The sequence below is a fragment of the Atractosteus spatula genome, chromosome 6 (genome assembly GCF_055471065.1).
Source record: "Atractosteus spatula isolate fAtrSpa1 chromosome 6, fAtrSpa1.hap1, whole genome shotgun sequence".
NCBI classification, from domain to species: domain Eukaryota; kingdom Metazoa; phylum Chordata; class Actinopteri; order Semionotiformes; family Lepisosteidae; genus Atractosteus; species Atractosteus spatula.
In genome coordinates this window covers 65,073,044-65,217,222 of record NC_142711.1, presented here as the reverse complement: position 1 = coordinate 65,217,222, position 144,179 = coordinate 65,073,044, and the positions used below count along the sequence as shown (strand labels likewise).

At 36.8% G+C, this 144,179-nt stretch overlaps 3 protein-coding genes and 1 non-coding gene across 5 annotated transcripts; 2 read left to right on the top strand and 2 right to left on the bottom strand.

Annotated features, from left to right (window-relative positions):
- Positions 1 to 35,324: 35,324 nt before the first annotated feature.
- Positions 35,325 to 35,515, bottom strand: LOC148833207 (U2 spliceosomal RNA). The gene has a single exon (XR_016091288.1). It is a non-coding gene; the product is annotated as a U2 spliceosomal RNA (small nuclear RNA).
- Positions 35,516 to 49,735: 14,220 nt separating this feature from the next.
- On the top strand, positions 49,736 to 113,012 carry neto1l (neuropilin (NRP) and tolloid (TLL)-like 1, like). Of its 2 annotated transcripts, XM_088918667.1 has the most exons (10): positions 49,736 to 51,110; positions 51,992 to 52,045; positions 52,293 to 52,427; positions 53,438 to 53,686; positions 94,123 to 94,164; positions 94,277 to 94,404; positions 103,274 to 103,502; positions 107,293 to 107,406; positions 111,328 to 111,886; positions 112,952 to 113,012. In XM_088918667.1, the coding sequence occupies exons 1-10, from the start codon at positions 51,083 to 51,085 to the stop codon at positions 113,010 to 113,012; spliced, it is 1,599 nt and encodes a 532-aa protein (XP_088774793.1). In that variant the 5' UTR covers positions 49,736 to 51,082. The 2 variants fall into 2 exon arrangements, with proteins under 2 accessions (XP_088774793.1, XP_088774794.1); XM_088918668.1 differs by lacking the exon at positions 112,952 to 113,012 and having other exon boundaries at positions 111,328 to 111,912.
- Positions 113,013 to 127,173: 14,161 nt separating this feature from the next.
- On the top strand, positions 127,174 to 131,979 carry timm21 (translocase of inner mitochondrial membrane 21). Its single transcript, XM_088918625.1, has 6 exons — positions 127,174 to 127,698; positions 128,507 to 128,569; positions 130,243 to 130,340; positions 131,201 to 131,274; positions 131,361 to 131,466; positions 131,769 to 131,979. The coding sequence occupies exons 1-6, from the start codon at positions 127,413 to 127,415 to the stop codon at positions 131,859 to 131,861; spliced, it is 720 nt and encodes a 239-aa protein (XP_088774751.1). The 5' UTR covers positions 127,174 to 127,412; the 3' UTR covers positions 131,862 to 131,979.
- Positions 131,712 to 142,373, bottom strand: LOC148833204 (lysine--tRNA ligase-like). The gene is made up of 15 exons (XM_088918624.1): positions 141,956 to 142,373; positions 141,350 to 141,732; positions 140,805 to 140,853; positions 139,271 to 139,436; positions 138,963 to 139,056; positions 138,382 to 138,568; positions 137,811 to 137,936; positions 136,856 to 136,975; positions 136,604 to 136,766; positions 135,448 to 135,621; positions 134,934 to 135,019; positions 134,406 to 134,491; positions 134,087 to 134,213; positions 133,704 to 133,847; positions 131,712 to 132,598 (listed from the first exon to the last, which is right to left on the bottom strand). Exons 2-15 carry the CDS (start codon positions 141,553 to 141,555, stop codon positions 132,503 to 132,505), a joined length of 1,824 nt encoding a protein of 607 aa, XP_088774750.1. The 5' UTR covers positions 141,556 to 141,732; positions 141,956 to 142,373; the 3' UTR covers positions 131,712 to 132,502.
- Positions 142,374 to 144,179: the final 1,806 nt, after the last annotated feature.

Genomic DNA, 144,179 nt, shown 5'->3' with positions numbered 1-144,179 from the left:
TGCTACAAAAATATAAAAACATGTTTGTTTGCAATTTTATACCATTACTGGAGATATTATTACAATAATGGACAAGTAATAGGTTTATTCTCTGCTGAAAAGAGAAGAAAGAAAACACAACCTTTTGGCTGTGAGGCCTTCACACACCCGAAGAAGACTCCACAACCAAAACATTGTTTTCTTTCTTCTCTTTTCAGCATGGAATAAACCTTTACTTGTTTACTTGTTCCTTTTCAGCCTACGCATGCTGACACAGTTACCCACCTGAACTACTTATTACAATAATGGTTACTGTATGCCACTTTTCTTGCGTTCACATTGAAGAAAGATGTGAAGACGGGTTTAAATTAAATCCTTTTCTGTATGAGGTTTAGACTTCTAAACAACATGCTGGATTTTATGGCAGGAAAGGGGGTAAACTGATAAGGATTCCAGATGCGAGCTAGGAACCCCCTGGGGGCGTAATCTTAAACTGACCATTTGGCCAGGGTCTCTTAACTGGCCAAATACCATGACCCCCCTCTTTACCATAACACCGAATGACGTCCGAAGCAGCAAGGAAGGACTATATAACCTAAAAGTTTGTACCGGCACATTGAACAATACTTCAGTTTTGTTGTTTCTTGCGGGAAACAAGACTTCGGCTTTATTGTTTGTTTATTGTTCCATTTATTGCAATAAACTCATCTGTTTAACTTCATCTCGGGATCCAGAACCTTATTCTTTCTGTTACAACAACATTACAAAGCAAAAATAATTATCCTAAAAACTGATTGGTAATTCATTAGCAGTTAAAGCAGAAACAGCATTAATAATACAGTAGGATAATAATAATAATCCCTAAGCTTTATTCTCAATACAATGCTTTCCAAAAAAGCAATACTTGTATTCCATGATTTTTAATGTATAATTAGTTATACATTATCAGAACACTTAGCAACAGTCTGTAATTTCTTTTGCTATATATACATGCTTATACATAGTTAAAATATTGATTCTTTAAGAGTTTATGTATTTATTTGTGTGTTTTTGAGTAGCTGCTCTTTTACCATGGTCTTCCAGCTCTGGTACTAACACAGACCATATGTTAACTCAGTGTGTTACTGTGTGTATAGCTCCTCATTGAGGGACTTCATGCCAGCTCTCTTCCACACAGTTTGCCAGCTCATCAGAAGCTGCATGGAGGCTCTGGAGATGACAAATTGCTTTCCCCAGGACTTTCTGTTGGGAATAAGTTGAGATATGTCATACTATGGACATGTCCTTTATTATTCCTACCAACTGAGTGATTCTCCTTAGGTTAAACTGTCCTGGGCAGCATGAAAGTAGTAGTGAAATACTCAGGACTTTGTAGTCTCAACAGGTAACAAGGAGTCTTCACAACTACAAACTTCACTCCTTTCATGCTCGATAATATTTACAAAATAATATTAAACCAAAGAGTTTCCTAATTTTGGGATCTTGACCCAGATGCTTCCTGTTGAGAAATTCCATGGATTAAATTCCTTTCATCTGTGGTATCCATAATCCAGCTCATTTCAGCCTCCACAAAAGAGCAAACGACTATCTTACAGGATGCTGCTATTCAACAGTCTTGGCAATCTACTAGGTGATAGGGAATGTAACTGAGACACTTCATAACCAACAGTTCATATAACTTTAGTCTTGTTTAGTGTAATCCTCTGTATGGGTGCAACTGAAACTAAGAGATTATTTGGATTAAGGACTGCTGGGAACTTGCCTTTGAGGATGGCTGTAGTGTTGTATGTTGTGGAGCACTGAAATATATTAAGATGGGTTATCTGTACTATATAGCCTAATGTTTTGTTTGCCTTTTTATGGTTTCCCATAAATGATGAAGACGATGATGGATTGCCTATATTTTCTTCACAACATCTTTAATCTCTTTGTAACATTTTGATCCCATCTACATGTATGATTTAAATGTAATCTGCCAGGTGTTTGCACAGTCCTTTGTAGCTTCTACAGTGGTAGTTAACCCTCATACTTTAGACGAATCTACACATATAATTAGTTAACTATGCCAGAAACTAGATCACTGATTTGGTTGTAATGTACTGTAGATACTTGTACCATTCTGCCAAGAACATCACATCTAAATGCAATGTATTAGGTATTACAGGAAATAATGAAGGCTGTTATTCCCAGGTCCCTAGATAGGATATTTAAAATCTCACTTAAAAAGGGAGTGGTACTTAGAGATCGTGAAATTGAAAATATGCCACCACTTCATAAAAAGGAGACAAAATTGAACCTGAAAGGTATAGATCAGTCTTAATTTGATTACTGTTAAAGTTATGGAAACAAAAGTAAGAGTTAAATTAGAAGAATATAAATGATGTGTCACGATAAACACCCAAGTCTTTTTCATAAGTAACCTCTTCCTGCTCCTTGCATCCAATTGTTTTATTTATAGTTAATATTATACTACCTGCATGCAAAACTCTGCACTTGCCTTCATTAAATCATCTATCTTCAATTGTATCTATTTGTTTATTTTAATTTTTTGCTTACTTTTACCATAATTCTTGGTGTTTACCCTAACATATGGTGTTCTCTACAGTACAACTGTAGATGGTTAAAGTTTCAATAAAATATACTGTAATAATTGAATCATGTTAAAAACTAAGAATATTAGACTGCTACTTCTATATAAAGCAATAACAGTGAGTGACAATAAAAGGTCTAAAACTTCTACATACAGTAGCAACATAGATCATGCTTTTATTCTCTCACCTGCCAGCAAGATAAAGATTGGATATTTACTTTCTCTTAAAAGAATGTGCATCAGTGTCTAATCCTCTCAGTGGTGAGCTAATTTAACCTTACACTTTTAGATACAGGTTTTTTTATTTAGCAAATGAGTTTTTAACCCACTTGGCATTACCACCTGATTGGAGTCATTCAAGGTTAATGGTGATATTAGTAAGGAATTGGAAAAAGGCTTGTCCCAAGCAAGCTATATTAATGTAGAGTACTTTTTGACCTTCAATGTTTCAATATGCCTATTCTATATTTTAAAATATCTGCAGTCGTCATCCACATTTTACCATATAAATTAAGAACATATTACTGTATTTTTACAGGTATACATTGAGACCCATTTATTGGTATAATGTGGGATGCATTCCTTTCTCAAGAGTATTACAGAAGTGTTCTTCTCTGGACTGGAGATCACAGATGTCTAGTATACTCTAGCAGCATAACCACAAGTCCAGACAGCTGAGGAATGGGCATGTCAGGGAAAGCAGGTCTCATTGTTGTCTCTTTTGTAGAAAGCAATTAATTTCTCCTTAATTAATGTGACCTTGCATGGGATATTGTAAAAACTGAATGTGGTCATTTCTTTCCACAAAATGAGTGTAGAGGTGCATTAGTGGAGTAAAATGTTTAGAAAATGGATGCACCCATCTTAATTAATCTCTATTGTGTGATGAAACAAGTACAGTAGCGAGTTCTGCAACCACTGAGAAGATTCACTAGGTTGTGTAGTGGGGCGACATTAAGTACTGTACATAGCCATATCTTAATTCAGAAGACTGCCTGTGGGACAAGTTGACAGGGATAGGACACAGGTAGACATGCATGTAAATGCCATCGGCCCACAGCTGACATCAACATCATCAGCACACTGCTGCTATGGCAGGTGCTTGATAGAATTGATGGAACAACATCCCTCTTGTCCTTGTGAAATATTGAAATGACACTAGGACACACTTTTGCTTGCTTGTGTTGAAATTAATGCTCAATTCACAAAGTATAGATCAACTACGTGTAATAGGCATACCTGACCTGAATACCAGGTGACCTATTGTATATCACACGTGACTTTCAAAGCATCTTGTCGGAAAACACTCACAAGGAGATACACTTATTCGAGAGCTAATAACAATTGATAATAATTAATCTGACTTTTTCCTAATCTAATGTTTATCTTGAAGTGGGGGTTTAATTTTCAGAGTGCTTCAGTATAGAACAACATTGTGTTTTTAATTTCAGCATTCTTTTTTTAGCTGGTCTTTGCTTCCTAGCAATCTTTGGCATACACAAAACATGAAAAAGGAAGCAGAAATAACGAGTGTTACAGACTTCTTCCCAGCTGAATTACTGTCTCTAGTTTCTATCAATTTCTGGCTCTCAGCCCAGTTTGCTTAAAATCTTCCTTCAGTTGTTATAAAGCTTTGCCCATTCAGTGAGAAGCTGGAGAAGAACAAGAGCACTACAGTATTTTCTATTTTGTTGACAGCCAATTTAATCTATCAACAGAGTTATTTTCTGGAATGTGGGTTTGAGTAGACTTGTAACAACATCCCAAACTTTTAATTTCTTAGCTTTTTTGTCATGACTATTAAAACAAAAAAGTTTTTTTTGTTACTCCTTGCATTAAAGAGGGTTTTGAGCCAGGAGGATGGCAAAAGGATGTGCAAAAAAACTTTATTTCTATTTAATTAATAAAAATGAAGTGCTTCCAGAAAAATCTGGAAATACAGTATTTCTGATGTGGCAGTATCATACTGTATATCCCCTGCACTTTTCTTTCTTCACTTCTCTGGATACAGAAAGGAAAATGGATAGACATAAAACATATTTTTACTAAAATGAAAACTGACTATAAAAACAAAAAGTATTACTTTTCAACTTGTTCATAATATATTAAGAAATATCACCTTAAATCTTATCTGTAACTTGTAATGTACAGTATCTGTATTGATTGAAATTTTATAGTCATACCTTAGTTTTAATAATTTTCTCTAGAAACTAGATAGCTAGATAAGACTTTATTGATCCCGAAGGGAAATTGATGTGTTACAGCAGTCCAGCCCAAGACAAGCAAAAACAGACATCAGAATAGATTAAAAATTATACAAAATAAATATAAAATAAAATCAATAAAATAAATACATAAATACATAGGTGTGTGCAAAATATGATGATCATAGTCACTGTAAGAACAATAAAATATGTGCATAGGTTTATACATATCGATTGTCCATAAAGTACAATGGAGTAACATGCTGTCCATAGACAAGCAAATGAAGGGCTAACAGTCCTAGCCTAGGGCAGCGTTATCCACCCTGACAGCCGCCGGGAGGAAAGACCTGCGGAAACGTTCCCTTGAACACCGTAGCTGGAGCAGTCTGTTGCTAAAAGTGCTCCGCTGCCCAATAACAGTCCCATGAAGCGGAAGAGAGGCGTTGTTCATGATGGCTGTGAGCTTGGTCAGCATTCTCCTCTCACCCACCACCTCCAGGGGTTCAAGGCTCAACCCCAATACAGAGCCAGCCTTCTTGATGAGTTTATTGAGCCTATTTGCATCTCTTGTCATGATGCTGCTGCCCCAGCACACAACAGCATAGAAGATGGCCGCTGCCACCACTGATTCATAAAAAATGTGTAGCAGTGTTCCACACACACCAAAGGACCTGAGCCTGCTAAGAAAATAGAGTCGGCTCTGACCTTTCTTGTACAGGGTGTCAGTGTTAACAAACCACTCCAGCTTATCATCCAGGTGTACCCCTAAGTACTTGTAGGACTGCACCCCCTCTATGTCCTCACCCTGGATAGAAACAGGGTTCAGCGGAGACTTATTCCTTTGAAAGTCCATGATCATTTCTTTGGTCTTGTTGGTGTTTAGCTGGAGATGGTTTAGATGGCACCACTCCACAATGTTGGTAATCAAGCTCCTATATTCCTCCTCCCTCCCCTCTCTAATACACCCCACAATTGCAGAGTCATCCGAAAACTTCTGCAACTAAAATGAAAGTATGTCATGAAAAGTATTAACTGCCATTTTTTTTTTGCTGAATTTTACTAAATAGTGTTTATTCATAAATATTAAATGTCATGTGTGGAATCCGCAAATACAATTAGTACATGTGTACTCTTAACTGCATATGAGGCAATAGAAACGTACTCCAATCTGTATAACAAGATTTTCTAACAAAACATTATCTTTAAATTAAAAGGATTTAGAGCCCCTGGGAAATGAAACAGTAAAATCCCTACACACTCCTCAGTCAGCATCTTGGCTTTATTGCACTTCTGCAATTTTATATCTATTGTACTCTAGCACAGTTTTCGGAAGTCAAATGAAATGTAGTTTTTGGCCAACAAAGTTTAAGACTAATTTTAAGTGAACTGTTTGAAAATATAACCTAAACTCATAAATACAGAAAGTGTTATTCTAAACAACCGTCAGAGCTAGAAACACGTTTTTTCTTGATAACGTAATGTCACAGATTTTCTTGGGAAACATTACACTAAAGTAGATAAGAACAGAATAATGTAAGTGGATTGGTGTTTTCTTTAAATATTTTATTAACCACTAAACTTTCTTTTTGGCTCTGTCTTTTCAGAGATGAATTCAGAAATTACTTGTTTGTTACACTGATTGATTCAGTTACTAAAAGGACAAACATGTTGGCAAAATAAGTAGACAGTGCATCAATGACTTAGAGATTCTGATTAAAATTTAAATACAGTACATAGAACATTAGATTGTGATGTTGAAACAAAACATTTTAAATCTAAATATTTGTATTTTAGAGACATTTACTCAAGTGTTTCTAATTCAGTCAATATTTTAAAATGTAACAGTACATGTACCTGAAATGTTGGTTGTATTTGAATTTCATAAGTGTGTCTCATATGTATTTCAGTTGAGGAATACCATTTTGTGCCTTTAATGTTCAATTTATTTTAGTTTATCTATCTATTTTGTATACACTGTTGCATTCAGCAGGTGCTCTTTGTGATGATGTGTAGGATTGATCACTGCAGTGAAATGGTTTCTATGGTTACAGAATATCTCTAGATGTGCTTATAAACTGAGCTGTTGTTCCTGTGTTTAGGTTGATTTGTTTATACTGCTGATATGATGTCTCTGCTTGGTTTATTTCTCTATTTCACAACTTAGAGGTACTCTGAAAAATGTAAAGCACAGAATGAAGTTTACAATTTCTTAATATAAATAAACATAATCAGAACAATTCAATTTTCTTTCCAAGATAGTCGTACAGTATACAGAAATATGAATATTATAGATTGAGACAAAAAGAAGCAGATTGTATTTTCCAAACGTTGTGAGTATTTTTTAATCATCATGTTGAAAAATGGATTTCATACAGTCTACAAGTTTGTGCACACTTAGCATAACAAATCTCAATATGAATTTGAGCAATGAGAAGAATATACATTGTGTTTAATTTGACTTAAACAACACGGATGAATCGTTCTCTGGAAGACCACAGAACCATGTAAACAATGAAAACTCACAATTTAAAACACTTTATCAATTTCAGATTGAGGTGTGAAAGTAATCTGCTATGATACAGTATGTACTGCATTTAAATGTAGATATTTCACATTATAAATAATCATTATTTGCAAAAGGACTGCCGTTCTGTCCAGGGTGTATCCCACCTTGCACCTGTTGCCTGCTAGGAGGGAGTCCTCCATGGCTCTGAATTGGAAGAAACAGTTAGAAAATGAAAGGATTATTTGCAAAAGGTTACAGAACTTTGTAATATATGTTTTTTAGACGTATTAAATACATTTTAATACCTTACAATAAACAAGAACATTTGAGAGAGAAGAGCATAAATCTTGTTATTAATGCTATGTGTAATTTAAGAAGATTGTGGTACAGTATGTGATTCATAGCATCCTGTAAACACCAGGAAGTACACATTCTTTAATAGTAATATATTATTAATATTGTAACGCATACGGCCACCATTGATTGTGAGAGCCGGCTTACCAGCGTGGTGACGTCACTGCCCTTCCCTGCGAATAGCAGGGACCGCAGCCGCCGGGTTGATGGGAGATTTCCCTTTGGTTCAAGAGGCTGGGTCCCTGTTGAGTGACGTCGGAGGCCCGGGTTCGGGTCCCTGACGGTGGGGAGCCGACCTGATGTGGCAGCGGCGAGGGCACCCACGTGAACCCCAAAGCGTTACAATATCATAAGGGATAGAATGATGAGTTTATATCTCGCAATGGCGACATTGTATCTCAGAATTATGAGTTTATATCTCGAAATTGCAATTTAAAATCTCAGAATTACGACTTCATATCTCAGAATTGCTACTTCAAATCTAGTAATGCTGACTTCATTTCTCTTATTTATGACTTTATATCTCGCCATTGCAACTTATCTCACAATTTTGACATCACTTCTGGCGCCAGCAATGAACGTAGCCAGGCCAGGTTGTTCGTCTGGCAAAAGAAGCCCACCGTGGACTTATACCTTCTCATGTCTGCTTTTGGAATGCTACGTTTTGGAATATAAATTGGAAATTAGTTTGGACAATTGATACCGTAGATACCGTAGATACCATAGATTTTATCCTGTTAAATTGACACTTTCTAGATTTAAACATGAACAAGATGACTTATGTGTATTAAGATGAGAAGGAATCTTTGTTACCATTGTTTGTTAATTGCATATATACAAAAGTGTTTTGGATAGATTTGCAAAATGTTAGTGTTAAACATTTAAAGGTAAATGTTAAATTTAAAGATTTTGATATTTTATATTTTGTTAGATCAGATTTGGATAAAGGATATGTTTTTATTATTAATCTGTTAATTATTTTGGCGAAATACATAATCCACAAAAGTAAATGGTCTAATACTGCTTCCTCTATTAATGCTTTTAAAGTAGAATTCATTTTTTACTTAAATTCTATTAGAAATGTATAGAATCAAAAGGCAATACATACAATGCAAATATGTAAAAAGTATAATTTTCAGCTTTTATAATTGTGAATTCCTCTGGATGTGAAGTGTCTATTTCTGTATCTTTTTTCATATTCTGTCTCCTTTTTTGTATTTCTGGTGTTTAAATAAAAACTTTTTTAAAAGCCCACTGTCCACTATTCCATCCTGGTACTATGGAAGCCTCCCTGGTGGAAATGGGATTCCGTAAAAAATAGTGCAATTAATTTGATTTTTATCAGGGCACTTGACAAGACAAGAATTCAGGCATATAGACCCTGTATGATTTATGAATATAGTGTAACGGAACGGCCGACATACAGGTTGTACAACCTGGTTGCAGTGCGGTGACGGCAACGCCCTCCCCTGCGCATAACAGGGATGTTGGTCGGTGGGGCTAAAGAAGGTCTTTAGCTCAGCTGGCAAGACTTGGGTTCGGGCCCATGTAGTGAGGCACGAACTAGGGTGGGAGCGGCGAGGGTACAAGCCGTAGAACCCCAATCCGTTACAATAACAAAAGGACAGGCAATGAAATGTAGGCTATTTCAAAGTTGCAAATGCGAGAAGTCATAATTCTGAGATACAATGTCACAATTGCGAGATACCATCGCACATTTTTTTTACTCCCTGGTGGAAACGGGCTTCCATACAAAAGGGATTAAAAAATAACTAATAATCAAACAGAAGTCTGTCATCACATCAGATTTAGGATAAGCAAATTATAGCAGATTTTTTTGTGTTAAATAACACAAAACTCCCACAACTCAGGGAATAACAATCAAAGTTGTGAGTTTTTTTAAATTATTTTGTGAACACTTCAGCAGTGTATAATTAATTTACCGGACAGTATATATTATTTATAGACAACGACAGCATCTGTGGTATTATACACTCATGTTGACCAACCGTAATACACTGTACTATTGTAGTCTATACACCTCACATGATGGACAAAAACATGAGAAAGGTAGACTGTCTTCATACAATAAATAATACTTCAACCGTAAGACCACAAGCCACATTTTATATAGTTACAAAAGCGACCAATCCTTGGCATGTGATTTCTGCATTCCCTTCCCTTTAGAGAACAATTTCTGTGAAAGCATTTGAACTTCATTAAAATCTCGAGTCTCCAAGCATACAGTAACTGTAACCTTGTTCTGCACACAGTCAATCTGCTCTTCTCTCTCTGCACACATACTCCTAACCTAGTCTCTGCTACGATTGATTTGTCTTGTCACAGCAACATAATTAAAGAAAAACTGAAGTGATGAGTCAGTTTCCATTATTAGCTTGCATAACCCTGACACACACTTTCTGGAGGTAGAAGCCATTTGGGAAAAGTTCAGACTATCCAAAGCATTATGAGACATTTGCCTTTTAGAAGACCCTTTAATGTCACATATCTTTATGCTGGTTTTACAGTACTTTACTGTGTTTGTGTATCAGGCTGTGTATCGTATGCCTAGTTTCAGAAACGGCTATAATAAGTCAATATTTAGTCTGAAGTATTTTAACCTTTTATGGTTAATCTGGCTTTGAGTAAAGACTAACAATAAATTCAATACAATTTTCATTTGTATTTTCAACTCATTTTTAGCCATAGTTTAGAAAGAATGTGCATGTTAAATATATATTTACTTGTCTCAGAAATTATTACAGTCTTTGTCAATGTCCATTTATGGCATATTTGAAAACTTAGGAGCATCTGACACCTGAATTCAAATTGGAAGACAAGCAAGGTGGCATTGAATTACTTCAGATAGGCAGCTTGCTGGATTGCTTGACCCATGTATTAGATGTGATTAGACTGGATCACACCCCCAATGACCTTTCCCATCATTGTCGCTGTAGCTGACTTTGCTGGACAAATTAAAAGGAAATAAATCTCTTCTTACAGGATGTTTATTATCTCTGGTTACTGTCACTCACAATTTGTACTTTTAAAAATAATGTATTAGTTTTGCTTCAGACCCTGTTGTGTTAAGACAGGTCCTTTATCAAACACCTACTAACTGCGGAATATGCATATTGAACACAATACAGTGAAATGCCCTGGTATTGAATTTACTCAATAATATGTACAGTACATAGTATAACAGTGAAAAACATGTGATGTTTCAGTTGGAGTCTAATCTTACAATAGTTTAGAAATGAGTTATAAATGATCATGTCAGGACTGGTCTGATTACAGGCAAAGTTCATCATCCACTTAATGAATAATACAGACAAAGAAAAATGGCATTTAAAATGCATACTGTAATCTTTAAAGTCCTGAGCAGAGGCTCCTCAGTGACTCCGTAAAGGTCCTTATTTAGTGCCGATGTGAGAATCAGAATTTCATATAATCAGACAACAGCAAGGTAGGGCTAGTCTGATCTTTGGTTTTGGTTCTATGTCTGCTCCCTAATGCAGTCAAATAATAGCTTTCATGTTGCCACCTCAACCCTATCCAATGCAGTAAATGATTTGTAGAGGTAATTGAGTTGATTGATAAGTGATGTTTCTAAGAAGGGGTGAGGCTGAGAACATGATTCCAAGAGATTTAAGAATTTATTTTTAAAATATAATAAAATAATTATTGTTAAAATTCCAGATAAGACTTGTAAACCTTTCCTCAGGTGTAAAATTACTTCTGTAACATTCAATCAGTTTTGTTACACTGTGACTTACAAAGACTGTGTAAAGTAAATACTGAACCGTGCAGAAATGCTCAGAACATAAGAAAATCATAAAAAAAGAAGAAGAACATAAGAAAGGTTAGTCGATAATCGATCAGATGATTTCATGGAAGAAGTCAGAGCATCAGATTCACCAACATGCTAGTAATTGGTTACAGTCTCACACAGCACAAAGTGCCTGCTCTTGTCAGGGTCCTGAGCTTCCACCTACTGTAAGTCCTCTGGTTCAAGTTTCACTGCTAAGTCTGAAGAAGGCAGCAGGGTTAACTTTTTCCAAAGCGTTTGAGGGCAAAAACAATTTATCTTATGGAAGATTAAGGAATTTCTGCTCATAATTAGATTTTGCTTAACTAATCTGTTTTTTATGTACAGGTTAATACTGTTAATTAATCCCTTTTTTATAGCTCTGCCTAATCTACCTCCTTACTGACAGTACCCAACATGCGTGACACAGTTCCATCTGTTATTCATTCAATTTTATAATTTAAAGGAAAAGCTCAGTTAGAACTCAAGCTCAGTGCTAGAGCCTCTTTAATATCTTATTTAATTAGAAGCATATTTTGGAGCCAGCTTTCATTTGCTTAGTAGTGTGCAAAGAAAAATATCAGAATGGGAACTGCATCCATGTCTCCAGGGTCTCACCTCAGGGTGCTGCTTATGACAGTTGATTTACGGTAGTTTTATTTGTAAATACTAATACTTTCACAACTTTGATTAGATAAGCTTTTACCCTTATTAACCAGAAAGTCAATAAAATCAGAAAACTGACAATATAAATACAGAATATACTATATATATATAAATTGTGTCTCTATATGTAAATCATGTACTGTACTGTATATATCCAAGAGGGCTCAAACCAAGTGCAATATTTAGTTTCAACTTCTCTTATTTTAAACACATTGGTTCAGTGAAGAAAATAAATGAAGGCCATGTCTGCCAAGAGGTTCTGAGGTGTTGTTAGATATTTTTCATGAATTGCATCTACTGTATATCTAATATTAAATCCCAAACACTCAAAAAAGTTGTAAGGGAAACATTTTTGCAAAACAAATTCTTTATTTTGTTTAATTGGGAAACAAAATCAGCATACAATCCTGGTATTCATTGTTGATGCTTAATTTTAGACTTTAAAAAAAATCATTACAGGTTTTTTGAAATTATAAGGAAGTTGGATTTTTTAAATTAATTTTGTCAAGCTTAACTGCTTAACTTTGCAAGAAACAAATGTGCTATTGTTCATTTATCAATATTCAATTGAAACTTAGAATAGACTAAAATGTTACAGTACATGTACAGTAAGTATACAGTACATGTAAACATGATAGGCTGAAGTAGTTCAGGTGGGGAGCCACGTCAGCATGCAAAGGCTGCAAAGGAACAAGTAATAGGTTTATTCCATGCTGAAAAGAGGAGAAACAAAATGCAATGTTTCGGCCGAGGAGCCTTCTTCGGGTATCACATGATGACAGTAGTGATGTTGTTGATAATGATAATGTTTCATAATAGTTTGGAATATTTGTGCAAACATCTGCAATAATAGAAACAGTTCAGCAAAACATAAAAGCTCTGAAGAACATACTTAAAAGTGTTAATCATTTTATGTGAGATGCAGTCCTGATTTCCAATTGAATAAATAAGGTTATGATTAAATTTAACTCCCTTCTGTGTCCTGTTTTCCAACATGAAGTGGATCAGAGAGCTCATGATCCTTCTCTCCTGAGATTTATCCATTTCACCGCTTCCTCCTAAATATTGATTTGCTGATTAAACATAAACTGAGATATAAAGATCTGTGCTTAAAATGAAAGTCAGATCTATTTTATTTATGAAACCTGTGAATAAAATAGGAACTGAGACATTTGCAGTAAAAATCCTTTTTAATAAATTTAAAACAACAGGTTTATTTTTAGAAATGATCATAACCAACTGTCCCTTGTTTTTTTAAGAAATTTACTGTATAGTCCAACATGATAAACAGCCCTATCATGTAAACAATTAGTGAGAGTTAGTTCCAACACAATAATCACTAGGATATCGGTTAACAAATAGTAAGACTAGTTACACTTTGTAACAATGAGCACTTTGTTCCAAGGGAGCTGCAGCCTATCCAGCCACATGGCAGGATACACCCTGGACAGGACACCAGTCCATCACAGGGCGGACATACATGTAGACAAACACAATCCAGGGTCAGCTTTCCCAAAATCCAGTTAATCTACCAATATGTCTTTAGACTGCGGGAGAAAATCGGAGCAACAAGAGGAAACCCACGCAAACACAGAGAGAACATATAAACTCCACCCAGATTGCACCCCATGAATTGAACCCAGGGCCCCTGCTGCCTGGCAGCAATGCTAAGCCCTGCACCAAGTTAACACAAATTACACACAAAATTAGAATTACCAAATACTTTATGATCATAACTGTTTTGCTGTTATTGTGCCATAATGGTTAAGATGTACAGTAGTTAAATGTCTCATTAATTTGTTTCATTAATATGTTTCATGCTGAGCCTAAACAGAGTCAGTTTTATATGCTATGTGCTTATTCAGTAATGTAGGAATCAAAAAGCCAAGGAGAATGCACAACATCAAATGCATAGTTAATTACAACAGAGCCAACTACTTAACTATAGAAGTAATATTAATTAAACTGGTATATTGTCCAATGTGAAATGTTAGAATTCTGCTTTTACAATTGTTATAATAACCAAACAAGGATTACAGTCAGAGTAATATCTTCTACAGTGTAAGATATTGCTATCATTCAATGTTGCAATTTGTTCAGAAACATCTTCATCCAGCAGTGCACCCAACACTTATGGTGTACAGCAATTGACTAGTGGGATTTCAGAGCTGTCATTGAAACTCATGAGACATGAAATGCTTCGTAATGAGACTGTGTAAATTTGCTGGGAATTGCAATAGCACTCATGGGAAAATCAGAATTTAGTATTTATGATCTGAATTGAAGATGTATTTTAAAAACTGATATTTTGTTTTATCATCCATTTTCTGCTTACACAATACACAAAGACTATGACTGTGGCAATCTGTATATTATTTTGCTTATAACAATAATGTATTTTTGATCATTTGTGTCACTATGAATCATGGGCAACCATGTTAACCATAAAAATTAATAATGATCTCCTATGTGTGTTGAGAAACATGTGAACAGCATACATTTATGAGGTAACGTTTCTACAGATAATTTAAATTTTATAAGCCAATATGTGTGTTTTTTGCTCTAAATTCGGAAATACGGATATTTTAAAATAATTTTTAAAAAGAATGTATTTACTTCTTGATGAAGACATTCCTTCCTGACTGCTAGATACTATGAGCCTGGGGTTTTCCAACACAAAGTAAGATTTAATTTTTTCAGCATGCAATGCTGAACTAAATTGTCAGAGAACAGTCATTACTTAATTTTTATCTTCTGAAAATAGTCAAGAGAGATTTTGCTTAGACACCCTATTTTGACACATTGCAGGATTCAGTAACCAAAAGCATAAGTGAAATGCACTAAGTTTAAAGATCATGACAATCTTCAACATATCACATTCTGAAAGTAGGTCTCATGCCCTTTAATCTCAAGCACATAAGTCACTCATGTACCCTTTTCCACACTCTAACATTATTGTGGTAGATCTCCTACATCTCATCAGTGTTGCTTTTATCAAAGAGACTTCTGACAGGTGAACTAGTTTGAACATGATAGCCTTGTGTTTTTTTTTCTGCTCTTGACAGGAGCTGTTTGTAAAAACTGTCTATTTCCCTGAGATCACACATGTACAGAAATCTTAACTTGTTTCCTTTCATTGATGAAGTTTATCATAGCTTGTGGAATAATGTAATGATATACTATATACTGTATATATATATATGTTAGACTCCCTATAAATCTATTATCAACGTGACTTAGGTGGCATTCAATTTTATTTCTAGGCACAGCAGGAAAAGTATAGCCTTAATTTTCATTATGACAATTGTGTCTCACCTTAGCAAGGTGCCCAGAATGCATTGAATTACTTCTTTTTCTTGTTCCACACTGAGCTATTAGTTGTTTTAGTTGAACAGTTGCATATTTGGCCACTTCGATCATCTTTACAAGGTCTTCGGCATTCAGCTTCAGTGATATATTGTAGGGACCTATTACACCATTGGGACTGGATGTCACATGTTGAAGGACACCCACCCACCAGTATTTGATTCTGAAGTTACTGCCTCAGCAGAGTGTATGAGAAGATCACATTTTTTCATTATTTTTTAATTAAATGTTTGATTAGTTCTTTCAAATATTGTCAAAGTTCAACTGCACTTTAAGGGGCAAACCGCATGCTTGAGTTCATCGTGTAGAAAGATGTAATTTTGAAGTTATTTAATGTGATTTTTTATAAACATTCAAGACAGAAGAAATGGCTCTCACTTGTGTCTAACTATAAATGATGGTAGCAAACCTCTTTTCCAAGAAGTTCCCTCATCTCCAGTTTTGTAACCACTTCACAGCTTACTCCCCCGAACAAGGAGATTCATTTTGATAACACCGGATCAGTTAGCGCAAATTGCTCTGACATTTTCTTTAGCCACATTCATCATTGTGAGCTAATGTTCAAATGTTCGTGACTTCCATCCTGCTAACAAACAAATTAAGCAACAAAACAAAATCTCTCCTCTTTTCTTGCCCTGAGACATGATCCTGATTTATTCTTTTTCGCAATACAACCCAATTTATTTGTTTCCTTATACATTTGATTTAGGATTAACACAAAGATAAGCTAGGTCTGAACAGATACTATTCTGTATGTAATATCTAAATGTTTCTAAAAACTTTCTGTGTGATTTCCAGTGTATTTCCAGTTTACACTGTCTTTAATTTTGTTTGTAGCGGTACCTTTTATTTGATCAATTTATATGAAAAATAACTGATATTTTTACACAAGATGTTCATATTAATTAATTTTTAAAAATCATCTGAATGAAATGATCATTATGCTCTTTGAGTAAGAAAAACAACGAAAGATGATTCGCATACATAAAAGTTCCCTTACAAATTAAGCAATACAAGTGCTTTCTACTAAAACTTAATTTCCTAATACAACTTTTTGTTTCAATAATCTACTGTATATGTTCTTGATTTGTCTCTTTCTGTAGTATTTAAATCAAAATATTAGACCCCTCTTTAAACATCTCTGACTCACAGGAGACTCTCTCTCTGATAACCACCTGATGTTTTATAATTTACACCTTTAAACCTAAAAAAGAGAAAATCATTATCTGCTGCTCAAAGCAGTTGTTGTATACTTTATTTGTTTTATTCTGTTCAGGGTGCACTTTTCTCTTATTTTTTCCTGCCCTTTCCTACAAAGAATTCTCTCTACTTATCTACAAGCCAAGAGAACTGATAATTAGAAATCATCAGATTCCCACTGTGCAGCCATCCTACTCTGTGCTAATGGACAGTTGTTCAGCCTTGCAGGAAATGTTCCTGTTTATCAGGTGTCTGCAAAGCAAGCAGAGGTTACTTTGACTTAATTATGCAATTTGACCTTCTGGCTTTAAGAGCACAATTAGAAGTTCCCAGACAAGGAAACAAGTGGGAATATAAAAAAATAATCACAACTCTGAATAGTGTTTTTTTAAATTTAATTCAAAGGCAAACAATTTAGAAAAAACAAGTCTGATTTTCTTGTTTCCACAGAAGTAACTTAGTAAGATATTTCTCAATAAAGTAAATTGTTAGGTTGAGATTCTTGTAGTGTTGTAATGACACACTGAGGTCTGAAACAGTAGAATAATCACCCCTTCATTCTCCCAGGACTGAGTCACTGGAAGACCTTTGTTCTGTTTCATCTGATGGAGCGTCTATGGCTCAAAGACATACACCTTTCAATATGCTATATCTTGCTTTTGTTTTGTACCATGTTGAATAAATTAATGTATTTCCATGTTAGTAATATCTGCATGCTGCTGAATAGTGTTAAAAAATGAATTAGTAACAAGTTATGTTGTTATTAAATTAATAATTTGAATGTATGAGATTATAACTTTTCTGTGTCAGCAAGAGGGAAATTAAAATAATAAATTTTATGTTTTGTGTTACATTCAACTTAGTGATACCTTGTAGTAAGAAGTATTTTATACCTGCTCTTTATGACATTGAAAGACCTTTGAATAGAGCAATTAGCAATTATGCCACCTAAAAATTGTGTAGATGATAGGACCCCTTTAACCTTACAGGATATTATATCAGTGCCTTCAGTGAACCCAAAGACCAGCACAAGACTGGCAGTTTACATTCTGTATTTTTATTCTACATGGTATAAGGTATCACTGCATCACCTAAAAAAATTAACAAAAAGGTGTATTAAGAAGGGCTATTTTTTGATTGAACATGAACATGGACGGGTGATGTGATGGGGTGGTGCAGTTGTTAGCATTACTTCCTGCAGTGGTGGGGCACCGGGTTTAATTCTGGACCAGGGATACTGCCTGTGTGGAGTTTGTGTGTTCGCCCTGTGTTTGTATGGGCTTCCTCTCATAGTCCAAAAAGTTACTGGTAGATTAATTGGCTTATGAGAAACTTAGCACCGCTATGTGTGTGCATGTGCGTGTTTGTGTGTGTGTGTCTGTCCAGGGTGTATGTGTGTGTACTGTACATGTTTGGTGATGGACTGGCATCCTGTCCAGGTTGTATCCTGCTTTGTGCCTGTTGCTTGCTGGGACAGGATCTGGTTCCCCTGCGGCCCATGATTGGATGTAGCAGTTAGAAAATGGATGGATGAATAAGGATGGCCTATGTAACTTCTATTTTGAATTATAGGCATGTGGAACTAAACTAAATTCCATTAAATGCCACTGAATATCTTAATTTCTACCCTTGTTATGGCTGAAATGTACTCTACCAGCCATTTAGTAATCTTAACAATATTTTTATACCTTGAAATATGTATGAAGAACACAGAAAAAGTCTTCATTGAAGTTTACAATACTAAAAAGAGAGAATTAATGCGATGGTCAATGAAAACATGTAACATAAAAAAAAACATATTTACAGTCAAAATGAAAAATATACCCTTAATTTATGGCATTAAATACATAATAAAAAACAATAACATTATTGGTTCTTGATACTTATCCTCCTAAGATCCTTTAACAGGTTTTATTATACTACATTCTTATTTCATAACAACCTCTGTTAACTTTATTTTGTTGAGGTACAAAATTCTACATTCTGAGATCTCTATTAAAATTAAAACAACAGAAATATTTTTAAATCAATGTTGGTTTATAAGAACAACAGTATCACCAGCAGTAGGTTGTAAAAATAGAACGTTAATTGTCTTTCAGATGCAAAACTTAACTATTACAGGCCCTGATTCAAATACTTTTATTACCCACTCTCCCTTCCCCTCCTTTGTAATAACACACTAGCAGCATCATAATAAAATAAATAATTTTGATTACTATTTAATATGTTGTTATTCATTTAATATGATATAGCACTGATATACATGACACATAGTCCATTTGTACTTTCATGTGACATGTCCTCTTTCATTCAGACAAACATTCCAATCCACTGCCCCTGCAGTTGCTGTAGATCTCAGATTATTTCCTCATCATCGTGCCTGGTGTTTCCCTGGTCTGTGCATCAGGTCTGCACAGTGTGCTGTTCACAAGTGGAGAGCCGGAGTTAACACAGGTCTCATGCTCAATTTCTTCATTTGTTGTTGACTGGAAAACTCAATCTGTTCTGTTTTGGTTTTTTTCTTTTGAACTACTTTAATGCCTTTGTGGCACAAGTAACATTAATCTGTATTTAGGCAGTGATGTGGTGATGACCCACAGCTAATTTTTTAAAAAAAAGCATTTTTTTTCAGAAATCTCTCTTTTGTAATTGACATATTTAAACACTGTACCACAATCAATATATTTTTTCAATCAGTCACTCACGTAAGTCTTGTCAACCACACAGTTAGAAAAACTTTTAATTAAATTTTGTCTCCATGCAAATACACTATAGATACACTATAGCTCTAACTGTGACCAGATTTCAGTTTCAAGAAAAACATTATCATCCAGCAAATGATACGAGAATATAAATGTCTTATACACTGTAAGACAGACATTCAGTAATATTTGTATAGATACAGGTGAATCATGATAAGCATAATGGAATAATACCCATATCTTTCTCAGATACATAATGTTTAACTTACTATGTGTCATTCTGTGAGTTTAGAGTAGACCCCCCTGCTGTAGTGACTGCCACTAATGGCTTCCATGCTTAATGCTTACATCAGCTTTGGGACCAGTGCTAAACTCTATCAGGGCTAAACCATTAAGCAACTGTAGTTACATCTACTGTAACAACAAACTGCTGAATACTTATTGAGTTATTGCCCTTGAGCTGGTCTACAAAGATGCTGCTCTAGATAGATGTACTGTAAAATGGCCATAAAATTAATTTCACTTCTTTTCTTTTTCTTTTCAGACATTACTGTGGCAAGTTGTGTTATTTCATACATTACATGTATTAATTGCATTTCATTCCTTAGTGCTGTATTTGGTCTTCGTGTTAAGTTTTCTTGCAAAAATAAAGCAGGTATTTATTTAGTTAGAAAATAGTTACAGCTCCAGATCTTGTCAAAGCCATCACGCGACGTGTTTTGAATGCACATATGGAATTCAGTTGGGGAGGTAGAAAGCAGTAATCACATAAATTTTTCTGAAACATAAGAAAGTGCTTCATGCAGTCCTTTGTCTCCAAAGTATACTGTTCCTCAATTGAACAGGAGACATTCAACAATATGTCACGGTAAAGGTTGAATTTAAAATTAAAATTGATATTCAAGCATACAGGGGTTACAAAGTGGTAAAATGACTGAAAAATATGTGCTTGTGAAAGGTATGGCATGTCAATGAGTGCAGTAGTGATTCATCCAGTCTCTCTGGGGCAACTCTGTGAACGACAGGGCGCTACATAAGCATGTAAGATGCCAGTATTTCAAACAGGAGGAGAAAAAATGCAGTCATGCCACTCCACCAAACAGCATGTGCACAGTAGTGGTGTTTTCTAAAAGTGTGTTATGTAGAAATAATAATGAGGAGTTAATATAGTGAATATGAATACAAAATGGATGGTCCTTTGAAAGAAAAAAAATCTTTACAAAATATTTAATATAAATATTTGAATTTGTCCCTGTACTGAAATAAAGAAACAAAACTTACATATTTTATTTTGCAAAAATAGTGTTACAAATATAATTTTATTTATAATATAATTACAAGTCAAAGATAGTGTTTAGTTTCACTAATTTTTAAAGATGTGCAAGGGGGATTTTTTTTTCTGCACATACTGTATATATTTTTCCTATACTGTATCTTCATTAAAAGAGGGTTTTCTGCAGATGGAACAACAGATATGCACCAACTTCCCAGACTTTAATCCTAAACAATTGTAAACTTCAAATAAAAAGTCAGCATGTTTCACATTATCATTCTATGATATTCTCTTTTCTACAATCAGAGATCTTCCAGTAAAATGCATAAACAAAACCCGTTCTCAGCTGAAATAGTCCTGAAGTCTGAACATTCAATATCAAAATGATCTCATTTGTTGTGTATTTCTGTTAGGATACTTGAGATGCAGAATACACAGCAGTGGGATGTGCATGCAAGGTTCTTTGTAATGCAATTTATGGAAATTAGAAACCAACACAAAGAAATTATCTGTTATCAAAAGTGATTATCACACCTTTAATTTTAAACAGTAAGTGGTACAATATTTATTTTTCTCAAGATACATATTGTTATATTTATCAGGATATCTAGCATTAATGAAAGGCCAGATTAACACTGTGAATGGGAATCAATATAATCTGAAATTCATTTATAATGTGTATCATCTTTCCTCCAGCAAACATCTTGGGACAAATTAGCTAAGCTTTTGCTTTTGTGCATCTGGCCCCTTATTCAAATGTGTCATCATTGTTTGTTTGCCTGCACTCTGAAACAGCCCAGAAGTGTTCCAGAAGTGATAAGCATACAAAATCCTCACTGTACTGCAGCAATGCTCAGCTAAAGGGAAACTGCAATGCTATTTTTGTATTTCAGAGTTGGAAAGAGTCAGCATTGATGAGTGCATTTCGAACCGCAATAAAAATGAAATGTACACTAAATGTTAACTTGTAAAACCTCCAATTTACATCACAAAATAGATTAAATCTCCAGGTGTGCGCAAAGCCATATTCTGCGATTCAGAATGAGGTAACATAATTACGTACCTAGTGACGTGAAGCAGCTCTATTACATCGTAAACAAGCAGGTTTATGAATTAATCTTATTAATCCAATAGAAATATTGCTCTCACCTTTGTGACAGTTTTGCTTATAAATGGAATTTACTTATTAACTCTGCATGCAGATCATGTTGGAATCTTTCTGTGGTGAAATATCTACTGCACAACCTGTACTTTCGCTCATACATCACATTACATTAGTTATTAAAGTGACTAGTGAGCAGGAAGAGCCACTTCACGTAGCAATTCTCTAGAAATCTCGTTGTTGCCCAAGGTGAGACCAGGGGTTTGCAACAACATGGTGACCATACAATACTTTCACCGGTTCTTAATTTTGTGCTTAATTTGAAATTTGTCATTTTTTTAATTACCTGTCTGAGAAATCTGGACTGCAGTTCCCCTTTAAGTTTATTGCACAAATTATTTTTTAGTCACCAGTAGTTAAAGAAATTACATTCTATCCTAACATTTATGCTTAGTATTTCTGTTGGAATTTCACACCTTATTTGAACACAATAAAAGTTATGATCCTGAGATTACATCTTTAATTTTGGATGCAATCCTGGCGAGATTAAGACAAACTATTTAGTGTTTTAACAATTGCTACTTGTTTTACATTGATGGCTTTCAATTATCATTTGACCTCTAAATGATACTCTCACTTTGAGAGCTTTTTTTTCTTTAATTAAGAAAGGTTACAAACTAGAGGAGGCAATTCAGCCTATTTAGTCAATTCGTTCATTTTTCTTAGCATCCAAGTATAGAAAAAAATTCAAAACAACAATCTGTTTGGTCAATACAGTGCCTAAAAGTTTAATTTGCTCAAATGTGTTGTCAGTAATGTGTATTCTAACACAAACTCCTGCAGGCAAATTCAGTAACATCAGTAACACGTTGTGCTTCAAGGCTGTTGGTCTGCTTCACAGTGACCATTTAATATGCATGGCCTCACTAATTAAGCTTATCTGATCAGAACGATGTGGCTCTGAGACTGTAATACCAGCTCCACATATAGGAAAGATATGCTTCACAGTCCTTATATTGGCAGAGGACAGCACAAGAAGAGAAGCAATTGTGGAATTAATTTCAGAGGTTCAATGTGGGGATTAGCACTACAGATGAATTATGAAAATACATTTACTAAATTATTATATATTTATACAGGTAAATGCAGAATAATGTGCTTGATAAACAAATGAGATGTGTACAGTTTGTATATAAATATTGACCTGTTTGCCTGGCTTTTTTCTTTATTGTGTGTGTTAAAAACATTTATCTATTTTTCTAATGTGATCTTTTTGTTTAACATGTCTCAAGATAGTATCATTTGCTAAAAGCCACCAAAATATTATTTTATAGTTATATTTTTGGCTACATAGTAACCTATAGTACATGGCTACCATGTCTTATAATAGGATACAGCAGGTACCGGTTACCTGAATACTTTTCACATTAGAAAATTTTGTTGCCCATATATTACATTTACTATTATCATCATGAAGATTAATGGTCTAGAAACTGTGTCTTAATTATGTGTCAAAAGACTTGATTGTTTTATGTGCCTATCGTCAGTTCCAGTGTACTAACATGCTGTACTGTATGTCAGCATACCCAGCTTTCGCTGTAGCAATGTGACAGTATTATATTAGTGCTCACAATGGGTAAGTGTATTTAATCACAATGGTCTGAATAGTAAGAGTAATATAATTCTATAATTATTCTGAGTAATTTTAAAAATAAAACCAAATCTGTAAAATATGAGTACGTTAATAGTTCAAGTCAATTTTTTGGTTTTAAATTGTAACGCAGCTAGGTTGTGGTGAAAAGGATCCGATGCAGATGCAGGAGACCTTGGGAGGTGAGTAAGCGAACAGCGCAAATCCAGGAGCTGAGTCGTAGTCCGAAGGCGTAAGGTAGGTCAAGATCCGGTAAAGGCACTGGTGGCGAACAATCCAGAACGAGAGACAGGTTCGTGGTCGAAACAAAAGCGGCAGGGTCAATTCCGAAAATAGTCACAGGTAGCAAACAATCCAAGGGGCGAGACGAGAACCAAAGTCCGAAGGCAAAAGGTGAAGTCAGAAAATCCAGTAAGGCAAAAGGGAAAGAAACGCTAGGTAGAGCAACACGAAGTGAACTCAATACCGAGCAGCGATATGCGGGTAAGGGAGGCTTAAATAATGCAGCCTGCCGCACGGTAAGGCGTCTGATGAGAAATTAACACGTGCGGCGGCGTTTGTAATTATCACCCTGCTGCTGGAACTGATTAGACCTCTTAGGAGCTGGTCTGGGCCGGTTAGTGGTCGTGACATAAATTTTGGTTTTGAGTACAATATTCAGGTATTATATATAATATAACTAGAACAGTTTGAATTTTCTTGTGAATCCCCTTCACATTCTCCATGTCTCAGGTGAAAATAAAACCCAATAATTCTATAGTATTATTATGAGCAAGATTTTAGAAAAGACTGGATTCTGTTTAGAACGTATGAACCTATCTTATTTTCAAAACAAGTGAGGTTACCATGATATTTCCAATACGACTTTTTGCTGAGTCCTTTCTTTATACTCCTGTCCTGAAGAAGATCTAAAACAAAACAGTCATGGATTTTTAAACATTTTGATAAAAATAATGCTTATTCAATGTGCCTGTTTATATCTAATTCACAAGTGTCTCATACTGCACAATGACTGGTACAAACCTTTTTAAGAGAAATCCTTATGAATATTAACTGCCAAACCTAATATGAAGACTGTACTTGTGTACAGTCATATTTCATTGATACTTTAATTTTCAGCCTTTTGTTTATCATTAATGGTAACCAGCATTATATTTTAAATTGGATTATAAACCTATCATGTTTTATTAATGTTGTATAAATCAATACATTTAATAGAAATAATTTTCTGCAAATGCTATGATGGAATCATTGTTTCTTATTGCTTTTAGTAACAGATTTGTTTTCTGTTCATTGATAATGTGACAGTGTGAAAAGTTTTTCCACTGCACACCACTAGAGGGCCCTCCAGCTGTTCCCTCTCTACCCTGTTTCGCATGAGAATGGGAATCGGCACCACCTGGGTCCTAATTAAAGAACCTTATAAAACATTCTCACGTGATTCCCCTTCTGTTCGCCTCAGAACCCCGGCATCAGCTGCAAGACAGCGGACGTCCATATTATTTCCCGATCAGCGCCCAAGAGTCTCTCGCTGTTAGTTCAAACTTGAGGGTATGAAGAAATGCAACTCAGAGACTACACGTTGGCTCTCTACTTCTACCAGAAGTATCGATTCTCCGCCGGCAGAAGGCAGCCCGAAAACCCACTCTGTCACAATAACTACCTCTTAACATCAGTAGTGGCAGTTAGCAAGAGCGCCACCTGCTGGTCCATTGACACCACTTATAGTAGCAACTGATTTTCCTCAGAGGTCTCTCATCCCAGTGTTCATGATTTTTTTTTTCCAAATGCAATATTCATCATTTCCTTTTTGTATTCCTTCTGAATTTCTATTGTGACAATATAAGACATAATGTAAATAAAATTCAACCAAATACATCTACTGTGTTGCTTTAAAATACATAGGATGTGTATTATTTTTACAGTATGTCACTCATATTTGTAAATTAATTTTGCATGCAGTGTATTGCTTATATAGACATCTTATAGTAACACATTACAGTTGAGAGAAAACTACAAAATCAAAAACTATCAAAAACCAACATGGGCTGAAGTAGGCCTTCAGGAGAGATGAGTGCTGCAGCAACTGCTGATTTTGATCTCACCTCTTGTCCAGATTCTATTTTTTTCCTTAAATCTGGAAACTCCTAAACTGCTAAATTTCAAATAATTTATCTGAAGTCAAGAAAACTAAACCCAGCCTCACAGCACAAAAAGTTTCAATGTGGCCAAAACAGGCACATTAATACATTTTGCTATTGAATTAGCAAATTCTTGTACCTGTCATTTAATCTGATGTCACTCCAGCAGATCTCACAGGATGTATTGTCATGTTGGCACAGCAGGAGATACATAATCCCAGCTGGCATATTTTTAAAACAAAAAAAGGAAAGTGTTCATTTTTTATTCTCCCTACATAAATTCTTCTCCTCATCGGGAAAGTTGATATTAAAAGTGTTATAAAAGTATTTAATCTCATTAAGCAGACAACCCACAATACTGCAGTAAAAGGCATCAAAGAATACAAGAAATATACAAACAAGATGCCATTTGGACCATTTTACTCATTATCCCCCATTAACATGAATTACTTGTCTACATCAAGGTTTTAGTTAAAAAATATATTTATCTTCAGCAACCATCACAAGAAGTTTCTTAAAAAAATGATAACGTGCTTTGTGAGTTACAACACACTGTCATGTTCACAGCTTCTGCTGTATATCTGAAAAACCTACACTTGCATTTATTCTAAAAAAGATTTGAAAGTTCTTGAGTCATAAAGACACCTAAGAATCAGATGATTTGCAAATGTTTCATGAGTATTTAAGTATAATAAATTCTGGCTTAACCAGCTTGGTTACGAGGTAGCCTCCTGGCCACAGGATAAGAAAGCTGGACCCTGCCATTCAGAGAGAGGAGTTAAATAAGGGACAGCTGCAGAGCTGGAAATGTAGTGGAAGCAGGAGGAGGCTAATTAATGAAAGTGCATTGTCATATAAAAAAGGTGAAGCGAATAAAACATAAAACTTCAAAAAAGCAGTTTTTGTTTGCTAAGATTAATCGCCTGAGTCAGAGTTTAAGACAGGCTAATTTAAAGTCATCAACCATTGTTAGAGAGTCATAATCTGTGAAGCCACACTAAAAGACAAACGATTTCTAAATCTTGGATTCTGCATATTACTTATTTCCTTATTTCCTTCTTTCCAGGTGTGATTCCTTGTCAACAGATAAAGGCACAAAGGAAGTAGATTAATTGATCTGTGCACTTGATATGAGTTGATTAGCAGTAGATGATGAAGATTCATGCATTAATTAGGTTTAATTATATTATCTGTTGTGTGTCACACCACTGTACTCACAATAACAGTGAAGCAGCCTAGGGCTGAAGACTGGGTTCAGGTACAGGTTCATTAAAAACAATCAGAAATACAATCCAAAATCACAGCCAGGAACAGGCAGAGGTCAAAACCAGGAAAACTCAGAGTGAAGCCCTACAGGTATACACAGAAACAGAAGTCAAAGACAGCAAGGCAGGCAGAACACCAAGGCACAGTTCAGGGGTAATCCAGGAAAACAAAGTGAAAACAAGCACTGTCAAGGCACAGAAGATAAGATACTTCAGACTAGTAACCAGGGTCTAATATTAAATACTAGAGGATACAATGGTGGGTCTTAAATAACAGGAGATTACAGGTGGCACTGATGGTCTTTCATAGCAGGTTGTTGTGGTTACTGATTGATTGACAGGATTAACATTGTTAGAGGTGAGTTTGGTATGACTGTTCACAGTTTGGCAAACAGAGATATGATACTATGGTATAGAAAGAAATTGCACCTGAATGTAAAAATGACAGCAAAACTGAAAATCTCTTCTTTAAGGGAAAAAAGCAAACACATCCAACTTCTTGATCACCAATGTTATTTTTTGCATTTGTTGCACTGGTTAGTGTTTATCCAGTTCATTCCACAGGTGCATGACAAGGTTAAATTTATGAACTTTTTATGAAGTTTATGAAGATTTACACTGTCGTGAGTGACCCTTATTACATAGAGACAAGCATTTTCATGCAGAAGGATTAAGAATATTGACATAGAAATTGCTGTAACACTGGGAGGAGCACAGTTCTCAAGCTGGATTAATATCACACTGTGCAGTAAAAACACAAACTATCAACAACATCAAGGAAATTCCTTCAGTGGACATTGACTGGACTACAGTCATCGCATCCCATCACACTACTACTGTCAAAACAGTGTACTTCCCCTAGAAAGACACCAATTAACATTTCATTTTTTTTGCTATAGTCAAATAAGACACATACTGTAACAGTGATTCAAAATAAAACATCTACAGTACCTTTGGGGACTGTTCTCCCCAATGATTCCCAAACTAAGCTGCAAGATTTGTCCTTAAGGCATGGTCTGGCTGCTGTGTGGCGTAGTTAGAGGGTTGTCCAAATTCCTGGTGGTAGTCCTAATGCTGTGCCTTTGAACAGAGCACTTCACAAAAGTTATGCTACCTGTATATAATCGAATTGCTTGAAAAAGGAGTCAATGATAGATGCTGTCTTATTATATTAAGAATGATGTGTCTTACCTTACAAAAGTAAAGGTGTCTTCAAAAGTGCCCAACTGAATATGTATCCAAAGCTGTAGTTGCTGGGAACAGATCACTCATTGTCACACCTTCATCCAACCAGATTCCCACACGGAAGCGCACTCGTGCTAATTACACTCCAGCCCCGAGCACTTCTTCCAGATGACACCGCTCCTGCCAATCAGCCAATCACAACTCTCCATCCATCAGAACACCTTCCTCCTCTGATAATATTTAAACCCTCCAAAACCCTCTGCTCTTTGCCTGAAATTGGTTTCGCTCTTCGCTCTTCGCACCACGGAACTTGCCTTTCACCACATCTCTCACCTGGCCTTCGCTTGCTCTGGAAGCTACCTGCTTGTCTCCTGACCACCGGAGGTACCGCACAGGGTCCATCCTCGCGATTGCTGAGCGGGTCATTTGTGACATTCATGTGTTCTTATCCTGTTCTTAAAATACTCCTCTTGTTGGGTTTTTTATTGTTGATTTCTTCTGTGATAACACTGCTGAGGTATGATGATACATAAGCTCTAAATGCCTTAATGCCTTTATGTTGGGATGTTCCTTCCAATAGTATTCCCAAAGCATGTTCCTTTGACATTATTTTCCATTGATGAATTTGTACGTTTTTACATTTATATATGTGCACAAGACAGCTGATGCTTCTCAACACACATGTTGTTATAGTTTTAGAAATGACATGCTCAAGAGAAAATGATTTCAAAGATATTTGAAAAGCTGTACATATGCAATAGCTCATTTCAACATCCTTTCATGAAACCATATTCAAGCAGATTGAGGCAATCAGACAGCATTTCACTATAATTAGTGGTGAAAATGTGCTGTGTTTCTGAAGTGTTTCATTATCTTCAGTATCTAATAGCTAGCAATCAACAGAGTAGCTCTTATACAGTATATGTTGTACTGTATATGGTGTGTAACTCAAGTGCAGACAGCTGTATAAATGGCTCTTTTATACTGAAAATGTTCTCTGGCAGAAAGATCTTTAGCTTCTATTAATGATGCTTGACAAAAAATAACATTTTAAAGTTAACAAAGCAATAGAACCATTTTCTGTCTAAGGATGCTCTCTTCAATTAGAGAATACATGCATAACATTTTTTTCATGTGGTCCAAATTTTACAGTATATGTCAATGTTATGCGTGTATTCTATAATTGAAGAGAGTATCCTGTATAGTTATTGAAAACAAATACTTAAATATACAATATGTAATAAATAAATTATTCTTTTAACTTCTCAGTTAACTGCTATGGTGGAAACAAAAATACAATGTCTAATAAGGTGTATAATTCAAACAGTATACTTAGATATTTTTCACATGGATGTTCAATGGTGTTGTCTTCAATTTCCTCTGATAATTCTTTTTATCCACATGTGTAGATACTGCAGGTTACCAAAAAGGCCATTCGAGATGTGCCACAGACAATGAGGTTTACCATCTGTTCACTAAGCTCAGTGCCAGCTAAGCTTCTGTTAGTTTCACCTTGGCTACCATTTCTAGCTTATTTATATTCAGTCACTTTTCTTTAGCAGGGAGGCATAGTAAAAATATATTACATTCAAAAAGAAAGAAGCAAAAACTGCTGTGTTGTTTTCCAATTTTTCAGCTTACTAAAGAACATCACAAAAACACATTTCACTTAAGTCATCCTGGAAAATCCCAGACGGCATAACTGGTTTTGAAAACCATGTCCAAAAATATTCCCACTGACCCGTCCTCCAAGTGCCCACACTTCATCACCTTATATTTAGCCAGCCTTAATGCATACAAATACTCTTCAGGCAGTTTGGCTCCTGTCAGCACATTTACCATGGGCATTGAGTACGACAGGATCCCATTACGATCTGTCTGTTGATCATCACAGCTCCCCAAATACGGAGCCAATTCAGGTGGAAGATGAAGTGTCGTGAGGCTCTATTTCTGACAATCACAAGGTACCAGGTATAAATGTATGTATTTATTTTTTTTAATTCAGACTTTCTGCTTGAACAGTTAAATCACTCTGACATTAATGAGTGCCTTGATTTCATGAGTGAACATCCTGCTGTTTGTCCCAACATATTTTAAGCTTCCAAGTTGCAAATTACTAATATAATCTGCAGATATCTGCTATGAGTTTCTCCAGGCACCTGTTCTGAATATTAGCAAACAATGTGTCCTGTTACAACGCTCTTACCTGATGAAAGGGGCAGGTCATCCTGGCACAAGAAGCAATCACTGTAGAAGAAAGTAATGGAACATCATTGATTTAGGAACTGTTGCCATAGTATAATTTCTGCTTTGCAATTGCCTTTCAGTAAGATTCAGTGATAGAGGAAATCACAGGAGAAGGGAAAAAACTAACTTTAGTGTTGGATGTTGGAACTTTAGGATGCCCAAGGCAAAACTGTGGTGGGCAGAAGGGAAAGCAGTTCTCATTTGGTACAGTAGGATTACAGGTATGAAATAAGATGTATGTGAATGTCACCATGTTAAGTAAAGAAGACAGAAGGAGTGGGAGTCAAGAATAGTGGCCAGAAACACAATAAATCACACAGTAAGTATTAAGAAGAATCCAAGAGAACACTTCAGATATGTTATCATGGTAGCAGAAAACCTGAGATGCATTGCAAATCATTGTGCCAGCAGACAAAAAAGTGCCAGAGGGTAGGAATTTAAAAACATTAGAAATATATGTGATATTTATACGCCAGGCATTTTGTTCATCTTCTTTGATCAATGAAATGGCATAGTCAACGGTTACCATTATCAATGATCAGGATTATGCTCAGGGATTAGGCTATTGACACTGCATGTTGAAGTAGTACAAGGAGCAGAAAGATCAATATTGAGTTCGTGTTTTTGATGGAATACTTGAGGCTGGTGACCCCTATTGGACTAATCCTCCAGCGAGAGAGCATGGGGAAAGGGCCGATCATGAATCCTTAGTTTCCTAGTTTGCTAACAAAGAATCTGTCACAATAGAGAGATTGAAATTTGTTGAAGATTGTCATAGAAATTGGAAAGACAGATAGATCTGGAGAGAAACTGAAATGCTGGCCCATTCAAAAGAATAGCTGCATACAGTATATGGAGTAAATATTAGAATGAATTCCGCCTGCCAATGAAGTTAAAATTCTTATCGAGTTGTTGAGCTGATGCTACACATGGGCAGCTGCCTTGATGAAAAACTGACTGGGATGTTTGAAGAAGGCGGAGCTGCCAAAGCGAACAATCAAGGAGAACTAATCAGCCAGTTTGTGGTGATGGTGTGTGAAAATTAAGTCCATTTTATTCCAGTAAGTAGAAACATCCAGACAGGATCCAGAGAGAGAAGAATGTCATGTTTAAGCAAAGAGAATGTACATGCCACACCTGGCAAGTCTAAGAGTCTGTGCCATGACTCACAGGAATATTGCTCTGATAATTATTTGTTTGATTGCAAAGTAGGTCTTATATATAAAGACAATTTGGCACAGAGGTCATCAGGAAATACAGATTTTTATGTTCATTTATCCCATTACATTTAACTGTAAATGTATCCGTATGGTTAAACACTAAGATAAACACTAAGAAAGTAAAGCTAATCATACGCTTAACACATAACCTACTGTACATTATTAAAACTCTTAAAAATCATAAAGCATTTAAACAGACCATTGACTGAAAAACAGTGGTATCCCCTGGTATTTGGTTAAAACTGTTGTATTTGTTATTTCTATTCTGGTCAGAAATGGTAAAATACCGTATTAACTGTCTTTTAATGTGGTGTACTGCAGTTATAGAGTATTATGATAAATTATATGATTCATGTTTTTAAATTGTACTTTGTAAAGTAGAAAATTTCAGAAAACTTTTTGAAGGTATCATCTATTAGTCATTCTTAAAAAGTGACATTTATGACTAGATGGGCTAAGATATGTGCAGCCAAGTGGATCCACATGAGCACTTGCTCACAAGCAAGTACAGGGAACAGGAAACTCCTGATTTCTGATTTGTTCAATTATAATGTGTCATATTCACTGTTCCCCTTGGAAAACAAGTGATCTGCTCTCCCTGCCTTCCGTGAACATAGGAAGTAAGCTTATGCTGAAATGTGGGCACTCTTGTCCAACTGTTCAATCGGGGACCTGGAAATAGCAATTGTCTCAATAGAGACGTACTATGTCACTTTGTCACACCCACCGGTTTTTCATATCTTATCGAGATTCTAGGCTTCTGTGTTACACTATCAACCAGTTGCTGGAGCCGAGTCGCTGATCTAGACTGGCGGCCTCACTAAGCCTCTGCAATGATTTTCAGGAATTTATTATCAGTAGGATTGATAACATCAGAAATCAGCTTCAAAACCCCTGAGACACCTACTCTGCTTCCCCTATAGATGGGTTTGCTGGCATCCCTCTTACTGACCTTACCCAGGTTATCCCCCACAGCTTTCTTAAATTAGTTCATAAAATCAATCCCACTCCTTGTTTGTTAGATTCCATTTCATCTTCTTTACTGAGTTGCTTGCTGTCAAACTGCTACTGACAAGGCGAATAACTATAGGCTAGTTTCAACCATTTTTGTCTGAAATTGTCATACATATTATGGCTCAACAATTAATCAACCCTGTCAAATAAACTCTATGAACCTTTCAATCAAGCTTAGATTAAACTCCCACACAGCATTGTTGTGTTTTCACAGTTGTTAATGATATTGTTAATGATATTTAAATGATTTTAGATTCAGGGCTGTTTTATAGTCTAGTTTTAATTTTAATAAATTTCATAATATTATATAGTGCTGCATTTAACCACAACATATTGGCCTGGTCTAGTTCTGAAATTCGTAAAGCTACTTTCCGTGGGATCTCCACACTGGCTTCCTATTAAGTTAAGGACAGACTTTAAAATTATTCTATTGATTCACACAACCTTGACCGGTATCACATATATTTCTGACCTGTTCTCCACTGTGCACTCTCCGATCCTCACACACTGGTCTCGTACTCATTACCAGGCTACAAGCTATAAGTGATGGGAGCTTTTCCTGTCATGCCCCAAAGGTTACGCACTACCCTCCCCATTAAAACTGTGACTAAATGCCTGTCATTTTCTAAATCATGCCTTAAAACAGCACAATTGTTCACGAAAGCTAAATGGAATATAGAATCACAGATGAGTAGTATGATGTGTCGGTATTACTGTATTTATACTAACTTTAATAGACTCCACTTTTTACATTAAAGTTTACTTGGAAATTTCAAAAAGGCTTGTTTTTAGCTCCCCTGGGATATAAGGTCAAAACCTTGAACTGTATCAATCCATTACAGTAAACAATTAAGTTTATGGTCTCTGTATGTATTTCAGTCTTCGAGCCACAGCTCTAACATAAAATCAATAAGTTAATTTAAAAAGTGATCACTATTTTCTTTGTGAGTGGGGCTGCTGATGACTTCACCTTTTTTCCTGTTGCATAACAAAAACGTCTGAGCTAATTTGTTTGGTAAAGTGTGCATGTTCAGGAATCCATTCACTTTCTATTTTTCAGCCACTTCAAGACCAAGCTAATAAAAAGGAGATGCTGCCCAGTAAATATCATTACTTCTGTTGTGTAAGGTTGTTTAATATATATTAACACCATAAGCGTTCAAAGCTCCATTATGGAGGACATTTACAGTGCAGATAAGAACAGTTAAAAGCCAAAGAAGGGCCTTTTCTAGGTCACACCAGAGCTCATTGCGTGTCAAAAGATAAATGGCAGGCAGGGTGGGTCTTTGTCTCCAAGGAGCATGTCTGTACTTATTCAGTCAACCTCAGTGGGTGCAAGGGTCATTGTTGTGAGCTGAGATATAAAGACACAGTTTGTGGGTATATTCATAAAAAAATAACGTTGTCAAGACCACCAGCCTGCCCAGACCAGCCCCAAAGAGGACTGATCAGCACCAGCCGCAGGGTGTTAATTACAAACGCCGCCGCACGTGTTAATTCATCATCAGACGCTTTACCGTGCGGCAGGCTGCTCTTTTTAAGCCTCTCTTACCCGCGTATTGATGCTCGGTATTGAGTAAACTTCTCGTGAGCTCTACCTAGCGTTTCTTACCTTTTGTCTTCCTGGAATTTGACTCCCCCTTTTTCGTCTTCAGACTACGGATCTCGCCTTGCTCTTCGGATTGTTTGCCACCAGTGTCTTCACCGGATTATTACCTACCTTCCTCTTTTCGACCTTGACTCCGTCTCACGTTTTGGATAGTTTGCCTCTAGTGTCTTAATCAGATTTCGACCTACCTTTCGCCCTCTGACTACGATCTAGCTCCTTGTTTTGGATTGTTCGCCTTCAAACCTGCCACCTTTTCATGCGTCTGCATTGGATCACCTTTTCAGAGTAGCGTTACAAATGTTCCTTTTAAAGGTTTTCAGACCCTTACAGTTTTCACATCTTGATGCTTTTGAAGCTTGCAGTTATAACACTTTCAAGTAGCAATTTATGTCTGTTTGATACACAACCTGCTCCACACATTCACGTAAAAAAATAACAAGAAAGAAGTAAGTGGATAATTAATATGAAAGACAAGTAGAAAAGTCATGATTACATATGAATTTAAACCCATTGTGGCATGCCTAAATTAATTTACTGTAGGTGCACAAAATAAACTTAATGTCACGCCCTCTGCAGCCAGAGGGCGCTCCTTCTCTGTCCTGTCCCTAGTTTCTGGTCTGCTGTCCTTCCTGTCCCTCTCTTTCCCTTGGGCTATATATTTCCGGGTCTTGCACTCTGCCCTCGCTCAGCATTGACGTTCGGATGTTCTGAGACCCGCCTAGCACCAGGGCGCCCCACGTCCGCTCCATTGGTTTCTATACGGCATTCCTGAACTCTTTGCACTAATGAGCCCGGGCCTTTTTCCCGTCTCGCCGCTACGCATATGGGTCTTTTTCCGCTCTCCTGCTCCCCACGGTTAGTCCCTTTGGACGTCCGTGACACTTAATTGAAATGCCTCTTTATGTGTGCAGTAATAATGGTTCTCTTGATTTAAAACACATCTCTCTGCGGTTCCTTGATCAAGTAGTGAAGTTCAAGAAAAGACCCAACCATGAAAAGTAAAGAGTTTTCAATCCAAGGTCAAAGAAGACGAAATTGAAATGTTTTGGTCTAAAAGCAAACTGTTATGTCTGGTGCTGACCCAACACAGGATGTGCCTCAGTCAACACCATCCCACCTGTCAAGCATGATAATGGCAGAACCATGTGATAGATAGATAGATAGATAGATAGATAGATAGATAGATAGATAGATAGATAGATAGATAGATACTTTATTGATCCCGTGAGGGAAATTGCAGGAAGGTAGTGCACCGTTCCCGGAGGCGCTGCAATACCGGGCCGATGCGTGGAGAGGACGGAGCAAGCTCCTGATCCAGCTCCCTGTTCCAAAAATCCGTTTAATATGTGGTCCCCCGATGGGGGACGTATCAGATATTAAACTGATAAGAACAGATACTACACTTGATCTTAGTCAAAAGGCCGAGAAGCCGAGAAGCGTGTGGATATTTCTCAGTAGGGACTGGAAAGCTTCTTATGATTGAAAAAAATTAATAGGAAGGACGGGCAAAGTACTACTGTAAAACATGTTTTAGTTTACGAGACTTACATTTGGGCCAAAAATCAATTCAGTAGGACAATGTTCCCAAACCCTAGGCTAGAGCTACACTGAAATTGCATAAATGTAGAAAGTGAATGTCCTAAAAGTCCTGATTTCATTCCTACTTAATATCTTTGGGAAACTGTGTTGTCCATAAGTAAGAAACTTGAGGAACCTGAGCAAATCCGCCAAGAAAAATAGGCAAAAATCACACCAAGCCAGTATGCAAAGTTGGTATCGACCCAAGAAGACTGCTTCCACCAAATATTAAGTTCATGGATCCAAATACTTATGCAAACAATGTATTTACACTTTTTTTACTTTGTTTTTGTTGACATTTGCTGTAAAGTATCTTACCTTTAGCAGTCTTCAGCAATCAGGTATTGTATAAAATACTAAGTTTAAAAAATGCTTATTCATCATTTTGTCATTTCAAAACTATGATACCATAAGAAGGGTCTGAATACTTTTGGAAGGTGCTCTATGAATCTTTTGACGATTTAAAATAACTTGTATAACATTTTTTATATATTTTAAGACGTTAAAGCAGTGCTGCCATTTTTTGCTTGGTAAAGATGAAATTAAGTGATTACAATAGTTAAGACTCTTCTTTTTTAATGCAGGAAATATTATTGTTTTTTACTTATAAATTATAATAATTAATAAATGGCCACTCTGGATATCAACAAACAGTTTAAAGATAACCCTTCATTATATGCCGAAATTAATTAACTAAAGGGCAAACAATTGCAAGAGGTATGATTAATTACATTTCCAGCAGAAAGAATATATAATGGTTTGCAAGTCAGAGAAAACACGTACAAACATAAAAGGAAATAGTACAGTATCTCAGCCATACAGTGATTTATGTTGTTCACTGCTGACCAAGAGCAAAGTCAAAAGACCACATTTTTAATTAGGAAAAAAAAGGTTTCTTGAGCAAAAAAACACCTGCATGTGTTTTTGCAGCTTGCAGGAGATGGTAAACATGATAAAGAGTGTTGGGGAGCACGAAAGACTTGCAAGTCCAGTGCAGCGAAGTGCAACGAATACTGGTACTGTACCAGTAGACGCTTACTGGTGTTTTCCTTGTTTGCACATTTGAAGTAAATTAAATTAAAAGTAATATGTTCATTAATAATAACAATTTTTGAAAGTGCCTGCAGGAGGTTTTGTACAGTAATCTGATTGCATTAAACAAACACATCTGTGTTGTAGCCTTAAGCTTGTCAGGTCGCAGGAGCTATCCAAGCAGGGCCAGGATCTACTAAGAGAGTAGTGCTCGTGGGCCAGCAGGTGATGTTCTTCTCTGTGGACTAAAATATACAAACTAATACTGGCGTCACCGTAGTGCAGGAGGAGCTGTCCTTCAAATGGGGAGTGAACCTGAGGTCCTGACCACTGAGCCATTAAAATGCTGCAGTCCAATTCAAAAGACTGGATATTTTAACCCTGGAGTCCCTTATGCCTTCTGCACAGGTATGGCCTCCCTGATGCTAACCTCTTCAACAAGTGACGCAGTTTCTCACGGTCCTCCGGAGCCGTGATATAAGAGCTCACACCGCACAGGTAGGGGCAGCACTTCAGCGAGTGATGAAGTGGATCCCCCTCCTGTATATAAAGAACTTTCGAATGAAAAGTTATACAGTATATAAGCAAGAAATTGTACCTTCTTTTACTCTTCCTTGTCATTACTGTATATTTTAAATTTATGAGAGTTAAGAGCAGGCATCAGTCCCAAACTTCACGTTTGCATTATTTTTAAAAATGCAAGACATTAATGTTGTGAAACCCCTTTGGTGACATACAGTACTGAAGAATTATCTTAAAATAAAAAAATGCCTCATCTAATAAGGTGCTGAGTGATCATGGCTTTCTCAAATAAAAATTGCTTAATGATGCGATTATCTTTCTTGTTTGCCATTCCACAATGTCTTAATTTATTTTGTTGTTTGCAGTGCAATTTGTATTCCTGTATCTGTGCTCTATTACTAAACAATGTGTGTATTGATTTTGTTTACTCTTGCATTCTTAGCACCATTAATCACCCTATGGACAGTCAATTGTGCTGACAGTTTCACAGAAAATCACTCATTTTCTGGCAATGTGGATTGGCTGACCTGCAGAACAGTGCACATGATTGGGGAGGTTGTCTGTGTAATGAAATGACTACACAGCCCAATGCCAATTCATTAGCAAAGAAAGAATTTGCACGATATGTAGTGGCAGGCACCCAAGCTATGAATTAATGTGGAACTTTTCATGAGTATTAGACTTTGAAATATACTCAAAGCAAAGCAGCAGCTGTCCCACCACCTAGCAGGATGGTCAGTGCTGCAATGAAAGACCAGATTGCTGCTGAAAAAGTGGTGTTGGTGGTTCAGTTGGTGGTGCTCTTTGGACCGTAATTTTTAATGTCTCATTCTGGTGACCATTCTGGTGACCATGCTCACTGTCATCTAGAATGTACTGTACTTGAGATGTTAAACCAAGGTCCTGATTTGGTCATTAAACATCCCACAGCACTTTTAGAAAGAGTAGGGGACACCTGGCTGAAAGAGATCCACCCTTTAATTCCTCTGGTAAAGCAGTGTCTCCCTTCCGCTCCAGATCAAATTTGCAGCCAGGCTATTGTTCTTCACCTCAGCAGAAGATGCACTTTATTGAGTCCCATAATGTCCCATCCTAGATTAAATCATATTGAGGTAATTAGGTATGAATAATGATAAATAAATACAAATAATAATAATTATTATTATTAAATTTAAAATTTTTAGATATTTATTTAATGATGGAAGATCAAATCATACTTTATAAAGGAACTATATATATATTTAAATGTTTGGAATTACTTTTTTTTCACATTTTGTCCTCCAAATGCAATTGTCAGCACACCGTACCACTATGGTCTTTGTATAAAATTGGCTTCCAACTCATATGCTACAAATTCCAGTGATCCAGAGAGGAGCTATTCAGACCATTTTTAGTAGACAGGATCTCAACCAGCCATTTCATAAAATGGAACAAGTAAAGGTTAATTCCTTGCTGAAAAGAGTAGAAAAGAAACACAGCTTTTCGGACCATGGAGCCTTCTTTTGGTTTTAAACCTTTACTTGTTCCTTTGCAGCCTATGCATGTTGACTCAGCTACCCACCTGAACTATTTCTTAAAATGGCTTGGTAGCTTGTTCCAAACTCCCACAACCCTCTATTTAAAGTCCTTCTGTTCTTTGTTTTAAATGCACTTTCCTGTAGTTCCCAATGTCTCCTATGTCTCATGTTCACTCTGAAATACTCTGACCTTGTCAAGGCCTTTGAGGATTCTGAATACTAGTATCAGGTCCCCATTATGCACTGCACTCAGTACTAAAAGGGTTCTGTTCCTTCACCTTGTCTGTGTAGGACCTTTCCTTAAGTCCTAGAATGTATATGGTTGTTTTTTTTCTGGGCTCCAGAATAAGTCTGGATTTCAGAAGGTCTCTGACCTCTTGTCCAACCAGCCCCAGCGGTGTTGAAACAAGTTGAAAACAATGTCAGCTGGAAAAGCTGGAGAGCCTCACAGAAATGGTGGATGGCTTAGCCATTCGTGCGTCAGCTGGAATTGGGAATCTGGGAGTCAAACTTGATCCTCCCCTGTCTTTTGAGCCCCAAGGGAAAAAGTTTATTAAGATTTTTTTCACCTTATAAATATTGTGCACATTAGGCAATTTCTATCAATGTCCAATGGTGAGTGCTTGATTCATGCATTTATAACATCAAGGCTTGATTTCTGCAACTCTTGACTCTAATGGGCTGCCTAACATCTTCTCTACAAGTTGCAATATGTCAGAAAACTGCACCTAAACTTCTAACTAATACCAGACCTTGGCAGCACATCACTCCTACACTTAAGACTCTACATTCCTTACACATATACAGTGCCTTGCGAAAGTATTCGGCCCCCTTGAACTTTTCAACCTTTTGCCACATTTCAGGCTTTAAATATAAAGATATAAATTTTTTATTTTATGTGAAGAATCACCAACAAGTGGGACACAATTGTGAAGTGGAACGAAATCTATTGGATTTTTGAAACTTTTTTAACTAATAAAAAAATGAAAAGTGGGGCGTGCAAAATTATTCGGCCCCTTTACTTTCAGTGCAGCAAACTCACTCCAGAAGTTCAGCGAGGATCTCTGAATGATCCAATGTTGTCCTAAATGACTGATGGTGATAAATAGAATCCACCTGTGTGTAATCAAGTCTCTGTATAAATGCACCTGCTCTGTGATAGTCTCAAGGTTCTGTTGAAAGCGCAGAGAGCATCATGAAGACCAAGGAACACACCAGGCAGGTCCATAATACTGTTGTGGAGAAGTTTAAAGCCGGATTTGGATACAAAAAGATTTCCCAAGCTTCAAACATCCCAAGGAGCACTGTGCAAGCGATCATCTTGAAATGGAAGGAGTATCAGACCACTGCAAATCTACCAAGACCTGGCCGTCCCTCTAAACTTTCAGCTCAGACAAGGAGAAGACTGATCAGAGATGCAGCCAAGAGGCCCATGATCACTCTGGATGAACTGCAGAGAACTACAGCTGAGGTGGGAGAGTCTGTCCATAGGACAACAATCAGTCTTACACTGCACAAATCTGGCCTTTATGGATGAGTGGCAAGAAGAAAGCCATTTCTCAAAGATATCCATAAAAAGTCTCATCTAAAGTTTGCCACAAGCCACCTGGGAGACACCCCAAACATGTGGAAGAAGGTGCTCTGGTCAGATGAAACCAAAATCGAACTTTTTGGCCACAATGCAAAACGATATGTTTGGCGTAAAAGCAACACAGCTCATCACCCTCAACACACCATCCCCACTGTCAAACATGGTGGTGGCAGCATCATGGTTTGGGCCTGCTTTTCTTCAGCAGGGACAGGGAAGATGGTTAAAATTGAGGGGAAGATGGATGCAGCCAAATACAGGACCATTCTGGATGAAAACCTGTTGGAGTCTGCAAAAGACCTGAGACTGGGACGGAGATTTATCTTCCAACAAGACAATGATCCCAAACATACAGCAAAATCTACAAAGGAATGGTTCACAAATAAACGTATCCAGGTGTTTGAATGGCCAAGTCAAAGTCCAGACCTGAATCCAATCGAGAATCTGTGGAAAGAGCTGAAAACTGCTGTTCACAAACGCTCTCCATCCAACCTCACTGAGCTCGAGCTGTTTTGCAAGGAAGAATGGGCAAGAATTTCAGTCTCTCGATGTGCAAAACTGATAGAGACATACCCCAAGCGACTTGCAGCTGTAATCGCAGCAAAAGGTGGCTCTACAAAGTATTAACGCAAGGGGGCCGAATAATTTTGCACGCCCCACTTTTCATTTTTTTATTAGTTAAAAAAGTTTCAAAAATCCAATAGATTTCGTTCCACTTCACAATTGTGTCCCACTTGTTGGTGATTCTTCACATAAAATAAAAAATTTATATCTTTATGTTTGAAGCCTGAAATGTGGCAAAAGGTTGAAAAGTTCAAGGGGGCCGAATACTTTCGCAAGGCACTGTATATATGTGGACATATATATATTGCCAGGTGGGGCTGCACATTGGTGGTGGTGGAATGGAGTCCCCATTACCTGTAAAGCGCTTTGAGTGGAGTGTCCAGAAAAACTCTATATAAGTGTAAGCAATTATTATTATTATATAAGATCTTGTTATTGGCTTTTAAAGCTTTCAAAATCTGGCTCCATCGTACAGTACATCTCTTAACCTCTTCATGGTTACACTCACTTTGCGAGGCTCAGTCGGTCTAACTCGGTCACTTGAGTCCGGTCCTTTGCTCACTGTAGACAGGACCATGCTTATTCTGTTGTTCCTCTGTTGTGATGGAATGCCCTTCCTCAGCCTCTACAAGAGACAAATTCTCTGAATCTCTTCAAATCCAAATTCAAAATTCATCTCTTTACTAAAGCCTGTGTCTGACTGAGCTACATTCTATCTGTGTAGACCTGTATGCTCTTGTTTACATTTTTACTTTCTTTCATTTTTATTGTACTATTTTTGTCTTTTTCTTTATCACTGTGTATAACAGCTGTGGGTTTGGAAAGGCGCTTTATAAATTAAAGTTGCTATTATTAGTAGTAGTAGGTTGAATCAAGCTTTGAAGTCGTGTTTTCATTTTTTAATTTAGAAAATGCAATTACTTTTACAGTCTACATAAATCTCAAATAGTCAGTTCCTAGCTACTTCACTTCTATCACCCTTGTATCCATGCAAGAGGCAAAGGAGATGGTGACAACACACGTGCTTCCTTTTGAAACATGCACTGTCATGTCAAGCTCATGTTTCTCACACCAACATGCCTGCAGTGCCCTGCAGCAATCCGGTTCACAGTCAGCTACCGACAGAGCCAAACTCCAGCTGGACTCCAGGTCGCAATCTATTCTGTCAAAGGTGAACCACATATGAGGCCCCCGATCTTAGTGTTTTTACATTTCCCAATGATAATGTATTTTTTCTCTTAGTGCATTTTTTTTAGCTCCCAGACATTTTAAAGACATCAGTCTCTGAAGATGCCTGTTGCCGCCACTGGCTTTTTATTTGTCTCATTATTCAATGAGTTCTATACATGTTAGTCTGTATTGTCCTTGTAATTTCACAATGTTTTCCCACAAATCTTCAATATTATTATAAAGAGAGATTTTAGATCTCAGGGAACTTACTATAGTTGTTTCATTCTGTTTTCCAGTGAATTGACTTATAACAGGTGATTTAAGGAATATTTAAGGATATTTAAGGAATATCGTTGTCGTCAGTGCCCTCCGAATGGTCTGCATGATGAACTTCACCTATTTTATTAACAAGTTCCTACTTTAATAATATGATGCAATTATTTTTAAGGAAAAAAATTCTAATTGCCATTTATCAACTGCCTGTGTTCCGTCATGCCCCCGGAGAACTAACCGCCCTCAATCAACTCCTACACATTCCAGTGCAGTTTCCAATGAACTAATCAGACACACCTTCTTCCATCTGCCTACTTCAACCAGCCTGACACACCACCCCTTGTTCAGTATTGGGGTTTACCCAGTTAGAACTGGATTGTTCCCTGTTTCACAAGATTTCTAGGTTTTTGGCTCTGACCCCTGGCTTTGTCTTGGACTTTGTCTTCTGGCTCTTGACTTGGTTATTGTCAATCTCTCTGGTTTGGACTCTGCTTTCTTTGTCGACTTATGGTTTTTCATCTCTCTCCCCTGAACTTTCTTTGTGGATTCACTGTTTTTTTACCCTGGCCTGACCTTCTGACCCATGTTTCCAGATAAACATCTACTGGTACTATTGAGTTCTGAGGATTCGGCATAGGGTCCTTTTTTTAGATCATAATAGCCTCTACTTAGGATTATTTCTTGATTATATTATTTACATCACTTTCTTGATTCATAATTAACCTTATGAAGGTATCAGCACATGAGTTTATTCAGCTTATTATGAGTTTCATTAAGATTCTTACTGCCATGAAGCAAGCAGCTTCTCCATTTCTTAACAGAGGAAAGCCTTTATTTATATTGAGGATACAACTGTGGTCTGCTATATTAAGAAAATGAATTAAACTCTGCTATTTGTACACAAATGTTTAGTACTTGAAAGTGAAGGAACCTCATATTTAAACATATTAAAGTTCTTCCTAATGAAATATGAAATCCCTTTGACAACTTATATTCACATACTGTATTGTCAGTTTTGAGTGTGCAGTTTTGCCAGTTTTACACTGTAACCTTGTTCTACATGAAGATATACAGTATGAACAATCAGCAGTTAAAAGGACTCATTTCCTATCAAGCTATTTTAATCTGTAACAGCCATGATAATTGCTAATGACTGTTTTTGAAATAGTGCATTTTAATTTTATAACTTAATTTAATTTATTTAATGTTACAAAATAAAATTAGGGTTACTCTGTATCTTCCTACTGTGAAATACTAATTATTTAGTAAGCTTGTTTACACATGGTCACCTAATAGAAAGCTAATGTGTCTTAAATTCTTTATTGAAATTAAAATCCTAGACAGGAAAAAAAACAGGACAAAAGCTAATTTAACCAGTAACTGCACCCTTTCCTGGAGTTAACTGGTGCTGCACGTACTGTACTGTAGCTTGTTCATGATGGAACATAGACTGAAAGATAACATAACCACAAAAAGGGGAAAAAGATTTGTATACCACAGACACTGATGTCAGTTCATGAGAAACTGAAATCAGGAAATGGCCAGAAGGCCATGTTTGTGACAGAATGAATTATTGAAGTGCCATCTTGCCACATTTGGCTTTTTTTCACATGTACCCATATGTTACCTTATGCTGAGTTATATTTAATTAAGGATTCATTCAGTTAATCCTAGGCAATAATTATTTTTAATCAGTTAACTTAAGTTTAATTCATTTTAATTACCAAACATTTAATTTGGGGTAAAACAATACCTTCAAACGGCCTTTTATGTTAAATTTGAAAATATATAATATACCATTTCTGAGTATTTTCAGAAGATTTCAGTTGATAATGCATTGCTCATCTTTCTTCGATTTTCTTTAATAAAGAAAAATGTAGAATCAACAATTATTTTTGCCCACAAGTCTGGAATTGCCAGCTGTGAATTAGTTCAGCTTTTTTCAGAGCTCACGCTATGAGCCCTGCAGCAGGGTTAAGCATCAGGCAGAGCTCTCACTGTTAACACTGCAACTTAAGTACAACTGAAATGTGTGTGTGTGCAACAAAATAGAAAATGGGCAACAGAACATCTATTTGCATCACAAATGAACACAATCCAAATGAAAGACTTTACTAGTTTTTATTCATTACCCATCAATCAATCAATTAATATTTTATTTGTGTGATTTTTTTATTATTTAAATTATTCTTTCAATACAGACTGTATGCTGATCAAATTACTTTGGTTAACAATAAGTACCTGTAAATAATGTAGTTGTAATTTTGATGATTTGATGAAAGCCAGAGACTTGCATCATAATGAAACTAAAATGTACATATGATAGGTACAGTAGAAATGATCTTATCTCTGATAAACTGTGGTACATGATAAATGCTTCAGACTGAAACATTCTGAAACCTTGTGTATACGTTAAAAACAAGCTATATAAAAATTAAAGAAATAAATAGGTCAATTTTATGACATTACAATAGGCAAATTTTACAATATGAAACACCTCAAATATTTGTTCATGGTCATGACAAAATATTCTTTCAATGAGTTTTTTTAATGAAGTACATGCTTGTTCAATGACAAGCAGATGGTGCTTTTTAGCTAACAAATTCCTTATTGCATTACTAATGAGGTTAAACTGTGTCTCATCAGGCACGAGACATTAGTCTCTCTGTTTATCAACATTATTGGCAATCCCCTGTTACGGAATTGGGCTGTACATTCTGACATGAAGATGACAATGAATGTTTGATTCATGTACATTTCCTTTCCCACATCATTACATCACCACCTTTACTGGGTCTGAAAGGGTGAAGTAAATGTTAAACATCGAGATGTGTGAAATATATATATGATAAGATAAGATCGTATCATATATTATTAGCCATCAACGTTTATCAAAAACAGTCCACCAGGTACTTCACAAGGTGGGAAACCAGAGTCAGACTGCAGTGCACCAACTCATCACAGCTGACAGTGCATGTTTCTTACTCCTGTAGTGTAAAAAGCACAGGAAGTGGACTACTGTGCCAAAGTGCATACAGGCCATACTGACAACACCCCATTAAATTACTTTACAATGGTGTTTCCATTTCTTGCTCTCTATATTTTTTTAACTATATCATATATTTTACTTATCTTTTTACTTATTTTTTATTTTCATTTTTTTTTATTTATCTGCAGTACATCAGAACTTCTGTGTTTAAAACATTGCTGTGGCTCACTGTATAGTCATTTATAGTCATTCCTTCAGCCGCATATATTGCAGGACGCAATGAGTGTCTACAGCTTTAACACTTGTTAGACAGCTTGGGCAAAGGTAAAATCAAGTAAAAGAAAATATATTATCAACAAAACCTTTTTTTTTCCTGTGATGTGTATTGGATATCGGTCAGCATCAGCAGAGGTGCATAGGCAGTCACATTCTTTACCACAAAATTATTTTATACATATTTAGTGAAGCAGTTGCACTACGATGGTATTTATATTCCATTTATACACTTCCTTCATTAAAATAGCAATTTACTGGGAGCCCCAGAATGAATCATGTCTTTGAGCTGCTTCAGTGTTTCCCTGTTGTTCGCTCTGACAGGTTTTTCTGCTGAATGGCTAACCTGGAGCCGGTCCAACTCAGGGAAGCTGGTGCTGCATACAGTACGGAAGATAAACCCTAATTTAAATAACTATCATGTACCCACTACTGGTCTTAGAATCTACCAGCTAGGGTAAGAATTGCACATGTGTGCAATTTATTTGGGCACTTGTTTTTTTAGCTTTTTATCTTCATCTATTTATTTTCAATCTTGTAAATCTGCTTTTTAGATGAGAACTCTTGACATCCTTTCATAGGGTAACAGATCCTTAACAGCCTTAAAAAGGATCAGGATTAATGTGTTTTCAAATTTTCAATATTGGCTCTCCATGCAAAGGACATTTACTGAAAATATATTCTTTGTACAGTATGTTCCAAAAACAAGTGTGTTAAAGGAAAACAAATTAAATGCAACAAGATAAAAATAACAATAATAAGTCAAATTGCGATCCCTTATTTCTGTGAAACTCTGTTAAAGAAGACAGACATTTTCTCCAGGTAACCAGTGATACTGAAATTAATTTCTACTGTACAATATTCTCATGCTTGTTGTAATCCACTGTAGAGGCCAAAGCCAGAGTACCTGAGGAGATTAAATTATAATATCAGTCTAAGAAACAGCTCTTTAACCCTTGGAATGAAGAATTGAATAGATCAGAATTTATTCAATAACACAGTCTCCTCTATGAATTGAAACTTTTACCTGTATGATATTCCCGGTTCAGTAAAACATGTTTCTAGATCTAGACATTTTTAAAACATTTCTGTGGCTTACTGTATAGTAATTTATAGTCATTCCTTAAGCTGCATATAATGCAGGATACAATGAATGTCTATATCTTTAACATTTGCAAGGCAGCTTGGCTGAGGCTTAATTAAAATCTTGATTGAACATTATCATATTGCAGAAAGGTTTTACACTTTGTACCTCTGGCAAGGGTATCTGACAACACACAACCAAGATGCAGTTATGCTCACATGGCTCTGGTGCCCTTGGTGTTTCAGCAGTGCTGTACTGTAACTGTCAAAGGCCTCAGTTGTGACAGCAGGTGCACTAGAGCTGTGTTCATCAACAATTTCACTCTATTCAGTAAGTTCAGCACAAATGGTTGCTCTGTGTCTTGAATGCAGGTCACAAAAAAGGCGTGCCGAAAGCAGATAGTTTATGTGTTTATTTTATTTTTTTAAACTAGGGAAATTGTGACTTTTTAGCTTATGGCCACCTATTTTCCCTTGGTTTATATGTTGCCCCTGCATTCTCACATCTCACATGAGTTTAAGCTAAAAAGATAAAACCTTTCAAATTATTATAGTTTGCGCTTTCTCAATATCCATTTAAATCAGTTTGGCGTCCAGATAACATTGTGTAGTACTGTACCGACCAAGATACAGCTTTCAGAAAACTGAGATTATTTATTTAAGAACTGTGATTTTTTAATACTGTATGCTTTTTATAAATGGGAAATTCTGCTGAAAACTGGAATAGCAACACACCAGGAAAGACATGTAGCATAAAGTTGTGTACCCTACATGTTGCTTCATTGACAAGGTCCTAGCTACACAACCGGAAATTAAGAGGTCACAAGCTTAGCATTGAAAATATGAGACACTGGATGTATTTTCACAAAGAGCTGTTTATGTCAGGATCCAACTTCACAGCCATGTTGAAGTTCAAGCCTTAGAATCCCACAAGGAATATCTAAATCAAATCTAATAAAGGCAATATGGGCTGAAGAACCACTCCCCATTTTAAAATGTCTTATGTTTTTGTAAAATGTACTTATTTTTCATGTTTTCATCACCTACAATAACGGCTCAAAACAGCTCTGGTTTTTAAAAATCTACATTTTCATCCAGCTGATATTTTGTTCTGGTTCAGGCACTCTACTTCTTAAATGTACCTAATACTTATTTGCTAAAAATTAACATGTCTTCAGATCCCCATTGTTTCAAAGATATCTGCCGGGACCCCCAATGCTGACTACTTTGGATTATTCACATCCCAAGAGAAATGTTTCTTTATAATGCGATTGCAAATATATAATTTGGACAGAAGTGTGGTCAATAGGGCCACTGCCTCATGGCTCCAGCACCCTGGTTCCAGCTTCTCACATCTCTCTTTTCTCAGCCTGCATGTTCACATTGGTTTTTGCCTGGCTTTTCAATTTCTTAACATCTACCAATGATATGCAGGATAGATTGGATTGGCTATTTAAAATCGCTTTTTTTCTGTGGTGCTACAGTGGACTGCTATCTGTTCCTGAGGGTAGAGTAATTGTGTGTTCTCAGTCCTGTTTTACGCCCTATGCTTCTGGAACACACTCTAGTTGTCCATGATGATGAATGAGATGAACCAGATAACAGCAACACATTTTGTATTGCAGCAATGTAGTCAATCACTATGTGGAAAATGTAGAGATCTGATTTGTAGGCAGCGATTTAGATGAGAGTAAATCTTATGCATTTGCAAATCATTGCAATCACGTAAACACTGCCTTAACACGAGAGCTTCACTATTAATCCAAGAAGTGGTTTTAACATTTCAGATTGTGGATGCAGAAGATGGCCACTGACCTCAAAGTCAGAGCCAACATGACTGTCAAGCATTATTATGTCAAACCCTAAGACTGGAAGATACTGATTCTGCCATCTGAACATAACACAGTAAATAAAACCTCTTGATTAATACAGAAAGGCAGGCATCACCTGGGACTGGATGTCTCTAACCCATGTGTGGACCGTTTCTGATTTCAGTAACCTCACATCAAAGTACTATATAAAAACCCATGAACATAGATTATTACTTCCAACATAACTTCTATGCAGTCTTTAGAGAAAGTGTTCATGGATGCACAGATATTTTCACTGGAAAAATACATTCATTTTTCACACAGTACATTACTGTACCTAACTCTCAACACTTTTCCATGACAATCCATGTCCTCATGCTTGCAATGCCAAACGCAAGAGGAAACTCATACATTTCATGTGGTAGTTCAGGTGGGTAGCTGCGTCAGCATGCGTAGACTGCAAAGGAACAATAGGTTTAATCCATACTGAAAAAAAAGAAGAAAGAGAACACATTTCGGCCGTGGAGCCTTCTTCAGGTGAGACACCTGGAATAAACTATTACTTGTTCCATTTCACGTGGTGCTGCCTGTATATCAACCAAAGCACAAGGCCGGAGATACACTGGAGCAGCTTAAGAATAAGATTGTGAATGTCCTTGAGTGGCTGTGCAAATCTGTGCAAAGATTCGAAAACAGCTGTCTATAAGTTTCCCAAGCAACCTGAGAGAGCATGGGCACATCTGCCAAAAGTTGCACTGAGCCGGTATACAAAGCCGATTGAGAATTACTCAGAAAGACTGGTATCTGTAATTGCCAGAAGAGCTTTCACCTAACGTTGGCTTCACGGGTCTGAATACTAGTGTACTGTTCACTCGTCTGAATACTAAATGTTGCAATCAACATTTCATATTTTTGGCTTTATTTTATTTATTTTTTACATTTACTGTAACTTATCTTATACTTAGATCCCTTTAGTTTATTTTTGTCAGGTTTTATTCAATTTGTATGATCTAACCTAATGCTATATCAGATAATTGTGTATTTTAATTGCAACTGATAATAAATTATTTTACAACATTTTTTACAAATATTACATACTAGTGGTCTGAGTATATTAAGCTACAGGTTGTTTGATTTTAAACGAGTTAAATCGTGTCGGTCAGACCGTCTTCCCTCTCCCTCCGACAAGGCACGCGCCGGCAGATGTGCACGCGCGCCGTCTCCAGCCCGCGGCTGAACGCGCCGCCGGTCTGAAGCAGGAAAGTTACATTCACGAGGAGCGGCTTCCAGGTGGAAACACATGAGCATTGCACGATCAAGGCCGTTTTCATGAGGGTGGCTGATTAAACCCACAACTAAATATCGTTGCGAAAACAGTACTATGAATCACAATGAGGTTAAGCTTGTTGATTGTACAAGATTTTAATTACGCATTTTTAAGAAATAGAAGAAGAATAAAACCCGATAAAAAGTACGGAAAACATGTATTAAACTATACGCTAAACCATCGTAATACAGCTGTTCCAGTAGCAATGACTGGCAAGGTCGGTAGACGCTCCTGTATGAATTACGGTGACTTCATGCTTCACTACATTTTATTTCATCCCCCACCCCGCCATGTTAGCGTGGTGCAGATCTCTCTAGTCAACTCCGTGCTGCAGGTGCAATTGCTTGTAGTCGCTGATAGTCGGGCTTCTTCAAACATCCATCAGCCTTGGTTATTTCTTCAATTTCCACAAACAGTCCGCTTCTGCTTACCTCTTGCATTTTGGTGTGCTACCGCCGACTGAGGCGGCTCATCCTGCAGTTTGCCTGGGATCGCAGTGCCTCTTAAAGAAACATCCTCCACTCTTTCTGTTTGATCCTGTTGTGTCTGTTTGGGTGGATTCAATTTTTAATCAAAGGCTTCTTTGCACGTCGGCGAATTTGATATCGTAATTGCCAAGATTCTGAATTTAACCCATAGAATCGGGAGGTGGATGTATTACCAAATGCTGGAGGAGAACCATTCGAATAAAATTCGTTTAACTCTTTGAAGCAATCCGCTGACAGGTTGGAAGACGAGGTCTCTGCACTATTCAACTACGGGGAAATACGAAAAACGAGATTAAACACGTTGTTGAGTTTTCTAACCGAAGTTGGAGGTTGCGTGTCCTGCAAAAATATGTTCAGGATGGATTTACTCAATTTTAAAGGATTGCTCCTTAAATAAGGATTGATGAAGAATTGCTAAATCCCCTTTTTGTAAATCTTTTCCTCGGAAGATTGCAAAGGTGGAGCGATTAGGAAAGGCTGATGACGGACCTATTAATCCTTTCAGTGCATCAAAAGCACGAAAAGGTCTTGGAAACGTTTGGATGGAAATCAGGCGAATGTTTAGACCTGTTTCTAGTTTTATATGAAACTGGTGACTAGTTGTTCCCCCCCGCCCCCCCCAGGGATATCTGTTTGCGTCTCTCTAATATGCTTTTTTGGTGGTAGGGTAATGATCTTTGTTATCCATTTTTGAAATTTCTAACATATCAATCTTTTCCACTTGAAGTATTCCTGTATCTAAATGGAATTAGTTGAGATTGAAGCCCCTTGTAAAAGGAACAGACATGGTACATGGGCACAGTTTGCTTCACGGTGAGTCTGATTTTAATAGTTTAAAATGAATATTCACCACTTTCAAGGCTCTGGATACGTGTTGTAGCGTAGAGTAACTGTTTTTAACATGCTTTTAGTGGTCCGGGTGTTAAATTAATACAATCTGTTTTTTCAAAGGAGGATGTATTGGAAAACAATAGCATATTGTGTGATCTAGTCGGGTGTTTTAATGCTTCATACACCCTAAGGAAATGTGTGACTGCGGACAGTGACAATGTTTGGGGAATATAGCCCATACTGTACCTTTTCTATTTGCATTTTGTGCAATGGTGGGTCCTGTTTGCTTTAGCTACAAGCGTAAGACTCCTGATTTGATTACTTAGAGGGGTTAGTCTGTGTTAATGTATAGCACAATTTCTAAATTCATTCGACTGTTTTTTAAATTAAAACTTTTCGAGCTTGGTTATCTGTTTGCTTTTCCTTTAGGTTAGTAAATATGTAGAAATACCACATTTGGAGCGTGAAAGAGGGTCAAAATGCAGTAGATCACCCTGCTAATATAAGAGTATGATTTCCTTAAAGTACCGAGAGATCTTTCAGGGCACTATAAGAACATCAATCTTTTTTTAAGGATTACTATACTATGAAGATTTTCAGTTGTGATTTTTTGTGTGAGGTTGTTTAATCTTCATAAAGGTAGCCTACATATGACTATACATATATAGTACAGTATGTGAAATAATAACTGTATCTGCCTTTCCGGAGTATATATTTGAAGAAAACATTGCAAAAAGCCATTAGTAAGGGGGTGCTGCTGAACGTTCAACCCCCCTCCAAGCACACACAAAATCACTCATCTTGGAGAGAAGAAAACTGGTCAGTTTTGTCTCCACCAAATTCCTTCTGTTTCTTTGTTCCAGTTGTTGCAAGTCTCATCATACTTGGGTTGTCTGGGGCAACAAAGAAGGGGACAGGTAATATGTTTCATTGATTTAATATCTATTAATCATTTTAGAGCTTGTCTTGGTTGATGATGAAGTCAGTAATTGGCAGCACTTCTTGTGTCCAGCCTAAGACACTTGAGGATGTGTGCTTCAGAATGCATGTTTCATGACCAAGGTCATGTGTATTGCAGGCGAATGCTGTGGAATATGATTTGCTGGTAGATTTTTTCTTTTCCATCCAACATGATTTATAGGCAGGTGTTTCTCTGTGTTTCAGTGAAGAACAATTCGGGAGTGCAGCCAGCAGGCCAGTGTGGAACCTGGATCAAAGACCCGGAAGGGGGTCTTTTCACTTCTCCAAACTACCCCAACAAATACCCTCCAGAGAGAGAGTGCATTTACATAATTGAAGGTAAATACTCATATCTGAGAACAGTCTACTTTCATCTAATAATAACTTATAACTGAAATAGATTTCAGTGAATTTTCATGTTTCATATTTATGATATGCATTACACTGGAATATAACATATTTCCTCATTGCAGTTTTAATGCAGCGTACAGAGATTGTGTGTTATACAATTCCCTTAATCTGAAAACATCAATTTGAGTATATTGAGTATATTTCCGGTTTTAGTTAGCATTCTGATGTGATTAATTAATAGATATAATTGTCATCTTTTAATAAGGTCTATTGCTCTTTTCTTAGTTCTTTTGCATCCATAAATATGCTTATTAACTTTTACAAGACTACTTTTCAATGTAACTCCTTCACATGATATTGTTTGGGAACAAAAGATGAGACACTATAAATTATATAAAAATCATGTTTTTGTCCATTTTAAGTTTCAGACAATTCTAAGGAAGATTTATAAAATAATCTGACTCTGTGATAGCCGAAATAAAAAATCAGTACCTAATAAGAATTTACTTTCTAATCAATTTAGATTTTCACAAAACAGATGAATTATCCTAATTGAGGCAAATCATTTTCAGGTTAATTGTGTAACTGTGGGGAACCATGTGCCAATAATATGTCTGAAAGTCAATAATTACAGAAGCTTTATAAAACATTGAGCACATTTCAGGAACCCTAGACGTCCATGTGCCTTTAAGGCAACATGTTATCACATCCAATTATCTTGGATGGTCATGGTCATTAAATATTAAACTATTAAAGTTAGCAATTAATAAACTATTTTTGTGAGCTCAGACTGCATATTTTAAACTTGCACAATGCATACCATCCAATAGTAGTGTTCTTTTTAGTAGTTGTTCAGGTGGGTAGCTGCGTCAGCATGCGTAGGCTGCAAAGGAGCAAGTAATAGGTTTATTCCATGCTGAAAAACAATGTTCAACTGTTCTTTTTAGTAGTTGCTGAGTTCTGTGATTTATAGTCTGTTTTCCTTGTTTCTTTTGTAGCTGCACCCAGGCAATGTATTGATCTCTTCTTTGATGAAAAATATTCGATTGAGCCTTCATGGGAATGTAAATTCGACCACATTGAAGTTCGAGATGGGCCATTTGGCTTCTCCCCAATAATTGGACGCTACTGTGGCCAGCAGAGTCCACCGTATATAAGATCTAGTGGCCGATATCTTTGGATAAAGTTTTTTGCTGATGGCGAATTGGAAACAATTGGGTTTTCTGCCAGATACAACTTCACTCCAGGTAAAGATAACCTTTTATTCACGTTTTCATTTTCACAAAACTGTGTACTCTCATATCTTTACATTTCGATTTGTTTGGGTTTCCCAGTGTTATATGTGTGTAACTTGTTTTCATGAAAACCCTAGCTAGTTACACCACTATATTGTTTGTGTCCTTGGCTGCTCTTAAATTCAGGATATGAGAGGTTGCTTACATTGTTGTTTACGTTTTTATATGCCATAACATATATTCATACTATAATATATTAAAATGTAAACTATGCATTTGTATACTGGAATAAAATGATTGTTCTCTGGCTTTTTCATGTGGACTCTGGCTTTGAAACACAGCCCACAGGAGCTGTCCATAGTGCTGAAGCCACACGTGCACAATAGCTCCATTATCAAGACTTGGCAGGCTGGTTCAGGATGCCCACCATTAAATGAGATAGATTGGCCAAATAGACCTCTCTCATTTTGGTATCTGCTGCCATAAAACCATGAGAACAATTCAGATATAGCATATGTACTCTAGAAGTGTATTTTCTGTTTTAATATCTAATTAAAAATAATGATTTAACATGCTTATTTAGCATTTTGTATGTGGCCTATAATAAAATCCACCATGCTTTTGAATGGAGGAATTTTTAACCTTCTGTTCCAAATTCTGCTTTTCAACAGCTTTATGATTGACACCAAAGCCACTCAGCAGTAGAGTAACTGCTGAATGGTACTGTATGCTTAAAGGCAATGGTTTTAATTTTCTTGACGCTGGTGACATAATGAAAGAAGACAGTTTATGGCCAGACAGTTTAATCAGGAAATGTATTTACCCCTTCTTCAAGTAGGCTTTGTTCACCTATATATAGTGAAAACATATAGTGTGTCTAAATGCCATAATGTCAAAAAGCAGTTAATTGGGTTTCTTTAAATCCCAAAAAATTCCTGAAAGGAAAAATAAGGTTTTATATTATAAACATGTATGTAGTAATGCTGAAAAACAGTATTGATTATGTCTTAATGGTGTTCACAAGTATTGAAGCCATCTGTAATTTGCTGTGCTGATGTATTGATTATGTTGGATGGTGTCAGGGATGATGTCTTTGATGGTTAAGACCTTCAGTCTCCAGTACTAAGCAAGCATTTTCTCAGGGACAATTGCTCAAATTAAAGGACAGTAACAAAAGCCTTCATCTAGTTGGCAAGATGAGACAAACCTTAAAAATAATATTCAGTAGTAATGGAAGAAAAGTAAATGCTTATAATTTATTCAATAAAAAGAAAAAAAACAGTAACAAATTATTTATTTGTAGATTTTGTATAGAAAAACTGAGGTATATGGTGAATCAGGCATTTGGGAGGGAATTTTGGGTTAAATATTATTTCCTTTGTTATAAGCAAATGTTATCAAATCTTCTCTACTGTATATTCATTCTTTGCATAAACAAAAGTTCTATTGACTGTTCGCAACATTCAACATTTTTGTATGATTTAGAGAACTGAATTGTGCCAGAACGTAATTCCTCAGAAATTAGAAATAGCACAACCTTTTGTCTCAAGGCTTTTCTAAAATCCCTTCTCATAACTCCATGATATTGCACTTCAACACTTAAACTATAAGAAGATTTTTTAGTTCCAATGGAATTGGTTGTAACACTTGAATAAACTATAGTACTATTCAGAAATATTGGTGAGAGATCTAGAAAACCATTCTTCCTCACAGAGCTCCTAGAGCAAGAGAATATACGGAACATTTCGAATGAGAAGAAGACATTTGGCTCCTATATCTCCTTTGGTTCCAAGTAGTTAATTATTTCCAAGATCTCATTTTGATCATTTTGTGATAGCAACCAGAGAAGCAGGTTAGCTGGTTCTATACTCCCATTACCCTTGGAGTAAAACAAGGAACAATACTTAAACACACATCCCTTTATCTTCCTCTTGGGTCTTCTTATTTGTGCTTCACTGTTCACTAGGTTGATTTTGTCTTTGCTTTTGAGGATTTGAATTGTAAGATCCCACATCGTCTTCTCCATAAAACGTAATAAGATTAATTTCTTTCAGTCTGTAGTTTATTACCTATAGCACTAGAATGTATCTGGCTGCTCTTGTCTACACTCATTCCAGAGGAGGAAAATGCTTTGGAACATGGTGATGAAAAGTGTACACAATTTTCTAAATGAGATTTTACTAGTGCATTGTACAATTTTTCATAACATCCCTTGGTTTCAATTCTGCACTTTTAATTCTATATCCTAACTATTGTTAGATATAGTCAGATACTGTAGGCTCACAACTGTCTACCTCCCCTGTTATCTATCCCCAAATACTAGCTTCTGTGTTCAAGAATATGGGGATATAAGTGTTTTGAATATATAGAAGGACACACTGTGTCTTAATATGAAAAAAAGCATTTGTACTGTATAGTGGAACATATTTCCAGAGCTGACAGTAAGCCTGGATTTAAAATAAAAAGAATACATTCACAGCATTCTTTATTTATTGTTTCATATTAGAATTTATAAGTGCTTAGAACACCTTTGTCAAAAGAAGCTTTTCAAATTAAAGTAATTGGGCATTGAAGTTAACTGTGTTTAATTGTTTCTGGCCTTACATATACTGTACTCATGTTTTTACGTTACTGAAGAACATCATGTCGATACACTCGAAACATGTTAGGAGCTGAAAAACAGAAAGTTTAGTTTGAATCAAGTCTGACTTGCTCATTATTTCATTTTGCACTAGCTCTTTTAGAATGGATTCAGTATATTATTAATAAATTCAGTGTATCCAGTGCATACAGTATACATAATTTGCTAAAAGAATTATATTAATTATTGCCATGCTCTGTGACAGTAGAAGATGCTTTGGAGCAGGTACAGTAGGTAGAAGCAGAAGTTTTGCTTTAGAGTTAAATAAAAAGGAAAATTAATCACTGTTTAAAAGACACCAGTTCTTTACAGTGTCTTGTTATGTCTGCTGTAGAAAAACCTATGCCTGTGTGTGGCATTGTATTTTAATGTATCCTTTCATAGTGTTAAATCTTATTTTTTTTGCAATTTGTCAGTGTTTTCTCTGTGGTGAAATTTAACTATCTATTATACCGAAAATGAGATGCTTTGCCAGTGAAGCAGTACACACGGCTTGATCACTGATGTTCCTGTGAGCTGTATTATCCCGTTTGACTGCTTCCTTGACTAAAATTCATCTTCAGGAACAAAGAAAAAGTAACTATGTTTTTTTCTGTTTAAAATGTTGTGAATTAGTGGGAGAGAACAATAAAATACTGCTTATTAAGATTCATTACTGTTCCTATGAGGAATCTTTAATATAAACAAACCAGAGCATCAGCAGAATTTTGAAGGTTCATCCTAAAAATAGCATTGTTTTTAATTCTGATCTTCTCCTTACATTATTTGCCACAGAGCCTGTGCTGCAGTATTTTGCTTCAAGATTTTTTATTGTACAATCTGCTCATTGCTGATCACATTAAAGTCATATTAATAAAGTAATTTTATGGCAGGACAGCTGGATATTCTTTATTCTGGACGCACTTTTTGTGCCTTTTAATTAAATGTTCTTTTCTCTGTCGTTTTGCCTCAGATAGCACTGTTTTCTAAAATACCAATACCTCAGTCTGTTTTATCAGAAAACCGTCTTTCTTTCTGAAAGTCAACTTCTCAGATGTTTTAATGAATATCTCATAATCTGAGTCAGTGATATTCTGCTGTTTGCCAAGAGGTTCCACAATACTTTGTCAGCTTTATTTTCAGATGAGTGAACTGTGTGATACATCCATGTGGGTAAGTCATTCAATGCAAAAAAAACTACTGAAGCCTAAGAAAAATCCTGAGAGGAGATGTTGAACTATAACAAATAACAAAGAGAACCACAGTGTTCAACTCAGCGTCCACCTCAGTGTAGAGCATGTAACCTGTTTGTGGAGATAGCCCGAGACGTCTAGTTCTTGAGTTAACCTTATTGGAATGGAGTTCTTCTTGAGCACAAGGTATTTGAGATTTTATAACCAAATCAGGGGCGGCACAGTAGTTAACACTGCTGCCTCGCAGTGCTGGGATCCTGGGTTCAATTCCAGGCCTGAGGTGTTACAGTCTCTGCAGGGCATTTCTGTGTTCTCCCCTTGGTCATGTGGGTTTCCTCCAGCTGCTCGTGGCTCCTCCCACACTCCAGAAACATTCTGGTGGGTTAATTGGCTAGTGGGAAAACCGACCCTGGTGTGAGGGGTCCCATCCAGAATGTGTCATTCCTTGCACCCATTGCTTGCCGGAATAGGATCCAGCTCCGACATGTCATTGAATTGGAAGTAACGGTTAGAAAATGGACAGATAACAAAATCAGGTGATCAGTCTAGCTTCTAGCTTTTTGGTGGCATTCCATTTGGCATGATCAGTGATGTTTTGTTAAATTTAATTATCTTCATTGATTATATCATATTTCCAAACTTCACAAGAGGCAAGAGGCTTTCTACAAGTTAATCACTAACCCCCCCCCCCCAGTCCCAGCCTTCTTACTAAAAGCAATCAAAACCCAAAACCTTAAATTCTGATTAGAAATTGAATATAATAAACATAAGAAGTAAGTCTCAGCTATTGGACAGACAGATGTCAGGATGCTGGGAGCATTAGGTTTTAAAGGTAGACCTGTATACCTATGAAAGAAATTACTTTTTTATAATAACACCTTATACTTGGAAGAAGAAAGAAAAATATATACAATTGTAGCACACCAGACAAAGAGCTGAAAACCTGCAGAAAATATGTTCTTTTCTTTCTTACTGAAAACACAGTCATCTACAAGGGTGAATAGGGTCTCTCAGCTCATTGTTCTGGCAGCTGGCAGCTGCAAATTGAAGTGACTTGTGCTCAAAATTTGTAGTTGCACTTGGGTGGTTCAAATTCATGAAAATACTAGATCTTGAATTGTAAGATGACACAGAACTATAACGATATGAATCTATGGAGGTATTTTCCCAATTAAAGAAAATTGTAAACAAACTCAAAACAGTGAAGCATTTGTCTAGTGTGCAAAAAGTGCCAATCAAACAGAAATATCAAAAAGATAAATGCAAATAGAGGCAACAGGATTAGACATGACCAATTTAAAGCCTTCCTTCCTGTTTGTTTTACCTTTGACTGGGGCACTTTTGTGTGACATGGTGACACAGTGGTTGGTACTGCTGCGCTGCAGTGCTGAGGCCCTGGTTTCAATTCCTAAGGTGCTATCACCATGGAGTTTATATGTTGTCCTGTGTTCACATGGGGTTCTGCTCCAGTTTCGTCTGACAGTCCAAAGACATGCTGGTAGGTTAATTGCCTCAGGGAAAATTGACATTGGTGTGAGTATTGTTTTGTTTGACTCTGTGTATGCCCAGCAATGGACTGGCATCCCATCCAGAGTGTATGTTGCCTTGGACCCATTGCTTGGCAGAATAGACGCCGGCTCCCCTGCTGCCCTGAATTGGATAAAGCACTTAGAAAGCAGATGGATGGATGGTGCACTTTTTCCCCTGAGTAAATTCTCTTGTAGTTTATTAATCAAGGTTCATGAAAGATTGTAAGATTATTTTATTACAGTATTGGTTTGTAAACAAGCAATCTGTGACATCTGTGCTGCACATAAAAACAAAACAACTGTGGAATCATTTGGAAATTTTAGGAAACGTATTTACTCCAAATTAAATTCTTCAACTTGGTTTCTTAGATCTTGCATCATGGGGGTAATACTGTGTGATAGAGATTTGAATAAAACTATACACCATGAATAAGGAATGAAGGGTTGAACTGCAGGCATTATGTCAAAAGTACTGGAAAGTAAAATTGGTTTGTTTTTGGTGCTAAAGAACAAAACAGCATCTGTGATACTGAAGCATCCTGGAATACCCAACAGCATTCCAGCATACTGTAATTTCCAAATCTTAGGATGAAGATGCTAGAGTGCTGTTCTGACAGGCCATCACTGAGACATGTGATGTCAAAGCTGCACCCATCAGTCTCCTGGTAACTCGTCTTGTCTTGCAAATATATAAGTCCATTCATGGATTTTATTCCAGTTTTAACTTACAGGTGTGTAATATAATTTATACATGTAGTCTGTTTCAGTCTTAACTGTAAAATACATGTATTCTCTGGTTCAGAAAAATAAAGTATGCACAGTACCACAAATACCAACAATACTTCAGGATTTTCCCTCAGTTATATTGTGTCAATACAATCGGGAATTGTAACAGAAAACTGGACCCACAGGACGAAGTTGGGCTTGGACAGCTACTCAGAATTGTGTGCCGACTGAGCAGAATCGAGTAACTGGATAGGTCACACCAGCCTTTCCTTTGTCTAAGTTAATCTGACTGTAAAGTAACAAGTTTTAAAACCAAGTATCATGGTGCCACAATAATAAACACAAATTAAACTTAAACAAATATATTTAAGACTGAATATACTGTAACCCAACTATCACAGTGAAATAAAAGGGTTTGACAATGTTCATTGCAATACTTGAGGTGAAACCCTAAGCTTAGAAATAGGCTCTGCCATGACTTCAGAGCATATGAGCCACTTCTTCAAATCATCTGTGCTGGCTCTTTAGCTTCCCCCACAAGCTATGCCTCTGTGCACATCTTCAGTCATTCATCATCTGCAAATGTCACACCACAAAGACAAGCCAGAAAAACTTTTGCTGAATATGGGATTAATTTTCCTAGGACACTTATCTTGCTTTCTAATTAAAAGCCCTTTATTTTCCTACTTGCAAATACCACATCCAAACAAATGAGCTCCTTTAGATGTTTCTTTCAAACTACTGTTTACTGTCACAAAATATGAATTTCATATTAAATTAAAAAATTTAACAGGACATTGTGTCAGACAGTGTTCTTAAACATCTTGACACAAAGTGCCCCACAGTGTAGTAGGAAGAAGCATCTCTATAACGTAAGTAAACCAGGGGGAGGTAACACAATATAGATGCTAAAATATAACCATGAGCTGCATTTTTTAAAGAATGATTATTGGTTAATAAACTAGTATTAAAGTCTTATGTAGTATTTTCAGATTGGTGTCTTATGTTTAATGGGAGAGTGAAAATATTAATACTAATTTAGATTTATGAAAAAGATGAGATGGAAAATACTGTTTTCTTACACTTTGGGATTGTTGGACAGTCAGTTAAAGTCAACAACAGAGTATTAATATTTTTATCTTGTGGCTTTTTCCAATTTTAAAATTAATATTCTTGATATACAAATAGCCTAATATTCTTCCTGGCAAAATTGGTTTGTTCAAAAAGTTGATAGTGTTAAATCTGTTTCAAGAGTGTTGATAACCTTTGCTGCTTTCTAGGACTGAAGTGGAGACTGTAGAGGAGTATTAAAGTCTGTTCACAGTACTGTACTTTCTCTGCAAGCCTCTACTGTACATAAATTATTTAGATGGAATCAAGAATCCTTCCCCTTCTCTTTCTACAGATTTTTTTTCATATAATGTCCTGAAGAAAAATTAGTTTAATTGGATTCTTACTATAGTTATTCCTTTCCACCCTGTACAATAAAAGCACATACTGTTTTTAATTGTGAGAGCAGTAGAGCTTATAACATAACAAGAATTTTATTTTTCCTTAGTGGAATTGGACTTACTGTATGTGCTGAGTTGGTATGTATATAAGAACATAAGAATGCTTAAAATGAAATGAGGCCAGGACTGTGAACAAGGTCATTTGTGACACATGAACCACTACCACATCATCACCTGCTCTGGCTAGGAGCTTGTTGTGCTGTAGAATTGTACAGTAGTTGTCTATCTCGACTCTTGGAGGGTAACAGAGATTTGTAGATCTGTAGATCAGGGGCTCACCTACACACAGTACTAGCTGTATTTTTCAAGATAAAGTTCTACTTCTCTCTTTCTTAGTTTTGCTGTGATGGTGATTCTAGGACTCATCTTCATGTTCTGGCTTTTCAGCTTCTTTTCATCTGCTTGTCTTTCTGACTCTACTCTTCAGGTTTGGCTCTACAGTGTCTGGCGCTTTACACCTTTGCTTATTTTATTGTGAGAATGAAGATAAATTATTAAAATAACACTATAACAGTTCAGGTGGGTAGCTGCGTCAGCATGCGTAGGCTGCAAAGGAACAAGTAATAGGTTTATTCCATGCTTAAAAAAAGAACAAAGAAAACACATTTCGGCCATGGAACCTTCTTCAGGTGCTCACACCTATTACTTGTTCCATAATAGTATCTTTTTAGCATTCTTTTGGTCTATTAAAACTATAAAATTATTTTTTATATCGCATTTACTATGTTTTTTTATCCTAAAAAATCAAAATAATACTAGCATGATTATTATCTTATAAAATTATTATTAAAGGCTACAGATTGCTCAACCACTGTAATAATAACAACAATAATAAAGACTTTTATTTGTAAAGTGCCTTTCAGAACTCAAGGATGCTGTACATTAAACATAAAGAAAAAGACAATGTACAATGAAAAGCAGGAAAAAAAGTTAAACATGAACAAACAGGTCTATTCAGATAGAGTACAGGTCAATCAAACGTAGGCCTTAGTAAAGAGATAAAATTTCAGTTTGACTTTGAAGAGAGTCAGAGAATTTCTCTCTCGTAGTGTCTCAGGAAGGGCATTCCTTAACAAGGGAGCAGCAGTGACAGAAAAAGCATGGTCTCCGGGTCTCCACAACACATTTGGAAATTACAAGCAGTATGTCCACATTGTGCTATTAATATTCATAACAATTATAAAAGATAACGTGCTAATATTGACCTTGCTCCAGCTTGTGTTTACAATGATGCAGCTGAGCTCAATATAAAATTATATTGGTAGTACTGTATATTAAATATACTACATTTGCTTTTTTTTTTCATTCAGTCAGAAAAGAATTAGTTATGTGGTTCTATGCAGAAATAACAAAAGTTACCTCTGCATTCGACACAAGATGTTTTGTATGTCTCCTTTTCCTGAGGTGAGACAGCATGAGAGATTGCAGTGTGCCTGAGTACTAAAAAAGGTTGTGAGAGAATCAGAAACATAGGGAGTCTTTGATTTCTTCGCTCTTGAAAAACATTACAGACATATTAGTTTCAAATTAACTTCACCTGTGGTTTTCAGGTGCGACATAGCCACCTCCAGAGAATATGGGAAAAGAAATGTCAAAACAACCTACTGTAATAGTGTATTTGTAGGGATCCAATTCTCATATTTAAAGAACGTTCTTAAAATCTTTACTTATATGAATTTAACATTTCTGAGACTACTTCACAGCCCTCTAAAATTAGACAATTTGCAAAATAAGTAATGTTGTTCAAAATTATCTATTTATATTTTTCGCTATTTATTATCCACACTTGGAAGTTATTGCTCTGCAAAGGTAAAAAGACTGCATGGAAAATCAATTTTCAGCAAAGAAGACCACTTTGAGAGATGGAGGTGTTTATAACCGAGTTCAGAGAGAGTTTTGATTGATTAGCATACAACCCTGTCTGTTTTTAAGGGTTTAAAATAATGTAACAACTTCCAGTTAAACTGTCACTCACATCTCATCTTGAGAGTTGTTAGTTTAGTTCCAGCTATACACTGTTTTAAAATACACTAGTTTCCTTTTTTAAAATATTAATATAATTTTATCTGCTTGCTTACTGAACTAATTTAACCCTCCATAATATAATAACATTGCTGGCTTTTTCTGTACTGCAGGATCTTTGTAGAACTTCTAAGCTTTATTTCTTCGTGCAAAAGATTCACAGTCTTTATGCCACTCATATAGTAAGAATAGGATATTCATTATTTCATTATTCCAAAATATATCGACTACCTGAAGAATTGTATTAATATATGATTTTGCAACTTATTCAATGTCAGCTTTATCTGGGTTAAATGCTTTACTTTAAGTTTATTTTGTTTACTTTTTCAATAATCATATTTAAGAAGAGTTCTGAAGAATGCATAAGACGAAATTTAACAAAGGTAACAAAGAAAATATAATAACAAGGAAACTAAATAGGAAATAGCCAACAAAAGTGTGCTGTCAACAAACTGAACATAACAGACATTTGCACTGTGCTCTTAACCAGTTGAGTCTGTCAGCCTATCTGTTGTTTGACAGCTCTGTACTTTTAACAATAAATGTTTTGTTCCATAAGAAAACAGTACATACAGTTCTCTTGCATGCAGTGGGAGGTTTTAAGCAAATTAGCAAAAAAAAATTAAAATCTGAAAAAAGTTTATCTTTCTTCATCTCTTGTTCTGTGATAACTGATTACACACTTGGAGTAATACGATAGCTATAGAGTCCGCTACATTAACAAAAAAAATTAAGACACTTTTAAAGCACAAAATAAAAAGAAGAATTTTATATAGAAACTTTCATGGTAAATGGTCTCAGAATGCTTTTCAATAACATAAAAATAAATCTATCACATAATATTACATATACACAAATTAAATGGTAAATAAACAGGACTAAAAGCTAGAATACAAAAGTAAGTTTAAAATTGGGTTTGAGAGTGCTAACTGACTGTCAGAATCTGATTTAGGCTGTGAGATGATTCTTATTCGCCTGAAGCACCAGAGCAGAAAGTCTGCTCTCCCAGGGTCTCCCAGGGGCGCAGCTTCTCCCAGTCTTCGGGGTTTTGTATTGGGAACTGAAAGAAGCCCAGAGGTTGAAGAGTGCTAACAATGTGTGGGTATAAAGGAGGTTAGCAATTCACTGATGTCACCAGAAGCTAAACTGTTAAAGACCATTAAAGGTGAATGGTAGTATTTTGAGGTATTTTGAATTTTATTCTGAAATCCACAGAATCAGCACAAAGGAGCTAAAACAGGTGATATATGTGCATCCATTTTAGTTTGGTTAAAATCCAGGCACCTGAGCTCTGAACGTGCTGTAATTGTTAAGAACATGTTTGGATACACCATTAAGCACAGCATTACAATAACCAAACCTGGAAAATCACAAATGCATGCATTCGCTGTTCTGCATTAAATTGAGAGAGATGTGTATGAATACATGCACTGTTACAAATCTAAGAAAACATACATCCGCATCGCTGTGATTAGTAGCTTCAGATGTGATTCCACACCTGCATATTCGGACTGATAGCACGATCATCAATACTGAAACTAAGGCTGACACTGTAAGTTCATAGTGCATTGGAGAGACAATAAATGTAAAAGCATAATGTTTGCATAAGAATTTGAAGAAAGCATAACTGTCTTCAAACTGAAGTGTGAAGTGAGCAATTTGGCAGGAGACAGTCTTTCAGTTCCATTCATTGGTTATACTGAAAGTGTGTTGAGGTGAATGATGAAGTGACAAGCCACTTCATTTTCCAAAGGCAAGAGTGGTAGATAGTGTGACTACTCACATAAATTGACTAAAACTAGTTTATCCCAAAGAGTAACAGCAATTTGCATTTAATCACCATTGCTGACCTATTAAACAAATATATTGAACTATAGTACAAAGTGGATTGTATCTGTCTAATGTCATTCTGATTGTCTATCTAATCTGTTGCCTTTATTTCCTTTGTTTTTGGAAATCACTATCATTCTGCTTGATGAAACAAATCAATGGTTCATGCACAGAACTCTCTTATACCAGTTGGCACAAAGGCGACTTTTAGCATTGCCTCAAGCGATCGATCTTTCTGTGTGTCTGAATGTGTTTCCTCCTCCTGAGCTTTTACTTGTTTTTCTGTCTTCGACTCACCAAGAGACTGGCAGCAGACACATACAGCGGTACTCTGTAACTGCTTTAATTTTCTTCTTTACTTAGTCTTAAGTAATACATCAGTTAGTCATTAGGGGCGGTATATATTTGAATAATTATTAGCATGCACGCTGTTGGACTGATTTGTGAAATAGAAAGTTTAGAAAAGGTTTCCTTCCTCTGTTTAGACCTGGAATTAATGTATAGATATATCTCCTAAAGAGCTTGGTTTTGTAAGTTTGTTCATTTTGATTCCTTGGTTTTATATTAATAATAGTACACTTTTGAGCCATTTACTTTTGCCTTTTTTAAGTATGCATTGTAAGACTCATTTCATAATGAGTCTAATTTCACTTTAAACTAAGACTGCAGCAGCTCTATCATTTTATTCTAAGCAGTTGTCTTATTTTTCATAGTAAGGGGTAAAGGTTCATTCTGTGCTGAATGGTAAAGACAAAAGAAACACAACACTTCGGCTCAGGAGCCTTCCTCACACCAGATAAACACAAGGGAAGGAGGCTCCACTGCAAAAACAGTTTCTTTTCTTTACCTTTCAGCATGGAATGAACTTTACCTGTTCCTTTGCAGCCTACGCATGCTGACGCAGCTCCCTGCTCATTTGTTCATTGTTTGGTTGGTATTATATATTTCAGAATTTGAGAGAAATTATTTCTACAGCCACTGACGTAACTTTTCATTTTAGTTTCTTATAAAATTTTAATTTAGAACTCAGTATCACAAATAATTACAGAAGTATGTATGAAGTGCATATGATGTCTTATAGATTAATGGATTTTTGTATACAGATTAAAATTTACCTACTACTATAAAACCAGCTACAGTATTGCTACTGTAGTTGTCAGGCAACCCATCAGAAAGTGCCAATATATAATAATTATTGGCAGTGATGCTACTGTACAGTTTTAAATATGCGATGAACACTATAGCTCCAGCCGTGTGTTTAACACTCTGTGAGAGGGGTTTGTGAAACTGATACACTGGATGACAGAATAGGTAGAGGAAGAAAGTTTTATCAAGAACACTTCGATACACATATGTCCACAATCCCTAAATGTAGCCTGTCTTCAAAGTTTTGCTGTATCCTTCTTGTTCTGTTTCCTCTGCTCAGTAAAGCCTTGTGATGATGAGCTCTCAGATACAGCATTCATCTCTAAATCCCAGCATGCTTTGTCTGTGATGCCCTCTGGTCAGGTTTGCAGCAGAATACAGTAGCAGATGTCATTCTATTACAGCCCATCTTTATAGTTTTTGCTTGCAAAGATGATTCTAAATGAAATCCGAACGTGCATTGTACATGGTATGCTGCTCACTTAAGTGGTGATTAGCAACCTGTGCAAGTTTGAGTCTCTAAGCAGAAAAATGTGTTAGTTGACTGATAAAATGATCTTTTCTAAAAATGCAACATTCTTATTCTTCTTTTCAGTGACTTTAGAATTCTGCAGGTATTTAGTTTTTGTAATAATATAAATGAAAATTCATGGGACATGTTCTCAACTCTGTTTTCAATAAAGTTATTTGTTTCATATTGTGAGCCTACTGGATTAATAAAAGACATTATTGTGTGATGTTTACAGTATGCGCATAATGTTACCCAATATAGCACAAACTCAGGCTTCATAAACTTGTTCATTTAGTATATTGCACTTTCTGCAAAAAGCCAGTTCAGTCAATGCATTTATTTCCTCTCAATTCTATTTTTTCATCAGGGTTCTTAATTAAGAGTAACAGAAAAAAATATATAAAGATTATATTCTATTACCTTAAGCACCAAAGGCAAATTCCTTATTCATGTTTTCACAGCATGCGGCTTTTAGCTAACACTTATTTTTATGTTTCATACCACCGCCTAAAACAATACATGTATTGTAATTAATTTTAATATACACCACATTCATCTTCCCTCCTCCCCCTGATGGTCCAGCCAAATTCAATGCTCTTCCCAGCTCACACTGCATGCAGTCCTCTAATGTTCCCAACCAAGTGTAGCCATTAAATCACTCAACACTCTGCATGCACCACAGGTCCTTATGGGAGAGTTAACACTGACCAGTGGAGTGGTGCCTCTTTCAGTGATGCCACTGTTGGCACCGATAGGGGGAGTGGTGCCTCTCTCACAGCTCATAGACGCCTCTACTGTGCACCAGGCAGAAGGAAGCTTGGCCGCTCGACCAGCTATATCACCTAATGCCACATAGCCTATATCAGTGACTCACACCCATGCTCCTGGAGGAACACTGGTCCTTCAGGGTTTTTTACAGCCAAGTTCTTAATCACTAGCTAATTATTTTCACTTATCTATTGGGGGCCTATTTGTAAATTTGCTTTCAGCTCTTAAAAGCTAAAATGTGATTTCTGATCACTATCAATCCAGTATCAATTTTTGAATTTCAGGTGTGTTGCCTATAATGTAAGCAATTGGACCTTTTCAGAAGGGGGGGAAAAAAAGACAATTAGGGGAAGTGTCTGATACCGTATCATTCCCATCTGTGTCTATTCATTACACACTAATGAACTAGTAAGAGCTGATTTGTCAGAGCCGAGAAGAGGTTATGTCAAGGTCTGTATGCTGAAGTTATTGGAAACTGGACCATAGAACTAGGGTAATTTTGACTCTCTTGACTGACAGGTCAAATAAAAGCCAAAACAAGCATGCATATAATTGCTGTACAGTAAGTCTGCAGGGGAGCAGGGTTTGAAAGCACTGAACTATAGGCACAAACAGTAAGGTCTGAGCTGCAGACTGCATCCTGCATTCCAGTCTAACAACTTTGACAGGGGTGCTTGGTTGACCCTCTAGTGGGTCATTTCAACCATTTTTATTATCATTCATTTCAATATACTATAATCATCACATTTGAAGATGTACTTTATTGTTTACCTTTTTTATACATTTCTTAATAACTGTAGTAGCTTTACACAAGTATTTATTGGTTTGTTAATTATAGTGGCTTATTTCTTCAGGTTAAAGAATCATATATACAGTATATATATATCCCCTGAATACAGTAGATCTATACTGAAATGTATAAAAAACAAATAGGATTCATACAGACAAATATAATACAATAGACACAAGCAAATAAGATAGACACAAAGGGATGTTAACCACCAAAAAGCTATAAAATGTGTAATTAAGAATTATAAACTCGCAAAACTAATATTTTAAATTAGTTTTAAATTATTACTACAAGTAGTTATTCCAAATGTCTAAATTACTATAAAGAAGCATTTGTTAGCTTATATTACACAAACTGCAATTAATGTTTAAGACACAGACAAAACCTTTAGGCAGACTAATAAAGATAGAATAGAATTCAATGTGTAATAAAGGTCTTTCAAACTAGTGGAACGATAGTTATGCAGATGTGGAACCTTACAAAATCTGAAAAGAAAGATTGTAAAAGACCCATGGATTGCTTGCCTTTTTGTGAATGCTAGCCCTCTTTAACAGAGCTGTAGTCTGTTTAAAAACATAAGGGACTAAGAAAGATTACAAGCAAGAAGAGGCCATTTGGCCTATTGAGCCTGTTAGGTAGTTAATCAATCGAAGGATCTTGTCCTACCCTTTCCTGAAAGAAACCAGGATACTGGTTTTACTCCTATGACTCATACAATAGATCTTGCAAGAAATAGGTCGTAAGACAGACCATGAGACATTAGATAACCTCCACATGTTAAAACTGTACTCTTGGCCCATATGCCGTTGTCATGCATGCAGTTATTAGAATGCATAAAAACAAAAGTTTAGTAAAACTTTTATTATTTTTTTCTTTGTTTTAATGCTGTGTTCATATTATTAATGGTAATTGATTAAGAATGTAGTCATGCACTGTACGTCCATCACCACATGTTAGTTGGGGGGACAATTTTCATGTAGTTTGTGTCTCAAGTACTAAAGACAAGACCCTTACAGTTTTTTCCTTGGTCAGAAGCAATACCGAAAATTTTGAAGATATTGTGGAACGTCAGCTGTATGTAAATTGCATTTTTCTGATTCTGTTTTGGAAGTGAAAAAGATAAGTTATTCTGGGAATTTTGAGATGACAGAGGTGCGTTCCACTCTCCAGAAGCCAGGGAGACTCAGTTAATGATAATCAATCCATGACAGAACCTTGGCAGTTTTTCTTGTTCGACACTTAATCAACTATTTGTTTTTCAATTTCTCAAGCAGAGCTACATCAGATCTAGCAATTTTCTGTCTGTGACAGCTATGAAGGAAAGTTATAGCAGATGTTTCTAAAGTTGTGTTTTTGTCTCTGTATGACCATGACAATCTGTTATTTACTTTTGATACCTCAGCCTTTTCTTCCTTCTGAAAAAAGACAGAACTAGTTTGCATTTGTATACTTTTACACTGAAGTCTGAATCTTTAAGACTACAAACATTTTCATTTGGTGATGTAAATAGTAGATGATGGAATATGATGTGCTTATTTTTGGGTTAAGTAAGATCTTAGTCTTATTCTTTATAATACGATATAATATAATACAATATATTTTCTTTATCTGTGTAGTCTACAATAAAATTTGAACAGACAAATCAAACTATTTTTTTTTATTTTTGTTCCACTAACATGAGAATTTTGGCATTATAGTTCCAGAATGACAGTGAGGCAGCTGTGCTTTGATACTTTTTAGATCTTGTCATTTGAAATTGATGACTAAGAAGAAGCTTCTAATTTTTATCAAGAAATCGGTATATTCATTCATTTCAGTTGTCTTGGTCATGCTCCACACTGTGGGCTGCAGATATCTGGAGAAGTTCAGATTCATATTTTTTCAAGGTTGCATTGGCTGAGTTGCTTCTAATTTTGTAGCTCTTAAAAGGATTAACTGCACTCCAGCAAACTAACAATTCATTAAATCTTTAAAACGTTAATTATTTGATCTTTCTATGCTTTAATTTTTAATTCAAGCATAATCTCTGATTTCAGCTGCGAGGTAATCTATGCTTAGTATACAATATGCTAATTTAAGAAAATTTAAATATTTGATTAAGAAAGTCATTATCTTCTTTACCAACTGGCATTTTTATGTAGCTTAAGTGATTCATGACTACTTCCATTAACTTTTGATCTCCATGCTAGTAGGAATATTGTTTTCAATTTAGATAGCATGGAAAAGCCGGAAAGGACAGACTGTATGCTATGTAAGTCTCTGACCTGAAGCTATATGTGAGGATTGTTAATCCATTCATAATGAAACCTTGTGTTTTCCCAAGCATTCCTTTGACTGTGTTGAGAATATCACAGGGCAGGTCATGGTGATCGGTTACGAAGATCTTCAGCCAAAGTCCCTCATTCAGAATCAAAACTGTTTCTGAAAATTCTGTGGGCTTTCATTAAATTATGTTTGATGAAACTTTGATTTGGTCTTAGTAAGATAACATAAATTAAAATAAATATGATTGCTTATTGTTGTAATATTGAATCCTGCAAAATTTGGTGTCTAACAAAGACATTGTGAAAACAGCCTCAAACAATACTACATTTGTACAGTGGGCGCACAGGGATGTGGAGCAGTTTCCTTTTTAAAGAATAACATATATAAAGTTGGTACAGTTCTAAACTCTTTGAGAATGTTGCAGTGAGTGAACATGCACCTTATTTATAATATGTGTTTTAAAATATGCCTTAGCAATATATTGTGAGAAATGGGAGAACTGACAAACAAAATAAATTATAATTTTTAAGACAAAATCTTCTCTTATTTTCATCAAACCTTTTAGCTGATATCTTATTTTCTATTGACATGGTACATTTGGAGACTAAAACACACATATTTTCTTTGATCAGGCGGCACCAGTGATATTTAATCTCATCGTTATTGACCATGGTGTCCAAAGTTCAAATTTCTTTTATTTTCCTGAACATAATAAAGGTCACAGTCTAGAGATGCCTGGTCAAATAGTTAATGTAATTTTGTGTTTCATTAAATAATGTTTCGAAAGTGTCCCTTTTCCCTACTGTACATTGTACAATCTAGTAAACGACAGAAAACAAATTATAAGGATATCTTCTGGGAATAAGACCGCACACAGAGGTTGATCTGTTGCAATTCCTAAAGGGAATGGCTGTAGAAATTTAAAACTATCCAAAATGGAGCCTATAGAAGAGCAAAACAATACAATAATCATTCAGCATTTGTGATTTCATGTGCCCAGGAATAAATAACTTACACTTGCATAGTGCTTGTAATCACAACCCAGGATCTCAAAGCTCTGACTCCAAGCTGGCCTCCCTCCACAGAGCCTTTGTGTGGCTCCTGGTTAAAAAACAGGTTTTGAAACGTCAGTTGTTCTGCTGCATTACTGTGGATTAAGTGCACCATGTACCGCATGCTGAAGTACAAGCAACGGGAGTGCAGCCAGTTGAACCGAGGATAATTCCTTTTTCTGCTTTTCATTGTAGTTTTAAATTTAAGATTGTCACTTAAGAAATTATAAAAATAATTGTTTAATAATTGTATATTGACTTATACAAAGTATCATTCATATCTGAATAATCAATGTACATACACTGTACTGTATATTATAAACAATTTCACTGTGAGTGGATATGAGATGTTAGTTTTTATACTAACCGTTTTGCTGCAGACAATATGAAGATGCTGTACCAGCACATAAAAACTTGAACCTGCTTCTTACTTGTAATTCAGAATAGAAGAGCTTTGTCCTCTGCAAAATCATGAAATAATGTAGCCAAATAAATCAGCTTAACCCCCGGGCCAGAGCAAGACCTTTATCTTTCTGCACCCCTGTGCTGGTTTGACACTGACAAACGAGCCCTGTGCTTGACATCTGTGTCATACTTCTGGGTAGCAGCACAGTATTTCCTCCAGCTGTTCAGATCTGTAATAAAAAATCTTATATCAGAAATGTGACAAGAGTCATAAAAACCACTGTGGTCTTTAGTCTTACCAGTACAAAATGTCAAACAGAAGCCTGCAAGAGCACTCCTGTTAAATGGAAGCACACAATTTAATATTATTCTTATAAGATACAGTACTGTATGTTTGTGCTCTCTTGACACTGAGAGAAGAGTAAATGTTGCACAGTGTACTTGTAATACTACAAACCAGATGCTAGTACTTGAACTAATTTTGTTCATACTTCTGTTGCATAAAGATGGGTATTTTCACTTCCAAAATATGTATTCTTAAAGGTAGCCTGGCCCCTCTGATCCCACTAGCAGTGCTTCCAGCAACATGGAGTTCCTTCTGAGCAGACATAGCCAAAAGTCTGATAATGATAAAAACATAAATGATCAAGCAATCTAGCAAAAAAAGTGCTTTCAAAATAGGTAAGGGAAATTTCAAGTACCTAAACCCAGGTAGCCTCTATTTGAACATACTGTATGACTGCAAGTGTCATGCCCACACCTTGCACAGCAAGCTGGAATGAAGGTTTTGAAAGTCTGATGATAAAGTGGCATTTGAAAGTGACTAATCTGTGTCAGTCTAAGACTGCAGAAATAATCATGAAAGGTCCAAGCCCCTCATGGGTACAGTCAGGGAAACTATGGCAAGGTAGAAGGAAGAGGTGTATATCAAGCAAAAACAGTAAAAAAATATTAGATCAATGAGACACTTCCAAATGCAATATGATTATGCTGAAAATGCATAGGGAGTACTTTTTCAGTATTTAAGAAAATATAAGGGTTGACAGGTCGGTTTCATATTTTCATTTTTGACATATCTATAGGAACCAACCACCCTAACACATATCACATGATAAATTAATGAGATAACATAAAAAGGTTGTATAAGGATAGATAACTGTCAGAATCTTTTCGTGGGAGTGAAATGACAAGCATTCTGCTTGCAGGGCATGTATTGAGAATGCTCGGGTGTTTCCTTCTGTTATAATTAGGTGTAATGGTGTTTAACTTCAAAAGCCTTTGAATTTCAGAGGGATCAGTCTGACGGTCTACGTCTCAAAGCAAAAGATCTAACAGGCTTATAAGGGATGTCCCACATGTGCCTCTGTGTTTTAACACTTAATGCAGCTTGTAGGAACTGTAACCAAATGTCTTATTATGTGTCACTCTCAGTTACAGTACATGTTTTTGGTTGAAATTCAGCCTAAAAAATACTGAGCGCACACAGATCTTCTGGATGAAAACTTCTCTTAGGTGTTAGAGTATAAAAAGTTTTTATGCAGCAAAAGGAAACTTACAGAGTAAAGTAATCTTACCAATTATATATATTGCTGTGCTTGTGAAGGTAAATGTGATTAACAGGTGTGGTTAGTGGAGTTCATTAATACCATTACCTTTTAACATTTAAAATTTTTAATCAACAGGGTTTTGTTTTTTGAAGATAAATAATTTGGAAGTATTTTAATTTGTTCTGTGCAGCTTTATTCTTTTTACCTCTTTGACAATAGAAATAATCTACAAGAAAGAGCTACATTTAAACAGCGACTGTATGTGAATTTGATTAATTTGTCATTGAGAGATTGAAAAACTCAGAAGCCCCTTTAGAATAATGTATAAACTTTTGCTTCTTTTTGTGATTTAATTTGCCCTTTCATGGTGTAATGATCATCAGCACTGTATTCCTCTCTGCTGGGAAATTTGAATTTCAATCTGAAATGATTGCAGTGCTTCACAAATTGATTACATGGCAGCAGCACACTGTAGGGCAGTATGGTGATGTGGCAGTCAGCTCTACTGCCTCACAGTTCCTGATCTCTGGGTTTGATATTGGCCTCAGATGCCTTCTGTGTGAAGCTTGCGTCGTCTCTCTGTCTCTCTGCGCATCTCGAGATGGTACAGATTCATCCCACAGCTCAAGTATGGGTGCATGCGTGCTGCCTGTGTGTGTTAGCACTGTGATGCACTGATGTAATACAGGTAGTCACATATTATACCTACTAAGCTTCTGGCAGGACGTGTGCCCAGCAGGCTAGTGCAGTAATCGCACTGGTGTTCTGTTAAGGACATATACGATACATATACAGTGCAAAAAGGGTTTATGAGTTCTGCAGATGCTTTTTAAATATCTGTTATAAAATACCCTGATTTGTCCAAACCAGATAAAATAAATGAGAGTTAAAGAAAACAAAAAAGTGGCTTTTGTCATTAAGAACATATTTCTAAATAAAATGACTCTGATTTTGAGTTTAACTGGATACTTTGCAGTAACTAAAATGAGCATCTGTCCGAAAGGCAAATGTAATAAGAAGCATACACAATAAGTACATTTGAACATGGTCAGCAGATTCTTGTTTCAGTTGTGTGAAACTATTGGGGCCTATAGTTATTTATTAATTAAACTTCCTCATTTACTGGTAAAAATGCCAAAAATAGTTTAATGATTAAATAATAATAAATTAAAGGTGTTTCCAAATGATAGACTGGCTAATATGTGACAGTGTGGATCCAGGACTATCGAAGACCAAGTACAATATAAAGCTCCTGTTGGTTCTGTGTCTTCCGTGTGGTTTCTACTTGAATCCTCTGGTTCCTGTTTGTATGCAATAACTCTGTATACAGTTTTGTTTACCAGATTAAAGAGAAAAATATTCCTATGCTGGAATCAGTCCAAGGAGGAGTGACCATGTAAATTGTAAATAACCTATACTGACAAATTGAATTATCAAAGTACTGAAACTCTTTAGTCTTTGACAGTGTGGATGTAATGGGACTTACAAATGTATGCTTGTATGCTTCTTATTACATTTGTCTTTTGGACAGATGTTCATTTTAGTTAGTGCAAAGTATCCAATTAAACTCAAAATCAACCCAATAGACTTCTTTATGAACAACAGTGACCAAATGTAGAAAGAAACTTAACATTTATACAGTATACATTAACTCATGTAAACAGTAAAAGCCTACAAATGTGGATCATGTTTATATTATACAACAAAGAAGATTAATGTTTATTTTGTAAGATAAGTTACATTTTATTACATAAATAATGAGTGGAAGGCTAAAATAGCACTTGCATGGGAATGGATGTTTTTTAACTATGACTAGTTAACATTGCATAACTCTTTTCAGCTGCGCACAGTACAAGTGCTTCAGGAACATAATTTAATTAATTGGTTGCACTTACTATAACAGAATTCTAGAGCAAAACAATGGCTTTTGAAATGCAAATTATTAAATATTTTTCTTCCTTATGTAAATTTCTTTATTGTCCACAATGTAATCCCATACCATTTTTCAATTATGGCACATTTCGGCATCTAAAGATTTGCATTGCTAGATATTAGTCATAGAAATTATTAACCAGAGAAAACAAAACACTGGACTTATTATATGCCAATGCTAAGGATGCATATAGTTCCACAGCCCTCCCCCACCCATCTACAAGAAGGGACAGAGCCGACTTTACTTCTTGAGGAGGCTCAGGTCCTTCAATGTGTGTAGTAAGATGCTACACATGTTCTATCAGTCGGTGGTAGCGAGCGCCTTTTTCTACGCAGTGGTATGTTGGAGCCCTGGGATTAGAGCAGTGGATTCTAAAAGGCTGAACAAGGTCATCAGGAGAGCAAGCTCTGTCATTGGGTCTGACCTGGACCCATTGGAGGTAGTGGCTGAGAGGAGAATGGTGTCCAAACTAGAGGCCATCATGGACAACGTCTCCCATCCCCTCTATGACATGCTTGTAGAAATGAAGAGCATGTTCAGCAATAGACTGATCCATCCACGGTGCGACAGGGAGTCCTACAGGAGGTCATTCTTGCCTTCTGCCATAAGACTGTACAACGCACCCACCTTGCGTCTGGGCAGAGGCAACATTGATAGTAACCTGTTTCTGGACTGAACAGTAAACTGATACATCTGTTATTTTTCTTTTCCCGTTTACAACCGTTTTTTTTTTGTGCAATATATGCCAGGGACCCGTGCAATACATTTATATTTATATTTATATCTATATTTACATCTATATTTATATTCATATGTGCAATACGATTTTTCTGCGTACTGTTCTGTTCTAGTTTGTTCTTTACGTGTCCTGGACTGTGAGTAACTCTTTTAGTGCACCCCTCACTGTACTGATTGTATTGTATGTATTGTATTATTATTATTGTATCATTCGTTACACTGTGCTGTGTTGTCTGTGTTAAGCTGCTGTTGCACTGCAATTTCCCTCACAGGATCAATAAAGTATCTATCTAGAAATATGTATCCTTAAATAATACTTTTTTCATTAATAATAGCTTTAATGCTATTAGGACCTAATTGGAAATATTGTGTAGAGTTTTAGTTACGGCACTGTTGAAACGATTTTGCTGCTCTGGAGTCAGAGTCAGATACATTCCAGGACCTAAGGAAAAGTCCTGTGCTGAGAGACTGAAGTCACACAACCTTTATAGTCATTCGGAATCAACACTGAAACACAAGCCAGAGGACTCAAGTGGAAAATACTATAGTTCTTAATGCAAATTGTTGTAGAACTATGGAACAAGCTACCCAGCCTTTCTTTAGCTTGGCAAACAGCAGAATGAGTTCACTGGATCAATAAGCTACTAACAACACAATGTGTTAGAAACAAATGGGATGTCCGCTTTGCACTTGTTTTTTACCATTCTTGTGTTCTTAAATTCTAAGATTGTAGTATAATTGCATTATACTATAATTATCATATATGTACTTATTAAAATATGTACATCATGTAAAGAACCATATTTTAAAAGAATCTCATTACAAGATCCCCTGCTCATTAATTTAATACTTCCCTCAGTCACCATAATACTATAAAGATCTGTACACATGCACTGCTGAGACACATATGCTGACAATCTGGTTACATGACACTTTGATTTCCCCACCACATGAGCCAGGTCATATCCAAATGATTAGTGGAGCCTTGCATATTAATGACTGCACCAAGGAGAGTGATTGCTCCATTCAATCATAAAAGCAGAACAAATTTGCCTGTGGGAGAATATGTAAATTAACTGCATAGCAAATAGGGGTCACAGATGAACTAGAAGACCCCTGCAGTTTAATGGTGAATCACACTTGGGCTCTGTGTTTAAAAGTCACTTCTTTATGTGGTTTTAAGAATTTCAACTTTGTGAACAATCGATGATTCCTTTTTTATTCCCATATCTTTGTTATCCTGATAATGACTGAGAAAACATTTAAGCAAAGTGCATAATGTCTTATGTGTTAGAGTGTTAGAATGACTTATTTTAGCATAGATTTTTGTATAAAACTACTTTCAATTTCCCATTACACTGACATTAATGTCAATCCTACATGTGACACAAATATTATGACTGCTGTTAGTACACTGTGCCAATAAATACCGTGCCTATGAGTTTACTGCTCCCATTCATTGGACTGATGAGATTAATGACCAGAGTGAGTGGAAACCTTTAAATATTCATCAAGCAAGATTTTACACGGGAGCATGGTAATTTTAAAAGGAAGAGGTCATAGCATCAGGATATTAGAATCACTCAGAATGCCTTAATGCTGTACTTCAAAAAGAAATTGAAATATTAAAACAAAAGAAGAGCATTTTATTTTGTTCCTTCAACTTTTGTGAGATTTCCCTTTAACAAATAAACTTTGTTAAACTCTCTAGAATGAAAATCATTATGATTTTCATTCTAGAAAATCTGAAGCTGCAAGGCTGCCCCTACACTGTTTACATAAAATCTTTTTTTTTATTTTCATGATGTGGTAAATTAGTCCATTTTAAACTGTATGTGATTACACTTCAAAGAAAAGATAATTTTCAATTTACATTCAATTGTTTAAGGTTGATTCTGTTTTGGTGTGGTAATTCGCCAAAATGTTTCTTATCTTTTCTTCAGGAGATGATCATATAGGCAATGTTTAGTATAGGTATTGAAATACCAAATAAAAAATTCATCTGTCAAATTGTTTTGTGATTTCATTGACAATGAGCTGTTTTCATTAACAGTAATATTTTAATCTTGCGTATGAAAGTCTCCTAAACTCAAAATCCCAGTAATTTAGTGGGACTCTATATGGTCTTTACTTTCTGTTAAAAAACAGTACTCTGCATACATAAACACAGTCCGTGTGTCACTCATACTTGCAGAGCAGAACTGTGAAGCCTTAGAATGGATCCTGCCAAATACCCACAATGTTTATATTCTCTGGAACAAAAGCAGATTAGTCCAGCAGCACACTAAAGTGCTAAACATGATTTATCACACTATTTAAAAAGCAAAAGAAATTCTTATGTTGTACACAAAGTTTTAACATTTTTAAAAAGCTTTAAAAATCCTTCTAAAAAGTCAGTCTTCGCTTATTTGAAGAAGTGTAATCAAAATGTGTCAACTTGATGATGCTGACATTGTTTGTGGAGGATTCTGTTATGACCTCAGAAAAGAAAATTGAGTCAAAGAGGTTTAAAAACTCTCATTTTGAAGATCAATTAGAATCCTCTTGTTTTGCAAAAGATTTCTATCCAAGTAAGTCTTTTTTTAATCATTAAAACCTTGTAACATATAATCTTAAATTTCTCAAATTGAATTTAACCTTTAATATGTCGTGACTTACTTTAGTAAGTCATTTTGCAGCAAAACAAATCCTTAAATTTTTCACATTTGTTTTAAGCAAGTATGTCTGATTGTGAAGCTCGGGCAAGTTTTGATTACAATTCACTTACTGATTTCAAATTAAGACCTTAAGGAATACAAATGTCCGCAACCAATTTTATTTAGCATCTTCAGGATAGAATAGGCCATTGGTATCAGGCTTAGCTGTTGAAAGATGCTATGAAAAGCAGCCGTGTTTTTAAAATCATGCAGCTTTACTATTTAGGTCTTATCAGTCCACTTCCACCAATAGGACCTCGCTGCCTAATCTCCACAAAGCTGGATATAAGGATTATTGATCCATGTACAATCAAAATTGTGATGCTTCAGGACATCCATTTTCATTCTTCTGCCTCTGTGCTTAAGCGCATATTAAAGTCCTGGATTGCGTGTGGATGAAATTTGCAGTGCTTACAAGGTCAGGAAAAATGCAGAATTTCTCTCCTACATCTTCTGGATGTTCACCTGACCTGTTAATGTGACATTGCATTGGCATGAATTCACAGTATTTCATGTTATTGCAGGCCATTGAAAATATCTGTGGTTCTGACCAGCATAATCCTCACTGTGCAGTTTGCCCAAATGTTCCTCATCCCTATGTTTTTAAGAGGAAAGCCACAGACAGACAACAGCTTGTGTATAATAGTGAGGAGAAGCCAACTTGTGTCTCACAGAAGATTGAGTAGTATTTTGGTAATTCTGATTATTTATTGTGTTAAATTGATCAAATTTCACTTCTAAGGATATTGATGAGAAGAATAACATGAATTATAAATGCACTGCAAAATCATACTAACTGTAATCAGTTACTAAAAGTGTAATTTTTGACATTTGTTAAGATATAATATGCTGAAATTCTCTATTAATATCTTTCTTGATCTGAAAATGAGTATTTGTAATTATAATGTCATGTTCTACACCGCAGTCTAGAAATACAAGTGCTGTAAAACAATCAAGAAAACTAAAAAAATACCATGAACTTAATGTATAATAAATGCTCAGAGAAACATGAACAGTAGTACAGACTTAATGCGAACAATACTGATTATTGATTTGTGAAATGTCTAATTAAGTATTAACAATGCAATAGAAAGAATAATAGAAGGATTTTAACTTGAAACAATGGCATATCAGGATATTCTCTACAAGTAAAAAGGCATGAATGGCCATCGCTCTTTAGTGAAAAGGTGATGCAGAGTGTACCCTTTAGGACAGAACTTAATTCTTCAATCACAGCGGCCTTCATGTCTGCTGAAATACATCACCAGCCCGGCACCAGCTCTTTCTCATTCCCCTCCTTCCTCTGAAGGAAAACCTTGGGATGGTCCTGTAACTGTGCACTACATGAAGTAATGAAACCTCTGTATTTGTTTAAAAAGGTCTTGGGCATTGAATTAATGGCTTTTTTTCACAGATTCATTGATCTGCTTCAGTGAATGATTATGATCTATTCTAAAACTGAGGCAGGAGTTTTGAATTTTTTTTATATATGAGGTGAACCATTGTAGATATGACATAAAACTGAATAAAACAGAACTCTGTTGTCCTGAATGGGCTGTGCAGCAAAAAAGCTTTGCTTATTTGTTATTACTTATAAGTTATAAGTTATTAGTTATTACATTTATTATCCTAGTTTTCTTTTACATTTAAAAAAAGCACAAGGATGCAACATCATTAGGTCTGGAAGTGTACTTCTGTGTTGCATGTTTTTATTTTGAGACATGTAATATAAGGGCTTGGATTGAGAATTGCTTTATAAAAACAGAGACTCAAATAAAAGGTGCATACTCAAATAGGGATGATGTAATTAATGGGGTACCACATGGATCTTTACTAGGACCAATGAACTTCTTACTTAATATCAATGATACAGTTAGTAAACTTGTCAGGTTAGCCAATACCAAACAATAAGGATTCAGTTCTGAGGTGAGCAGCCAGATATATTCTGTGACTTAAGAGAATGTCCTTTTCTGAAAGGCTGGAGGAACTGTACTGTACTTCTCAGGTTTCACTCTTAATTGTGTAGAGTTCTGCTGGGTTGGATTTGTCAGTGCTTTTGGGGATGTTGAATACTTGAATCAGGTTCCTTCACAGTCTTCTGCGTTCAGGACTAAAAATTTCAGTTCCTTTGCCCTGTCTTACCTTTAAGCCAGGGAATGTAGCTGGTTGCTCTTTTCTGGATTACTCCAAAGAGTATCACTATCTTTTATATAGCAGAAAACTCATATTCTCTTAAATGCTATTAGTTTAACAATTTAGCAATCCGTTTTACAGCTTGAGTAGCTTAGTAAAGATGAAGTAGAATCAAAAGATTTACTGCAGGATAGTGTGTGCTATCTGGCCAGAATTCTGCTGCTCCAATTATTGTTCTGTGTTTGTTGGTGTTCATGTCGATATCACTTCATCTGTCAGGTGTAACAGAAGTGATTATCCCATAAAAGTCATCACAAGGCTTAGAAAAGGTTCCCTAAAGCATTCTCAGCCAGGCCCAAGGGAGGTCTATGGAAGAATACAATCGATTCTGCTCTTTAGAGTAACTATCTCACTGATCAGAGACTCACAGACCATTGTTACAAGACGTATCATTACTTCCAGGTAAAGGCTCAGCTTTCCTCTTTGCTCTGTTCAGCAAGCACAGTAGCGTGGTATCTCTCAACTACCAAAAGAAAGAAACATATTTCCTGCATTTAAACTTTGAAGGAATAAAAGATTGAAATATAAATGATCTCACCCTCTTATTGAACATACAAGAAAATTACTGTAATTCTGTAAAGAACACAACCAGCTGGGTTCCAAGATGAACATATCATTTTAAAGCAATATTTATATTTTAAGTTGTTTAAATACAAAAGTTAATGACAGCTTTTGCATTGTTTATGACATGCATAAAACTTTAAATTTACCACATGGACGTTTCTCAAGTACTTCTTTCCTCTTAGCATTGCTCCTAAATTTGTATTTCTCAAAATTAGCAATTTATTTCTACAGTAATTCAGAGTATTTATTTATTTGTAAAATATGAAGTGGAGTGCATCTTATTTCACGTATCTTTAAAAGGAGTTACAACTATTGTTCTCAAACTGTCTTGTGCATGTGTGTAGGCATTGTACCTCTCTCAGTAAGCCTGCACTGCTTTTCCTATCACAGAATTATATGGGGAAATCCCTGTCATCAAAGCTAAGCAACTAATCAATTATGTGACATTATTTATTTTAACCACCAAGGCATGTCCTGCAGTTCTTTCCCAGGGGCAGTTGGGATGTAAAGCAAAAATCATTAAAATGCCAATTCTATGAGGAAAGACAACTCTAGATCAAATGTACCTCAGGATTCTGCACAAAAAGCTGTTCACAGAGCCTGTGGTCCTGTGATCAGTGTAAGTCAACATGGTGCTGTGGTCAATGTAATCATCCTCTTGAATGTTCTCTGGATGGCATTGTGTGTTTAATACAGTACAGATTTGTTGGTTTGCAGTGTGCTACTGGCTTTTAAGACTCATATAGACCTCTTTTGCAAAATCCGCAGAGCTCTTTAGAGTTCAGACAGTAAGAATTATATTTCACATGTGCTGAAATATGTTTGCAGAGCTAGTTATATTATACCTGAGTCAAACACATGGGAGTCATATAATGAACGTATATTCTTAAATCAATCAAAATCCAATTATCTTTTGAGGAAATTGCTAGTTTATTTTTAATAACAAGGTGCTTTAATAATACTTTATAACTTCTTTGCTAGCAATCTTTTAAGTCTGTATTAAACATTTATAAACAACTCCTTAGTATACAGTAAGTCTTGTCAAATGTTTTGTTCTCTGCCTAAGGGCGATGTTTGTCCTTTAGATTTTTGTTAATGTTTAATGATTAAATGTTAAATTGAAATCTTGAAAGAAATCTAAATTTCTAGAATTTGGATATTGTCCTATCTGCAAATCGCAAGTTACAGACCCACTACATAAGGAGCAGTTTATGTTCATTAGAAATAAGTAATATCTGGCAGACAAAAAGCTGAATCTGCAACTTGTGATTGCCGAATCGATGGCTTCAGGTTTTGATTTTATACCAGCCTCATTCTGCCCTTTTGAGTAATATACTGTATATTGACCTGTTGTCCTTTCTTTTGCAATAACTGTTCGGTTGCAAAATCAGACGTAATAAAGACAACCATAGCATAGTGAAAGGTGTTATATTGCACTAAAAGACACACTGCATTGTGTGTTGCTTGTGCAGCTTTTGTGCTCTGTATCTTATCGTAGGGTGAGGCATCATTCCAAGAGAGCTTAGCTGGTCCTGCGGGCAGTTGATTAATCAACTGTGATAAACACTCCTCCTCTTTGAGTGCCAACAGCTCAGCTTGTGTAGAAAGCTGAGACATTTCCTTTTTAAAATGAGCTTTCCAGCTTTCCAGTTCCAATTCCAAAGAGCTGCTCTAAATGCTGTAATTTATCTTATTATTGTTATAAAATATAATTTATGGAAAAGACAAGAATTGTCAATTGCATGTGAGCAGGGGATTCTGTGGGCTAGAATTCCATTTTTAAACCTCACTGGCTTTAGGTAGTTTGTACTGGTGCTCTTTTCAGCACATACATTGGAATTTGTGCCCTCGTTTCTTTTCCTTGACAGTAATGCTTTTGAAATACAGCCCCTCTGAGCTAACATGACTCCAGCATCAGCTTTGCTATTACACTGGAATAAAATGCACACATTTGCCCTTGTTTGACTTTCTACTTGAAGCAAAGACCTTAAAGGAATAAAATTCTAACTTCAGCTTCCTTTTGTTTTTTGCACTATATTCTGAACGATCATCTTTGTTAGTGTTTCATGTTTAAGCCATTTTCAGCAGCCTTGTTTGAGTGACTGGCAGTAACTTTACTGCTTTTCTAGTCACTTAAGAGAGGACTGCCCTTCAGTGATGTAAAATGGATGTGGAGATGTATCAGAATCCAGAAATGTTATTGGTAGAATTAATCATGAGTAATAAAGTGCCACACTCTGCGTTGGGCGTTGAGGTGGCTCTGTGGCTAAGGATCTGCGACTGTGGCTGGAAGGTTGCCGGTTTGTATCCTGCGGCCGGCAGAGGAATCCTACTCCATTGGGCCCCTGAGCAAGGCCCTTAACCCCAACTGCTCCAGGGGAGCCGTATAAATGGCTGACCTGCGCTCTGACCCCCAGCGTCTCTCCCTGTCTGTGTGTCTCATGGAGAGCATGTTGTGGTATGCAAAAAGACAAAATCCTAATGCAAGAATTTGTATATGGCCAATAAAGTGATCTTATCTTATCTCTTTTCTTATAGGAAACTTTCTGAGTGTAGATTAAGATCCTCTCCACCACAATGAAGGTTATCCTGTCAATCTAGGTTTTGTGTCGTTTTCCTGTGTGAGGAAATTATGCAATTATGAATTTCTTATTTGCAAATGGGAAGTATTTGGAAAAAATAATATTTAATTAATGAGGAGAAAAGAGCATGTTTACACTTATATGATTTTTTTAAGAGGTACAACCGAAAATGTAAAGAGAGTTGAATTGCATTTACTCAGAGTTCATGTTTGAGTGCCTGCTGACAAAAATTCAGCTTGAGCCATTTCCTTCTGCAACTACAGCATTTCCTATGAATTTGGCATAGCACAACAGCAGAAAGTGAATTTACGATTCAGATATGTTTTTCTCAGTTACAGCAGCTTGTGGTTTGTGTGTTGGCATCATTGTTCAGTTGTGTGTTTCAATCAAATCCTTTCAATTTTGAATTTTTGTGGAAGTTTTGTGTGATATATTTATATATCAGTGTGATCTGAAGTCGTTTTCTTTGATCTTTAACGGAAAACAGTCTACAAAATTGTACAGGAAATTCCAATCTGGAAGGACATTCATGGAAAAGGGTTATATTTCTAAATTACTTGCCTATTCAACAAAACCACATTTTAATTTGTGATGCACATTCCAAATGTCAATTTCACCAATGCTGTAAAGCAGCATATGAAATACCTTAATAAATGTGCACACATGCTCTTTAATTTCCTAGCTACAGCTGTCAGTTCTCAGTTTAGGCATAGGGTTATCCAACACCCTTACAAATCAGGCTACAAATTGCAAATATGATGTCATTGTCAGCAATGTGATGCAGAGAAAGGTGATCCTGGTGCACATTGCTTAAAAAGAGCACTGGAATGAAATATACTAAGCAAAACCATTCGATTCCTGAGAGCTACCAAGTGGATAATAATGCTGCATTCCCTGTACTTGTGTTTGGAAAATGAAAAACTTCTATGACTGATGGTATGCAGTAAATAAGCACACATTATAGAAACACAACTGCTACTTCGATCTGTTAATGCTTCCCTCTGTTGTATCCGATGGTGGTGCCAACATTATGCAACAAGCTCTTGGGTCTCCAATAAATGCCTCTTATCATTAAGCAATTGTGACAAAGGGCAAGGATTGCAAGTTAGAATATGGGACATTGAATGTGTTTTAGTGCGTTTATAATCCTAATCATAGATTTAAAATTTTAAAACTTACAAAAAATTTCCAAAACATTTAACAGCTGAAAGTTCGAAAACTACTGCAATTTTTTTTAATATTGCCACTGTAATTAAATTGATTGACTCTGGTATTGATTTATAGCATGAACAGCTGGGAGCTGCAGTGCTCACTATAGCTGTCATTGAACGTTAATTTATACAGTGTCACCTGCAAGTGATCAACTACCCTGTCGGAAATTCACTCCATGCAAGCAATTGCCAATCAACCTCAGCTTGCAGAGAACAGTATTGACCAGTATCAGAAATGGATTTGTTCTGCTCTATAATGCATTTGAATGTCAAGGCAAGGGACATTGAGCTCTGCCTGTAGGGAATTAACAGCTTGATCATTGACAGTGAAAAATCACATCTGATTCTGTGGAAATTTCCAAGGACTTTCAGTGTCTCAGCCGCTGCAGCCTGGATCAAGAAAGTGACTTGGGCCTTCACCTGAATGACACATACAAAAATATTTCGTAGAAAAAAAGGGGGAAAAACACTTTTGCCGAGGGATCATCAGTTAAATAGTTAACATTCAAAGGTAGATAGATAGATAAGACTTTATTAATCCCATAGGGAAATTGATGTGTTGAGGTGTTTTGTGTTGTAGAAGTACAAGGGCAAATTCTATGAAGCTACTATAAAAAAGTCAGTGGGATTTTGCTTTCTGTAGGAGAAAAATAGAACCATACACAGCCTTTGATAAAAGAACTCATTTCACAGGAAGACACAGCACACTATCAATGATGGCATGTGGCCAAGGACACTACACAAGTGCTTAGCTAGCTCAGTTAGCTTTAAATCCTAAAGGACTCTCAATGAAGCAGCATCGATTAAATACACTCACTAATCACTGTTTTGGGCACTACACCAATACTAGGTATAAATAATTATTAAAAATGCCAGCATGTAAATAATTATTTTAAAGGTTTGTACTCCATCCCTTTTTTCCAAATATTGCCTTACACATGCTTGAGAGTTAATTTACATGTTGTTGTTGTAGAGTTCAGTTTGCAATGATTTAGAAATTCGCCAATGTCCTGGTCTTTGACTTTCCCTGGTGTCTAGGAAATAAATACACAGTCCCATAGACACAATCACTTACAGTACATTAAAGCTAGGACATCAACCCAGCAGTTCAACTTAGACTCAGCACTTTATTATCAATATGCAAGTGTCTGATTCTTTTTCAGGGAGGAGGACAACAGAAGTGATTTTCTGTATAGTAAAAACTGAAGACTGAGAAAAATTGAACTTGCTCTTAAGAAGTACTCGGTGTTTGCTGTATGGTCTAGTTCTATGCTTGTACTGATTAAAATAGGCAGTTTAGTGTTGTACCATTTACTACTGGAAAGTCAAAAAGTGTTTGGATACTGTTTGGATGATTCAGTGCTTTATTATTTTCAAACCATAGGCTTGGATAAACAATTCAGAGGGAGAAGTGTTGTTCTGTGGATAAAGCATACCACGGACTCTCATTTAATGATAAACATGGTTATGAAAAATGCAGTAGCAGCAAAACCCCAAAATGGCACTACATCATAGCAGCAGAACATCACTGCCCAGAAGGCTATATTGCAACTACAGCATTTTGTACATTTGTACTGTGGTGCAGAAAACTAGTGGAGCACAATCCCAGTCTCAAAAGCCTGTGGGAATTTCCCAGTTTTCACTCTAGCACTGCAATATACTCCTTAGTTGAATTAATTAATTAGGCAAAAGTAACAATTTCACACCTCTGTCGGTAAAATTAATTTGTTTATTTAACAGAACTTAAAATGCTGCTTTCTGTATAAACTATTAGAAGTATGAGCTAACATTATAACTCAGGTCTAGCAGAATATAATAGTATTCAAAAACCATAATAGGAAATCCCACAGTTTAGGCCAGGGCTCCCAAGCCTAGTTCTTTGGGGGTCCAGGATCGTTTGGTATTTGTTTCACACAATCTATCAGTTACATAGTTGCTCTGATTATTTAATTAATTGTATAACTGTAATATTTCTAACCCTACTACCACTTGCACCTTGCCTGTACATCTGTAAGTGCCTGCTGTCATTATAGTTTTCTCCACAAAGCCACCAATGTGTGTTTTGGGCTTAAGGGAGACTTTATTAAATACCATTCAATACTGCAGAAGCTGCAAACACTGACCTGGGGACACTTTCATAAGCCATATCTAGGAAAGTGTGAGAAATTACATTTATCAAAATAAAAGAAAGTGTGTCTTATTGAGCCTTAAATGCGTTTTACTTTGCTAGACATTAAATCAGGAAGTTCACTTACATTTCCTTGTATTTGTACATATTAGCAGCATCTTTGTTTCTTTACTTACATCAATTTTCAAACAGATATTTAAATAAAGCATTTTGTACATTGATAACAGCAGTGCCCTTGCATTCCTTTCAATTTTAGAAAAGCAGCAACCCCTTATAGCTTTTTTTGATTTTCTTGTTATATGATTCTTTCATTCAAGATGTGTGTGTGCATGTTTGCTTTAATGCAGTTTCTGAAGAAAAACAAATGTATAATGCCTGATGTTATGGGAAAGTACTGTGAGCTTCAGAGATTATGTTGTAAGCCTGTATTTACAAGCTCATGCAGCACACTGTCCTCTTCTGACTTCAGCGAGAAAGATTTAACTATTCTAGTCACATCGCTTTCTCCTTGACAGTACTGTGAAGGCAGGAAGGGCTATATAACAAGACTGCATTACGGCCATGTGCCAGATGTTATCTAGTTGGAGCTTAAGGGATAGTGTTTGTTTTCTTTGTAGATACGATGCATGAAAGAAAGTCTTTCTTTTCTAGCTGTTCTTGCCTCTCAAAAGCTTTTCATAAGGAGTTGGTTATACAGTGCAACCAAGATTCAGTGAGGGACAGCCTTTCAGAAACCAAAAATTCATCCATATTACCCTTTTAAACATTAACTGTGGCATACTGTGCAGTAAAACCTAGATAGATGTAGCAGAAGCAGGACAAAATATTAATAGGTATGTGTATCCTAGCAGCATTATAGAATAAACGGCTGCAAGGAAAAGTCAATTCATTGTATCTAGACAGGGAAAACAGGACAAGCCTGCAGAAATACTGTATGTATCTGCCAGCAAACAGGAATTAAATCACTCCCATTTAAGAAATAAGGCCAGGGATTGCAAAATGCACCAGACACTTACGAATGAATGTATTTATTGATTAATTAATTTTATTTTATTTTGTACAAAATAAATGGAGAACAAAGACATAAATAGACTATCAGAAGGCTGAAAGAGCAATGTTTAAACAGCAGTGTTGTTTTCTTTTTTCGGTTATTGTCCTGTTTCATTTCCTTCAACACCTTCATATGTGTTCTGAGCAGTTATCTGGTCATGTTAGAAGTGCAAGAGATGCACTTGGTCAAAGCCTATGAATTCAGCACTGTAATCTGCAATGTCAATAATAACGATTAATAATAGTATTGTTATTAAAAACTGGGCTATACATTTAAATATATACATAAAAGGTTAGAAAGTGCTGTTAGTGAGAGATTGTCAAATGAGTGCTGCACACAAGAGACAAGAGCTGTATCCCAGATCACATGCACATCTTTTAAGATCTTTGTAGAGGCGGATTTTTCCGGAATGGTGATTTTCAAAGTCCAGTAAAAAACATTCTCAGGAAACACGACACCCTGAAACAAAAATTAGATGCACGGTCGATTACTGTATTTTTAAAGAAAAAAAAAAGCCAGTGATCTGATCTTTGGTTTTAGATTATTAAGGGGTGCTGGATGTAGAAAGAGGGCAAAGAATGCAGTTATACTGTACTATCCCAACCTTAAAGGACTCTTTTTAATTTACTGTATATATTCATAATGGCAAAATTAAATATTCCAATCAAGGTCGTCTTTAACAGCTGTTGACTTAGGATAATGGATGAATCATAAATGCCTAGGTGGAAGTATTCATCCTTGTATTTTTTTTTAAGATGGTGCACAGGAAAAAGCAGATGTCCCTGTCATCGTTCTCAGTATAGCTCTAGGTATTCCAAAGTGTTTTAGGAGCACAGCACATATTGACCCGCATTTATTACATAATGGGAACACATAAGCCTGTTTTGGTGTGGCTTTGAAAACCTTGAAAGGGACAATGTCTGCAGAAAATGTTAAACCTCTTGTGTCTGACTATAGAACAGCCTGACTTCCGTGTTGGGCAGTTAGTTCTTCTCGTGTTGGTAGAACTTACATGCCCAACTCATGTTTTAGAGGTACATAAGTTACGTGTGGAACATTAATATACTGTAGATCTGATGATATTAATAAGAAAATAATCAGTCCCTCAAAAAATGTTTGTGCCCTAAGGCAATACACTAAGAGTGAAAATAAAGTAATGAAGACAAAAAATAAAAAATGTCAACCCACTGTTATTCCAAAAGCAAATATATATTTGATATTGAGATTTACGATATTTTAAAAAACGCACAATTTTAGATTTGAGACAGAAGATAATTTTTGTGCAGTACAGACATTTTCCCTGGCTTACAGCTCCATGAATTGAGGCTAACTGGAAAATAAATGTCACACTGTAAAGGAGTTCATGTTGTGCAAAAATTGTTATTTTTACAATGAACTGTGAAATTTGATAAATTTGTGTTTCTGATTTTGTGCTGTAAAAGTATAAATGTTTCACATTGGTGGCATATGGACTCCCCACTGTTATTTGTTATAAGCAAATTTATAAAAACAGAAAGTTAAATTTATGTTTTATAAGTACATTTATAGAAAAAGAAATGATGAGACTTACATATACATTTTCCTTGGAGCATATTTTAATATAATCTGGGAGGTTCTCTATTCTTTCATCTCTTAGAAAGAAAAGACTCTTTTCCTCCTTGTACAGGTAGTAGGTAGGTGAAAGATTTTAACCTCACCCCTCTGTGAATCACATCTGCTTGTCCGTACAGAATACAGAGAAACTGTGGCACTTCACCTGCACTGAAGAGTTACTCTCGTAAAGCATGCTAGACGAACCGCTTAGGCCAAAAGACCCAATAAAGCCCAGCAGAAGCTCACCGCAAGATGTTTTAGTTGTTGTACCATACATCATCTGTAACTAACATATTGGAAAAACAATTTAATTGGATCAGTTACAACCTAGTGTAGTCAGTGAAGTGGATACAAGAGAAAGCTCTGGTACAAATCAATTTCTGTCCTCTACGAACTAGGTCAAAGCCTGCTGGTATTAAATAGCCAATGATTTATGCATCATTTATATGCAACTCCAGGTTATATGGTGCACGTGCAGTATATATACATAGAAGATAGACTTAAATTGAAATGACACTTAACTTCTTCCCACAAAATATGCATTTTCCTTGTATAAATATTAGCATTTGTCAATGGTTTCTGTCAAGCTCTGGGTTACACACAAAGCCCAGCTTCTCAGCACTGCTGTGATATCATCTGCTGTTTGTTTGCCTGTTGTTCTGTCCCATACTGTGTAGGTAGGCAATGAATTACAAGTAATGACATTTTGGTAATTAACTTACAAAATAATAGCAGCTTAATCACAATTTGTTTCAGTTACTTCATTAGTTACTTTAAAAGAACAAGGACAATTAAAGTACGACTTTCCATTTATATTCAGAAAAATGACACTTAAGTGAGCAAGCTGGTGTGTGCTTATATTCTGCACACCTCATAGCCCAGTGGCTTCCCTTCCAGCTGTTTCTGTACATCTGTCAAATCACAAGAGTCCACACCTCTGAAAAACATCAGTCTTTTCAAGTGACATCATTTGAAGTGACACTTTGTTTTGGGTAAAAAGGGTTTGGTTGGAACTATGTGCCGCACTACCCTATAGTAATTATAACTTCTAATTCCAACATTTGTGCATCTAAAGTCACAGTTTTCAGCCATTGATAGATGTATCACCCTTCTAAGACCTCATTAGCAGGACACAGCTATTCCCTGACTAGTGAAATTAGTATATACAGTGTGCCTTAGTTCCCCCTGTGTCTTTTTCACCAAGTCTAAAACAGCAGAATGCAATCAAAAAAACCTTATTACATAGTCTTATATATAATGAATAAGACATGTTGAGAAATTGCACAACAGCAGATGCTAACAGGTTAATTAAAAAAACGTTGAACATTGGTCCTTTATTTATGAAACATATTCTCATTATGAGAGAATGTAGCTGAATTTCTGCATTGCTTTTCATTGCAAAGGAGACAAAAATTACTATGAAGAAATAGACAGCCCCTTGAAGAAACACAGCAGCTGTAACATGCCAGCAGCCTCACTGTACAGCAGGTCAGGTGAAGTGAAAAAAACACTTCACAGGTTGAATTAAGGGCGGACCAGAAGTGCAGAGAGGAAAAAAAGGACAATCAGAATAAAATTAAAATCCCTACTCTTGCAAACAGCCATGCTGTCCTCAATAACCAACTCGTCAGAACCTTAGTTTGATATTTCATCTGAAGTGCCACACCTCTTGAGGAGGTGGTGTGGAAATTCTGGTTCAGAGGGAAGAGCACCTCCTACTGGTCTAACAGCCCCACTTACAGAAGCAACCTGGTTGTCTTGAACAGCTCCCCATCCCAGGCCTGACCAGGCCTAGCCCTGCCTGGCTTCTGAGACCTGAGTCCAGGCTGCCAGCTGGTAACACTGCTGTCAGGTGGAAGTATGGGAGAATAAGAGTACATGTTTTACATACAATCAAAACTCCTGCAGGATCTGCCCCCATCATCTGATTCAGCTCTGTAAGATGGATGCTGCGGCAGAAAAAAATAAATACTTGTTTTAAAAGAATGAAATATGCAAAGTTGTACATATGGCTGAAATTGAATTTTAACAATGTTATGGACAATATTTCCACCTCCCATATGTAAAATGTTATAATGTTACAGACAAAAGAAGACCTTTCAGTCCAGGGTCACTGATTACCCCCAATCCAATTGATTCCTGATCTCATCCAAATCCTGATTGATCCAGGCATCAACTACACTAGGACTTTCCTTTTAGTTTTGGCTTTTGTCCTCATGTCCTAATGTATGTTGCAAGTTGTCCATGGTGTTGAAGTGGTCATATCCTTTCAAGGACTGCTCCATCCAAAAGTGAGGTTCCTTCATTCCGTTATCCAGGGTTATTAGCATAGCTTGCAGGCCAGGGATGAATCAGGTAGTGGTGCTTTGGGTTTTGTAGTGTGCTAAACACATGAAAGGTGACATTCCCACAAAGAAATTACATAAAAACAAAAACTTGATCTACCTTTGATTTGTTATACAGTACCTAGGTTTGTTCTCAAGCTCTTAATGCAAGAAGACGCCACATCACAGTGCTACTGGAGATGTACCTTACAAGCTGCACCCTCCAGGGTTATGGTTTGCATCCTCTTTAAAAGCCACCATAAATCTTTAGTGTGCTCCTTGCCTGACAGGTATAATATATATTCCATGATATTATAAATACGGTATATAACATACTGTAGCTCTTCTCTGTAGCGATAACCTTTGTCTTTCTGTTGTGTGTAATTCATTTTTGTAACATTGCATTTAAAATAAAGCAGTTAATAAAAATGTTTTTAGTTGGCTCTTTTTCATTGCTGTGCAGGTAGAACATGTTCAGTGCAAAGACCTGGGAATTCTGTAAATGTGATTTTTCTAGTAAATTTATAATATCACATCACAAACTCTTTTCTCTTAATTCCCATTTTTGAGCAAAATTTATTTTTTTTAGAATCAGCAACACCATCATGAAAGAGAAGTGCAGAAAATTGTGAAGCCTGCAATATTGAATTCACTAAGATCAAAAATGAACAAATTGTTAAACTGAATTTGAACATCAAAATTAAAATGTTGACATTTATTTAAACCTGAAGTACTATATTTCATTAGAAATAACAAATTATCAAAAACAAGTAATAATAATGAGCTTTTTAAAAGGTGCTTTGCGGTATTCTAGGATCTTTTTGATTAATTATAAAGGAAATTATGAGACAATTATGAGAAATCTGTTTTTGTGACAGATGTTGTGTAGATGATGCATTGAGAATTTTTTCTACATGACAATCATAACATTTCATCAAGGTTTCAATAAGCAAGGTGTTGCTTTCTGCACTATATATCTCAGATAATTTACAGTGGATGCAAAATATTATACAATGCTTTTCGTTTTCCATTAAAGTCTCTCTTCAAACATTTGCCTTATATTTTCATTTTTCCTAGTATTCAGAAAGTCAGAGGGTGCACATTATCCAAAGGGAAATATCATTTATTCCCTTAATAGGTGGCGTATGAAAGCCTTTCTGTAAATATTTTACTTTTTTAAAGATTTGTATTATTGAAAATTAATCACATGTTCAAAAAGGTAATAGAAGCTTTAATATTATTTACTGTACATTTTACTACAACTGGTTTTGTGTGACAATTGTTCTTTTTTCATACTATACATTCATAAGTATACTTTAACTCTTAGTAAAATCTTATCTTACAGACTCTTGGACTGTACTTGGCTTTTTTTTATTGTATTTAGGAAAATAGAATATGAAGAGGGACTGTTCTATGAGAGAATAGCTTCCTGTCTGCATAATGTGCTTACAAAAGAGTTCTGAATTACCACCATGTGTGCACAAGCTTTATTATTAACAACAAATCTGTTCCCTTTTCAGATCCTGACTTTAAAGACTTGGGAGTCCTCAAACCTCTGCCCTGTAGGTGGAATTTATCCTGTGCTAAGTACCTTTTAAATGTTTGTAGCTAGCAGTTTATGCATTGCTCAAGGCATCTCTAATCTGTTTTTTCCATGTGTTTCTCATGGCTCAGTTTGTGAATTTGAAATGGGAGGACCTGAAGGTATTGTTGAATCACAGCAAATCACCAAAGAAGGCAAAGCTTTAGAAACGGAGGCAGTGGACTGCAAATGGTATATCCGAGCTCCACCACGGTCCAAGGTCAGCCCTCTACATTATCATGACTCTCTTCATACACTCATCTGTTTGTCTGCAGACTTTTTCGGAAGTTCTTGATTTAATCCAAAGACTTGAACTACCTGGCCATCAGTAATTTCCTGTGCTCAGTGAGGACACATGCAAGTGCTGGGCCTGGAAACTGGGATGGATGGGGAGGTCAAGGGCTGGATTTATGTTATATTTAAGTCTTTTTTCTCCCATTCATTTTTATGCCCATTTCTGTGCCATAGCTTGTCAAGTTATGAGTTAAGAGTTAAGTTAAGTTGAGTTTTTAGAAAACTAGTATAGAGTAAATAGTCAAAGCCTAAATATATTTCAGCTGCTATAGTTGCTAAGCCTTAGCGGGAAAGTGACCTCTGTAGACTATTAGAGGGATGTTGAAAAATGTTAATGACATTAATGTCAGTATGCTTGTTAGTGTGCTATGTTTTGTCCTCCTTAGGCTTGCTTAATAAACAGTCATTCCTAATCTTGCAGAGCTAGAAGTGATATACTGGAGAAAGATCAAGCTTAGAGCATAAAAACTTATTTGACATTGTGCATGTCTTTAATCACAGAAGCGTTGTCGCTGGATTGGTTAAGGCTGACTGAACAGCTATTCACTTTTAGTTCAGTTTCAGTTCAGTTTATTGTCATATGCACAAGTGCAATGAAATGCTTATTTGCTCCAATACAAAGACATTAAAGGAATCACCAAAAATATAAACACAGAACAGCAGAAGCAACAACAAGTTAAATAACATGCAATGTAAAAAGTGAGCCAGTGGTAGGGGTAGAGTTCAGTAATCTGACAGTTTGTGGGAAGAAACTGCCACTGAATCTAGAAGTTCATGCCTTTATGATCCTTTTATATCTTGATTGTTTTTGTAAGCCTGTTTTTTCAATGAATGGCTAATAGTAAATACATAGAAATAACAATCAATTTTACTAAGAGATGGTAAAGATTCTTGACTAATTACATCAGAGATTGACATTTCTATCTTATTTCTTTCTCTTTTTACCACATGTGTATCTGAATTATTTAGATATATGCTTATGTATTTCTTGAAAACACTGGGTGTCATTAGACAAGCAAATTACACTTGCTTATACATATTTCATTTTCCAAAATGTATTTTATGTTGGAATTGTTCCTCTTCCAGGAAATTATAAAGGATAAAACTCCATCTCTAATGGAATTGATAAAAATCTATATGGAAGATGCAGTTTACAATTCAACATGCAGTCTTGCATCATGTGTGTGTTGCCTGGAGAGAGCATTTAGAGTTGTGAATGATAAGGCTGCTCTTGGTTATTAAACTGTGATGCTCAGGCCAGCACACTGTTATTGCTGTATACTGAAGTGGTATTGCTTCAACTATCTCACCTTATCACTCAATCAAAGCCTTTTCCCTTCCCTTGACAAATCTGCTGATCTATTGCCCACTGGGATCAGTGTAACTTATTGATTTACCCTGAATTATAGTTAGGCATGTTCTTAATCGATATCTATTTTTAAAGTGGAGAGAAAACCTCATAACATTTTTCTCACCTTTCTAAGTCAGTTGTTTCATTTGAGTTAACTCTAGCTCTCCATGGAAAATTGCAGTGCCTCCCAGATACGCAGCTTCTTCCAGGGGATTGTTTGGTTTAATTTGACACCCATTTCACCAGTTGATTTCAGTCTTATCTCATGACTTTCCAGCCTGACAAATCAAATAGCCGTCTGCAATAATCAAATAACGCAAAAATCCTTTGGTCAAAATAGAGAAGGGAAGAAAGGGATTTCCTTTTGCAATCAAGTTACTCGTGCCGTGACGAGATGTAAAATTTGTTAAATCACATACTGTATAGTTATTATTCTTATTGATAACTTGCCATGTGCTCCTGATTTCACATTTTGAAAAGTCAGAATTTTGTATTTTTACCTTTGTGTGGTTGTCGGTCATGTGCCAGAAGGACTCAGGAAATTAAATGACATAATGAAATACAAATATGAGTGTGGCAAGCCAGGCCGTTAAAGACCCAGTGACTGCCTGCCACAGGAGGCCACTGATTAGGACCTTGAGGATTTGTAATATAGTTCACCCTGGGTAATCACAGATGGTATAATTGTTTAATTGTAACGCAAGTTCTCTCCTGGGGTTCAGTTAGTGGGCTTGGTGTGTACAGTATAAGTGTGTGTCACTGAGTGGTAGGGAGCAAAGGATTGATCTGAGTGCTTTGTAGGACTGTGTGTGTATACAGTATCTGTGGAGATTTCCTACAAAAGAGCCTCCTTCACTGTGCTGTACGTCTGAAGTGCTTGTTGGTTTTTATGTGCTCAGAGCCCTGGAGCCACCTTACTTGGGCAGGGGTCTGTGACAATGGAATACCACAATAGCAGGCATTTGTAGTACTTTGCAGCCAATTAACACCAGTCAGGGATTTTTTTAATAATAGTATTCACCTTGTAAAACCTTAATACACCAAAAAAAAAAACATTTTTTTCTATACAACAGCAGTTATATCCTTTAGACTTAACTTGATAACAATTACAAAAAAACACTTAATGATTAGTCCTACTGTAAATTAACTGAAACAAAACATTTTTTGTATTTCTTTTATAATAGATGCACCTGCCCTCAGACCGGGCTCTGATGGAGCCCAGCGGTAGACCAAGGTCTGGGCTAATGTAGTCTCCTGATTCTTTTGTCCTTGGTTCATACCAGATACAGTAGCTATCTTCCCAGATCCCAGCTAATTTCATTCTTTACAGGTGGAGAATTAGCGGTATTCTCTCAGAACAATTTTAACACAAAAACAAATGCAGAAATAGGATACTGCTGTTTTGTATTCTGTACTGTTATAATGAAATATAAAAAAATGTATCACGAGTCCCTGTAGTTCTGCAGTACAAAGATGTTCGTATTTGAATCCAGCATCGAAACAATCATTTGGCGTTGGTAACAGATAAGATGTCTCTATAAACATGATCTGCATCTCAGATGCATCTAATGGATTCTCTGAAAGCGTATTCAGTCAATGGGTAGAGCTGTCATAATCTGTTCTTTCTACAAAGAGTATAAGAAATCTGTAGCTCACTACAGATTCAAACCTGGGTGGTCAGAGTGGTGCTCATGAGAGCCTGGGCACTGCAGATTGGCAGTGGTTAGTGAAACGGAGGCTCACCTGTACCAGTATGCCGCGGTGTCACGTGACGACTGTGACGCGTCACCATTCCCTTAGCGCAATTGAAGCCCTGTGACCTTCTGGAGGCAGACGGCTTTGCCAGTTGTGGCACCACCAGGATTTCGTGAGCGCTCAGCTAGTTGGGAAACTCTCTTTTCACTGAGCAGGTAGCTACACTCTGCCCGCTGGGAGATATTCTGAGAGGGGCACACAGAGGGGGACTGGTATCCCTGCAGCACCCCATCGCAGGGAAAGGTCTGCCTCTTGCCTGTCGGGCGATGGGTGTGAAGGGGTGTGAAGCTATGGGGCACTTCAAACCCGATTGGGGTCTGGGGGGGGCGCGTGGCTCGCACTGGGAACTGGCCTTATTTCACTCCCATGGACTTCAGAGAGGTGGTGACCATGCGAGAGGTCAGCTGGACATCCCATCTCTGGGAGGGCATGCATTTCTGTAACGCCACTCTGCAAGTCTGAGCAGGAGGGCTCTCGTTAAAGATTGCTGTGCTTTACCATTGTGAGAGACCGGTGTATAAAAATGGGGAACTCATGGTGAAATGACAGTGAAGCATGTGCAAGTCATTCAAAATGGGGCAAAAACCATAGGTGACCAAAGTAGCAGTGCTGTATTAGCATGGAAAACCACAGGAAACTGGAAGCATGTGGCAGACTGTGAGGGTGCAGTAGTAAGACAGGATGAAGAGAAGTTATTGATTCTACAGTGGAGCACAGAAAGGACACGAGAGGCCAGGCTGTTCCATTTTTATCAAGATTAAAAACCTTTTATGATCTGTTTGCTATGGAAAATGTCTGAGCTAATCAGCTACTATATATAACCACGATAAATGCCTGTTGCAAGTTGAATTAATAAAATGAGGATATAATCAAGAGAATTCTTGATTATAATCAGGCTTTCATCCATTATCAAAACAGAACCTTAACAGCATATTTTATGAGTTTCAGTGAGGGCACATTTTTACTTGAAATCTTTAGGAAATACTTCTATAGTTTAGTAGGGGGTCTAAAAGGGAAACTGTGCAATTCATTTAAAAGCCCTAATCCTATACTGGTAAAAAATTTACACTTCTCTCTTGTATCTGTGTAATTCCTGTATAGTCATGTTTCCATGGTTAAGACTTTCCCCCAGATTTGTTTAATCTACTAACTGCAACAACTGTGTATATGAGTTAACACCTTTGATTACACTTTTTGGTACACACAACCCCAAAAGACATTTCTGCCTCAGCCTGTTAAATGTAAGTTCTTCACTTAGTCATGATACTGTATGTGAAGACTTCCCAAACTCAAGAGGCTTTTTGTACATATTTTTCCTTATAAAGGAAAACTCAAGTGCCAGATATTTTCATCGGACTTCTGTGTATTCTAAGCCATGATTCAGTGTGCTGTTTATGAAAGTTCTGTTGTGGTTCCTGGCACTCAGACTTTCAGATGTAAGAAACTGAGATGAGGATAAATCACATCTAGAATAGCTGCTCATATAGTGTGGGCACTCGCCAGCTGGGGTTTAAAGCAGCCCCAATGAAAAGTAAGGACTGCATTATAAAAAAAACTACACCGAGACAATAAATTGAATGTTTCTTAAAAGGCACAAGTCAAGGTGTGCAGTTTTGTGGGGTAAGCAATACTGCGGTTATATAAACTGTACCTTATCTTCATGAAAGCTGTTATCACAGGCACTTTCTTAATGCAGTCATCAATTATGTCATTGTAAAACGTTTTCTTCTTAAATCAAGATTAATGCTTATACGTAGTTGCCTGTCCAGACAATTGATCCTGATACACTGTTGACTACAAAACACACCTTAGTATATATTTATTATGATTTATTCTGTTATTTCCAAGAGACCTGTAATGTCTAAATTATTTAAACAGATTTTATTATAATGACAACCCACAGATCAAGAAATACAGAGAGAGGTCAATGGCTTCTTCAATCTCCTGTGAACAAAAAATAGGGAATCGTTTAAAAAGCAAGACTTTATTTAAAAAAAAATAAATACATTACATCCAATCTTCCCCACTAGATACCTAAGGTTGACCTCCCTATTACACTCAGATCTGGGTTAAAGTCATTGTTAAGAACAAGCATTGCTTTCATAAAATAACTAATCCTACACAGGTGAGCCTTTTAGCTGATGCTAAAAAGGAAACAACCTTCAGTCCGTAAACAAAATACAGCCAAATTAATAAGAGAGAAAAACTCTACCTGGCAGTTTAAAAATAAAACTTAAATCTTTCGCCATGTATGAATAATACAGCTGCTTTCCATGAGCTGGATCAGTGAATACGTCCCTCAGTGCCCAACACATGACAGGTGACAGGTATCAGTTCGTCAGGGAGGATCCCAGGACTGCAAAGCTGCAGCTCACACTCTCCTGACTGTCTGCTTCCCTTCCCAGTCTGTACACAGCTCTCTTCCCTGTTCCTCGCTTGTGCAGATCTTCCAGAACTGCACAAGTGCATGGGCTGACTGGGGAGGTCACTGGGAAAATCTGCCCAGCCACCTGATGTCCACCCACGTGGTGCTGTTATCTAGTTAGATATCCCTGAATTTGAGGGAAGCTACTCATATCAAATTTCTCAGCTGCCCAAACACACTTCAAGAGATGCAGTGTCACAGTGGCTCTCCTAACACACACCACAGAACAATATTCGTCTTATTAAAAACAAGTGAGTCATAAACTATGCAATCTCTTACGCTAACACATCATCACTCTGAGTGCTTTCTTCTGTGCAAAGCAAAGTATCACAATCTTTTTTTATCTTTAAATGCATTGGCACATTTCTGTTGCACAAACCCAGACTTAAGAAAGCTCAATGAATTTACACTGAATTCCTGCTTTGATGAATGCAGTATAATGTAACCTTGCTGTTTCATATTTGCAATGAAAAAAGATTCAATAGTGCATGTCCATCTGTCATTCCAGTGTTATCACATACACAGAGATTCTTCATTTTTTTCTGTCAGTTAAAAGAAACAATTTCTGTGATTTTAATGTATTAATAGCATCTATATACTGTTTCTGGCTGCCAATCCCATTTCAACACTGAAAAGCAACAAATGAGACAGAGAAAAGGCTGTAACACAGGATTGCTGTAAACTGAAATATGCTAGTACATTAAAAGATAACAAATAAGAAGAGATATGGGTGAAACACTGTGCTGATAAAAATACAGAATGGATGCCACCATTTACTCTCCATTCATTTAGGCTGTGGTGCTCACAATGTGCTTACTCCATCTTACCTGAACCGTTTCTGGCAAAAATCTGTTAGAAATGCTTGATCTTAATGCTAACAGCTGAAACCAACTGCAAAACACTCTGATGTTATCAAAAAAATTGTGAACTGCTAAACTACTCAAGTATTGTCAAAATATGAATGTAAAAATTGGTTAATGCTTTATATTTTTAAAGCACAAATTAGAAGAATTTCATATTCCATTACAAGGTAGTCGGGCCATTATCACTAAGTTCAAAAGCTTTCTGTATACTAATAATTGATAGAAAAATGAATTTACTTGTGCATATATAACATAAAAGTTGTGGTTTTATTGTGATGTTCATGATCCATTGTGTTCACTCTGTGATTTTCTGGTACATAGAATGGATTCATACAGAGGTATTCTCTAAGGTAATGCTATAAATATTGAATATGTATTACAAGTATACTGTATAAATGCTTTGTGGATGGACCTGGCTTTTTTCTACTCTGTCATTTTGTTTTTCCTCACTCTGATATTCTTGCTGATTGTAATTCAAAAAGATTCACTGTGTTTGGGAAAAAATCCATATAGTTTGGTGTACTAAATCAAAGACAGCTTTAACACATGCAAAAGAGAATGAAAAGGGCCCTTCTGAACTGGGGATACTTGGCCTGTTGTGAGATTAAGTAATTTTTACGTCTCCCTATGCCTAATACAGCTGCAAACTGACACAACAGTTTGTGTCTCAGATTCAAGGCATTGCAATTCTGGGTATTTCCTCACCTCAGTATCTCGAAGAGCATGTTAATTTTGGGTTCAAAATGTCAGCTGAATGTTCCTTTCTGATAAAAGGTGAATATGCAAAGTTGACTTTTTGTACCGTTAAATTCGTCCTGTGAATTTTGAATTGTGAATGATCCACATGCATATTTGTATAATTTGTATAATTTACAAAATGAATATAATTTTTTTAAACTGAATGCTCAAACTGACAACTAAGGGTAAGATAAGTTGCAGTAAATGTCAGCAAAAAGTAAAGAGAAAAATCTGAAATGTTGATTCTGTAAATATTCAGACCCATGAACCCAATATTTGGTGGAAGTACCTTTGGCAGAATTTTATATCAGCACTGACATTATGATGACTGGCTTGGATGTTTTTGTGTTGTTAGTATGCTGTTTTATGCTTACTAGGCTTGCTTATTAACAGTAATTCCTAATCATACAGAGATAATTTATGTATCAGCAGCACAAAAAACTGCTGTTTTCACAGTGAGACAATTATTGTTAAGTATCGTGCCATCAGTATGATTCTGTTTTTTCAGTCATAAGTTTTATGTAAATGGTAGAACAAGGAGAAAAATATTGAGATGCGCAACACTATTGCCGGTGTTTCATTCATAGAATATTATATATGTGGGATGTTTTTTGACACTGTTTTGTTGCTCTCTGTTCAGAGAAAGCAAATGCTTGTACTGTAAACACTGGATGACATTTTATTCCTTGTTAAAGCACAACTGTAGAGTACTAGGCCTGACACTTTTAACTAGTCAGATGCTCAAGCAGCGCAAGTGCCAAGTATGAGAAACGATGTATACAGAATTTAATGTAACTCATTCTCTTCAATTCAGCTGCAGCATGGTGGCTCATACATTAGCTCTATTTGAGGTTACCTCTCAGCACCCCATCCATTCAGGCCTGTAGATGAAAGTACCATTCAGAAGCAGGTGAAAAGGAAAGTCTGTTGGTAATGTAATAGGCGTTGGTGGTGTAGGCGTGTGAATGAACCATCAACAGCATGCATTAGAGTAACAGAATCTATTTGCTGTTTTATAAAGTATAGATGTGTGATAAAATTATACTCTGATCAGCAGCGGAATGTCTCTAAGAGGAAGGCAAATGTGACAGCTGCTTTTAACAGGCACGTATTTCTGCCTAGAATCCTGTTAAAGCCAAACTGACATTGTAGGGACTATTAGTTTTTTGCATCAATGTCATTCATCTTAAGGAATTAAAGCATTACACTTTCTCGTCATGGTGTAGCACAGAGCACTCATTAAATGTAATGACAGTATACCACGGGCAGCAGGCTAGAACCAGAGCCAGGATTGTTTGCTATCTCAGCCTAATACGCTAACAGCTGGTTAAATTGTAAAACCTGTCAAGCAACATTTCGTAGCAGAACCTTGTATGTAGATAATCATAGTCATCTGGTTAATAATTTTAAAGCAGTGCTGCTAGACAGATGGGTAAAGGAAATGTTGACTCAAGAATTACTTCTTGCAATAACTGAAGTTAATCTTTTAATGCTAAACTTTGAAGATATTTTTCTGTGTAATATGATTCGATGTACAGTATGAAACACCAACATTTGGGGGAAAAGAGTCCTCAAGTCCAGTTTCAATCTGTGTAGTTTAGAAAAAGAAAAAAAATGTTGTGTAAAACGTACATCCTGGTGTTTGTTCTTGTGTTGTCTGCAGATCTACCTCCGGTTCCTGGACTATGAGATGGAGAACTCAAACGAGTGCAAGCGCAACTTCGTGGCCGTGTATGATGGAAGCAGCTCGGTGGAGGACCTGAAGGCCAAGTTCTGCAGCACAGTGGCTAATGATGTGATGCTGGTAACAGGGCTGGGAGTCGTCCGCCTGTGGGCTGACGAGGGGAGCCGCGGCAGTCGATTCCAGATGCTTTTCACTTCCTTCCAAGAGCGTAAGCGATTCAACTAGCTGTGACAGTGGAGCACACCTCCCACTGCACTCCCCATTCCGCAGCGCGTGGGAATGCGCAGCTTCCACGCCTGACGCTAATCAGGTCTGCGCTTTAACATCCCCACGCGGTCGTAGAAAGTGTCCAACCTTAGAACCAGAGTATTTGCAAGCCGGCTACAAAGGATTATTTTTGTCCTTCATACACGATCCTCTCATATACCGGAAAACAATCGCCTTTCCAGATGACTACACACCGGCACACCGCTCACTCGCTGACGAAGAACAAGAAGCTCAGGCAGTACCTTTTTGAACCCGACACTATTACAGAGCCAATTCTCTGCCAATGCAAATTAACCTAAGTGACTCTAAGTTACTCTAGCCTAAGTGACTCTAGTCTCACCCAAGGAAGAGTGCCTAGAACAATAAAGTGAGCAACCCCAAGGTTAAGTTTAGAATAAGATAGATAGATAAGACTTTATTGATCCCGAAGGGAAATTGTTGTAAAGTAGTAGTTAAGTAAGTTAAGCAGTTAAGTAAGCATCCATTATCTGAATAAGGGTATCCCAGCAGCAGACCAGGGCACAAGCCAAGACTAAACCCCAGACTGGGCAACAGCCCATTACGGTCTCTCCACTCCCACCACACACAAGCAGGCCAGCAGCAACATTACAGAGACTGACATTATCCTAGCCAGCAGGCCTTGGCAAGAGTGAGGACAGCAGAGCTCAGAAACCGGTAGTGGAGAACATGCTGGCACCACAGAGAACATTCCCCTGTCCACAGTTGAACCCAGGACCCAACTGCCACACCCCCTTCACTTTGTAATTAATTAATCAAAACGTATATTAGGTGAGTAGTGTTATTCATTATTGAATACAGAGTTGGACAGAAACATTACCAACTAAAGGAGCACACAGGTCTATACCAGTAGTAGTTCTACAACCTTTGTGGTTTAGAGAGTCCTTTTGAAGCCAGCCCTTTAATAAAAAAGACACAAACCTGGCATTAAGGGAAAAGTGATAAGGGAAAAGAATGTTCTTAATGTCATTGTAGTTTCCCTCCAGGACTGTATTTAGGAAGCATCAGCTGAAATCGTGTAGGACTTGTATACAGCAGGCAAACTGCACACTGTCCATTGAATTTTCAGTTGTGTTAGAACAGTTTTAGTAGGGCCTGCTTACTTCAATACTGGATAATTGGAGTGTCTGTAACTGCATGCTTGCACTTACCCAATGGATTTATCTATTGATTTATTTGTACATACAGAAGAACCCACAGCCATGGACAGAAGTATTGGCTCACTCAATCACCAACAATGTGACTAATATATTACACAATACTTATAATAAATAATGTTTTTCTGACATTGTGTAGTGATTTTTAGTTAATTTATTTACAGGGGTGAATTCTGAGTTTTAAAATTAAGTATTCACTCCCTGTGTCTTAATTAATTCCCTGAATTAATAGTCACTGAAGGAATATCCAGTAGTCTTGGATGTGATGCTGTTGTTAAGTATTTCAGCAAATAAGATTTATCACCCTTAATAAATTAACGCAGCTGCAGCAGGAGCATGTCAATACGGAGGCTGTGACTCAGTGCTTAATGGCTGTATGTGTGTGTGCTGCTCAGCGGCTCCTGCAGTGCGTGTGCAGTGGAGCTCCCTGGACACACATCAGGAGCACACCAGACACAGCCCGTCCAGGAGGTTCTGTTTACTTCTGCCATTCTGCTGCCCAGGTCCTGACCTCCAGCACCAGGCTGGTCCAGGACTGTTTGAGACCTGGGAGGTATCTGAATCTACCTGCAGCATTTCAGGACTAAATCATTTCAGAAAATCTTTTCACTTTGGCAGAGTGGATTAGGATCAAGCCGGCTACAGTTATTTTCCGTGATTCTTTTAATTCTGACAAAAAGTGTTGAACAGCAACGTGCACACACACACACATCTGGCGGGAGATTTACACTGAGCCCAAGAGGAGGAAGCACATTTGCCTTTCCTTGATACGTAAACATGCCATCTTCCTAAAATCAGGAGTCCTGCAACTTTCAAAAAACCATTTTTCATGCACACAGCTTTGTGTTCATCAGATTCAATTCAGAAATGCCTGAAATATTCCTTAGTTCTTTTCAGCTACAATTGCACTGAGGTACACGTTCAAAACTGGCCAAAACTGGCAGGTACACTATCCCAAGCTATGCACAAAAAAGGAAAAATGTGAGGCTTAATGTTAAAAACCTGCATAGCAGACAGTACATCAATGACATTTACTGTAGATCTCATGTTGGCAGCTTTAGTCTTTTGTCCTTCCACTCAATTACTATTTAATTGATGTACTAAGGGAATGTTCTGGTGTGAACAAAAGACCAATTATATTATAATGTGACTAAGAATTAGTTTCACTGGAGATTAGTCTTTACTTACCTTTTAATAAAGTCTGATTTGTGCGTTCCAAATGATTGGTTATGAGTGCTGCAACGCCGCCTTGTGGTGAAAATAAGACTAGTGCATGTCGTAATCTCAGATGACTAATCTTGTCCTGTTGCTGTGAAAGTGAATTCACAGCAGCGAAATTGAAGGTAATTCACTGGCAACTTTAAAGACTTGATAAACTAAATATTTAGAAAGTAGATAGAACTGGAGATAATTACATGTTTAAAAATCACTCACAAATGACTTTTCAATCAATATGTGTATTGTACTTAAGAATATTTAAAGCAGATAACATTTTAATTCAATTGTTCAGTGCATTACTGTAACTGCACAGCTTTACAAGTGGAAAGAAATTAGTTAAATGTCCAATGAGTTAGTGTCTCAATGATGGTACAACAAGCATAAAACTGTGACAAATTTCCTCCTACATTTCCTAATCTTTGTGACTGCTGTAGTGTACTATTGTGCAAGACTCACTTAAACACTGTCACATTGAAAATCTGATTTAGTTGTTAATTATCTTGTTTCACAAGAACTGAAAGTATTAATTAATATATGTTAAAGCTATTGTAAAATACTATATACGTATAGCAGAATAATATAGTAATAATAATAGTAGAGAAGTAGAAAGGCCAATGTCTATGGAACTCATATTTAGAAGATGTTTCTCTCTAAGTACATTCTTCATTGGGGCACCGGGAGACAAATTTGGAGATTGAGATTTGTAAATTTTGTAAGTCCATTTTTACGGTTTCACAATATACAGTTGCAGACACACTCCACCATTCTGTGCTGTAAACAACAATTTATTATTGATTTCTGCTCTAAAGTTATGTAATGTAAGTGTTTTGTCACACTCAAGTTACACAATGTACAAAACATACCTTTGGTACTGTAGTTCAAGCTTTACAGAGAAAGAAATCTGTGTTCTTGAGCTGTAGGGGTAAATTAAAAATTCACAAATGGCTCAAGTTTCAATGAATCATGCTTTAAATTGATGGGGGCCAACAGCAAAGATTAATTCACTTCCACACAAATGACTATGCATTTTACTCCAATAGCCACAAGAAGTGATGACAACTTGGGTTCACTTTCATTAGACAAATGTCACATGAGTGCATTTGTCAAAGCTTAAGATTCAGTTTTATACATGAACAAATCCCATGCATATTTCAAAGTGGCATTAAATGGAGACTCACACAGTGCAGACAAAATCTGTGAATGTATTGTAGAATACATGTTTACAGTCTTTGACTGAAAATTTTAGAATTCTCAAGTGTACCCAGAAGCTGCTGAGCTGGTGGTGAGTTTGATGTTACAGTATATGTTAATTCCCTGTTCCTCCATGATATGTTTCAGCTCCTTGTGAAGCAGACACATTCTTCTGTCACAGTAACATGTGCATCAACAACACCCTTGTGTGCAATGGCGTTCAGAACTGTGTCTACCCTTGGGATGAAAACCACTGCAAAGGTAGGCTGGCGTTTCTGGCTGGTCATGTTTCTTTAAACGGCTCAGTGCATTTTTAATTTAGCAAGCCTTGATGTTTCTATGTATCACAAATATTCATACAGTGGTAACATTGGGAAATATTGCATTATCATACTCTGTGTGTTTTACAGTGAGCTTTGTTTAAGTACGTGGTTTTCTATAAGACAGCTTTCTTTTTATTGTAGTTGTATTATACTATATCAGGATATTGTCACTTTCTCTACAATAATCATCAATAAGGAAGGAAAACATAAGATGAGGTGAAGAGTCTAGACATTTCAGACTCCAATCTGTCATTTCTCTTTGGTCCAGTGTATGTGGCCTCATCTGCTTTTCTTTCTGTACACCCAGTAGAAAAACTGGAGAAGAATGAAGATGTGAATGTAAAATTTTAAGTGCCCTGATCTAGGGAAATGACTTCGCTTTGCAGCAGAGGCTGTGTTCACGTGGACTGACTTTGTTGTGGCACTTGGTGCAAAACTGAAACTATTGTCACTGTCTGACCACTGGACATCTGTTTTTGCCTTACCGTCTATTATTGTAACATGTACACCACTCTGTCATTTTTAAACCATTTTAAAATGTTTCCGGCAAAGGTCCTTTGAAATATAACTACCGAAGTAAGTTATGTAGTCGAATATGTTAAAACTCTGAGTTTTTTGTACTTTAAATCTTGAGAAATTCCTTAATTCAAAGGCCTTACTGACTCTTTGCCTTCTCTGAAACTACAGGATGTCAGTAAGGCTATTCCAATGAAAACGACATGTAATAAATAATCAACACATCAGCCACAGCCAGCTTATGAAACATCATCACTTTCAACAATTCTACCACAGGCTGACATTTAATATGACAAAACTGCAAAATGAAAGGAAGCAGTGTGGTCTTCACATGTAGATTGGCAATAACAAAGGAGATGGACACAATTGCAGTGCAATACTTTTTTTTCTGAATGATTAATGTTTCTGAAAAATATCTATATGTTTATCTTTCTATCTGTCTTCTTTGTGGATTGATTACTGTATGTCTGCATTACAGTGTTGAGAAAACATTTGTGAATAGGTCGTTACATATTCTCATATATTTTAGACCTAAAAACTAATAAAATATTTATGAAAATCTTTATAAAAATGCCATTAAACATTTAACATTAAACATGACACAAAAACATAAGTTATATTCAGATTATTTCATTAACACACTGATCCAATAATAAATATTCTTGTTTGAATAAATATATGGACCTTTACATCAGTAAGTGGTGGTTCCTCCTTCAGCAGCAATGACTTCAACTAGGCATTTCCTGTAACTGTTTATTTGTCTCTTGCTTTAGCTTTAAGACTCGTGGCCCATTCCTCCTTATAGAACTGCTTCTTGTCTCTGACATTTGATGGTTTCTTTGCATGAATATCTCTGTTCAGGTTCAACCATAACATTTCAGTGGAGTTTAGTCCGAACTTTGACGTGGCCAATCCAAAATACAAAATACATTCTTCATCAGATACACTGGAGTAGATCTCCTTGTATGTTTAGGTACATTGATTTGCTGTATGACCTAATTTTGGCTTAGCTTCATCTGACAAATGTATGGCTTCACATTCTCCTCCAAAAATTGCTAATATAATGCTGGATTGATGCTTCTGTCAATTATGGCAGGACATCTTGGTCCTGTGGCCGCAAAAAGCAGTTCTAAACCACAAGACTCCCACCAGCCTGCTTAAAAATTAGAATGAGGTTCTTCTGTTGTAAGCATTGTGTGGAAAAACTTTAACTTTTGACTCAACTGTTAAAAGTAGTAGTCTTGTGGATTGTCCAGATGCTCCAGGTTGGGTTACAGACCAATGGTCTTTTCAGACTTTTTCTGATGGTTGAGGTATGAACACTGCCATTAGCCTGCAGATTTTTGTGACTTCCTGGATGATAATTCTCTGGGAGGTTGTTGAGGAGATGTTAGCAGGCCGACTGGTCCTGAGTAGAGTCATTGTGGTCTTGAATATTTTCCATTTGTAGGCTATATGCTTGACAGCCGATGGAGCTTCAAATGTTTAGATATAGTTTTGTAATCTAGTCCAGACTGATAAGCACCAGCTACTCATCTCTAAGGTTCATTTAAATCTCTTCTGATTGTGTCATAACATCTTGCCACTACCCTGTAAGGCAAAGACCAAACTCAGAAAGGTTCTGATGATTACTGTATGTAGGACAGGACAGCCCAAACATAGTCCTCATTTACTTGTCTCCCAGTTTTTAACTACTCAATTCTAATTTCTACTTTAAATATGCAATGTAAACTAGTGGGTTAACTTATTATTTCACATGAACTGAAATGGAAATGAAATGGTGAAAATATAAACCCTTTTGATTAATTAAGAAAATACCATTTGGGATTGAACAAGGATACCATGCTAAGACATTGTAATTCCCATAATTACTGCATATTGCTGGTTCACAAAACATTTAAGATGGCTTACAAATTTTATAGGCTATATATCTTTTATCTGTTCCATTATTATTGCAATACTTCACAGTTATGCCTTAACTCAGACATTCTTACCAAATGTAGTGAATTGATCTGAAAACAGTGAATTGGGAAATTCATTCAGAAAGCAGTGTCACAAGCATTTGGCTCATAATGCTGTTATAATATACAGTATCAGTCCTTGCTGGCTCATGGAGGGCATACAACTTAATGGAAATGTGTCTCTGCTTTACTGCAGTGTGCTGTAAGGGACTCTTGGATCTGGACAAACCATAAGACTTGAGCAATTACACATGACATTTAAGGCAGACAAATGCATGTAGTGTTACATGCAGGTAGCAAAAACATAAATAAAGATCAGAAAAAATAGCTTGAAGGAGCTAAGTGAAATAAATAGGTGTTTTTCTTTACACTTCATGTTATCTTCTAGACAAAAGACGTTAGCATTTGAAAGGCAACCAGTATGTTAGGATATACTGTATATAGTTTAAATCTACAGAATTTAAATAAATTAATGTCCTGTTAAAATAATAATTAGTAAAACCTCACTTACAGTAGAATGTTGTATATAACTGTGGTCACCACATAGCAAAAAATATATTGCTGCTCTGAAATCAATCAATGAAGAGTGACCAGACACATTCCCAGGTGCAAAGTAATGTCCTACACTAACAAGCTAAAAGAGATCAATCTTTTTAGTATTGAACAGACAGGACTATGGGAGGCCCTAATACAAATGTTCTTGAATCCTCAAATGCACTGACGAAGTCAAACCAATGAACTTCCTGAAGTACAAATGGAAGTGTATTTAAAACTGAGAATAGGAGTCACTGTTTTCTACAGAGGGTTATGGGACTATGACACAAGCTAACCAGCCATATTGACAAAGAGGCATTACAAGTAACCAAACAAGTTAGATACATGGCCTCCTCTCATTTACAACCTTTATATTCATGTTTTCTACATATTAAATTAGTGGGGTCCCAAGTTGTAGCACAGAACAAATAAAGATTGAACAGTGTATTTCTGAGAAATTAATTCTAGGTTATTTCCTGTGAGAGGTGATACTGTAAATACCTCGTGCAAAATCAAAACTTATTGATTGATAACTTATCTATTGTATGTGTTTAAGAGAGACAGTACCACGCAGTTGTTGTTTGGTGGATTTCGTCATATTAATATACATACCTTTAAATGCATCGATTGTGAAATGGCTTTTATTAGGGCATATTCTAACATGAGCTAGTGGCTGATGTTTTGATCACCTCCAATCCTTTTGATGTCTTGTGTTGTCTGTCTTGATTACTATCACCAGGTTTTGTACTGAAAATGGGTTTGCAGGTGGTCTTGATGTCACCTGTGTGATACATGCATTTGTTATGTCAGTGGACTAAATTGTAACTCAGTATCTTTACATCACACAGAAAAGAGAAAAGCGAACCTTTTGGACAACCTCACCAACACCAGTGGGACGATAATTGGAGTTACCTCATGCATTGTGATTATCCTTCTTATTGTGTCTGTTATAGTTCAGATCAAACAGCCACGCAAAAAATACATTGTAAGAAAAGAAGACTTTGACCAAACAGTATTTCAGGAGGTGTTTGAGCCCCCTCACTATGAACTGTGCACTCTCAGAAGTACGGCGGCCTCCGCCGATCTGGTGGACCTTGCCGAGGACTTTGAGAACTACCACAAACTGCGGCGGTCTTCGTCGAAATGCATCCACGACCATCACTGCGGATCTCAGATGTCGAGCGTGAAGGGCAGCCGCAGCAACCTCAGCACGCGAGACGCGACCATCCTGACCGACGCGCAGCCCCAGCCCGTCAGGCCCCTGATGCCCCCAGCCAACAGGAGGAGCATCCTGGTGATGCGGCACAGCTGCTCCCAAGACGCCGCGGACGGCTGTGACCTGGACGAAATAGAGGAGGTGCCCACAACCAGCCACAGGCTCTCCAGACACGATAAATCTGTCCAGCGGTCAGTATCCATTGATTTTTGATGAAGACTTTCCCATGGGGACTTCTTTGCCCAGACATTTTCTTCCCGTTTTCCTGTTTTCTGTTTTGTTTTGAGGTTGCAACTTCTTTATTTTTCTTTGATCTTTTCCCTCTTTTCATTAAGACCTCTGCAATCATTCATGAAGGGATAGATTAACTGGAGGAGATGCAGTCGCTCCCGACCAAAGAAAGTTATCATGTTGTCTCAGTTCTTTAGTTTGATACTAAAACTAATCACATGCCTCCCTCTCACCCTCTTGGCCTCTCACCACTATTGGAATTCCTGTCATTTCTGACAGAGTGCAGACTGATGAGATGTAACTATATAGTACTTGGTGCATGCAGAATGTTATGGATCTGTTTTTCAGGACAGTACCAGAGCTTTCGTCTTGTATCTCAAGGGCTGAGAGGTGTCATTTTAAGAGTAATTAAGAAATGTACACATTCTGTTTAAAAATCCTAATAGAAGTGCTTGTTTTGTGACTAAAGCACCTTTGAATTTTATTGTAGTACTCAGACTATTCATATCATTATAAATAAACATATTTGAATATATATATTTATATATGATAGTATAGTCATGAAAAAACCTTTCTACTCAGTGAAGTGCAAATATTTGGCATGAACCTGTTTTATAAAAGAAAAAAAACATATTTTTATTGTATAAATGCATCTTGAGTGCTTGTTGACTCATGAGGAAAGATTAAATATTTACAAGAACATGATATTTATGAATTACTTTCTCTTTTCACGTCTATTTTTTTAATCCATGCGACATGCAAACACACTTTCCGTGTGCCTCTGTCGTGCATGCTCGTGTGGTGTGAGTACATTACATGCTTGTTTCTTCATCTGGTGCACCTGTAATTGCACAAGAGCCCTCTTCCAGAATGTCCTTCTCATTTCTGCATGTAAATGTTTCAGACTCCTCTAAAATGCTTGTGATCAAATGTATTGCATTTAAGTAGTATATGAATGCATATGTCTATTTTTATTTTCCATGCAAAACAGTATTTTATTAAATGAAATAGCCATAACATTCCAGGTTCTGCCTCATTGGGTCTCTAAGCAAACATGAATCTGAATACAACACAACTAGGGTCTAAGAGACAATCTCAAGGTAAGCAAACAAACCTAAAACAACACAAATGTCTTCCGTTGTTGTAGTTGGTGTTTCACAGTGTAATTAACATTTTCAGTTTCTTTCTTTTTTTTCAAAATCCAAAATCTATTTCAATAATTCAGATCTTTTTAATTAGTTTATCATTAATGTTTGGTAGTCACTTATGCTTTTCTGTTTTTTCATTATGATTTAACCATTTGTGTTGCTTTGTGTTAGTACAGTATAGCAAGATTAACCCTAATGTTCTTTTCTATTTTTTTATTGTTCTAAGCATGGATGTTTTCTTTTAACAATTTCCACCTTAATGGCTGAACATTTGTATTTGAGAAGTGCAGTTTTATATCTGCACAGAAAATATTTTTTAACATTGGATGCAGATCTGAAATTATGGCCTGGATTTGATCAGAACTTTAAGCTACCAGTTGCCAAACACAAACCCAGTACACAATGAAGGCTTTTCCGATTTACAGGAGCTTCATGCACCTGTGCTTTGAAAATCAGGTATAGTACTGGGCTGAAATTTTTTAGCACAAAGAGTGGATGTTTTGATCAAATCCAGCCCCCATATTACATGTTGTTGTTTTGCTAACAGAATATTTTTAGTTATAGTTGAGGCTAATTTTACAAAATATTGCTCCAGTGAAATTTACATAAAAATATATATTTTTATAATTTGTGTAATTTTAATGCAAGACTGGATGCAAATAAGTATTTTCGCACAGAATTGAAAATAGATTGTTTAGAGCTAATTTTACTTTGCGTTAAGAAGCAATAATTAGATTTTTATGTGATTCTAAGTCAGGTTATAGTACCAATATCTTAGTATTAGATTTTTTTGTTTTAATTGGAAAAAATATATTGTTTTTTTCTCATCATTTTGAGTAGTATAAAAATATGTTGTAATTCTAATATTTCTTTTAAGTGATATTACTCTAGAAAGTAGCCATTATTTTACTTTTCTGTACTAGTTAGTGTTCTGCTCTTGTCTTTGTTGTTTCATATTGTATAATGTGTGATTTGTGATGTATTGTGTTACATGTGCATTGTTTCCATTATATAGACTGCTTGAGAGTAGTGCAGTCCTGGAGGGGTTCGCTCAGGCTTCAGTGAAATGTGAACTTGGACCGCGGACATACACCAGCATGACATTTTATGGACTTTTCTTACTGGCATATTTTCATAGTGACACATAATATAAGTCAGATAAATGAGTGATGAGAACAACAGTGCGAAAACTATGGATTTGTAACAGTAAGACCACAAAAACGCCAGGACAGAAATATGAATTCAGGTACTTAATTGCCCTGATTGTGACTTTTTATATATTTTTATTTCATATCTGTTGGACAGTAAGGATTAGCAATATAATTTAGTTAATATTTTAAATAATTAGATCATTAGTCTGTGTCTCTAAAATATCTATGAACTTTAGTAGTTTACTAAAGAGATTTAAAAATGTTTTTGTAGTTAAAACACTGTAAAAAGCATGCCATTTATGTTATGTGCACCTAGATAGAAAAATCTTGTGTTTAATGCCTGCAACCTGTACATCTTTAAATATGTTACATTCATATTTTGTATTAATTATATATTTATATCATTCATTATAGATTTACCCTTTTTATCCCTTACTAGATCAGTTTTTTTCTTTGCACAATAGCAGGATTTTAGTAGATTTATACTAGTTTGTGCATGTTTTTAGAATACACACAAAAATGTTTTACAGACTTACAAAACGCTGACGCTAAAAGAAAGTAAATCTGTTTTCTATGTAATTTCTACAAGACAAAGGTACTGCTGGAATGCATATGCTAAGAGTATTTTTAACTAAATTCAGACAGTACATTGGATAACATATGCTTTCCCATTTTTCAGAGTGGCAGAATATTTCCAAACAGTGGTGACCTATGAAACACATTTTCTGTATACCTCCTTTTAAGCTTAAATTATAATGAGACAATGATGAAAAAATAACAATACATTTTAATTTGAAGACTGCCTCCTGTTTTCTGTACACATGTCTTCCTAACAGTTAATGTGTTCTTTGTATACAAACATTTTGAAAAAACTTAAAAAATACTCATTTGAAATCCACAATATACAGAATGCATTTCATATCACTTATTCTTGAGTTGTTTGTACATAATAAAGCAAAACTATTTCCTTTAAAGTATTATTCACTTTGGTTTTGATTTTTTTTTCTCTTTTCTTTTATTGGTGTAAGTTCTACCTCCAAAATATATTTATTTTAACATACAGAAGCCTTAGAGAACTGTATGTTTTTCTGCATGTCTTCATTTTTCAGTACTTAACGTACATTCTCTACTCATAACAGTGATTCCAAAGTCCTCAAAGTTTAGGTACTGAAGTACTTGTTTCTCAACACTGATTTTAACATTCATTGAAAAGTTAACCCAGTTCTCAAAACCCAAGCCACTTGGTTTATCCAAGGAATTGTAGAGATCTGCTTTCATAGCGCAAATATGCCATTTAAATGTCTGACTGGATCTTGTTTCTGGACACTCCATGATTGAGTTATTAGCTGGACTGGTTCTTTTTGGCGTTTTCTCCTTGCTTTGTTCACTAAAACAATCTTTTAGCTGTAAACACTTACCTTTTTTAGTTGTTGACAAAAGAGTGAACAGCCCTGTAGAAAAATCTATTGATACAGTGTATGTTTTTCAGTATAACAGTTCTGTTTTCTCACTATAAACATGAATTGCAAAAAATATTAAACTTTCTAATTTTGTGTAAATACTGTAAGAATGGCCAAAATACTTCTGCATGACTTCATGCCTTTTAACAATAGAGTTGAACATTACCAAAATGTACAAAAGTGTGGAGACAAAAGTGGACAGGTATTCATGAGACACAGTACTGCTCAGGTGCCTGCAACTAAACTCATCAAACATTCAGAGCTCCATGAAGTGAGGAGTCTGCACAGTATTACAAATGGAGGCGTCTTTAAACAGAGATTTCACTTTATTTTAACGTAGATAATAAATACATCACATATTGAGGTTACAAACAAAAATGTAGCATAATATGAGCGTCCCTTGCTCTTAGCAAAGGCCATTGCTTTTAGCTTAACAAATTAAACTGATAATTATAAAGAATACTAATGTAAGATAATTTTGAACATATTCTGCTACTTTCAACTTCTTTGTTATAAATATAATTATAATTATGCCTTATATTCTTTAATGGCATTTATTAGATTTACTACAGCAAAACTAGACAAGCTCTTTTGAATTAACAGACATACCTGCCACATGACTGTTGTCCTCACTTCCAGCCTTTTTAAAGTCAACTGGGAGTCAACTGGGAACAGGGTGATGTCTATTTCTCAAGCAATCCTGACTGTAGCAGTACCTGGGTGTCACCCAGGAAGTGTGGCTCTTTTTATACCAAGTCTGATATGGAAGGTGACACCATCCCCTGGGATCCTGGATAGTGTTGAACTCTCCTGCAGGAGCCTCGTTTGGCTCAGAGCCTGAGCTCTGACCTCACCTCCCTGGAAGCTGGACAGCACCATACAACTGCAGCAGGGCTGCGGCTCAGCAGCAGCCTGAGTCTGAAGCAGGAGAACAGCCCGTGAGCAGCCATGATCGGACCTTGATAATGGCAGAGCTGCCCGTGTCACACTTACCCCCATGAGTGCGTGTCTCGCGCTGCTCCGGGTGACAGTCATCATAGCACATGTGTCACGGTGACAACTTACGCTGTGGTTAAAGTGTGGCCTTATTAGCAAAAAAAGTATTGAAGCCACTATATATGTTTATTTTGAAAAATGTGTTTACCTATAGTTACCATACTGAGATGCATTAAAATGCAACAAATGAGTATGGGATCAAATGGTATTTGGTGCATTTTTAATGGGTGTCAATACATAATATTTGGTAACATGAGTTGAAAGCCACACTCCTCCAAAAGTTCAAAATCAGATGACACCTGCCTCTCTCTCTTCGTTCATTAGACTAACTGTAAGACCCAACACTTACCCTAAAACAATCATTCTCATAAACTAATCCAAAGTGTAGAATTTCGTTTTGCAGAAAAGTGAGGACTGCAGTTCAATATGTTTCTGCATCAGAAAATGTTCTTGCATTTTTCAGAGTATAATTTAATATATCTCCTCTCTCCCAAAAACATTGCACGACAAACAGAATACCAACAATGTGTAAATCTCTCTTTTCTATAGATTTTTTATCGAATAAAAAATGTATTCTGTTTTAATTTGAAACTGACAAAATATTCCTACACAAACCATGTACTGACCAGGGGATTGTTTTTCATGGTTACTTTAAAATTACATTTAACTTGCAAGTCACTGCAAATTAATCTTCTCTTAATGAAATGCATTATACCTATTTTAATCATGATTTAAAGCAAGTGTTTCATTCTAATTAATATTCCATTATATGTGAGTCCTCCTTTTCAAGATTGTGGAAATACTCAGATTACCATTCATTAATCCTGCGATGAGTCACTGTTTGTGTCTCAGCAGTCATGTGCATGGTTAATATTTCCGTGTGTTGTGTGTCTCTTTTGTTGTGTCATAAATTACCGTATGTGGTCATGCTTTTGCTTGTCATGCTCTTTAGTGTAATGTTATCTGAATATATTTACTGTCAGCTGAACTCTTTTCTTTTTCTCCATCGGCAGGGTTTTGCTTTACATGCAATTGTAGGATTGCATTGAAGGTCTTGTCTGTCTGCAAGAAGGATGGCTTCCTTTCCAGTTTGATTCACATGATCTTATTTCCCCGTTCATGTCTTTGTCATTCTGAGTGTACTTTCCACTAATGTGGAATAAATCACATAGACATAACATTCACACTGGTAATGCCATTAACACAAAAGGTTGACCTAACTAATAATGTACTGTAGCACAAGGTGTTTTGCATCTTGCCTTATGAAAGTTTGATAACATTATCTGCCTATTGGACTTTTCATCCTTGACAGGTTGCACAACATACCCAAAGCAAATTACAATTTCAACAGAAAACAGCAAAAGATCTCCTTTAAAGATAATCAATGATGCAGAAAATTACAATTCCAAATCAGAACCCATGCATCAGTAGAAAATGTAATCAGTAGATAATGTAAATGTGGACTTTAATCCACAATAGGCCTGATACCTAATGGAAATAATTTAAAATAAAGATCTTAATATCCAGAAAATTACTTATTTTATTAAACACCTTCCTTTATGAAAATAAATTATTAGTAATGCAAGTCAGATTAATTTCCAAATTGGTTACAGTAATTTTTCCAAATAGTTTCTTCGTTATCAAGATTAAGACTTCTCATCTATAAATTCAGTGTATTCGGCACATGCAATGACCAAAATACTTGCACAGTGCTTTTCTGAGAATATTGTAGTTAATATGAAAGTTACACAGTGCTTTGGACAAGAAGACTGCTATATGATTAGGATATTCAATTGCTGTTATCTAAAATATGAATTTCCTAAAACATTTTCAGAATATCTTGGCATTGGATTTGTTTAACATGGTGTAACTGCGCCAGTGAGAAAGTTTCTGCAGTCTGGAAGGGGGTGTAACACTGCACATGTGCACAGCAGGTGATGCCCCTTTGGTAAAGCTGAGAGGAACCTAATAGTGTTTTCGTTTCTCTACAGGCAGATACATCACCCTACCGCATCTTGCCAACTATGACAACGTACGGAGCTAACTGTAAAATCCTCATCCATCTTGAAACTGTTGCTCTGAACGATCTTATCAATTTGTTGTGAGCAAAAGAAAAAATACAGAAGTTCCTTTCTATTGGTGAATGTGTTGGGTGTTTTATTTGCTGCACTATTCAAGGAATTCTCCTTGTGTTGCTCTTATTTCAAACTGTTTAAAGGTATAATATCTTCAAAACAAAAGTATATTTACATCGTCTCACAAAGCCTTTTTGTCATTTTCCCGCCTGTTAGAAGATAAGTTTCTTGGCTGGGTGGTGCAAACATACATCTACTTTTCATTCATGCAAATACATCTCCCACTGCATTCAGACAAGAGTAGCCTGCCATCTAGAGCTGGCTTCTTTGCTTCTTATTTGGAAAGTATACCTTTTCCCATTACCTTGACTTTCTCCAAAGGTTTGAAGTTCTGTGTTTATATATGTATTTTAAGAAAGATTAAATTAATAGAATTATTATTAATTCTGTTTTCGGGAACTATAACTTATTTTCATGATGCAAATTCGTTTAAAATGAGGAATAGAAAGAAAAATGTTTGTTTGGAGTAAATTGGAAGATGTCAGACAAGAAAAGTGTTGTGAATTTACTTGAGTCTCCATGTAAATCCAGGTTTCACTTATTATTAGATTTAATAATAATTGTATTAGATAAACAGTCATTTCTTTTTCATAGTTACCTATTCAATGTATTCATGAGACAATATGGTGTATGAAGTAGAAATCAATGAATAAGAATCAGTGTGTGTGAAGTAATAAGGGAACCCATAGTGAAATTAGTGGTGGAAATATAATCAGGTGGTTAAATCATTTGTTTACAAGTAAACCAAGAGTGAGTTTGGGCCGTTCTATCCTATAAAATGGTCAGAAACATTGTTTTTGAACATGATTGATCCCAAGATCAAAACTCATTTCAGAGGACCCCAGAAAGAGAGCTGTTGATGGTACAGAAAGTCTATAATTGGAAAATGTTCAAGACCAACCTGACTCTACCGAGGACAGGTAATCCTGTCAAGGTGTCCCCAGCATCAACCCAGCAAATAATCCAGGAAGTTGTAAAGAACCCCAGAGTAGCATCTAAGGATCTGCAGGATTCTCTTCCTATGGCTGATGTCAATGTGAATGCATAAAGCATCAAGAGAAGACTGAACAGAAATGGTTTACATGTGAGGAATACCAGGAAGAAACCATTGCTCTCTTAAAAGGACATTACTGCCTGTTTCAAGTTTCCCAAAGAGCACCTGGATGATCCACAAGACTACTGGAAAAATGTTCCCTAAACATACGAGTAAAAATTTGAACTTTTTATTCAAAATGAAGAAAGTTTTGTATGGCCAAAACCATACACTCCTTTCCAACAGCAAAAACTAATCTTGTCCATCAAGCATGGCGGTGGGAGTATCATGCATTTTGGCTGCTTTGTTGTCTCAGGACCCTGGTAACTTGCGATCAATGACCAACCCATAAAATCTGCACTGAATCAGCGAATTCTGGTGCAGAATGTCAGATCGAGTTGTCAACTGAAGTGGAGCCAAAAGTCAGTCATTCAGTCAAACAATGATCCTAAACAAACCAGGAGACCTACAATACAAATGGTTAAAAAATAAGAAATTCTGCAATTTTAAATAAAAAGTCAAAATCCCGACATAAAGCCAATTGAAATGTTAGAACGTGAAGTGACACATTCATGCAAGGAAACCCTCAAATGTCGCTGACTTGAATTAGTTCTATAATGATGCACAAGCCACAATTCGTAAAGGCTGATGTGAGAGACAAAGATAAACGGTTACAGGAAGTGTTCAATTGAAGCCATTGCTTTTCAAGGAGGTGTCACCAGGTACTGAATGCAAGGGATCACGCAGTTAATTACTTTTGGATCATTTTGGTAATTCACAATCCGAATATATTCAAGTCTTGTTTTATACATTCAACATGTTTTATACATTATACATACAGATTTTTTTTTCAGCACTGTATGTTTGAGTACAGAATCCAGCTTCGACTGGTAATGGATGGAACAGAGACATTAGGAGCTGTCACATCACCTCCCTGGGATACTCGCTGAAAACTATTTTTTTAAAGGTTTAATGTAGCAGAAGTTGTTTTTTTTAAATCATGTGGCCTTGTCTGTATTAAAGCCAACAAAAACATGAGGAAAAAGAGGAAACAAAATACCTGAAAACAAAAGCGACCTCAATTTTGGCGTGAAGAAATTAAAAGCACTAAGGATCTGTCTGAAAGTAAAATTCAGAAACAGTAGAAATTAAATCACCTCTCTTCATTTCTGTCCTAATAAGGTACAAAACTCCCATGAAAAACCACATGGGAAATAAATCACATCAAAACAGATAAGGTAAGAAATTATTTCTTAATACTGATGTTTCTTGTAACTACTTAGGTCTTTATTGTGATTTTTAGGTTTAATATATTTTTGCTGTTTCTGGAAAACTAGAAACACTTATATGCCTATAAGTGAGGCCAACAATATCGCCTCCTCGCCTGTGGAATTTAGAGGAAGTCTCTGTTCCAATTACTCTGTCATCTAACTTTTAAAATGTGTTACATGACAATTATATAACCCTGCAGTGAACCCGTCCACATTTTGTGAGCATAACCCTCCTCTCAGGTCCTCTCATGTCTGTTACAGTACATTTAGGTAGGGATTTCAAATTTTCACATGAAATAAGATTTGAGACAAACACTCCTGTTAATCACACAGCAATTTAAATAACTTAAAACTTAACTTATAACATAAAACTTGATTTTTGAATAAAATGTAAAAGAGGTGAGGAGATGAAGAACAACAGCCTAGCTGTGAATTTAGAAGCCTGATCTTCTTTGTTTACCCTGATTTTCAGAATATCTTGTCCTTGACTGCTCTGTACTTCAAGATCTTGAATTCAAAACTTTAAGATCCTGAAGCAACATTAACCTCATCTTCAACTTTATTTGTCATTATACTTACATGGGTGCATAGTATAGTGAAAAGTGCTTCTCATTTGTCTCTCAGGTGCAGTATATGTATATAGAACAGCAGACAAGACAACAGACAGAAATACAATTACAATAACAGTGTACATTGCATTGTTAAATAATTTAAAAACTTTTATATTTCTGGGAACACACACTTCAAATGTTTTCGGACTGTAAGGTTTTTCTACTTATACCGAAAATGTATCGTATTGGCAGCAGTAAAAAATTAGGAGCTTACTGGAATGGATTTTATGATAGTTTGGAATTCTGCAAGAGGATTCTCACTCAATATATCAGCTCTGACCCTGAGAGGAAGGTGAGTAACAGGAAGGTGTGATGCACAGTGTGTCTTGAGTACAGACAAACTATATTTGATCTGAATAGAGCAGAAGTCCCAAAGGGCAACTTTGATACTTCTGCTCTATTCTGTCTTCAGACTTGGAACTCATCTTTGCTCACTTAATGGAGGCAAATACACTAGTTAAAAATCCCCCCTTCTTCTTCTGCAGATCTCTTAAATTATTAGAGATTAATTGGAGAAAAAAAACATGTGGCATGGGGTCTTCTATTTCATATTTGCATTCTAAGTTTAAGCAACAATTGGATCAGTGTCACTGCTCACTGTTTTGTACTAAGTATTTTCATTTAAGAAGAGTGTGAGTGCCCCAGCATTTCTTTATTAAAGGCAAATAATACAAACGCAACCCTTCTTACTACGGTTTCAGCCTCTCACAGTATATTACACTGGGTATTGTTATCAAATTGCTGTTTCCCAGTTTTACAGTTACGGCATGAATTTACTTAAGACATTAAATTAAGCTCTGAGATTGATGTAGTACCCAATGCATCATGGTGCATCAGGGTGGTGTGGTGGCTCTGTGGCTAAGGATCTGGGCCTGTGGCTAGAAGGGTCTACCGCTTCTAATCCTGCGGCCAGCAGAGGAATCCTACTCCCTGAGGAAGGCCCTTAACCCCAGCTGCTCCAGGGGCGCTGTATAAATGGCTGACCCTGCACTCCGATCCCAAGCTTCTCTCCCTGTCTGTGTGTCTCATGGAGAGCAAGTTGGGGTATGCGAAAAGACAAAACCCTAATATAAGAAATTGTATTTGCCAATAAAGCAAATTGTATTTGACAATTGAAATTGCCAATAAAGTGATCTTATAAAATGTCCAAAATACCAAAATGCAGCAGAGTGTAATGGAAATTAGAAAACACCCGTAATCATTCTGTATTAGTATCCAGAGCACATGACATCACACTCTTGTTTATAGTTTAGACCAGTGGTTCTCAAACTTTTTGGACCAAGTACCACCCCTAATCCAACCAAAGCATCCAAGTACCACCTACAAGTCATCATCTCATAGGAACCCCAGAAATTCTCAATGACTAACATGAGCGCGCGTGCACACATACTCACAAATACATATAATAAATATTATAATAAAGTTTTTGATATAGCGCCTTTAAAGGTGGCTTCTCAAAGTGTTTTACAGAAAAAAAAACAGTAACAACAACTAATAAAAAAGCACCATTTCAGTGAGAGGGGTGAGCCTGTTTAGTCGAGCAAAGCAGATGTGAATTAATTTTTCGAGCCTTGATACAATTCACAACAGAGTCTAACAGATTTTAAATCGTCAGGCATTTTCTTGACGGCAAAGGTTTCGCGGTGGATGTTGCGATGCGTCCATTAATTTCTGGAGCAACCTCTCTAATTCGTGCAACTACACCGTTATGTCGGCTTGTCATTGCTCTAGCACCGTCTGTACAAACTCCGACACATTTTATCCAGTCGAGGCCATTCTCTTCGATAAATTTATTCAGAATCTGAAATATGTGCTCTCCTGTAGTTCCTGTTGGTAGCGGCTTACAGAACAGAAAGTCTTCATGGGACATGCCCTCAAACTCGTATCTAACGTAAAAGAGCAAATTGGCCAAATCGACTACAGACTCATCTAATTGCAGTGAAAAACATCTGCTCATCTTAACGCGCTCTATCAGTGTACTTTTGATATAATCCTTCATTTCAATAATTCTATGAGTGACTGTGTCTTTCAGGGGGAGGGGGGCAGCAGGTCGAGCTGTTTAGCAGCTTTTTCTCCACACATAATACGTGTCAGCTCTCTTGCCAACAGTAAATACGGTTCTTCAAAAATAGTGTGGCTTACCTGCTTTAGCAATCCGCAAGCTTGCATTTTTCCGCGTTTCCGTTTTTATTTCCGTATTTATTTAAAGTTTTTATTTCATGCGCATGGGAGCGAAACACAGAGACGCTCGGTGTATTTTTCTCAAATTAACTTAGAACAGTTCTTAAATATTTTTCTGTTATCTATCACGCTTTCCTGTGCTCACAAGATTACCAGCGTTCGTAGCACGCATTTCTATGTATTCCTGTGTTTACAACTTGGCATTGTTCCAAAATCCCGCACATTCTCCTTCCTCCCTATTTGCTGGAGATACAGTAGCTTTTTTAAATACAATTGGTCACTTGCATCCGTAGCACGCATTCCTATAGAGTGGTATAGAATTACAGAGTATCTCTTGTGTCCACTGAAGTATTAGCGCGCACTGTATCGCAGTACGTCGGCTGCGTATTCGACACGTTTAAAATACAAAATATGAAAACCCGGCCCGATTTTTCAGCGTACACGACACAGTTCCAGGGTCTTTTGGCGTACCACCTGGCGGCACTCCACGTACCACTGCCGGTACGCGTACCACAGTTTGAGAACCACTGGCTTAGACATTTTGAACATGTTAACATTCAACTGATAAAGTTTTGTCTGTGCCGAGAACTGAATTAATGGAATAAACGTATACATTTATTGAAAGTAAATATGAGTACGTATTGGGCTTTCCCCATCTTAAAACCTGTTAGCTCAATAAGACGACACTGAAATGTACAGAAAGTGCAATAAAAGATGGCACAGTTTTTGCAGCCTGTTTCCATTATAAAATGTTATAACATATCCAATTTTGCTGACCATTACACATATACTGAATGTTTCAATACTCTGTTTATTTTGGCCAGGAAATTAAATATATTTAATGACTTTATAAAAGTTTTGCTTAAGGAGTATTATTGAATGTCAGGTATGGCTGCATTACTTCTTTGGCTCTGTCTTGTTTTATATCTTAGGCTGTACATGTTAAAACCTAAACTCCTTCTTCTCTCTGTCCTGGTTTCTAATCCCAAGTACAGATCATACTGCATTGTTTAGATGGTCTAAAAAATGTGATCTGTTTAAAACCTGAGACAAGTGATATGTGAGGATATGACACCAGGCAGCAGCCTGGCTGTGCAATCGACTGCTGGGTCTTTGAACGAGGAACCTGAAAGCAGGCAGAGCTGGAGGGAACAAGGTGAATTTCCAGGCCTCCTGGCAGAGCAGACACAGTGGCATGTTCATGTTACCATAACTACCCTTCACAAGTGATGGCATTCTGTGAAAGAAACTGAAATTAAAGTCTGTGTTTTGCACATCAGGGAGTAGAATTAAATTAACAGAAACAACTAAACTGGTAGCTACGCCAAATGAAATAGCAGAGATGGAAAAGGGAAAAAGGAGAAAAAAAAAGATCCAGACTAATTTTTCCCAGCCAGCTCTCAGCTTCATTAAAGCAGCAGAAGAGAAGAGTGTAACAGATGAAACAATGTTAAAATAGGAACAGCCTTAACCCAATAGAATATCAGAACATGCAGGGAAACGTACTGTACTGCACGTGTGGCAACAGCAAGGAGGTCTTGAGTGGTTTAGAGATGTAACAATTTCAATCTTCACTATCATGCAATACCCTCAAGAAAGCGACTCACTGGTGATAATGGCCATTAACACACAGTTTGACTGCAGCTGCTGTGTGTTAATCCAGAAATAAGGTCAACAGGTTCTGGAATAGGTGTCTTGGCCTGTCCAGTCCCTGATCTGATTGAGACAGTAAAGTATACTTTTAACAGGAGAGGTAAAAAGAAGACTGCAATGAGCACCTTCTGTACATGCTGATTATACACAGGAGTATACAGGGGTGACTAGGGCTGATCTGACAGCAGTCTTCGGGGCAGCACTGCTGACATTGTGTGACAGACTCACTCAGGTCTGTGCAGGGGGGACTGCCAGCATAGCAACATTTTGATCTGTAGTCGATTGCCACCAAACATCTCATTTCCTTTCCAGAAGGGAGAGGACATTACTGCAGAACACCCGTTTCTGCAGAATCTTTATAACTTGTACATAGTAATTCCAGAAGATCCAAAAATCATGGTTTTGTATAAAGTGAGATTATTAATTAATTATCCTGCTAGGGATCAGATCCATGCCTACACAATCACACTGTCTTTCTATAACTCTAGATACCATTCCATAGTGTGCATTGCCCCCTGTACTTAAACTTTCCATAGTAGGTGTTTATTTACAAATAGGTTTTTTTTTTTAATTCCAGGAGCATTTCTTTAAAGAATCTGCTCAACAGAGTGTGTTAATGGTTTTCCTGAACTTTGTGTGAGTGTGAGGGAGACTCCTTAAGCCCGGGCCCCCTGTCACACAGAGATTTCAGATGAGGCTGAGGCCACGTCTGTAACACCTTCAGCGCACTGAGCCGCATTACACGGAGACCTTCAAATCTAGAACAATTAAGTGAGCAATTCATTCAAGAAAGACCATTAGAAGTCCGTGGAGAAATTAAAACCGCACGACACCGCGGTCCCGCAGAACAAGCGGTGCGCTCCTGAATCATTAGTGACACAGCGCAGTGTGCACCGATTTCGAGTGCACTGAATTTATTTCCTCTACATTATAACCACCTTTGTGTATCATAATGTCAGTCATACATCAGCAGCATCAATTTACTACAAAGAATAAAAATCCTGTTCCATCATATATATAGAGAAAAGCATATATATATATTGTAATAGTTTCGGGTTCAGCGAGGACGGACACAGTGACACACACGAATTGAGTAAAGAAAACAGCGTTTTTATTAAACTTCGGTACGGCCAGCACAGCACACCTGCGCCCGCGCCCCGGCAGAGCAGAAGACAGACTTTTCTTGTGATCATTTTACTGTAAGCAGGTTTCTGTTCTTTCAGGCTTAAACCAATGAAATCACAGCTCAGGTCAGGACTGCATTTATATATATAAAACTATAAATATATATAAAAGGAACGTGTCCTTAGTAATAAAAATACATAACACTAAAATGTTAAAAAAACGTTATTAAGTATGTATATCAAAATCGAATTCCTTATAACAAAAAATTTTATGATACAAATTAAATTAAAATGAAATAGCAAAGCAACTCGCGTGTATTAGGCGACAATCTTGCAACACGATGAGCATCGCTAATCGAGCCCCGATCAACAGGCTCGCTGGCTTGAAACGGTGCGCGCAGTGCATGCTGGAAACTGTAGTTTGCCTCTCACGAGTGACTCGCTGATACCGCGCAACTTGCCTTACGCGAAAACTCCAACTCCCGCAATCCCACAGTTGCATAGCGTTGCTCTGCAATGGCGAGCTTCTTGGTGGACTACCTACCGAAGACTTCGTAATTAAAGTTACTATCAGTCAAGTACACGCAGATTTTTTTTTATTTTGCAAAGTTTAGGTGTAATGTTTTTTACCTTGTGTTCGGTCAGCCCAAAGCCCATTTTTTGTTGTTGTCCCTTTTTATTGGCATACTTACATCTGTGACGGTTTTATTTCGAAGGGGCAACATGCTGTTTTCTTTGATACTGAAGTCCCAGCAGGTGAGGTCAGCCCGGTGCTGCGGCTTTCGATGCTACCGACAGTTGCAAACGGACGGCGGGAGCTTGCAGCGCGCCGCGCCCAGAGCTGCCGTGCGGTCAGTCTGTGCGGCCGGGCTCCGCAGCGCCCTGCACGTCCCCAAACTGGGCGTCACGGCCGACCCCGGGCTCAGAAGGGGGAAGCATGAAAGTTCAGGGCAGTTACCTGCGCAGGGGCGCCGAGGCGACACTTCGACACTGTCCACAGCCCAGAAAGGTGAGGGGCTGGCCCGGGAGTCGAGCTCGGGATTTGCCCTAGACGCTATCTGGGGACAAGGTGCTCACGGTGGAGCTGGGTGGCCTGCCGGTAATTCATTGGTGTGGCAGGAAGGCAGTGATACCAGTTTCCCTCGCTGTCCAAAAGCAATGACAGTGTCAAGCCAGTAAATTTAACAGTGAAACACGAGCAAGAGGACAAAAATGGAAACCGCTTGAAACTGCGTTTAAAAGTTTACTCAAAGGGCTGTGCGAGTTTGGAACAAGCTACCTTGCCAATAACCTGGTGTAGTTCAAGAAACAGCTGGGTAAAATCCGGGAATCAGTTGCCTACTAAGTACCAAACTAGCTACTGTAGGTGGACTGAATGTCTCCATCTCGTTTGTATCCTTTCTTAATAGGTTTCTGGTAGGTCTTTATTCTTGGTGGACAAATGAACTGTGTTTGCAAGAAGGCTTCTTTGGAAAGCGGGTTAGAGTGAAATTCTGAAACAAGTGTGTAGAAGTGTTGCTGGGCAGCAGTGTAGAGTGGTGGTTAGGTCAGGATGGGGAGGTAGGGAGTTCAAATCCCAGGGACACTGCTGCTGTGTTCCCGAGCACGGGGCTGTGCTCAGATTTCTGCAGTAGAATAAGACTGTAAAATTGGGCACAAGTGCCGTGTTGCTCTGTTTAAAGGGCTCACTCTAATAATAATAATAATAATAATAATAATAATAATAATAATAATAAAAGTGTTCCCAGACTATTTAGACTGGCAAATATTTTTTAAAAAGAGAAACAGTAATGTGCTTTCTTTTCTTCTCCTTGCAGTCAAGAAAGCTGGGAAGGATTTCACATATCTAATTGTGGTGCTTGTTGGGATTGGAGTAACAGGTAAGTTCTCGTGACCAAGGCGACAGGGGATTCCCGTTAATACACATTCATTCCGGAAAACGGGTGTGTTTTTATTGGTTTCATCAATTTAACATCAGTTATGTGAATCTAAGATTTATTATATTTTCACGTATGGAAATCAGTTTCAAATAATGTACCTGTACCATATGCAATCCACAGAAACACCAAGAGCGTGTAAACATAAGAAAGGTTACAGAATTTATGCAAAACCCTGCACTTGCCTGTATTGTCGTCAGCCAGGCGCTTACCCAGTCATGAGATCCACATTGGAGCCTGTGATGGCAATTCTATCCCAGAGGAGTGAGGGGAGGGCAGTGTTTCATTGGCCTTTGTGTGGGTGAACTGTGCCTGTAATCAGGAACAATGTTTGTGCAAGAACAACGCTGGAGCACATCCTCTTAAAACCGATTGCACTACATATCCTAAAACTGTAAGATTTAGAAATATATCAAAACACAGATCCTGGGCTGTTGTCCACTGCATGGTGGATGAATGCAGTTCGATAGACCAAAGAGATAAGAAGTCAGACAGCGAGGTGTGAACTGAGGTGAAACATTACTTTGTCTTTTATCAAAGTAAAGATTCGCAACCCAGTATTTGAACACAGGCACTGGCAGGTCGCTTTTTTAAGAGATTTAAATCAGATTTAATCAGATTTGCTTGTTTTATTTACATATTCAACAGTTTACTTCCAAAAATCCCAAAGTAGTAGGAGTATGTGTTTTATGGTACCTGAATAAAAATGAACAACCTTGCACTTCTTCAGTCTATTTTAAAACAGCCTGGAGATGATGGATGTTACGAGCCATTTTCTAGAACTGTATTTGGGTTTGATGTTATGAGTTTTTCATCGGTCTTAATGTAGAAAAAAATCCAGCCAGTTTTTCATTAGTTTTCATTAATGTCTTCGGAGTATTAACTCAGTGCAATTTATCAGTGAACATTGCAAGTACAAATGCGGATGACAACCATGTAAACAAAGGAAGGCTTTGCTGAGCTATAACAAGCTATTATTAATTACCTAATTATCTGTCAGTTCACCTTTTAACTCTGCAGAATATTAATGTGTTGCTGGCAGCTCAGTGTTTGAGGTTAATGCACTGAAAACTACATCATGGTCATTACGGATGGGAGCTGAAACATATCAACTGCTTTAATGCACAATCATGAGTTTGGGGTCATGGATAAATTCATCCATTGTATTGCTTTAACATGCTGAACACATTTGCATGCATTGTTTTTACGAGGGCTATTGAATTTCATTTTTGCAAATAGTGGATTAAGATGCCATGTCTTCATTCTGTTCTTTTGGGGAATAAAAGCTTTCTGAATCTGTATTAGGTGGAGGAGTTGGTAGCCATAATTTCTGCATGACTGTGTGTCTTTGGCAACATTACAAATCGGTTGATTTTCTTTTTCTTTAGTATTTGGGTCTTTAATACGTATGCTTTTTCTATTATTCTACAGTCATATGAGTTCAGTTTAAAAATAATTTCTGATCAATTTCTCATTCATCTATTGTTGTTTGTGTAATGTAGTCACAATATAAAAACTGCAACCACTTTTATTTATAACGTACTATACATTTAAAGCCTCAGAGCACATTGAATTGTTTTTTTGATTAGCCCTCATTGAGTCTCTCCTTCCTTCAGGTGGATTATTCTATGTTGTCTTCAAGGAGTTGTTTTCATCTTCTAGTCCAAGCAAAATCTATGGAAAGGCTTTGGAGAAATGCAGAGCACATCCAGAGGTAAGGTTAAAGAGGGCTCTTTTCACTAAGAGAGAAAATCAGAACAGAATAATCCATTTGATTAAATACAATGTTACACACTGAAGTGGAGAACCCAATTCAATCATTTTGACTTGTGTGGAACGGCACTTTACTGTGTGTTTAGCACCTGTCCCTCATATTTAAATTCAGAGCTAAAAATTGAACTGAAATAAGAACTTAAAAAAAAGATGTGTAAAGGAAGAAACCATCTGTCTTAACTAGCTTGTTTAGTTTAGAACAGATTGAAGCCAATGTATTCATGTTTGAAGGAAGTTTGAAGGAATTAACTGTTCTCAGATTTAAATTTACTTCCCCATTTCAACTTGGTGTAATTTCAACTTGACTGACTGCTCTCAGTCATGTTTACTACTAACCCTCAAGACTGTCAGCTGGGTTGACTTTGTGCCTTTAAAAGTTTTGAATACTTGAATCCGGTCCTCTCTTAGTCTTCTCTCTTCAAGAATAAAGTAAAGGGTCATTCCTTTGAGTCGAGTAAAGTATGTGGTCACCCTTGTCTGGAATCGAAACAGCCATATCTTTTATATTTTAGCATGGTATCCACAACTGACATATAATTATTGCATAGTCCACCATTAATGGGGTCCGGTGAGTATTTTGGGGAATACCTGAAGGCGATATTTTAAATTGTAAAGCAATCTGAATGTGGCACATGTAATCTCAGAATTAAAAGTGAGTTAAGAGGTGTGAGGAAGCTGGGGTTATATAGGTTTCTGTAGAATACGAGCTGTGTTTTGCTGTGCTGTACCATGCTGCCCTGTGCTCTGATGTGCTCTGCCATGCTGCCTTGTCACATATCCTTCTCTTTTTGAATTGTTGAGATCATTGGAGTGTTTGGAGAGCCGATCAGAGGCTACGGTGAGACGACGCGCCGCGGCAGAAGGCAGCATGTGAGGTAAAACCAGCATAACGCCAGGGCTGTCCGAAGGCCAGTCCAGCCCTTTCCCCTGGGCTAATTACCCTGTTCTGATGTTGTTTCAGTCACGTGGAGTACATGAAGGACGGGGTCAAGCACATGAGGTTAAAGTTTTACATCGATGGGGCTGAACCAAGACTGCAAGGAACTGCGCATGCAGAAGTTCTGGAGGTACAGTGGCACATTTTCTCTTCCTTACTGAACTAGCAGAGTCAAGAACCATGTGAAGTCACATAAACTGCCTTTCAAATGATTCTTCATCTCTGCGGAATGTTACGCTCAGCGTTCCTATATTCCTTGTGGTAGCTGTGACCTCCAGCTCCCGAACTTTCAGCTTTAGTCTTTTGCAGGGCCTGTTGCAGACCGCCGTCTTCACCACAGACACACTAACCAACCAGTTTCATTACCACCAGGATGCTTTGAGTTCTGAGCTTTAATGAAATTATATTATTTGTTACATTTGTTTTTTTCAGAATCCCAAAACAGGAAAATATGAATTCCGCTACCTGTTTGTGGACGTAGATACATACCCACGAAGAACAATTGTTGTTGAAGATAACCGATAAAGCCTTTGATTAGCAGGATAGAATATCTTATTACAACCAATAACAATTCTGGTTCAGTGTGGAAGCTTTTCTGTCTGCAGACGCGATGATTTGAGAAGAGAATAAAGATGTGATTTGTTTATCTGGATTCTCTTAAGGCTTTTTTCTGCAGAGGTATTAATTTCTAGGGGAATAATAATGGATTGCAAGATGGATTGTAAGAATAGCTGCATTACAATGGTAATTCTGGTAAAAAATGTATACATCTGCTTCCATAAGGAATTGTTTGCAGGAAAACATCCGTAGATGGTGGGGGTTTAAAAAGGAGTCAAATTAATTATTGTGACAGAAAGAAATATAAATTTGAATTATTGTTAAATTGCTCTTTGAAAAGCCAAATGCTTGCATCATTTTGATTAGGTTTTGAGTCATTTTGAGTTTTTGCTACTGCACCTTCTAAACCTTTTCACCCTAAAAAATACATGCACAAATCATTTTTTCAAATGAATTAGCAGAAGATGTTTCACACAGAAAGTATTGTAAAAATATAAAGTAGAAAAGGAAGCAGTGATATTCAGAATGAGATTGCAGCTTGTTATATATAAAATAATAAAAGCAAGATTCGTGCTCAGCTTGCTGCACTCCAGAGCTTCCTCAGCTGGTTAGAGTTCTGCTCGGTTCGAGCTGTCCTCAGCAGCCTTAGCTTTTCCAGGCTGTTTATTTTCATCAGGCTTCATGGCTGGAAACAGCAGAACCTCCTGAAAAAGAAATCCAGAACAGCTGCTCTGACTGGGTCTTTACTGGCAGAGAAGAATCAGCCTCCTGTGTGATGCTGCTGTATGTGTGTATTAATCTTGAGCATTGAACAGAAGTTTTACATAAACTTAAACTTATTCTAAGGACATGTGATTTTTTCTTTTATGTAATAAACATTAGCTTTGCTGTTTATAAAACAATTATAAAACTTTTTTTTTCATTTATATGAATTATGTATTGTAGGGTCAGCTGTTTTCTGTTGTTTGTAATTAACTTTTATGCAGGAAATGTTTGGATCCATTTCATTGCATTCTGTTCTGTTTGTGGCTCATTCTTAAGTTTTAAATTATTTTGTGCAGCATTTTAACATAACATAAAAGTTTATACCATTAATGAAGTGTTTATCCTTCCTCTTAGTATAAATAAGTAGTACTGTCAGTCTTCACATGTCACATAAACCTTAAGGGCCAAATCTACTAAGACCAGGATCAATGCAAACATACTGAAGTTTACACCTGTGTTGCAACAAATCACTGTAAACATGGCTAGAGAGACTGTTAACAAGAAGAGCAGAAATATACTAAGATGCACATATCCTGTGACACTTTAGCAAAGGCGTTATCTCAGAAATAGGCTTCAGAATACATGGCAGTGGTTAACATTGTATGTGGTCTGGTCTAGTTCTTAAGAATAAAAGAATTGCAAGATCACTGTCCCATAATAAGAGCCTGAGACAGCAATGCCTAAGGTGAGTAATAGTTTAATCACTGAAGAGATGTTATGAATCCTGTGAGCAAGAAGTTTCAGGTCATGTTGGATACATCCAGTGGCTCCTATTGTTCCCTCCTGTTTATGTAGTGGAAGAGGGTAGAGAGGACGTGGAGTATGCTTTTTTTTCTTGTTTTTGTATTTCCCAAAATTTATTAGTAACCATTTTACAACTCATGAAACAGGCACTATTCCTTAGTGTTGGTGTGCTACTCAGACGGTGGAGAGGAATTTGATGCTCATCTGTAGAATGGCCGATGAGCCAAGCGGCCACATGCCATTTGTGTTGGCAAATAGAAATGGTTTGGCTTATAGAGCACCCAAGTTCTTATCACATACCTTGATGTTGTTGGAGTCCGTCAGCAACATGGTTAGACGGTCGATCCCTATTCCCCACCCTGCTGTTGGTGGGAGGCCGAATTCCAAAGCTGTACAGAAGTCTTCATCAACACTCATCGCTTCAGCGTCACCAGCGTGTTTTGCCTGTTGATGTGGCGTATACATGTTTTGTACAGTCTTGTGTGGTCAGTATTACAACATGGCTGGAGCATTTTTGCTGAGAATTTATAACACTGGCATAGGGTCCATTCACAGGGATAAAGGACTGGCTATAGAGTGCAAATGACAGTCATGTAATCACATACTTTACTGCAGTAAACTTCCCACTTGTTAACATATTGGGTTTCAGGTGGAATAGAGACCGCTTAGGAGACACTTGGTACCTTGGCTTGTTCTTCAAAGAGCTGCCGCTGTACATGGGGGTCGTTGAGCTCCGTGTAGGCATTACACAGCTCGTGCTTCATGACGAACAGCTCAAACCGTTCAGACAGGCCTGCCTCAGAACGATGCCTGAAGGAAAAGCATGCTGAAGTTACAAACATGCAAGAGGACTGATATCTGAGAGAACGGATCCCATAGAGAAATTCTTGCACTGTGACTAAGTTAAAGTATAAGAATAAACGTAGTACAAACTCTGTAGTTCAGGATCTAAAGACAATTGGATTTCTGCTATCATGGTTATGCTCTGAAATGTAGGCCTACCATTTTGCCAGAGGGCTCATGGTCTGTGGATGATCACAGATGAAGGTGGGATTGATGCAGGAGACCTCTAAAAACTCTCCAACCAGCTGCAACAACACGAGGTTTCAGTTGACAATTTGAAGTTCTAAAAAGTTGTAATGGATATTTGCTGTATTAATGTATATAGCAAGAACCTGAAACTAAATTTTTCTTTGATTTACGGAACCATAGCTGCCGCTGAGGTATGTTAATGTTTTATAGTTTTTAATATTTTCATGGAATGACCAGAATCACATACATCATTGGCCATATCATAAAAGTTAGTCATTAATGCTTTTTACACATGTATAAAACTAATATAACAAGTGTTGTGCAAACATGGAATCTGAATCATTCAGCTTCTTTTTGGTTTGATCAGAGATGTGACTTAATTTAGAAAGTGATGTTACCACAGCTCTGATCACACTTCCAGTGTCAGAAATTAATGCTGAAACCTTTTAGAAAGTTAACAATGCAAGACCAATGCTAAAAAAAACAAAATTGAAGGACCTTATCTAAAAGTCTTGCTGAGGTCCTGGGAGCACTACATTCCAGTCCTTTTTCTTGACAAAGTCTCTCTAGAAACTGGCGGGACTCTGTGATGGAAAATATGTATATATTAGTTTTTTTTCACCGTTGTTCTGAAAGAAGATCAGCGTCAGACTTTTATGGCTTCAAAGCTGTTGTAGACCTTTATTGTGGTTTGTTGTTCTTTCCTGGAAGATAGTTTTTTACCTATGAAATCAGGGCTTTAGAAGTTTTGGTATTTTTTCTACTACGATATTATACTAAAGGTCTGTTATACCAAGGGATAATTACATTGAGTTTCTTGTATGTAAATGAACAGTATGACATATTCTGCTGAAATTGTTTTATTCTGTGTGCGAGTTGGCAGCTCCAGGGAAAAATAAACCCTTAAGACCTCCCACAGAAGGGCATTCATGAGCGTGAAATTGTAAAGACGCCCTGGTCTTTGAGCAGGAATCGGGGCAGCCATGATCTACTCTGACAAATTCAGTCTGACCTTCACTGTCCAGAGTGTCTGCTGCAGGGAGACTGACTCCCAGCACCTTCCGCAGTTCCTCCATCATCCTGATCCTGCGGAAGGGTGGAGTGAAGTCAATCTCCACCACCTCGCCTTCAGGGCCCGCGGGATGGTACGTTATCTTGTAGCCGCCTGTGAGCTGCAGAACCATGCCTGTGGGAGCAGGAAAGGTTAAATTGACGTGGAAAACTTTTGGTGTTTCACACTAAGCGTAAGCGGCCAAACTAGAGTACCAGTCAGCCTGGATGGGCTGGATGGCCTCTTCTCGTTTACAGCCTTCTTTTTCTTGTGATATATTAGTCCAAGCAATTAAAACAATTTGTCTACGTAATTTAATTTAAACCAAAGCTATTGGGCTAGATAGTATTTAACAGGTTGATTTGTCTACATCTACAGTATGAAAATCCTCTCTCCTGATGCAGTAACAATTTTCTGGTACAAGAGGCATGTTTGCACACAGCAAATCATAGTCCCAACATAAAATGTCAGAAAGGTATCAGAACAAAGGAGGGATGTTAACCTGATTGATGTGAACTGTTCCACTGGTCATGCATTCATTTTCTGCATGTCAAGCCAGGGAAACAGCACAAAACCAAAACTACCTGAGATACTTGTTAGGAACATGTGTTTGAAAGAGAAAATTTGCAGTTGGTCAAAATATTTTGTCAGCCAGAAAAGCTGTTCATGTTCAGGTTGAGAAGTACTATTTGAACCTGGATAGTTATGTAAGTTTCCATTTCAGTTTAATAAAACATGTAAGCAGAGGGTTTCATGTCCATTTAATAAGCATAAGGGCAGTTATTTTTACCATAACTAGAAATGTCTTATACAGTACAGTAATGCCATGAGCTGCACATTTCACCAATCTGGACCCATTTCAGTTTGCTTTTACAGTGGGAGAAAACTGATTTGTACAATCACATGTAGTAATACATTTTTATATTGGTCTTCTTTCCATTCATTCTCTGTCATGTTTCAAAATTTACCAAACCTTATCTCCCTTTACAGTGATCCAGTGTCACTGTCAGTTTGCATAAATAACCTTCACTGAATTATAGTTTGTCAGATTATAGATTTTGGACTCTAAAGTTTCGCTCCCTTAACATCACACCGAGACAGGCTCTTCTCACAGTACCTGCCAGGAGCTCTTCAGTGATTTCCATCAGGTCGTTGTAGTCAGCATAGGCCATGTAAAATTCACATGTGGTGAACTCTGGATTGTGGGTCAGGTCAATGCCTTCGTTTCTAAACTGGCGCCCGACTTCGTACACTCTCTCCAGGCCTCCCACAACGAGCATCTGGAGGGGAAAGATGTCGGGTGTGATTGAGCAGGATGAGCAGAGGGACATGCCCAGCTGTGAGAGAAGTGGCTGGGGCTGGGTAGTACCTTCAGGTAGAGCTCAGGAGCAATCCTCATGTACAGGTCCATGTTCAGCTCGTTGTGATGGGTGATGAACGGCCTGGCCGCAGCTCCCCCAGCAATCATGTTCATCATGGGGGTCTCCACCTAGGAAGCCAAGAACAGCCTCAAGCCTCAAGCACAGGTTGCCTCCTCCTTCACTCAGAAAGCTGCAACCACACTCTAAACCATATCTTAGTTTATCCAAAATGCTTGTGTGCCCTCCCTGTAACTGGAGATAAACCATGCAATAATTTAACAACTGACTTAATCATTTTGGAATAATTTTTAAAAATGACTGTGCAAAAAACGAAAGGGAACGTTTGAGGAAAAGTGTAGTGTTGTTAATGTTCATCCTAAACTCTTCGCAGTTTGTCAAACAGTTGACTAGATTCAAACTGATTGAATTCTTACACAAGAGTAATCCCACTTTATCCCTTGATATATGAATATAGTTTAGTGAAAGCTCTTCGACTTCAGCATGACAGTGAAAAACATGATAACAAATTACCATCAAAGAAATAAGGTGTCAGATATTGTGTATAATTGCTATTTCATGATGAATAACTACAGTACATTGAAGATCAGAAGAATGCTTTGTGAATATTTATTGAGTATTTTAAATATAAGACATTTTAACTTAACCCTCCAGAAGATGAGGTGGTACAGACCCCATTCAGAGTTAGTAATTAACAAAGGGGTATCTGCAAGACTGCAGATGGGGTGGAGGAGAGTTGTAAAATGAGTCAAATGTAAAAGATGAGTTTGTGTGTGGTTTTAACTAACGATTATGATTTTGAATTGCTGGTTAAAATTGACTTGTTTGTAATTATCGTTCCAGAAATTCAGTTAAGAACTTTAATTAAAGAAAATATATAATGCATATTGTATATACATATTGTATGTAAAGTTGTTTTTGAAAAATGTATTATATAAATCCTACCTCCAGAAATCCTTTATTATCCAGAAAGCTCCGTAGGTATTGAATGATTTTAGCTCTTGTAATGAACTTTTGCCTCACCGAATCATTTAGGATCAAATCAAGGTAACGCTGGCGATACCTTTTCTCCTATAAAAAACAACAATTAAATAAACAAGGGTATCCTGCAGGTTGGCTTTTGCATCTCATCAAAGAGGTTATGCTTAGCTAGGCCCTGAATTTCAAAGGAGGTTTAAAAAAGATGACCCCAACACTTTGTTTGCAAAAGGAAAATGACAAAATACAGTAGTTACAAAAGGAATCATCCGTTAAGAAACAGGGATCTGTGCTCATCGGGAAAGGACAGACTATGTTCTTAATGTCTCCTAGAAAACTGCTGCTGCAAAGTGGCATTACATCAGTAACTGGTTCAGCAGCCCTCAGCCCCCGGAGGTCCAATAGTACCAGCTCAGCACGGTCTGCATACCAGATACTAATTCATTCCAGACGGGCACGATGAACAATGTCTGTCCCCCCTCCCTGTGTGCGTGTGGTCTGTCCCCCCTCCCTGTGTGCATGTGGTCTGCATGTGCACCTGGTCCCTCAGGCCGAAGTGCAGGTGGGGCAGCATGTGCAGGCAGGGGGACAGCAGCTGGACCCGCATGGGGATGATGCTCAGTTCGCCCTTCTTGGTCTTGGCAGGGCTTCCTTCCACTCCGACAACGTCCCCACGGTGCAATTCCCTGCTCATCTCCACAAACTGCTCCTCCGATGCATAAAATCTGAAATGAGACAGCGCTTTTCTTCCTTCTATGACCACAATGACATTTTCTGCGAAGTGAAGTGCAGGGCTCTAGTCACTAGAAAGACAGGTCAAGCCCTTTACGGCTCGTGTCCTTGCAAAGACCCCCCAGGCACGAATATACTGAGAGGTGTTAAATGCCGTTGGTGCAATACTCATTTTCTGCATTTTAATCTATCTGCAAATGTTAAGGAAACTGGCAGAAAACCCAATGGTCTTGTTTTTTTCATACTTTAGTTATTCTTCCTAATAATAAATTTAATGCCATTCAACACATTGAATATATACAGAAGTATGTTGCTGTTATTGGTATGATGCTACTTTCTGTATGTGTTTCTGTAGACAGGGAGGTAATATACAGTAATTGTACATACTTGGCGTTTGCCATGATCTGTAACTTAACACCTTCTCCTCTGATGTCATAAAACAGAAGCTTGCTACTGGCTTCTCTCTTGGCGTGGATTCGACCTAGGCAAAATAAGAACAGATTTTAGAGTGCAGCAATATTCTAAAATAAGATTTTTTAATATCTCCAACAAAAATATTTTATTGTGTGTTATATAATATCAGAATCAAATATCAGAATGTCTTCATTTCTTAACAAATGAATGTGATGCGGATTACACTGGGAAAGCAAGCCGAGTAGCTGTGGATAAGGCTGGAGCACAGGCTCCTGCTTTACCTGCTACAGATGTGACCACATCTGTCAGATGCTCTTCTGCTTTGAGGTTTGCGTACTTCTCAATAAACTCCGTGAGAGACATCTTCACGTGGAATTTGTGAGGGTAAACCACTTCACCATTTTGTTTCTTCGAAACGATTGCTTCACTCCTCATTTTATTGTATTTCTAAAGCAAACAGTTTTAAAAAAAAGCACAAATCTTCAATACAAAAAATAATAATTCCTAACACTTAGAGCTTTTCTCATACTGATGCCTTGTACAGAGGCCTTTCATACAAGATGGCCCAGCCAGGGGCCTGAAATTACACCTCTTCCCTCTACTTGGTTGTCACTAGAAAACTGACTGTTTTAAGTTTGTGGTGGTTTGCAAGTCAGGTTACGATAAAAATCAGAGGTTGATTTTAAGATCCAGTGCTGCTGTGAACGGGCAGGAAGTGAACAAAAGTGCCAGCTCCACTGTGTTTCAGGGCTCTCATGCTCCTGGACAGAATGCTCCTAAACCAGAAGGGTTTTAATTAGTGGCCAGAACACCAACCTTCAGGTTCACAGAGACTGCTGAATGGATATATTGCAGACGCACAGGTCACTTGCTCCTGAGAGGAGTGCACTGCCCTCAGGAAGGTCACTTGTGGGTGAGGGGTTTGTGTTGGAACTTTGGAACGACAGCAGTGTTACATGTAATGAAACAGTCAGGCTTGAGAAAACGTGTGTAAGAAAGACGAAGCACAGGTGGTGGAAGAAAGGCCTCGATAGCCCTTTGACCTTTGCTCTGCTGGTGTCTGCTTCTTGTGTAGAGTAAGGGTGGAAAAACTGCAGTAAGATTCCACCACACTCTGATATTTAAAAGGCAGCTCTGTTGCTCTCGGGAATAAAAATGAAACACACCCATAATGTATTATGAAAGTGAAATCTTTGATATTTTGCCAAAAATTGTTTTGAAAATGTTCCAAAAATACCCACCTGTTAAATTAGTACAACAGGGTAATTGTTAAATAGTAAGGATTTTTTGTGTGTATTTAGGCTTTCTTTTTATTTGTGAAATCCTATGTATTAGATTAAAGACACAAGGAACAGAGTCATGCATGTAGAAAAATGAGAGAATAAACTGATAACCACAGAGTATTCCTGGGTGGAGCAGCCTTATCTGACATTTTGGGCTAAAGATAAATAGTTCCACTAATATCTACAAAACAGCTTCTCAAAAACTCTTCAGTTAAACCTGAACTATAGCCATTTAGCAGGAACCTTATGTAATTTTTTTAAATCTCTGAGGGATTTCACCAGCACCACAAAGAAATAAGTAGGATAACTGCTGTTTATATGCAGACAGACAGAAGAAAGATCTTCTGAACAGCTAATAATTTCAACAGGAGAGTCCAAATACAGTTTTCATTTATCATGGATCCACTTTCCTGTTATTGTGTGAAAATACACTTTTACAGTACAGTATTTTTCACTGTAGAAGAATCACAAAGGTAGTATGAATCTAATAATTTCTGTTGTCCTTAGATGATTATGAATGTCATTTACTTACGTGGGTTTCCACTTCCAAAGACTCAGTGATATTTCCAGTCTGTTTTTCACTACAAATAAGAGAAAAGTGTTACTGTCACTTTGAGAAAAGGATTGCCAGACAATTTTAGACCTGATGGGGTATCTGCAGAATGACATACTTGTTTTTATTTTATAGAAATATATATTATATTTATATTATTGTATTTACAGTATATATTATAGATGTATGTTATTAAATAGCACTGTATATTGTATATTGCAAGCTAGTTCAGTGTGCCTGTATACAGTACGTATAATGGACCTGTGTGTTCAAGCTTTGATTTATTATACATAACTTACATATAATACTCTATATGGATTATAAAACAATTTACATGTACATAATTTGCAGCTATGCCATATAAAGTACAAGTAAAATAAAACAAATAGGGACATGAAGTCTTAAAGATAAAAAATTGGTTAAACTACAAGGTCTTCATCTCCTTTTTATTATTTTTAAATATATTGTCATGGAATATATATCTTAATTTCTACAAGCAGTGCAACTTATTTAAAAGTGTTTACCTTGAAGTGGCATCTGTCTTGCTTCCATTGTTAGCCATACTGTAGTTCCCACACTCCTGGGGTACCTGAAAAATGTCTGTTCTGTGCCCTTGCCCAGCTCTAATGACAGTATTTACAAAGCTCAGACAAATACAGTAGCTACTGAAAGTGAAAGTATTAAGTGTGCACTCAGAATGAAAGCTATGTGAGGTCACAATGGGTGCCATTAGGTCTGGAGGGATTCTTCTTGTGCTCTTGTGAGCCGCTGGTGATATTTTGAGAAGTTAGTTTTGTTTCGGGCAGATCGTTGTAGATTATTGTGGTATTGTGTGCTGGTGCAGTAATGCTCACCTGTCCCACTGCAGGGCAAAACAGTATTAAAAGCCTCCCATCTTCTTCAATTTCTAGCTTAAAAGGCAAATATATATTACACAAAATTAAAAAACACACAAACTGGCATTTACAAACTACTTTTTACGACTGGAACATTTATTAGACTATAGATAAACTAGATAGTCTAGTCTGCTGGACTAGAATAGATCTTGCATCAAGATCCCAACACCTTAAAGACAAATTTCCACACTTTTGGATGGACAATAAAGTTATATAAATAAAGCTGTAACTCACTCTCTCCTGTCTCACATCTTGCAGGATTCTGAATACTTGCTTGATGTTTCCTTCTTGTCCCTTAAATCAACAACTATAGAGTTTAATTTTCTTTACTGCGTCTATGTTTGACATTGCTCTAAGGCCTGGAATTAATCTGGTCATTCTTGTTTGATTGGATTTCAGTGCAGTAATGTCCATTTGTAGCACAGCAACCAGTGCTGAAACAGGAGCGTTTTCATTTCCAGCTTGAACTTAAAATGTGAATGTTTAATACAGCAGACATTATTAACAGTTCAATATAACGCTTTCTTTGGATCTGCTATGACTTTGTTCAGTCTTGGAACCTTTTGAGAAAAAATGTAAAGCTTTTCTATTTATTTTTTTTACTTTTACTTTTGCTGACTTGAAATACAGAACACAGATCTTTTTCGTGTATGTAAAAGATTTTCATTATCGTTTGTTTTTGTTTCTCTTATCTGGCAACACAGAAGGGTGAGGTTTTTACTTAGCAACCCGAGAAACTTATGATAAACACAGAAGCAACAGAACAGGATGCTGGATGTTTACACTGGAGCAGTATTTACAATCTGGCTCTTAAGGCCATTGTTCTGACTGAAACTGAAGGAAATCCTGGTATTTTAAAGCATGTCTATAGGTCCTGTCTCAACCCAGAGAGGAACACATTCATGGACATACTGTATAACCAGCTAGTCTGAGGTGAAATGTATTTTATACAACAATGAAAGCTCTGTAAATATTCCAGCATTATTTTTCAGTTACAAAAATGTAAATACAATGAAAAACAATGAGAAATGAATTTTGAAAGGTGGTTACAATAAGTCTTTTTGTGGCCTAAAATACAGTAGTATTTTAGGGAGTCTTATGTTAAAGAAAGGATGTCACTGAGTTTCTTTTTTGCTGTTTTTGTACTATTACTTGTGGTTTATGCACCAGTAAAATAAATAAAAACATTCCATTAGAAAGCAGCATGTGGTTTAATAGTTTTTCCTGAAACATTCATTCAAACAAGCAGTTTAGGAGTATTTTGAATTTCACTATTGTTGATGTATTCTAGAAAGAGTACTGGACTCCGGTAGCACTCTTGTATTTACATGAGTCCTGTTTTACGTACTGTATGTGTCCTTATCAGTATTGTTTTTTTAAACCATTTATCTTCCCCTGCATGTACTTTGTACTTTATCTTGGATTTCTATGGCTTTCATTATTCATTTTTGCCTCCCTTACACTGTTATTTTCTCTCTCTCAGTCTCTCTTATGGTTTTTATCTGAACTCAGTTTCTATCAAGTCCAGTTGCAGCGAGTGTTAGGTCAGATCACATCACCATCTGTGCTGTGGTTTCCATGGCAGAGGAAGTGTGAGAATCTGCACTCAAACTGCATTGATGATCAGCTTGGCTCTGGCCCTCTGGGGCTCAGAGAGAAACCGGGTCTTTCATAACCCTGCTGTCTTTTCACTTCATCTCTTGAATCTGTAAGATACTGGTCATTTCATAGGATGTTTTATCGTTTTATTCTGTTGTGGATTTGCCAAAGGTGGGTAAAATGTGCTGATTGTTACCCCTGTGCTGTGTGTTTTCATTGTGACTAAGCAAAAAGTCCCCCCGTCTGGACTACCAAACCTGTAGCTGAGTTCTTCACCACAAGAGCTACAGCAGCAGCAGGCTTCAAGGTCACAAACACAATATCAGAGTCTGGATGTTGTGTTTGTCTTGAGAGTTTGTTTTTTTTCTAATCCCCGAGATGAGCTCAATACCCTACAGTGCAGAACTAAATCAGCTTGAATAATCCTCCAGCAGACTTTCCAACAGCATGAATCAGCAGAACCACCAGGGAACCTGTGACTCATCCTGTCTCTGAGACCTGCCACATCCTGTATTCTTAAATCAACCACCTTATATACAGTTCTTCTGCATCTCTTCTGTAGACATCTAATTAATCAAATAATGATTAAAAAACATAGAATTTAAGTAAAGTCATAGAATGCCTTTGCAGACTGTCCTAAATTCTTTATTTCATGACTTGTTTCTGTGCTTTCAGTTGTTTCTGTTTATTATATCTGCACAGTAATTAACATTTAAATTGCAATGCCTTGAACAGAGATTCAGGAAAACCTGTTTACAATGCCACTACAGAAATAAAAGCACATATAAAAGCACATAAATCACAGATTTGAAAACATTTCTTTCAGCAATCTGAGCACATCATGTGCTGGATCCCAGAG

What these genes read in the sequence shown, in the direction of transcription:
- neto1l (XM_088918667.1), top strand. Translation starts at nt 51,083, where the DNA reads ATGGTACATGGGCACAGTTTGCTTCACG. An exon ending in TGGGCACAGTTTGCTTCACG is followed by an intron (nt 51,111 to 51,991) that starts GTGAGTCTGATT and finishes TCTTTGTTCCAG; the next exon opens with TTGTTGCAAGTCTCATCATA. An exon ending in CAGATACAACTTCACTCCAG is followed by an intron (nt 53,687 to 94,122) that starts GTAAAGATAACC and finishes TTCCCTTTTCAG; the next exon opens with ATCCTGACTTTAAAGACTTG.
- timm21 (XM_088918625.1), top strand. Translation starts at nt 127,413, where the DNA reads ATGCTGTTTTCTTTGATACTGAAGTCCCAGCAGGTGAGGTCAGCCCGG. An exon ending in ACTGTCCACAGCCCAGAAAG is followed by an intron (nt 127,699 to 128,506) that starts GTGAGGGGCTGG and finishes TTCTCCTTGCAG; the next exon opens with TCAAGAAAGCTGGGAAGGAT. An exon ending in AATGCAGAGCACATCCAGAG is followed by an intron (nt 130,341 to 131,200) that starts GTAAGGTTAAAG and finishes TGAATTGTTGAG; the next exon opens with ATCATTGGAGTGTTTGGAGA.
- LOC148833204 (XM_088918624.1), bottom strand. Translation starts at nt 141,555, where the DNA reads ATGGCACCCATTGTGACCTCACATAGCTTTCATTCTGAGTGCACACTT. An exon ending in AAGACAGATGCCACTTCAAG is followed by an intron (nt 140,854 to 141,349) that starts GTAAACACTTTT and finishes TCTTATTTGTAG; the next exon opens with TGAAAAACAGACTGGAAATA. An exon ending in ATGAGCCCTCTGGCAAAATG is followed by an intron (nt 134,214 to 134,405) that starts GTAGGCCTACAT and finishes CTTTTCCTTCAG; the next exon opens with GCATCGTTCTGAGGCAGGCC.